Raw genomic sequence first — 139,740 nt, 5'->3', positions numbered from 1 at the left:
TTTTTTTAAACATTGGACATTCTTTCCTGCTTTGTCAGATACTAGTTGACCATAGAGTTGAGGGTCCATTTCTGGGCTCTCTATTCTGTTCCATTGATCTATGTGTCTGTTTTTGTGCCAATACCATGCTGTCTTGAGGATTATAGCTTTGTAATAGAGCTTGAAGTCGGAATTATGCTGTCAGGTTCAGTTTTCTTTTTCAACATTCCTCTGGCAATTGGGGGTCTTTTCTGGTTCCATATAAATTTTAGGGTTATTGGTTCCATTTCTTTGAAAACAGTTAATGGTATTTTGATAGGGATTGCTTGAGATGTGTAGATTGCTTTAGGTAACATAGATATTTTCACAATATTTGTTCTTCCAATCCATGAGCATGGAACGTTTTCCCATTTCTTTGGGTCCTCCTCAATTTCTTTCATGAGTACTTTATAGTTTTCTGAGTACAGATTCTTGGCCTCTTTGTTTAGGTTTATTCCTAGGTATCTTATGGTTCTGGGTGCAATTGCAAATGGGATTGCCTCCTTAATTTCTCTTTCTTCTGTCTTGTTGTCGGTGTATAGAAATGCAACTGATTTCTGTGCATTGATTTTCCATCCTGACACTTTACTAAATTCCTGTATGGGTTGTAGCAGTTTTGGAGTGGAGTCTTTTGGGTTTTCCACATAAAGTATCATATCATCTGCAAAGAGTGAGAGTTTGACTACTTCTTTGCTGATTTGTATGCCTTTTATTTCTTTCTGTTGTCTGATTGCTGAGGCTAGGACTTCTAGTACTATGTTGAATAGCAGTGGTGATAGTGGACATACCTGTCATGTTCCTGACCTTAGGGGAGAGGATCTTGGTTTTTCTCCATTGAGAATGATATTCACCATGGGTTTTTCATAGATGGCTTTGATGATATTGAGGTATGTACTTTCTATCCCTACATTTTGAAGAGCTTTGATGAAGAAAGGATGATGTACTTTGTCAGATGCTTTTTCAGCATCTATTGAGAGTATCATATGGTTCTTGTCCTTTCCTTTATTAATGTGTTGTATCACATTGATTGATTTGTGGATGTTGAAGCAACCTTGGAGCCCAGAAATAAATCCCACTTAGTCGTGGTGAATAATCCCTTTAATGTACTGTTGGATCCTATTGGCTAGTATTTTGGTGAGAATTTTTGCATCTGTGTTCATTAGGGATATTGGTCTCTAATTTTCCTTTCTGATGGGGTCTTTGTCTGATTTGGGGATCAAGGTAATGCTGGCCTCATCAAATGAGTTTGGAAATTTTCCTTCCATTTCCATTTTTTGGAACAGTTTCAGGAGAATAGTTGTTAATTCTTCTTTAAATGTTTGGTAGAATTCCCCTGGGAAGCCATCTGACCCTGGGCTCTTATTTGTTGGGAAATTTTTGATGACTGCTTCAATCTCCTTACTGGTTATGGGTCTGTTCAGGTTTTCTATTTCTTCCTGGTTCAGTGTGGTAGTTTATATGTCTCTAGGAATGCATCCATTTCTTCCAGATTGTCAAATTTGCTGGCGTATAGTTGCTCATAATATGTTCTTATAATTGTTTGTATTTCTTTGGTGTTGGTTATGCTCTCTCCTCTTTCATTCATGATTTTATTTATTTGGGTCCTTTCTCTTTTCATTTTGATAAGTCTGGCCAGGGGTTTATCAGTCTTATTAGTTCTTTCAAAGAACCAACTCCTAATTTCATTGATCTGTTCCACTGTTCTTTTGGTTTCTAGTTCATTGATTTCTGATCTGATCTTTATTATTTATCTTCTCCTCCTGGGTTTGCACTTTCTTTGCAGTTCTTTCTCCAGCTCCCTTAGGTGTAGGGTTGTGTATTTGAGATCTTTCTTGTTTCTTCAGAAAGTCTTGTATTACTATATACTCTCCTCTCAGGACCACTGTTGCTGTATCCCAAAGATTTTTAACAGTTGTGTTTTCATTATCATTTGTTTCCATGAAATTTTTAAATTCTTTAATTTCCTGGTTGACCTGGTTGACCCATTCATCCTTTATTAGCCTCCATGTATTTGAGTTCTTTCCAACTTTCTTCTTATGGTTGAGCTCTAGTTTCAAACCATTGTGATCTGAAAATATGCAGGGAATGATCCCAATCTTTTGGTACCAGATGAGACCTGATTTGTGATCCAGGATGTAATCTATTCTGGAGAATGTTCCATGTGCACTGGAGAAGAATATGTATTCTGTTGCTTTCAGATGGAATGTTCTGAATATATCTGTGATGTCCATCTGGTCCAGTAGGTCATTTAAGGCCTTTATTTCCTTGTTCATCTTTTGCTTAGATGATCTGCCCATTCCAGTGAGGGGGTGTTAATATCCCCTACTATTATTGTATTATTGTCAATGTGTTTCTTTGATTTTGTTATTAATTGATTTATATAACTGGCTGCTTCCATGTTAGGGGCATAGATATTTAAAATTGTTAGATCCTCTCATTGGACAAAGTTTTAATTATGGTAGAGTGTCCTTCCTCATCTCTTATTATAGTCTTTGGCTTAAAATCTAATTGATCTGATGTAAGGATTGCCACCCCAGCTTTCTTTTGATGTCCATTAGCATGGTAAATTGTTCTCTACCTCCTCACTTTAAATCTGGAGGTGTCTTTGGGTCTAAAATGAGTTTCTTGTAGACAGTGTATCAATGGTTCTTGTTTTTTTTATCCATTCTGATACCCTGTGTCTTTTGATTGGGGCCATTACATTAGCCCCATTACATTCAGGATACCTATTGAAAGATATGAATTTAGTGCCATTGTATTGCCTGTCAGGCGACTGTTACTGTATGTTGTCTCTCTTCCTTTCTGGTTTATTATTTTTAGGCTTTCTCTTTGCTTAGGGGACCCCTTTCAATATTTTCTGTAGGGTTTGTTTGGGGTTTGCAGATTCTTTCAGTTTTTGTTTGTCCTGGAAGCTTTTTATCTCTCTTTATATTTTCACTGACAGCCTAGCTGGATATAGTATTCCTGGCTGCATATTTTTCTTTTTAGTGCTCTGACTATATCACGGCAGTCCCTTCTGGCCTGCCAGGTCTCTGTGGCTAGGTCTGCTGCCAATCTAATATTTCTACCATTGTATGTTACAAACCTCTGGTCCCAAGCTGCTTTCAGGGTTTTCTCTTTGTCACTGAGACTTGTAAATTTTACTATTAGATGATGGAGTGTTGACTTAGTTTTATTGATTTTGAGGGGGGTTATCTGCGTCTCCAGAATTTTGATGCTTGTTCTCTTCCCCAAATTAGGGAAGTTCTCTGCTATAATTCGTTCCAATATACCTTCTGGCCTCTCCCCCTTTCTTCTTCTTCTGGGATACCAATTATTCTAATGTTGTTTTGTCTTATGGTATCATTTATCTCTCGAATTCTCCCCTCTTTGCCCAGTAGTTGTTTGTCTCTCTTTTGCTCAGCTTCTTTATTCTCCACGTTTGGTCTTCTAGATCACCAATTCTCTCTTCTGCCTCATTTTCCTAGCAGTAAAACCTTCTATTTTTTATTACACCTCATTAATAGCTTTTTTTAATTTCAACTTGGTTAGATTTTAGTCCTTTTATTTCTCCAAAAAGGGATTTTATTTCTCCAGAAAGGGATTCTCTAGTATCCTCTATGCTTTTTAGAAGCCCCCTAACATCTTGATAATCGTCATTCTGAAGTTTGGTTCTGACATCTTATTAATGTCCATATTGATTAGTTCCCTAGCTGTTGGTACTGGCTTTTTTTTTTTTTTTTTTGAGGTGGGTTTTTCCACCTTGTCATTTTATCCAGATAAGAATAGATGGATGAGAGAACAAAATACTAATGGATAGCAATGACCCCAGAAAAATATACACTAACCAAATCAGAAGAGACCTGAAAGTGGGGGGAGAAGAGAAGAGAAAACCCAAACAAAGCATATATATATATATATATATATCTCTCCACACACATACATACACACACACACGATTAGTTGGTGAACAGAACAGAGAACAGAGTGACACACTTGATTTCCATTGAATTGTGGTCTGTTAGAAGAACCTGCCTCCCAAAATTTTAAAGAAAGAAAAATATTATGTAAAAATAAGAGTAAACATGATAAAGGGATCGAATTTGACTGTAAAGATGAAAATTTAAAAACATTCTAAAAAAAGGAATTGATAAGATAAGAAGTTGTTTTAAAGAAGGAAAAAAAAAAAAGGAGAGAATGTGATCAGGCTGGAAACTAGAACAAAGCCATACACTAGATTTAAGGTATATTTTGATCCATTAGAAGGAACTGTGTCTCAAAATTTTAAAGAAAAAAAAATTATATGTATTCAAAAAGTAAGGTTAAATACAACAAGGAGTTAGAATATGACTATAACAATGAAAATTTAAAAAGACTTTTTAAAAGGTGTTGATAAGATAAAATAAAAGGTTAAAATAGGAAAGAGGAAAAATTTTTAAAAATAGTATAAGAAAAAAATAAAATTAAAAAAATTTACCTTTGAAAGACTAAAGAATCATGGGGGGGAAAAGCCATGAATTCTGTGTGTTGCTTTCCCCTAGCTCTGCAGTTCCACTGTTCTCATTGATCAGCAAACTTGGTCTTGTCTGGATGTTCTTGCTGATCTTCTGGTGGGGAGGGCCTGTTGCAGTGATTCTCAAATTTCTTTGCCGGTGGCAGAATTGTGCTGCCTTGCCAGGGGCCGGACTAAGCGATCTGCGATCTGCTTGGGTTGCTCTTGGGAGCTTTTGTTCCCTGAATGCTTTCTGTTCTGCTTTGGAGGACGGGAATGAAGATGGCGGCCTCTCGATCTCCAGCTTGGAGGAGCCAAGAGCTTGGGGACCCCTCCTCAGTACGCCCTCAGAGAGAAGCAGTCAGTCCCTCCCGTCTCCCTGGTCTCTGGCTATGCTCCGAATTCACCCGGCCTGTGACCAAGCATGTCAATCTCTGGCACGCGTCCCTGTTTGGAGTCTCCAAACCCAGCACATTCCTGCCATAGGCTCCCGCGTCACTCCTCCCGGAGGAGGAAGACGAATCTCCACAGATCTGCCACTTGTGGGGTCCATGCTCGAAGGGCAGTGGCCCGACTGTGCCTCAGATCATGGTTTAATGTGACTCCGATCTGAGAACCAACTCCTTGGCTCCGTCTCTGCCCCTGGCTTCTCTGCTGCGATTCCTGCAAGCCTTGCCACACTCAGGCAACCCCGATCCTTCCATGACCCTGCGGGACCTGAGACCACGCTGTCCCCGCGATGGCTCCACCCCCACTGAGTCTCTGGAGCGATGTCCCTCCATGGAGCCGACTTCTAGAAGTTTGGATTTTGTGCTCCGCTGCTCCGCCGCTTGCTGGGAGCCACCCCTCCCTCCATGGTCTATCTTCCCGTCAACTCGGAGTCACTTCTCCGCACGTCCTACCTTCCAGAAAGTGGTTGATTTTCTGATCCTAGAATCGCTGCTCTTCTCCTCTTCTCTCCTGTTGGGTGTGTCGGTGTTCAGAATGGTCTGACGACTGTCTGGCTGGTCGCCTGCGAGCTGATGCCATCGCGGTCTGCTACCCCTCCGCCATCTTGCTCCTCCCTTAGAATTTTTTTTTTAATTGGAGAGGTGAATAATTAAAATAGCCAGAGAAGAAGGCTCATGTTAGTAGAGTTATGTTGTCATATGAATGACAAATCAGTGAATCAAAGAAAGCTCTGATATATAGTAACTATCCAGGCATAACTATGATATGTTAGTATATAGTATAAATATGATAACTATGACTTTTCAAATCATGAGGTAAAGGGTGAGTACACAAGGGTCTCATGATAACTAAACAGCTGTTAGAAAGCTTAGGTTCACCCTACTTGTCAACTCACAGTGCGATAAACTCTAGATAGATCAAAATTTAATTGGAGAGAATAAAAGCATGAAGTTAGTAAATGATATATGAATAATTAAAAAACCAAGAGAAGTTCTTTCTAAATATGAGACAAAACTCCAAAAGATAAAAGATTAATTAATTTCTTTACATAAATGTAGAATATATCTTCAATCTAAAAAAACAGCATAAATGCAATCCAATGACAAAATATCAGTCTGGGTGTTTGTAACCTCTAATTGCATACAAGGGTTGGGTACCAGCAAATCAACCCAGAAGACCACAGAGCCTATAGGAAACTGAGCAATAAGCTGAATAGACGTTTCACAGCGAAAGAAATAGACACATGGACCTAAAGTTGGGAACGCGCTCATGACAGCAGGAAATGCAAGCTGATGAGGACGGCAGTGGGGTCTGAGACTTGTGTAGAACCACCCTCCCTCCTCTGTGAGCCCAGATTCAGAGGCATCTGTGGGTCCCTTTGAGGTGGGCGGTGGCCCCATGGAGTGCAGGAGACATGTGCTGTTTCTAAGATCAGGTCTTCAGACCACTGTGGTTCCTCCTCTGCCCTTTTCTGGGGTAGGGCCAGGGCTGTGACCACACAGACAGGCAGGCTCAGAGGACGCAGGTGCCGGAGTGACCACATGGAGCAGAGCTGCTAACCAGTGTGAACACAAGCCCTGCTTGAAAGAGAAAGAAATAAGGTGCACGAGATGGTGTTTGCAGGAGGAGAAAACACCCAGCCCCTCGACACATCTTGATACATTCCTACAATGGAAAACGATGCAGACACTTCTTTTGGGGGGGGCAGGTAGCTGTATATTTGGTGACTCAGAGAGATGAAAGCACATGCCATAGCAAGAAAGCGGCGTAGGGGTCACCGAGCGGCACACTCTTTACGGATGGAAAGGGCACTGATCCATGTCTCCACTCACACGTGCACAGACTGCTCCGTCGGTCCTGGAAGGTGCTCTCCAGCTGGGGCACAGGGTGAGCAAAGGGTCTGCTTGTCATCACTGTCGAACTTTGTACCAGGCACACGAGGGACCTCTATGGAAAAAGCAAAGCAAGTAATTCTTACAAACAAAAAACAACATCCTCTCTGTCTTTACTTTTCCTGAGACCCTCCTACAATGCTGCGGGGGAACTAGATGTGTGTCAAATGAGGGCCACGAGTGGTCGGGAGACTGTGGCACTTGCTTGAAGCCGGAGGCCCGTGGGGGCAGGGCACAGGGGGAGGAGGGAGTCAGGGAGTGTGCACACTCCCAGGGCACGTCGGGCCTCCAAGGGAAGACCCTGAAGAAAGAGAGATTGTTCAGGAACACAAGAAAGCATGAAAACAAAACAAAACAGAAACCCTCCAAACCTCCCATCAGTATCTTCGAGACTAGGATGAGCTTGTAGAACAGAAAAGACCTTTCTGAAAGTCAGGTTAAAAAGTTCAACCGAGGCTGGGACATAAAACTGAAGAAATTGCAAACTAAAAAGAATGAAAGATTTAAAAAAAAAAGAATGAAAGATAAAAATTCTGAGATAAAAGAAGACAGAGAAGATCGGGCAAAGCGTTCCAACTCTCCACGAATAGGCCTTGAGGGAAAAGAATCAGAAAAAATCACACAAAGGAAGTTAACAATACAAGAAACAATACAAGAACATTTCCCCGACTGAGGGCGACGCTCTTGAATAAAAGAGCTGGCCACGGGGTAAGTGCCCGTCCTTGTGCAGGGGCTCCTCCAGCGGGAGGGCGGCCGGCGGCCCCTGGAAGACAAAGGTGATGCCGGCCGCAGCCCCAGCAGGAAGCAGAGGGAGGCCCAATCCGACTCTGGAAGGGAGCCCTGGTGCTAACCTAGGGTCTAGGTCAAGTGCACAGATAAAGAATAATAAAGTCAAGATCTCGTGAGAGCTGCAGACTCAGCAAGTTTAGAGAAAGGCAGTTAAATTCTCACTGGTTATGGTGGGAGATCTAGGCTGGACTCTCCTCCCACGATCGAAGACTGAGTGGTGTGGACAGTGGGCATGAGGCTAGTGCTGGGTCGTGGGAAAGCCTGGCCAGCTGGCAAGGTTGAGCGTGCCCTGCACCGGGACGGGGGGGGCGGCATGGGGAAGGGGCGGCAGGCACCGTGGATTCCTGTGAGAGGTCCTTGGCACTGCCTGATTTTCTTTCAATAAGTGCATATATTTCGACACATAGAACAAGCTTCCAAACCCTTACCCAGGCACATCCCAAGATACTCCGTTTGTTTCCGGAAGGTGTCAGACCTCCTCTGAGTAAGGAAGTGCTCTCACTGGCTTGGCGCTTTCGTCGCAGAGCTGCTCAGAGCACTGCCCAGGCCCTGCTGGTTCCGCTCACACACAGTCCCGAGGCCAAAGGGCCCTGCCCATGCTCCCTTGAACTGTCCTATCTCCACCGACAGAGGACTGGGTGGGCCCCGGGGGTCCTGATTTTAAACCAAACAATGACAACTTACTCAGCCAAATGAGGTTGGTTCTTCCAAGTAGTGTAGTGGAAAGACCTTGTGCTGTGCGACCTGGGACCTACTCTGGAACTTTGTGCCTAAGTAGAGGGCCCCTGTGCTGGGGGACAGAGCATGGGCGTGGGCCTAGGGAAAGATGCCAACCACGGTTCCGCCACGTGCTGGCTACAGAGCTGTGGTCGAGGGGCAGCAGTACCGTCTCTCTCGTGGTAGGGAGAACTGATGGTCTCACCCGCGGAGAGCTGCATGGTGCCTGCGGGACCTGCTCATGGAGAGCCAAGTGGTCTCGCCCCGCGGAGACCCGCACGGAGCCCGCACGCACGGTTGGCGCAGGCTCTTCTCCGTGCGGCTGCGACACGACCCCTGAGCCTGGGCGCTGAGGTGGGGACACCTGATTCTGCTGCTCTTGAGAACAGTGGCGCGTTCTTGGGAAAGTCCTTAAATACAGCAAGTCTTTGTCGTTAAGGTAAATTTGCATTTTATTTTTCAACACAACCGAAGTAATTTGGATTCTTTTAGACGAAGCAACGATGAGCACAGGGCGATGGTTGCACTCGCCAGACCCGCCGCGCCGACTCAGCGGTGGGAGCCCCAGGGCCGGGGCCGTTGTGTCTCAGAGGTCGCAGTGCCGGGGCTGAAGCCTCAGCCTCGGTGCTCACTTACAAGAGCATCTGTAAAATGGGCCAAAGGTCGTTGGAGTCCCGCGAAGGGACCGGAGGGCTGCCAGCTGTCTCAGTCTGCCCAGGCCCGCGGGGTGTCCTCTGTGGGGGGCGCGGTAGCCCCCGGCCTCCCGCCGGCTGGACTCCGGCCACCTGCAGGCGGGGAAGGCCCGCGTGGCCTTGGGGAGGGCTCCGCCAGCCCTCCTTACCGCTCACAAGCTATTTCTTGATTTTTATTTGTTTATGAAGAACAACTGATTCTGGGTGCCTCGCGAAGGCAAGAGAGCACCGGCCCGAAGCAGGGAGCGCGTGGATCCTGGCGGGGCTCCGGGGGAGAAGGGAACTAAGGGCGGAGCTGCAGCAGGCCTGGGGCCCAGCGGGCTGCCTGGGGTTCGCAGCTGCTCTAAGGCCTTCAGGCTGGGCTGCAGATCGAGCCCCGGATTCCCTTCCTGCAGCGGCTTCTTCGAGAACAGACTCCACCTCCCTGCCCCGCCCCGGCTCAGAAGCACCCGGTCCCCCCCCCCCCAGGCGGCCTCCGCGGTGGGGCCCCCGGCGCCCGCTTCGCCATGTCAGGGCTCTGCCGCCACGGCCTGAGAAAGGACAGACGATGGCCCCACTCATCGTTCTAAACCAGGGCCTGTGGAGGGCCCGCCCAGGGCTGGACTGACTCTCCTGTCTCCAGGACACGGGAGCTCAGCGGGAGAGAGCGGAACGTCTCACAAGTTGCTTTTGAAGACAATTCAAAGAAGTTTGGGTTGGGAGAAAGAGATTGTGATGGACGACACAGCCCACCCTGCCATCTTCCTGGGGCACTTACATCTCGAAGGAGGACGTCTGCGATGACGGTGAGCGTCAGAAGCTTCAGCCCCTCACAGGGTGCACTGCAGGTGGGTGTCCCAAAACACGGCCCCGGGGGAGCACTTTGTCCTGCTTTGCCCCTGGAATGCTCCAGTTTTAAAACCGGAGCCCCACATCCTGAGAGTCCCCCTTAGTCCCTGGCAGACTGGGACTGGTGGTCACCCACTCCTGAAATGCGACAGGAGTCCAGACTCCGGGCCTCCGTACACCTGTGGGCTCAGACCCTCAGGGCTGGGCCCCGCTGGTGGCTTTGATCTGGTCCTTCAGGATGTGGCAGTACGGTGGCGGAGAGAAGATGCTCCGGGAGGCTCCGGGGTCCAGGCTCGTCTGGGGAGGGGCCGCCTCTGTCACCCAGCTGCTGGAGAAGATGTGGAACGCTGCCCTCAGCAGCTGGTCCGCCCTCTGCCCCGTCCCTCGACCCCAGGCCGAAGGGAGTGGTCCGTGCTCGAGCTCGGCTGGGACCTGCCGGTTTTGCCTGAGCCGCTCTGGGGCCACCCACCTTCACAGCTTCTCTGCTCGCTCGGGGACGTTGTCGTTGTCCCCAGCAGGTGGCACAGGCTCATGGGCCTTCCCCAGTGGCCCGGCTCCCACGTGTAACACAGTGGTCAGATTCGGCCAGCGGCAGTGGTGGAGACAAGCCTGTAGTGGGCATCACCCGAGTGCAGGGCTGCGTCATTAAAAATACTCCCTGGCTCCAGTCGCTGGACACTGGTAACCACAGACTTTTTTTTTTTTTGAGGAAAAAAAAATGTAGGAGGATGTTCTGCACCTGTTTGCTCAATCACATTTTCAGATTTACTTGTGGGTGACAGGTGGGTGCTGCCCAGTTGGTAACAATTCTCTGAAATGCCGTGACTGGGACAGAGAAGAAAATAAGGTGCTTTGGGGATGTGTATGTGACCAAAAATGCGATCTCTCTCTTCTTCTCAGCTGAGGTACAGTTGCCGTACAATGTTACATTAACTTTGCAGTTGCCGTACAATGTTACATTAACTTTGCAGTTGCCGTACAATGTTACATTTACTTCAGAGTCCAACATATCGCGGCAACAGTTGTACATTACCCGATACCGCGGCAGGTCACGCAAGGTCGTGGCGACATTACCGGCGGCATTCCCTTTGCTGTCACGTCCGTCTCCCCGACTTACTTGTACCTGGAAGTTTGGGCCCCTTAATGCCCTTCCGCTGTTTCGCCCATCCCCCACCTCTCCCCGCCGCGCCGGCCACTGCAGGCTCGTTCTCTGTGTTTATGAGTCTGTTTCTGTTCTGCGGGTTTCTCAGACCCCACATATAGGGAGGTCATAGGCTCTCGGTCTCCATCGGACTGATTTCCCTTTGGCAACACTTGCTATTTCGTGTCTTTTTGACATTAGCCATCGAACAGGTGCGATGTGACGTATCATTGTGGTTTTGGTTTGTACCTCCCTTATGATGTTTTTTTTTCTTTTTTAAACGTTTTTATTTATTTGAGAGAGAGCGCGAGTCCACAGCTGGGGAGAGGGAGAAGCAGGTCCCCTGCAGAGCAAGGAGCCTGATGTGGGACTCGATCCCAGGACCCTGAGATCGTGCCCTGAGCCAAAGTCAGATGCTTAACTGACTAAGCCACTCATGCTCTGATGCTTTTATTTCTTAAGGAGAAAACTTGAAACAAAGTAAAGACTCTGGCCCTATAAATTTTGTTATATCCCCATTAGTTCGCAGGTGTTTTGACATAAAATGCACATAGTATAGGTTATTTCCTGTTACCTGAGAAATTGCCCCATGTGATATTGACCTTCTATGACCTCCATGTGTGATTATAGTTTTGGGTCTCAGTACCTTTTGTGAAGGGGTAGAGGACTGCGGTGGCCAGGCCTCGGGCGCGAACCCAGCTGTGGGCAGCAGAGCAGCAGAAGAAGACTCGGTCCGTCACGGCAGCCTGCAGCAGCCACCATGGAACCGCGAGTCCTACCTCAGGACGAATGTGGCTAAGACACACAGCTGAGTGGGTGCACTCAGTGTCAGGAATAAAATACAGTGGGTTGAAAGGACGAGAATGAAGCGGGCAGGGAGGCAGTTGTGTGATGTGAAGTAGAGAAACATCTCAGGGATCATTTGAGCAAAATCTCAGAGGGAGAAGAGAGAGCGGCATGTGTCAATGGAGCAACACTCCAGCAGAGAGAACAGCAAGTGCAAAGGCACTGAGGCTGGCAAGTGCTTGGGGGAAAGCACCGAGGCCATGGAACTGGAGCCCTGAGAAATAGCAAATGGCGTGCCAGGAGGTGAGGCCAGGGGATGGCAGAACAGGGGCATACAGGCCTTGTTTGTATGTAGGGATTGAGATTTTGGACAGGGGGCCAGGCCAGGCTGTGGGCAGAGGAGCGACAGAGCGAGAGCTGTGTTTCCAGAGGACGGCTCACACTGTGAAGTGGAAAATAGATGTTTGCTCCATGCTCCAATTCATCCCAGATTTCTTGCCTGGTGAACAGAAAAGGGGTTTTAAACGGGGGACCCCGGTGAGTGCCAGACCTCCCTATGATGCTTCGTCTTCGCTGCAAGGGTAACTCTAGAAGGCAGCAGGGTCAGGGAGCAGCCAGCGTTAGTGAATTCATCACCGTGCAGGTCCGCTCTGCATCCCTTCCAGGCAGGTCTGGAGTTCAGCTGGGCTTGTGGAAGATGCCCCGCTGGGATCTTAGGCCTCCCGCCACCTGACATGGCCTTCCTGCCCGGAGGCTGGTCTGTCCTGTGGGGCCTGGCAGCTCCCTTCCTCCTTGTGGCCCAGGGTTCGAGAGGCTGCTGGTTCTCGCAGTCCACGGGGGCTGGAGAGGCAGAACAGTGAAGGCAGGCAAGGGGCTTGGAGCCGGTGGTCTCCCTTGAGCACAGAACTTTGCCCCCCAGAGGCCTTGCGAATCGTGTCTGTTCTCATTTAAATGTGCGACATGCAGGCAGGGAATGGTGCCAGGCGAGGTGGGGGTGGGAAGGCGCCCTCAGCAACCTCGCCCCTTCACGTGCGCACAGGAGAGGAGCAGAGCCTCAGTGCCTGCCCGGTTAGGAGACACTGGGGATTCTTAGTAGCTTCCACGTGGGTGGCAAAGTGTTCTCGCCGCTCTTGGTTCTGACTGGGTGGGAACACTTGCTCGGGGATGCGAGTGGAGGAACGTGAAGACGACTTTTGTGAAAGAGGAGTGGGACTGGGATCACCTCCTTTTATATCTCCCTTAGTGATAAAAACCAGCGATGGGTGAACAACACTGGACTAACGCAACGAAGCCTGTTTTGTAAGGTCGGGACCGATTGCGTCCAGCGTCTCGTGTGTGCATTTCCCATCAGATTTTCTCTTTCTTTGGGGCAGCCTTGGAGGAAAGGTTGTAAGAGCTCTATGTTCCCCACCTCCTAATAACATGTCTGGGTAAGTTTGTGAGTGCAAATGAAGAAGCCCGCCGAGAAGTCCCCACCAGCAGGCCAGGCTGGAAGCAAACAGCCCCGCACCTCCCCAGAGCTGGGTGCTGGGTCTCCATGACTGCGCCCGGGCATCAGCTGCCTGGCCGAGAACAGCAGCGTCCGGCTGACTGCGGGTCCTGGGACCCACTCCCCGCCCACACGTCTCCATCTCAGAAAGGATGATGAGGCTGGACGGGAGAGGGCTCCGCTTCCAGCCCCCGAGTCTTGCCGTCTGACCGCATGCGGACAGCCCTGACCTGCGCTGTGGGGTGAGAGGCAGGACTTCTGGGAGGCAGCACAGGACCGAGAATGGGGAGAGAGGGCACACGCCCACTTGGACCCCCGCTGGCCCGGGTCCTGGGCTCTCCAACGACCCCCTCTCCTGTCTTCACAATCAAGCACCACGAAGGTGGGATGGGACAGGGGAAGGGACTGTGTAGTGGAGGGCCTCTCAGACGGAGTCTCCCAGCTGGCCCCTGCTGAGAAGTGCCAGAGAGCGGACGGAAACGGAGGGCGGTGGTGTGCAGAGCTCGTCAGTTTCCACGGTGTGAACTCTGCAAGGCGGGAAGAGAAGCAAGTGACCGTCTCACGCAGCGTTTCCACCACACAATGAGCGTCACGAGCATGGGCGCACGTGGTTTTGTAAGCTTCGTAAGCCTGTATAATTCAGTTTTTAATAATGGTTTTGGGGGCACCTGGGTGACTCAGTGGGTTAAAGCCTCTGCCTTCGGCTCAGGTCATGATCCCAGGGTCCTGGGATCGAGCCCCACATCGGGCTCTCTCCTCCGCGGGGAACCTGCTTCCTCCTCTCTCTCTGCCTGCCTCTGCCTAGTTGTGATTTCTCTCTGTCAAATAAAAAAAAAAATAATAAAATAAAATAAAATAAAAAAATTTAAAAAAAAATTAAAAAAAAAATAATGGTTTTGTTGAATAATCAGCTGGCAAAGCTCCTGAAAATGTACTGGTTGGATCCTGTGAGCTGTTCCCCTCCCGCACTCCAGCGGCTCTCTACCTGGTTGAGGATCCCGAAATCAATTCCAAATCAAACAAACAAGGGGAGTTTAAGCGAAGCTAGAGTAGAATATAAAATTTTAGGGCACGTTGTATCTGGTCAGGATAGGTATTATCTCATAAAATTTGGGAGAGTCCATCAGGGCATGACCTGAAATGTATTTACGTCTGTGGGTCTTTACTAAGAAGTCTGAGCAGTTCCCGGAATCAGGACCACCGGCTGCGTTTCTGTGCGCTGTGGGTTTCAGAGTGACTGGAGCGCCGCGCCCATCGGTCAGGCTGTAATCTCACTTAGGAGAGTGGCGCTCTGGGGCAGGGAGCTTGGGGATGTCCACCTGCCCTCCAGGGGAGGCTCTGCGTGGGGGGAAAAGGGAGGGACCCTTCCCTAGTGCGCTGGGTCGGCTGCGGTCAACCCCCCTGGCAGTGTTTGCGAGCGAGGACGCGGAGGGCAGAGGGCACCGTTTCCTCAGGTGCGGCTGATAAACAAGAGGTCACGCCCTTCCTGTGCGGAGCCAGAAACCCGCCCCCCCCCCCCCCAGAGGATGTCGGCCGAGTGGGGCTGCTGCAGGAGAGACAGTCACTGAGTTGGTATCTCCTGCCGTGTTGTCCTTCCTTCAGGCCTTTCTTCTTTCGCGAGGACTGCGGGTTCACACGCACTATGAGCAGTAACACGAAGATCCCTGGCGCTGGTCACGTTCCCTCCTCTGGCCGCATCCTGTGGGACTGTGCTGCCCGTATCCACGATCCCAGCCAAGACAGCCTCCAGCCGACCCCACCGGCGCAGACGGCGTGTTCGGCGTGCACGCGTGTGTGTGCTCAGATCCGTGCAAGTCTGTCACGCCTGCATTCCCGGGGCCACCAGCGCTGCCGAGACACAGACCATTTCCACCACAGGGTCCCTCTGCCCCCTTCCCTGGCCCCTGACAGCCCCTGTCCGCTCTCCCCTCCACAGAGTGTCATTCCACAATGCTGTATAAAAGGAGTCGTGGGGCCCGTGTGACAGGCCGTCCTCATTCACGTGAGCAGATTTTTCCTCGTGGTTGTTGAGTGGAGTTTGGAGCCCCGGCTGCGGAAGGACAGGTTGGAGGCTGTTTCTGGTTTGTGCAGATCTCTTGCAGGCTCGGGGAGCACTGGTGGCTTTGTCTCTGCAGAGGAACGTGGGCCCACGGTCACCTTGGGGCACCAGAGGCCACACTCAGCACTGGCTCCAAGCGCAGCTGGGAGGACAGAGGGGTGGGGGCCTGTGGCAAGCCCGGGGCTGAGGGAGACGGGGAGCTCGCATCCCCTGGGGCTCGGCGCCTTCGCAGCACCCTCCAGCTGGGGAGGAAGGAGCCCCACCCTTACGGGGGGCGGAGGGGGGAGATGAAAAAGCCACCAGGAACCCGGGTCGGGGGAGGGCAGCTGGCGGAGTCTGGTCTGATCACCCCGTCCCAGGCGCCGCCTGTCCCCACTGTACAAAGACACTTAGAAATAACCTGGGGCAACCGTTATGTTCACATCAGAGTGTTCCGAAGAGTTGAAAGGGAGTGCAACGTCACAGCCCACGCGGGGGTCCCTCGCTTTCCATGCCGAAGCTACATGAGCTTACCAACACCCACGCGTCCTGTGTCTGCCCCCGAGCCCCCGGCTTTGTCTTTCTTCCTCTCTGTGGTCGCGGAACGCGCGCTCTGGAGATTTCCTTCTCAGCGGCCGCCTGGTCCTCTCCCACTGGTGTCCCCACACCCTGAGGCCGTGGGGAGTGCGGGCGACATCCTGGGAGGCCTTTCCGGGCTCCCCGCTGAGGACAGGCGCTGCTCCCTGGGCCTTCTCTTCTGTTTCTCTGGTTTGCGGGTCCACACGGAGCCGAGCGCAGGCACGGAAACTGTGCGAGTGACTCAAGGCCCTGGGGTGAGGGGTGTGCCGAGTTTCTCCATATTCCCACCGCGCCCAGCAGCTTCCAGAGCCCCGCTGGTGCTCACTAAAGTCTGAAGAAATGAATTGCTGAACAGAGTTACGCATCCAGGTTCTAGGGCCACTGTGTAGGATTGTATGTAAATACTAATAAAACCTTGATGGGAGCAGAGCAATAAAAGCGCTTGTGTTATAATGATGGGCACACATGTATATTTTTGCCCTTTTATTTTTTAAAGATTTAATGAATGAATGAATGAATCAACTTATTTATTTACTTTAGAGAGACTCTGAAGCAGACTCCTCACCGAGCACCAAGCCCAGTGCAGGGCTTGTCCTCACCACCGCATGATCACAACCCAGGCTGAAGCCCGGAGTTGGATGCCCAACTGACGGAGCCACCCAGGTGCCCCCATTTTGGCCCCTTTAAAGTCTTTCCTCTTACGCTGGGTGTCTGCATCTAATGTCTTACAAAAGGACCAGCTCTTCCCCGGCACTGACACCATCAGTTTGCCTGACGGGACCATGTGGGCAAAAGGGTGAGACTTGTTGCTGCCCTTGCTCTGGGTCTCCAGTGCGGGTTCCCTGGAGGACATGTCTGTGGGTCAGACGAATTTTCCAGAGCCCTGGGATTTTTCTCCTTGGAGTTTGTGCCATGAGTCTCCTGAGTATTGAGAGTCAGAACACTCTTGACAGCAAATCCCCATCCCAAATGGTATAAATCAGGAACCCTTTTCCTTTGAGCTTTTTCTGGGACAGGGTTGGGTTAGGGTTGGGGTTTGGGACTGATGGAGGTTTTTTCTTTCTTACAGAGAGAGAGAGGGAGAGAGAAAATCTTGAGCAGGTTCTACACCCAGTGCAGAGCCCAGGTCAGGGTTTGGTCTCACAACCCTGAGATCATGACCTGAGTTGAGATCAAGAGTTGGGCACTGCACCAACTAAGCCACCCAGGTGCCCCTTGACGGAGATTTTAAAAGGAAAAAATACATCTATTCCTACCAAAGCTAAGAAGACAAAATTTGGAGTCTAATTAATTGCTAACTTCAGGGCTTTCTTCAAAAAGTACCCTGATATTTGGCTAATTCTGGTCAAAAATAGTAAGTTAGATCTTATTACATTAAAAACAGTTATTTTGAGCAAATATTCTTCATAATAAGCAATCAAGACATTACACAAATCTCTTCAGAGAGTAAATCTGCTAGACATCTGTGGTTATATTTTACTATTACTCAAATTGACAGATGATTGATGTTAACGATGATTAATATTGCATTGACATGAGTCAAATAGCATCCCACGTAAAGTTTATTTTTTAAGGTTTATTTGAATTCCACTTAATGAGCATACAGTGTTACAAGGCAGTGATGGGACGCTTCCATGGGTCCCCCGGGGCTCATCTTGGCTGGTGTTCTCCTTCATCCCGCCCCATCTCCCCCACGCCTCACCACCGACCCTCTGGTGATCATCAGTGTGTTCTCTGTAGTTAAGAGTCTCTTTCTTGGTTTGTCTCTCTCTCTTTTTTCCCCTTTTCTCATTTGTTTTGTGTCTTATATTCCACACATGAGTGAAAGTATATGGTGTGTATGTTTCTCTGGTTGACTTATTTTGCTAACCATGTTACACTCTACCTTCATCCACGTTGTTGCAAATGGCATGATTTCATTATTTTTTATAGGTAAATAATATTCCATTATATATATGTACACCACATCTTCTTTATCCATTCATTTATCAATGGACACTTGGGCTATTTCTATACCTTGGCTAAGGTAAATAATGTTGCTATGGTGCTTCTGGGTGGCTCAGTCGTTAAGTGCCTGCCTTTGGCTCAGGTCATGATCCCAGGGTCCTGGGATCAAGCCCCGCATTGGGCTCCCTGCTTGGTGGGGAACTTGCTTCTCCCTCTACTGCTCCTGCTGCTTGTGCTCTCTCTCTCACTGTGTCTCTCTGTCAAATAAATGAATAAAATCTTTTAAAAAATTGCTTTAAAATAATGCTGCTATAAACATCGGGGTACATAAGTCCCCTCGAAGTAGAATGAGTATTCTTTGTAGTGCAATTGCTGGACCCTAGGGCAGCTCTAACTGCACCTTTTTGAGGACTCTCCGAACTGTTTTCCACCGTGGCTGCACCCGAGTGACTCCTGTTCTCGTTCTCCACACCCTTGACAACTCGGGCTGTTTCTTGTGTTGTCGATTTTTCCACATACACTTCTCTGAGGATTTTATTGGTCAGGACACGGGCCTGGGCTGTGTGGATTCCTTAGTCGGTTTGGCTTTACCCAAGAAGAAGTGGGAAGTTCATTTCTCGCTTTCGTGTCTTTCACTTTCACGGCCCTCCAGCAGTGACTCAGGGATCCCACCCGCTTCCCTCTTATCTCTGGGTTTCCTCAGCTCGCTGTGATGAGGGCAGGTGGGGTGGCCTTCATGCTCCCCAAGGGCTGGTGGTGTGCACAGCCTGGCCTACCGGTGCCTCCTCGGGGCGGACAGGCCGAGTGTCCACACTTGGCCCACTTGCTCTCAGAGCACTAGGCCTGCTTTCTCCCACCACACGCCGTGTGGGCTCTAAGCATAGAAGGAACCTTAGTGTAGATGTGTCCACTGTCCGGCTTCTGTCCTCTGTGTGGCCCAAGCAACTAATATTGAGAAATGCTCTTCAAAGGTGTGTCAGGGCTCGTCCGTCTAGACTCTCGGGAAGCCTTCTCTCCTGGACGCTCAGGCCATGAGAGCTGCACTCCGTGACTCCCGAGAGCCTGAGCAGACCTTACCCGAGAGTCTTAACAGTATGTCCCTGAGTTCGCCATGAGGCAGCGGGAGAAGCCGGTACATCTAGTCCCCAAGTGTTGGCGGAGCTTCCGCCGTCCGCCCGCCGCTGCCGTGAGCATGTCCACGAAGGTCAGTCCCTGAGACTGGAAACCTCCTTCTCTGACGTGCTGAATATCCCTAGGAAAAAAAAATTCCATATTGCTTAGTTGGCTACGTTTTTCCCAAAAAACGAATATACTTCCATTTATAAGATAATATAACCGATATGAAATACCGTATTTCCATATTTTCTTTTTCACCTTGACTACCAGGACACTCGGAGCGGAGCTTTACACTTGTGGCTGTGGCCGTTTCCAGTGTCGACATTTTACACAACGGCTTCTTCAACGCTTTCTTGGCCCCTTTGAAAATCATTCTGTTATATACTGGTCATTTATGTTATGCCACTTCAAATCCTTTGAAAATATTTTGGTCAAATATGAATAATAGATGATGTAATTATGATGTCTCAGCAATTCATAAATATCTACTTGTTGACAGATTGATACGTTTCAAGAAATATTTCTGGGGGAGTGCCGAAGAGGATTCTGTCAAAGAGAGAAAGCATAACTGTGAGTTATAAACAAAGGAGATTATAGATACTTTCAACAAAGCCCTCATCTTTTCCTTTAATCCCCCAATGTTTTCCTGTTTCTTTCTTTTTTTTAAGTAGGCTCCACCCCCAAGATGGGGCCCAAACTCACAACCCCAAGATCAAGTCTCACACGCCACCGACTAAGCCAGCCGGGTGCCCCCGTCTTCCTGCTCCTTTCCGTCACAACCCTAAAAGCACAGATACTAATTTAGAAAAATAATGATCCCGTCCTTTGTGCAGAGCATTTTTGAGAAGACACGGTGTTGCACATTTCTTCGGAGGGTGAGTTTTGTTGAAGGAGGAATTCTAGAAGTATGCTGTGTGGATCCCTGTGTTGAGAGGGAAAGAAAAGTACGTACTCAGGGACATGACGCCTCACTGATGTGCGGAACCCCTGAATCTCCACAAAGTCAGTTCACACCCTCTGAGCACGTGTGTCTTAGAGTGCATCTGTCTCACCAAAGCCTCCAATGAACTGCCGGCTTCTTGCTCATCTGGTGAGACTAAAATGATGTCATCAACATAGTGAACCAAACCAACATTCTTTTTTTTTTAAAAAAAGGCTTTATTTATTTGACAGAGAGAGAGAGACAGCGAGAGAGGAAACACAAGCAGGGGGAGTGGGAGAGGGAGAAACAGGCTCTCCACAGAGCAGGGAGCCTGATGCGGGGCTCGATCCCAGGACCCTGGGATCATGACCTGAGCCAAAGGCAGACACTTGACTGAGCCACCCAGGCGCCCCCACTTTTAAAAAAAATATTTTATTTATTTACTTATTTGACAGAGAGAGAGCGAGAGAACAAGCAGGCAGAGAGGAAGGCAGAGTCAGAAGGAGAAGCAGACTCCCCGTGGAGCAGAGAGCCCGACGTGGAGCTCCATTCCAGGACTCTGAGATCATGACCAGAGCTGAAGGCAGACGGTTAATCGACTGAGCCCCCCAGGTGCCCCCCAAGTTAACATTCTGAAGCCTGTTCAGATGGTCCAGGTCTCCTTGGACTATACTGTAACAGAGGGCAGGAAAGCCTCCCAGTGGGGCAGGTTCTCTGTTAGTCTACACCATGTGATGTAAATTGCGTCGGATTCTCCTTCTTGCGGGTGGTGAAGTGTGGACATCTCGGCCCCACGGCCACACACCCTGGCACAGCAGTACGGCTGGAGCTGCCGTGGGGTCGAGCTGGTCCACAGTCACCACAACACGTCTGCTGTCAGAGGGGACTGGTCCGTTAAATAACCCGTGAGGTCTTTAAGGGCAGTCTTGGTCTGTTTCCCCAGGGTGTGTCATTGTTTTTATTTTCCGTCCTGGCACCCCACTTGGCCTTCCCTCCTGGGAAGACTCTTCACCTCCACACCACGAACCAGTGTGTGCTTTCTGACAGCTGTCACATGGGTCTGTGTCAATTTTACCTGCAGTGCCAGAGGCAATCAGTGGTAACTGGGGGCGGGGGTTCCCTGTGAGTCCTGCTGGGGCCGGGGCTCCACTCGTTCCCTGGACCTGACACACCTTTCTCTACACATTGGGTCCCTGCATCTCATGACTTGAAGCCCAGCAGTGTTTGAAATGTCTGGGGAAATGGCCACAGGTGCCATGTTGCAGGGGGAGGTGTCCCGGGGGACCCTTACCATGCATACGTGTTGCGAGCTCCTCTCCCCCACTCGGTGGGCTCTGGGGATGAGAACAGGCTCACATCTGAAAACTGCGCAAGGGATTGTGATGTTTTATTGGGCACGTTTCTTCAGCTCCTGATGCCTGTCGTTGAACGCTTTTGGCTGTATGGATGGAACCACCCTCTTACCAGCTGGCAACTGCCTTGCCCCGACAGCTCGTTCGGCTGACCATCTCGGCAGTCCTGCGCCGGGCTGCCACGGCGGTCCTCCTGCTCAGTGTGACAGCACCGGGCTCGCTTCCGGTGAAACATCACCGCTTGGCCTCTGGCACGTCACTGTCTGACCATCGGCACGGCTACGAGCGAGCCCGGTGCTGTCTATACCAGCCTCTGTACCTCAGGTCGGTCCTACGACGGCCACCTCCTGCGGAGACTCTCACCTGTACAGTCCTCACCGCTTTGGTCATGAAGTGTCCTCCAGGCTTTCCAGGAAACCTAGTTCGCAACTAGCCTTCCCAGTCCCAGGGATGCTCACTCCCTGTGCCGCTTCTCTGAGCCTTGTGGGGCTTTTCCGTCTGCCAGGACCATGGCATTCGCACTAGTGTCACGTGCTCCGAGCCTCCAAGGCCATGCCAGAGGCCAGGGGTGCTTGCCAGAGTGCAATCCTCTCCCGCAGGTGCGCGAGGCCGCAGCAGCAGGCGCTGACGAGCTACCTTCTTGCCGCGTTCTCTGCATCTGGATTTGGGTTCGTTTCCTCCGCCCTCCGCGCACACCGTCCGGCTGTGGGGCTCCTTTGCAGTCGGACCCTCTTCCTTTGTCTGACCCGGCGGCCGGCCTGCACAGGTCGCTGCGGTCGCCGCGAACACCGGGAGAGGCGGGGGCCTCTGGGGCCGGAAGATCCGGGACGCGCGGGATCGCGGCTCCCAGGGGTCAGGCTAGACGACGCCCTTCCAAGCCTCAGGGCCTCCCTCCTTCCCCGCGCCGTCCCTCTGCAGCCCGCGGCCGCTGCCCCCGGCCCGCCCCTCGGCGTCCTTCTACCCTGGGCCCTCGCCCACGGGGCCCCCATCCTCGCTCCCTCCGGTTCCGCGGCCGCCTCCAGCTCCCCGCCGCCCCCCGCCGTCCCCGCCGCCCCCCGCCGTCCCCGCCGCTCCCCGCCGTCCCCGCACCGGGTCCCCGCACCCACCGGGTCCCCGCACCCCCCTCCTGGCTCCCGTCCCCGACCCCCACCCCCAGCCGGGTCCCCACCCTCCCCTCTCCCGGCTCCCCCCTCCCGTCTCCTCGGGCCTGCCCCGCGCCCGGGTCTCCATCCCTTCTCCCGCCTCCCGGCGCCGTTCTTCCCCGTCCCGCGTCCCCCCACCGCCGGGTCCCTTCCGAGCCCTCCCGAACCGACTCCGCCCCTCCCCGAGCCTCGGCCAATGGGCAGCTGGCGCTGTTCCGCGGGCGGGGCCGTCTCGCTCCCGCCTACTAGGCCTCAGCCAATGGGCAGCGGGGGCCGCGCTGCGGGCGGAACCGTCGCGCCCCGCCTCCCTGGAGCCGCGGCCAATGGGGAGCCGGGGCCGGCCGGGGGGCGGGGCGGGGCCGGCCGGGGGGCGGGGCGGGGCCGGCCGGGGGGCGGGGCGGGGCCGGCCGGGGGCGGGGCGGGGCCGGCGCGCGCGGGGTCGGGCGCAGAGCGCTGGGACTGCGCGGCGGCTCGGGCTGCGGCTGCTCCGCGGGGCTCGGCGCGCGGATCCGGGCGAGGCCCGCGGGCTCCCGGGCGGGCGACGCAGCATGGCGGTGGAGGAGGAGGGGCTGCGGGTCTTCCAGAGCGTGAAGATCAAGATCGGTGAGCGCCGCGCGCCCCCTCCCCGACGGCGGTGCGGGCGGTGCGGGCGGTGCGGGCGGGAGCTGCGGGCGTGCGTGTCCGACCGCGGGGTCCGCGTCTCCGCTCGGCGGCTGCCCCCGGGCCCTTCGGTCCACGCGTGCCCCGGGGGCGCGGGCCCGGCTGCGGCTGCGGGCGGTGCGGGGCGCGCGGCGGGGGCGGCTGTGCGTGTTCGCGGCTGTGCGTGCGCGGCGCGCCCGGCCCCAGCTCCTGGCGCGGGGAGGCGGGGAGCGCCCCCGGCCCCGTCCGCAGCGCACCGGCCGGAGGGGCTCAGGGCCACCGGCGCCCGCTGTGCAGGCCGCGTCGCCGTCCGGGCCTGGGGAGGGACTGGAATGCGGGTGCGGGGCGGGCTGGAGGCTCGTGCGCGCTCGCTGGGGCCGCCGGAGAGGCCCGCGTCTGCCCGCGGCTGTTGGTCTCCGGAGGGCGGCGGCAAGGGCTTTGCCTCCTAAAAACAAGATCCTCGTCCCGGGGACTGTCGCGCAGCGATGCGTAAGTGTCCCGGGAGGGAGCGCAGCCTTCGGCGGACCCGCCGTGTCGCCCGTCCGCGGGGTCCCCTCGCGTCCGCGGTCCCTGCGCTCCCCACGTGGAAAGGGGCCGCGGGCGCAGAGCCAGCACGCAGGGACTGTCCGTTGTGGATGACATTTGACGCCGCCGGAGGAATTCCAGCCGCCCCGACCCGCGCGTCGTTTCCTGCCCGCTTTATTTTGGTTTATGGATCATCGCTGAGACACTGTGGACACTTGGCGGAGAAGCACCGGGGACTGGATGTAGCAGATCTTCGGCGCGAGTCCCCCTGCAGCCGCAGCCGATTTCTCTTGTTTACTTGGCTGAGATCTGCTGTCACTTTCGTGCTGAGAGTCCCCGGTGCCAGCCGCTGAAGCGGGGGCAGGGACACTGCCTCTGCCCCGGTCCTCCGGCCCAGAGCCCTCACGCAGCCACCGGGAGTGTGAGGGACATCACCCCAGAGGGTTCCAGATGCCTCCTGGATCAAGGGAGCAGGAGGGAGACCTTGGGGTGGGGGTCTGGTTGTGGAGGCGTGTGCCAGGCTTTCTGCACACAGCCGGCAGGAGCAGGTCTGAGGACCTTGTGGTTCAGGCCAGGCACTGCCCTTCTGACACTCCAGTCCAGGAGAGTTCTGGAACAGTGGTGTTGATTTCTTCCCAGAATGGCACAGTACACGAAGCAGGGCACTGAGGAGACCCCCGGAGATGCAGGAGAGCAGCCCCACGGGCCTTGTCTGTGGGTGGGTTCTGGATCCAAAAGAGAGGGGCCTGGTGTGGAAGGAAGAGGGTTTGGAGACGCCGCTTGGTTAGGCTTTCTGTGTTTTGTGTTCCATATTCAATGGGGGAGAGAACCACCCAGCTCAGCTTTGGAGTAGTGCAGTGATGGAAACATCTGCCATCTCTAACCCTGAGGGGAAAAGGTGCTGTTGGGAGCTTTGGAGCCCCTTCCCCAGGTCTGAGGGCTGTAGCAGTGAGGACAGCACCAGCGTCCAACTCCCTGGGTGTTGTTCCATCTCCAGGAAGCTCTTGTCTCTCTTTCCTCTGAGGGTCCTCATCACAGCGCACAATGCTAGGCTGTAAGAGGGAGATACAGTGTCTTCCCTTTTTATCGGGGGGCGGTCAGAGAGCAAGGAGCTACACACAGCATGGCAGGGCATCCTTCTGTGTTTGGGTGGTCTCGGCTGGGCTTCTGAGTTTGAGGCTGGGCTGCAGCCCCAAGGGTGAACTGGGTGCACTGGGTTGGGGCTTAGTCTTATCTGACTGGAGGGAGAGACTGTGAGCAGAATGGGATCAGGATGGTTCTGGGCATGGAAGGTGGTGTGCTGAGCTCTTGATTTCTCTCCTTGGTTGTCTGTTGTGGGCAGTGTTGCCTCTGACTTGCCTGAACGCCCTGGTCTTAAAGGCACAAGATGACGAGAAACGCCAGAGTTGATCTGGGAGAGGAGCAGACATGCATGAGTCATACACACGCACGGTCACATGCACACTGGCCTCTCCTCGTTCGGGGACACACTGGCCAGGCCGTCCATTCATCTCTGAACCTTGTCTCCGGGCTAGCTGGCCGCACGCCCGTGTGCTCTTGGCTGGCTGGCTGACCCAGAGCAAGTGGCCTCCCTGTCCATAGCCTCATTTTTCCATTTGCAAAATGCAGGCAGTAATTGTCTGCTGCATCCGGTGGGGGCGTACCAGACGGGATTGTTCTGGCTTGCGTTAATACGCGCCCCTCGCTGTCAGAAAACAGAGAAAGAAAAATTCTCCCCGAAGTTAGACCAGTAAGCAATGTCACTGCTCCTGTTGCTAAGAAAAAAGGCAGAACATTTTTGGGGGGATGAAGCGTGTTTTAGGTGTCAGGGCCTTGGCCTTTAATTCTTAAATAGTTTTGGATTGTGTGGTAGTCCTTGTCTCATTGACAGGCAAAGGCTGGGGACAGTGGGAAGAATCTGTTCTTGTTCTCCTCTCCCCTTCTCCTGCCCTCCCATCTTTTGCAAAAGCCAAATCAGACTGAGGCATTTTTATTGTACTGTTTTGAGTCCTTGTCTTGAAGAACCTGTTGCTTTTTCCACTGAAATCTTGCAGGTGTTTTGGGTAGTTCTTCCGCACACTTAGAAATCTGAAACACTGTCTACCTTTGGGAACAGTTGTTACTGTTTTTGTACTAGTATCTCTTGTGGGCTAAGGCCAAATGCACTTCCTCTGAGGTGGTAACTTTGAGGAAGTTGCTTCTCTGACTTTCCATGAGTCAGGGCCTTGGTGCGGGAGGGGAAGCAGCTTGACGACTGTGGGTAGGGAGTGTGCCGGGGACCATAGCCAGAGCTCTTCTGTGTTATTTTGGACACGACGCCCCTGTAAGCATTGTGGTATAGCCTTGCTTCCCTGGGGTGTGTTCTCTTCCCATAATACTTACCTCTGGTTTTTAAAGCATCATCTTATCCTTATAAAGTGTTCAGTTAAGAGCAATATACAAAGGTTTTTCTCTCGAGCTAAAAAAAAAAAATAATAATAATCCTATCCTTGAACTCAAGAGTGAGAAAAGCCCTCTTGCTCTGTTAATGGTTTTCATCATCAGGCTTGAGGGCCCAGTTTGGATCTGCTTGGTGTGTTGGCGTGTATGTGCCGTACGAGGCCACTCTGCCTGATTCCTTGCCACGGGATTCCCTCTCTTCCCTGTTTCTCCCTCCCATCTTCATGGAGCCTCTCAGGCTCCGCTGGCTCAGAGCATGCTCTCAGCGTCTCTGCTCTGTAAGATTACAACTTGTCCGGCCGAGAAGATCGATGGCACATCAGAACCGACAGCTCCTCCCATTCAGGAAAACGTGGCTCTGCAGGGTGTTGGTGTTGTGGGCCCAGGCGAGCCTGCCCCTGCCTGTGCCCTCCCTCCAGCCAGGCACAAACATGATCCCACCAGAACAGGAGGTCCCTCGGCAGGGAGCTGAGGGAGGCGTGAGCAGGAAATGGTGGCTGAGGGTCTCTGGCCGGCACCTCCCTTGGCCAGATGGCTGCTTTGGAGGGTGGAGATGGCCCAGACCACAGGGGCTCTGTTAAAAGTGGGATCTTTAACCAGATTTCCTGCATGGGAAGCAGTACTGTGCTCCTCACAGGGTCCTGTCAGGGCCAGAGGCAGTGGCAGCCTGCTTGCTGAGTTGGAATTGTTGGTAGCAGGGTCTTCACGGGGCTAAGAAGATGTGGTTTTCCCAATTAGAGAGAACGTTTTGTGAACACAAGGCAGTGACATCAGCGACGGCTTTTTCATTGTGTCTGACTGTGGGGAAGGGGCAGGCCACCCGGCTCTTGGCGTCAGGGATTCTGTACTCTCTTGAGCACTCTGATGCTAAAATTAACCTGGATAGTCTATTAACCGGGCTCAGCTAGCTGCCTGTGCTATTTTTAACCCCCAAGGACTAGTGTGCAGATCTGGGGTATGTCTGGGGAGCAGCGGGGCTCAGGGGCCAAGCGTGATTTTAGTTCGCGTCTCCGGGTTTTACGTGGGAAGGGCTGGGCTTGCTGTGCCCGTGTGTGGTGTGGGCCGAGTTGCAGACTCTCGGCATCTGGTTTGCAGGTGTTGTGTCATTTTAGTGCGTGTTCTCACAAGTCTGTGACGTTGAAGTTGAGGAAGGGAGACCCACATGACTTCGTCTCCTTCTGCCCAGAGTCTCCGAGCTATACGAGTGGAGCTGGGGTTTACGCTGATGCCGAGGGTCATGCTCTCGCCACTTATCCCGTCTGGCTTTCTGTGTGACCCTGGATTCGAATGCTGGGGTACAGTGAAGGGCTGGGAAAGACAGAAGTGGTGATTTCTGGGGCCAGGAGGTAACGGGACCACTGTCTCTTGGGCACGGAGGCCCAGGGCACTGCCCTTGCTGTCCTGAGCCTTGTAGTCACTGCCCGGGGCTTCCGGGGCAGAGGTTGGAGAGGCGAGGAATTGTGGAGATGGGGTCTTGAACAGAAATCCAGGGAGCAAAGTCTTTCTCAATAATTCTACAACTTGAGGCAAATCTTCTAAACCCTGTCTGCCTCGGTTTCTTTGTCCAAGTGGACAGTAAGGCCTTTTTTGTGGCATTAGTAAGCCCGTGTGAGCAAGGGCACTTGCCCGCTCCATTTCTCTAGGCAGGAAGGGGTGACTTCCAGGCCAGTCTGTGGCTGTCCTGTTAGTCGTGGGACAAAGTGGCGTTCCCACTGTAGCTGGGCGCATCAGTTAAGAGAAAGCTGGACTTCAGGTGTGTGTTTGCACTGGGTGAGGTCAGGAAAGGCGTTGGGAGAAAGTGGCTGTGAGCCGGCCTTGAGCTTTTGAGAAGGGGGGAGCCAGCGTGTGGTGCAGATCTGCACCGATGCCATGGGGGGGAGGGGGGACAGTGTGGTGGCCGGCGTGGCTGGCATGGCCGGTGCCGTGTGTGGCTGGTCCTCCGGTCTCAGGGTGAGCCTTGTGGGGACTTGATGTCCTGTCTCGCAGGGGCGGCTGCTCCTGCAAGGTCTGAGGCTCGAGAACAGAGGGGGACCACCATGCTCGAGCAGGGGTCTTCACTGATGGTCTGGTCTTCTGCACCCTGATGGTGGAGAGGGGGTCTGCGTCTGCGGGGGCGGAGCGGCGTACACCATGACGGACTGATGTGCGCTAACCCGCGGGTAGTCGTGTGTAGGCACGGTCTGGCACACGAGATGATCTGCTAGCAAATGGACACCGGTGGAGAGTGGATGGAGTAAATGCCGACTGAAAGAGTGATCGTACCGTGGGGCTTCCCGAGTGTGGGAGCCCGTGCAGCTTCCAGAGGGAAGAGTTAGAGCCAGGCCGGGTGGGCGACACGCAGGAAGCTCCAAGGGGTCGGCCTCGAAAGAAAAACAAAACGCAGAAAAAGCTACCTAAGGTCACCCCTTAAAGAAGAGCGAACAGAGACACACTTGTGCGGCTGCGGACGTAGAGGCGCACACGGCTCGCTGTGCGGGGCGCGGGGAAGAGGCGGCCGGCGCCCCCGAGGAGAGCGGCTGCCGAAGCTCGAGGGCACCCTGCGAGTAGACGGGCATGTGAAGGGTTTAAAAATCACAGCTTTAAAAATGGAAAGAATAACCTTTTGGAGAGGAAAGGCCCAGAAAGGTAAACTCATTGGCGTCGACTGCTGACAGGTGTGGGAGCTGGGAGTGGGGTCCGGAAGCCGCGAACCAGGCGCTGGAGCGAAGGGCACGCTGTGGGGGCGCAGAGCGGGGCCGCCCGTGAGCGTCGTCCGGTCGGCTCCGACGTGTGCGGAGACGGGCGCAGGTGGCAGGGAGTTTGAAGTGACTGCCCCACGACAGGTGGCCCAGCCTCTTCTCTAAGCGCGAGGCGGCGTTCGGAACGAACGGTGAGCACATTCGGACTCCTGCATAGTCCGGGGCCCGTCATCACCCTGAGAAATCAGGAGAGGAGTGTCCCCGATTCCCGGCTGCCCGGCCACCCTGCAGCCTCACGCAGGGTTCGTCAGGTCAACCCTAGGGCCCACCTGGGCCTCAGCGTCTGGAAAGCTTTTGGTTAGTGTGTGTTTTGTCTTTGCTCGAAGTGGTGGTCCTCAAGCTGACTGTGGGATCAAAGATAATGATTCCTTGTTTGACGAGGTGTGTTTCTGCTCAGGGCTGGGCTCCCCGGGGCTGTAGGTCTGTCCGTTCTGAAACTGAGCATTGCTGGCTTCAGTTTTCTTTTTTTTTAGAAAGAGAAAGAGCACATGAGTGTGCACACCAGCACTTGTGGGCAGGGAGGGGCAGAGCGAGAGAGGGGGGAAGCAGGCTCCGTGACCAGTGAGGAGCCTGACCCAGGATTCGATCTCACGACCCTGAGATCATGACTGGAGCCGAAATCAAGAGTCAGATGCTTAACTGACTGAGACACCAAAGTGCCCCTGGTTTCAGTTTTCCAGTACGCTTAAGCCCTCTCTGGGGACTGCTGCGTCCCAATACAGCGGGTCAATTATTCTGCATGTCACACCTGAGCCACCCGTGGTACATCCCACACAAGCCACACGTGGTGCATCTCTCATCTGAACCACGTGGTGAGGGGCAGCACAGTCCTCTGAAGGAGGCTGGAGGCTGTGCTCAAGTTACGCAGTAAAACAGAACTTTTTCTAGAAACAGAACAATACCCTTCGCTCCTTAGTCTGTCAAGGATGACTCTCGTGGCTGTTTTTTCCTCTTCACATTGTTTCTGTTCCTGTTATTCAAATGTGAAGCATTAGTCTTTGTTGGCCCCCACTTGCCAGTGGGATAAAACCCAAAGGCAAGCGAAGTGGCCAGGTCTTTCTTAGACTCGGGGTACCTCGGCCTGGAGGCCTGGAGGCCGTGGCTGTGCTGCTCTCCCCTCAGGCCGGCCGGCCCCCGTGCCCTCTGCAGCCGAGGTTGCTTCCGGGGCTCCCTTAGCACCAGGAGCAGGACCCAGTCACCAGGCTCTTCTTGAGAGCCATCTTCCCCCTTTCTCAGTCTCTAGGGTGGGCAGCCTCCTGGGATGGAGGTCTGGCTTCTGGAGTCTCCGGGACATTTAACAGAGTTGAGAGTGCTCATCATCTGTGTATTTCTTTCTGGAGCTTTGTTTTTGGGACTCCACGATTTTCTGAGTTACAGTGTGGGCCGGTTGTCTCGTGCGCTGGCTGGGTCAGGGCTGATTCCTCCTTTCTCGTCCTGTCCATCCTAATAAAAGTGCACCCTGTGGGTGAGGACTGTGACGTGTGCCTTGAGATCTCTGTGGCTTTGTTGTATGTTTCCTTTCGTCTGAGGGAAAAGATTCGTTTTCCTTTTTTAGCTCTTGTGGTTTCTGTTTTCAGTCCTGAATCCACTTCTGGGAGGTACAAGAGCAGAAGGTCTGTTTGATTTTGTCCGTTTTCACTCCACCAGATTGGTCACTGGTTAGGGAGCTGCAAACACACTGTCCGATCTTCTAACGACAGATACTCTCACCGGCTCCCACCTCTGAGGCTCGGCGAAGCTGGTGACTTTTCCAAAAGCACACTAGCGAGAGAGCCTGCGGCCGCCCAGTTGGCTCATGACGGGCTTGCCACGTCCGAGACCCCGTACTTTTGTGGCTGGGGTGGAACTGCCTTCTTGGGTGTGTTACCAAATGACTTCCTCACACAGGAGATAGCTGCCTTCCCACCCATGCCCTCCTCCTTAGTGAACCCTGAAATGAGCACCGAGGGAACTTACTCAGCAGAGCGAGCCCGTCGCGTGAGCGTGTGGCTAACCAGGGGCTCAGAGCCTGCTGAGTCGGGTCTTGAGCTGCCTGGAGCACCCGAGACCTGCTTCAGAAGAAGGTGCCCCTGTGGGCAGCCCTGCTTCTCCCTGACTCCCGCCCTCAGGCTTCCGTCTGATCATCCCTTCCTCCTGGTCGGGTGCTCCCACTCTCCCCTGCCAGGTGCCGACTTACCTAGTGCAGGGAAGGCTCTCTGGGCGAGGCAGGCAGAGAAGGCGTGGCTTCGCAGCGGGTGGAAGGTGGGGCCCGTGGGGCCAGAGGGTAGGTCAGCCCCAGGCCCCTAAGCCTCGGGGCACCTGCTTATTTTGGCCCAGCTCAACTGGGACTTTCCAAGTCTGGGGACAGACAGAGATCCAGGAATATGAGTAGGTTCTGGAAAACCCATCAGTGTGAAGACCCTAGGGGACCTGGCCAAGCCTTCTACGTGTTTTGAGGTCTGGGGTGCGTGCTGTGACCCGTCTGGTTTTCCCATGGTCTTTGGGGTGAGGGTCCCGCTGGGGAATTCCGACCACGTGGGGCCGAGTCTGGCAAGCCCTGCTTACTTGTGAGGCCCTGCTGGTCTGTCCTGGGGCTGACTGCCAGGCATAGTTTTTTGGTTTTTTTTTTAAGATTTTTCTGTTTCTGATTTATTTGACAGAGAGAGAGAGAGAGAAAAAGCATGAGCAAGGGGAGCGGCAGGCAGAGGGAGAGGGAGAAGCAGGCTCCCCACTGAATAGGGAGCCCGATGTGGGGCTCAATCCCAGGACCTTGGGCTCAGGACCTGAGCCGAAGGCTGATGCTTAATGACTGAGTCACCCATGTGTCCCCCCATGAGTACTTTTTAACTTAGGAACAATAATTGGCTGTTTTATCACTTTACAGGGGTGAGTTTCAAGGGCAGTTAACTCTGCCTGTATGATGTTTACATGGGAGACCCTTACCACCAATGTGCAGTATGTCCAGGAGTTGGTCAGACTTACACAGGTGTTCTGGAACTTTCCTCACGGCTACGTCCATGGAGAGGAGGGTTTAAGTGAGGGAGGCAGTCATCCATCTGCACTTTCCTATGAGGCCGCCTCTTGTTGGAACATGGTTTTGTGTGTGCACACACACGCACGCACAGAACACACACGCACAGAACACACACGCGTATGCACACACACACGCGCACACAGGCACACCACAGACGCACACGTGCATAGAACACACCTGCACACACACTGCAGACGCACACGTGCACAGAACACACGCAGGTAACGCGTGTACACGGGGGCACGCACAGAACACAGGTGCACACGGTGTGCATGGACACGCTCTATACACACACACACAGAACACGCTCACAGGTGCACACACATGGCACCCCCCCACACACACACACGGGCACACGTGGGCACATACCACTCACACACACACGGGGCCCTGTGGCCTGTCTCGGGGTAGAGGTGCCTGACGCCATGTGCCCGGTGTGGAGGGAGGCTGGGGAACAAGGGAGGCTCACAGCCCTCGTGACCGCTGTGTCCCCTGCCGAGATCTGCGGCACCCGGCCGGCCGCCCGGGGCGTGCTGAGCCGTGTGGCGTTTACGAGGAGCCGCTGTCTCTCAAGCAGCCCCGTCTCTTTCTTCTGTTTGACATGGTAGAAGCCACAGATGCCCTGCGGCGCGTCCCGTGGCCCTGCGAGCTGCTGCCTGGGGGCTGTGGGTGAGTTCAGGGGCACCCGGGGTCTCTGTGCTTGGACCTTTCCACTTTCTATGACGTGAGAGTTTTTCTGCAGTTGCTTCTGCGTCTGTAATTTTTTGTATTTGAATCAAAAGGCTTTCGCTTCTCGGGCCCACAAGCTGGGCCTGTTTATCCGCTGGCTGCCCTCGGGCCTCCCCGTCTGACGGGCTCCGGGGACTCTGGCTGGGCACAGCGGAATGAGCAGGACGGATGTCACTTTGGGAGACAGGAGAAGGGGCCGCGGCTGGTGTTGGTGATGGGGCCGCAGACGGCGAGCTGCGCCCCGCGGGGCGTCTGGTGGCGCCGAGGAGACGGCGATCCTCCGGCGGCTCTGTAGGTTTGGATGAGAAGTTCCTTCTGCGTGTTCACCTGGGGCCGGTGCACGCACGGGCTCTTGGGCCCCCCCGGGTTCACGGGGGCAATCCTGGAGCCAGGCTGCCGGGGGAGCCTCCTCTCGCCCCTCCCGCGTGGCGGCCAGTGCACACACGTCTGGAAGAGGCGAAGCCTTGCCAGGGTGAGGATTTCGTGTTTCCCCCCGAGCTGGGTCTCCTGCAGACGGCGACTGCTTGGGCAGTCCTGGCGGGGGAGGGTCCGGAGACCTTGCTTGGCTTCCCGAGCCCCCAGCCGGCTCCGCCCGTCCGGGACCCGCGGCAAGTGTTTGGAGAAAGAGCTTCTCAGCATTTGGACCCAAGAGGGTGTTTATGCGCGTCCTGACTGGAAATAAAGGGTCACATGGAAAGAAAAAACCCACTTGTCGTTATGTTTTTGCTCGAGTATCTTGATTTCCTATTTGTTATTGTTTCATAAAGTGTTTTCCAGTGATCCCTTCAGGGAACCCCTTTCCTGTCCTCCCGGACCGGCGGAGCCTTGAGTCTCAGGAGCAGAGGGGCTGGTCAGGAGGAAGCCGGAGGGGCAGGCACAGTGGCCCCAGGAGCTGGACGCTTCCTGCCCGCTCACCCGGCCGTCGTCCCCTCCGATTAGGGACACTTAAATTCGGCATCTCTCCTTTTGGGACATGCCGCTGCCGAGCTCGTTCCCCAGCCTGCGTTGGCCTCCCCGACGACCGCGGGGGCCGAGAACCGAGGGCCGCCGGCATAAGCACGAGGTGCCTGGTGGCCTTCGGCCGCGGGGTTTCCGCAGCTCGGCCTCGCTCTGGGAGCGGGCGCAGAATTCCCTCTTGCTGTGGCCTCAAAGCGGTGATGGCATCTTCGGATAAAGCCGTTCAGGAGTCCTTGGGACACAGCAGTGTGGGCGCTGCTGCGGGGCGTGGCAGGGCACGGGGAGTCTCCGCGTCGGCTCGGGGCAGGCTGCGAGGGGTGGCGTCCACATGTGGGCGTCAGACCGAGGCTTTTCGGGTCACCACAGCGATGGAGGGTCTTTGACTTGATGTGTTAATCACAAATGCTCGCTGGGAAAAAGTTCGTTTTCAGAAGATTTTCTCCTGCTGTGCAGCGCTTGCAGGTGGCTTGGGTGGCGACTCTGAGTCACACGGTGAGCTGCCGAGCGAAGTCAGTGCACGGGGTCTGCTGTCTCTGATGGCTTCTCGCCCACGGACACAACCATCAGATGCTTCGTGCGGGGCCGGGGGCGGGTAGACAGGGTCTGTCTCGGCACATGGAGGAAACATGGGCCTCGCTTTCTGGGTTTGTATGGCCTGAAGGGTAAGACCTAGTGTTGTAGTTCTGGGGATGGTGATAATGGGACCATTCCGGTTTGGGGGAGGCGAGATTTCCTTTATGCTGAGGAGACCAGGATGGGTCTGAGCGGCTCCTCCTGCCCTCCGGGGAGTGGACGTCCTCATGGGATGCCCAAACCAGCGGAGGTCAGTTTTAACTATGCACAGTGGTCCCCGTGTAGGAGAAGAGCACTTACTTTCATCTTTAAAAAAAATTAAAAATCAACTCCATGTTTTACCTATTCTGAGATCTTATCTGTTCGAAAGTGCAGTTTCCCCCACGGTTGCCAGCTCTGAAGATTTGCTTCCCCTTCCTTGGCAGCAGGAGACAGCGGTGTGTCCTACATCAGCAGCTTCTCAGGCTCCTTGAGACGGCGAGGGTCTCTCTGGGACACTGGGAGCAGGGAGGGTGAGGGACCGTATCTAGAGATTGACTGGGAGGCCGGACCGGACGCTGTTTTGTACATTCATGTTTACATATGTGCGTTTCGGACTTGCAGACCATCTTTGGCTACAGTAGGGCCTGCAGGATGGGGGAGGGTGGCATGGCACAGCTGAGACCCACGGGCAGCAGGCGGTGCCCAGGCACGGATTTCGGTCCTCTGTGCCTTTTTCCTCTCCCGAGTCGTCTGTGGTTTGCAGGCCCTTGGAGGGTGTGGGAGGGCGAGGGAGGGTGAGTGAGAACACAGACATTCCAGGTGCTTCAGAAACAAGGCTCCCAGCTGGGGAAGTGGGGAGCAGCGAGGCTCACCCCCTTCTGGAGGTCCTCCTGGTCCTGGGGTTTCCCAAGAATCTTGGCCCCTTGGCCGTGAGTGACAGCGTAGTGGGGAGGCCTAGCGCTGTCTCCCTGGCACCCCAGCCCCCTAGCTTCCTGGGTTTTTGCTCAGCACTACTCAAGTCCTTGATCCTGTGAAGGGGGTGGAAAACCGGAGGAGAGAGGGGCCCTGTGAATTTTCCTTACACTGTTCTTGGGTGACTCATGATCCTTGCTCCTTCCGTGAGAGAGCAGGACCGGCCCCGTGGACAGGCACGCCACGGTCTTCACATCTGACTCTGTGAGACCCCTCCCAGGCTGGTCCCCGCCTGTGCTGGTCGCCTGGGAGTGAGTGTGTCCAGATACGCAGCGTTTCTCTAACACCGTGGTTTTCTTCAGGGGACGCTTGGCCATGTTTGGAGATGTTTTGTTTGTCACAGTTGGGGCGGGAAGGGTGGCCCCTAGCTCAGCACCTGACAGCCCAGGGAACCCACTTTGAGAATGTCCACACTGGGTGGGAGAGCTTAGGGCACCTTGAAGACCCAGGAGGGTGTGTCTGACGAGCTTTCTATGCTTCTCTGCGCAATACGGCCTTGCAGGACTGTGAGTCACGTTTGAGGGCAGGGAGTAGACGTCTCAGGCTCACCTCATGGAAAGACCCCCCGCCCCCGCAGTGTGGACCAAACTAATACAGCCCAAGGGTCTAGACTGTGGGCAACAAGGGCCGTACGCTGGGGCTGAGCTGGTGACGTCCCTGGCTCTGCGCCTTCCCTGCTGTGTAACTTCGGCCACGTCACTTAACCTCTCTGTGTCTGTAAAATGAACTAACAGTGGGCTTCATAGGGTTCTGCAGCGGGTTGCGCGGCACGGCGGTGTGGCCTGCTGCGCCTCGCCTGCGCAGGCCTGTCCCTGTGTCGTCCAGCTCTTCCTCACCGTGGGGGGGGCCCGAGGTCTCACGGGGCTGGGATGGGCAACCAGCGGCGTTTTCGTGAGCTGCTGAAAGCAGGGCTGCTGTCTGGATTCCTTGAGGGGACATGGCCGTGTGCAAGAGCCGGGCTGGGACGGCAGCGTTTAGTGGCGGGCACCTGGGGTCCGGCCCCCATGCTCCTGGTGGGGTGGGCTCACCTGCATTGGCCTGTGTCCCAGGCCTTGGCCCCACGCCCAGGGACGCCTCCAGCCCCGTGGCAGGCTGCTTCTGAGCTTGTCTGTCCCCTTCACAGCGCGTGTCTGTGTTTCCTCCTTAAGCACGCTGCCTAGGACTCAAAAGTAAAACATTAACCAAGAAGCACAGTCTCACACATAAATGTCGTTTGCAGGACAGCTGTCCCTGGAGCATTGGAGTTGGAGGCTGTGTGTTCCCTTGGGATGCGGTACAAGTAGGACGCAGGAGGTGTTTCTGATTCTTGGCTAGTTATAAAGGGTTTGGTGCAGTTAAAAAAATTCCTCCAAGGCTGTGTGTGTCAGGGAAGAAGCTGTGGAAACAGCAGGCCACGCTGGCGCACCAGATGCCCTGGTGGCTTTCGAGGTTTCGGCACGTTGTTTCGAATGCTGTGGCTTCTTTCTGCAGCATTTCACGGTTTTATCTGTGTGGCGCAGGCCCGATGGTGGGAAGTATATTAATGAATCAGTTGACTTTTTTGGAAACGACAGCAAGTTATCATGCGATGAGCCTGCACTTACCACCCCCCCCCCCCACTTCCCTGCCCCAGAAAAACAAGCATTTTTGTGTGCCGAGCAGCCTCCCGGGATCCTGGTGGGGCCTGGTGGCGCCTGCCGTCATTCTCCTGACATGGGTGCTTGTCACTGAAGCCTCACATTCACGTGCTGACCTCACGCCCAGACGCCCAGGACAACCATGACTTCTCTTGCGGTCGACGAGGTACAAAGGCTGGGTCATGGGACGGAGGGGCAGGTGACCCCCCGGCAGGGGAGGCCCTCGTGGGCTGGAGGTGTTCTCAGGTGGGGAGGCACGGACTCGGTGCGGGACTGGGTGGCCGAGCGGGAGGAGCCCACCCGCCGACACGACTTCTCCCCGCCCCGGGACTCACTGAACTTCTGGATAACTTCACTGGCGATTTAGAGAGTCTGCTTCTCCCTGTATATGGACATGGGGCTGCTGGGGGTCAACAGCAAACAAGTTTTGGAGGGAGTGTTTACATACTCTTAGGTTTATACTAAAAACCTGCCCACATTTGATTAATGGAGAAGAGTAAACAAAGCTCAGTGAAGAATGAAGAAAAACAATTTGCTTTTATAAGTAAAATTAAATGCATGACAATGTTCTGGCTTGTGCAGTTGAGAGACCAGCCAAAATAAGGTGTCATTTTGTCAAACGTGGAATGAGGGTCCTGGCCCATCGCACCACATAGCCCCCGGGGCCCTGTGTGATGAGCCCCCTGCGCGATAGTCTGCCCCCCACCCCTGCTCACCCCAACATGGGCAAGGCCCAGATGACCCGGTGTCCTTCACTGGCTGGTTTGGACTTGATTCTAAGAAAGGAAACCCCCGGAAATGCAGAATAGGGACCTCGCATGGTGATGGGAGGAAATCCATTTTCAGCCGCACAGACGAGCTTGCCATGTGGCCTTCTGTTGGTGCCCAGTGGGCTCCCGCACACACCTGCTCTGCACACGCCTGGTAACAGTTTGTGGAGTACATTGTGCAGATCTCTAATAGAAACTTCTACAGTCTTGAAATGCAGGTGACAAATCCCTAGTCCGGTTTCCTCATTAGTGTTTGTCTTCTTCACGATCTCTCTAAGGCAGCTTGGCTCCCCGGGTGGGCTTAGCCCGGACCCCTTTGTGTTTAGGCGTCACCATTCTACAGCCACGGGCCATGTGCTGAGTGACCTCGTGACCTGCGCGGAGAGTGTGGGGGGGCATGGGGAGGTCTGGGCCACACCTGTTGGTTTAGGATGTCTGGTGTGCTGGGGTGGGCCCCTGCCAAGGGGGACCTCTGTGCCCCAAGTGCTGCCCGTGAGCCCCTCCTTGAGCACGCTCTGCCCAGGACAGCAGAGCAGGAAAAGCAGACGTCTTCGGGGTTAGCATTGCTCACCTGCTCATCAGGGATGTCCCAGGACCCTCCCCTGAGTCCCTAGTCCCCCTCCCTCAACCTGGCCCCGGAGATCCTGGCTCTCTCCATCTTGTTGTCTTCATGGGCCCTCCCAGCCCCCAGGCCTCCCTGCCAAGCCCTCCACCCCTTGTCCTCCCTGCCCCCGTCCTCCCAGCCCCCTGCCTTCCCCCTCCCCTGTCCTCCCAGCCCCCCTGCCCCCCTGCCCTGGCCCTTTGCATGTCCCATCACCCCGCCCCCCCCCCCCCCCCCCCCCCAGATACCGCCTCGTTCCCACTGAGGTTTCTTTTTGAAATACTTCACATTGATCGTGGAGTCTGTGGCTGAGCTGGTTCGGCCCCGCTGCCTTGCAGGAAGAGGAGGCTGCTGGCCCCCCGGAGGCGGGAGAAGAGGGGCCACGCCGCTCCCAGCTTTTCGCCAGGCGCTCCCAGTGGGTCCTCATGCCAGCAGCACACCTGGGGACTGGTTTGCTGTGTAGCTCTTTGGACCCCACCGTAGACCTACGAACTGGGGACTCTGAGCGGGGCCTGGAGACCTTGTTAGCAGGGGTTCCCGCACAGCCCGAGTTTCGGGGCCCCTGGTCCTTGCAGCTGAGCTGAAAACCTCCCGAATGGCCTCCCGAATGGCCTCCTGTAGAAGGTGCTCGGGCTCTGGGGGAGAGGCCCTGACTTTCCCTGGGGGAGGGCCTGCCAGGACCATGTCTGACGGCTCGGGGCCCTGGCAGCAGCTCGGGGAAGGAGCTTTGTGGGAGCCCGTCTGGGTGCTGAGCTATGCAAGCAGCCATTCACATAGACGGACTGTTTTGTTCGCCTGTTTGCGCTGGCCATTGCCAGATCGATGACGTGGTGTCCTGTCCGGTGCAGACCGCACAGTGTGCCCAGACTGGGGGCCTGTAGGGCACGTGCAGCCAGGGCTGAGGGAAGAGGTTAGGGCCGTGCTGTGCACCAGCCCCACGAAGGGGCTTATTTGGTGTTTGCTTCTGTTTCCTCCACTGACACCTGCATCCCATTCTCCAGAATTGCGGGGTCGGGGACGTGTGCGCCTCCCACCACAGCAGGAGCAGAAGGTCTCCGAAGTTGTCGTGCTCTGAATCCCGCCGTTCCTGCAGCCGTGGCCTGGGTCTGCTGCGCCCTGAGCGGGACTGGGCTTGCTCAGATGACAACCGGGGAGAGCCCGAGTTACTGGCGTGGAGAGGGTTACATCCTCTTGCTGTCATGTTCGAGGGTTTTGAACAACTTGTGTGGTTGGAGGCTATTCTGGAAAGGAAGGTTGTCAGGAAGTCATCGAACACACTGGGCCTCTCCGCGGGAGTTGCTGGGTGGAGGCCCTTTGTGTGGGGCTGGGACGCGATGCTTTCTCCCCTGAAGTCACAGCTCACTTGAGGCATCAACAATTTGCCGATCTGAACTACAGTTTGAATGTTTTCCTCAGGCCGCCCTGAGTCATGATGGGGCCGGGCCAGCTGCTTTGCTGGGGCCTCGCGGTGGGACCGTGTTGGTGCAGCCCGCGTCCAGGGTCAGGCCCACTGGCCAAGCGGTCTTTCGGGGTGATTCCCAGTCCCCACACCAGCCAGAGCCAGGGTCCAGCTTGTCAGCTCTCAGTGGGGCGTGTCCCTGTGCCAGAGGCTGCCTGCTGGGCGCTGTAGCCCAGGGACGTGTCACCCATGGACGTGCCGCCAGGCTTCTGTGTCACCCTCCTTCCTGCTGTGGGAACCTTGCCAGGGGCCGTGCAGGGCGCGCCGTGGTACCCCGACACCAGAGGACGGTGCCCACCTTTCCGCTCTGCTCCCAGGGTCTCTGGCCTCCCAGGGTTTCCAGCAGCTGCTCACTCTGCGTCTTCCAGATGTCTTGTTTGTGTTTACAGAAGTGAACATTTTCACTGGAGATTTGGGGGATATAGAAAAGCAAAGTTAGAATATGAAAAGTTGTGACGCTCCATCAGGAGCCTTTTGTGGGAAACCCCAGATGCTTCCGTTCTGGGGCGAGACTGCCCGGCACTATCGTGTGTGAGTGGCTAGGACACGGGTGTATTTGTGGGGCACCTGTTGCTGGGTGGTCCCGGGGCCGACAGCCCATGTGGCCTAAAGCAGGTGTGTGGGGCCACCCCAGTCTCCGCTGGAGAAGCTGGAAAGGGCTGTCCGCGGAGTTCAGGTTGGAGGGCCCGGCTTTACTTGTACAGGTGGTTGTACAAGTCAGTGCAGCGTTGCGAGGACAATTTAAAAATCCCGTGGCCGGAGGAGGTTGACGGAAACGTCAGTTGGGTTTATCATCGTCTTCCGGGGCTGTCGTGGGTTCGGGGTTATGTGAACCTGCGTGGGGTGTAGCCCACACCAGAGGCGAGAGGAGGCTGTGAGCGGGGCTCCCGGTGCTGGAGTCCGCGTCTGCTGTCGTGGGGGATGGCGCGAGCGGAGCTGGACGGAGCCGGGGCCGTGAAGTGCAGGGAGAAGGCGCTCGGGGCGCACAGCTGCTTTCTGCAGATGGACCGCGCGGCCGGAGGTCCTGCTTGACGGGGTTCGCCAGCGTCCCGCGGCGGAGACGAAGCTGCGGGAACCCGCCTGTCCGCCCGGCTCTAGGTCGCCTCTTGTCTGACTGGACAAATCGGTGGTTTCTCAGACGTTTCCCTCGGGAAACTTGGATTTTGATCTCCTTGAAAGTTGTCAGCACCTTGAGCTGGCCGTGCCCCGTGTGCACGCCGTCGCGCGTCGTCTGCAGCCCTGTGGCCTCCTGTCCTCGCTGCTGCTGGAATCAGGGTGTCTCGTGCCTGTCACCCCGCAGTGCGTCCCTTTGATAAACCGTGCAGACACCGCAGTGATTGGGGGAACCAGGTTCTCCAGGGAAGGTCATGGTTTACTGTGGGGACCCGGGGGGTGGGTAATAAACCTGAAGGCAGGGAGTGTCGTTGTTGGGGGAACTGAAGGCCCTCTGTGGAGTGCAGCCCTCGAGTGCGACTGCGTCCGGACAGACCCGTGTCCCTGCGTGCACCTTCTGGGTGCACATGAGAAATTGATTGTTGGTATTTTAAAATATTAAACAAAAATCCTTCCTCGGTTTCTCCTGACTTGTTCTATCAGCTGCTGAGAGGGTATTAAAATCTCGACTGCAATTATGGATTTGTCTGTATCTCCCAGTGCACCCAGAAGGCCCTGCCGTGGGGACGGTGACCGGCCCCTGGTCAGATGTGAACTGCTAAAACGCTCGTGTTGGGGTGGCGGGATGAAAAGCTTCAGACGGTCAGCACGGGTCCCTGCTCTGTGGGGAGGCCAGGAACCACCCACACAGGCTCAGACACTGTTACCCCGTCGTTGATGGGGACACTGAGGGCTCGCCACAGGCTCCTGTCCAGTCTGAGGTGACAGCGGGGAGGAGGGCAGTTTGGCCAGGCCGCAGGGCCATCCCTCTAAGTCTCTGTTTCCGGGTTTGCGCTCGGCCTGGCTCTGGGAAGAGTGAGCCCTTCTGGAGGTGTTGAGGTTCATGTGCCCTCCGGGGCCCCCTCTCCTCTCATCCTGGGGGCTTGGAGCTTCTCAGGTGGGTTGGCCTGTGGGTGTGGGGGGGGGCAGGATGTCCTCTAATGGGAGTGGAGTCCGCGAGGGGCAGCTGCTGCCACAGGAACCTCCTGGACAGCCACTGGAGGCGTCCAGGTCGGGGGTGGCCCAGCCCCTGGGGACACGCGCTCACTCTGCCAGGATGTGATGCGGACATTCCTAGAGCAGCTGACGAGGTGGAAAGCGAACCCTGTGGAATTACAGCACGAAAAGGCACAAGATGTCACGTGTACGACTGCCAGTGTGAGAAGACTCGAGACACGCGGGCCCGAGGGGCTGTGTGGCCTCCTTCCCCTGTGACTCTGGGGTCCTGGGCCGTTTTCTGTGGGAGCACATGGCTCGTGGCCTCCTGTATTCCCGACTCAGGCTGCCCTCTGCCTTTCTGCCTCCTCCTGCCCTGACTGGGCTCTCTGCCTTCTGACCTCATGGCCTTTGTCCTGTTCCCCCTCCAGGCCTGACCTTGGCCTCTTCTCTCTTCCCTGCCCCCAGGCCCCCGACCCTGGCCTCCCGGGGCCTGCCTCCTTCCTCAGTGTTCTGCCGGGGTCAGGCCCACAGAAGGGCTTGGTGGCTCAAAGTACTTTTCTTTTCTTAGACACAATGGGAGATATTAAGATTGGGGGGTTTTGTAGGAATTCAACTTATTTTGATTCATGGAAAATTGTGAATTGGCCCTTCGTTGAATAATACACAGGCTGCCTAGGCTGGCCAAAGCCGCAGATTCTAGGAGCTAAAAATAGAGTGGTGGGTGAAGGGCAGGCTGGCAGAGGGTAGAGACGCGGAATGGGAGGGCCGAGCCCAGGCTCCAGGCAGCTGGCGGAGGATGTGGGCCGGGCCCAGGTTTGGCCAGAGAGCTTTCTCTGCAGTCAGGAGTTTGAATCAAGTAACCATGTGTGTTAAGAGGGGATAGTTGAAGTTTAAGTTACAGTAGATTAAGGAATAAATGTGAGCATTTCACTGCTGGTTTATTACTAGTGAAGCCGAACTTCAGACCAGAAAAATCGTTCAAGTCAGAGGGCCAGATGCTTTGTAGTCAGTCAGCGTGTGGAAGCATGATTACAGCTCGGAGACCTGGGGCACCCGGGGGGCTCACCGGGGGTTAAGCATCTCCCAGTTGTGGCTCAGTTCATGATCTCGGGGTGGTGAGATCGAGCCCTGTAGTGGGCTCCTGCTCAGTGGGGAGAGTGCTTGAAACTCTCCCTCGCCCTCTGCCCCGGCTAAGAAATCTCTCTCTCACACAGACACACACTCTCTCTCTGTCTTTAAAGAAACAACTGGGGGGCGCCTGGGTGGCTCAGTGGGTTGGGCCTCTGCCTTCGGCTCGGGTCATGATCTCGGGCTTCTGGGGTCGAGCCCCGCATGGGGCTTTCTGCTCGGCGGGGAGCCTGCTTCCTCCTGTCTCTCTGCCTACTTGTGACCTGTCTATCAGGTAAATGGATGGAATCTTAAAAAAAAAAAAGAAACAACTGGGAGGGGCGCCTGGGTGGCTCAGTGGATTAAGCCTCTGCCTTCGGCTCAGGTCATGATCTCAGGGTCCTGGGATCGAGTCCCGCATCGGGCTATCTGCTCCGCAGGCAGCCTGCTTCTCCTCTCTCTCTGCCTGCCTCTCTGCCTACTTGCGATCTCTCTCTGTCAAATAAATAAAAGAAAAGAAAAGAAAAGAAAAAAAGAAACAACTGGGAGACGGACAAAAGTGCTGGGATTTCCAGCCGCCGTGTTTGCGGCGAGTGTCGTCTTTGATTTCTAGCAGACTTTTAAAAGATTCACTTATGTATTTATTTATTCATTTGACAGAGAGGCGGAGAGAGATCACAAGCAGGCAGAGCAGCCGGCAGAGGGAGGGGGAAGCAGGCTCCTCGCCGAGCAGAAAGCCCGACGTGGGGCTCGGCTCGGTCCCAGGACCCCGGGATCCTGACTCAAGCTGAAGGCAGATGCTCAATGATGGAGCCACCCAAGCGCCCCGAAACTATTCTTTTTCTATCTTTAGACATTTCTGATTACAAAGGAAATATCCATTGTAACCATGAGACAAAAGCACACGGAGAAACCATACGTCGTCTTTCCTTCCCTTCACGTGCTGAGCTGACCGTTTGGTTCAACGGCTTCCGGAGTGTTCTCTGCGATCTCACATTCGTGCGAGGGGCGTGTGCTCGGGAGGGCTGGTTCTGAGCTGGTGGCGGAAGCACCGAGCTCATCCTCTTCGCCCCCTGACAAACCTGGCACCACCCGCGGGCTTGTCTCCGTCCTTCTGGGGAATGACACCGTGTCCACAGGCAGCACCGAGAGGACGGGTGCGCCCACCTGCTGTCAGGAGACGGCCGGGGTCAGCCGGGTGGCCGGGGCCCACAGCGCACCAGGCTCTGGCTTCCGCCTCTCGGGCGGGAGGAGAGCAGGGCCGCCCCCAGAGGTGAGGGCCCGTGCCGCGCGGCCGACGCCCGACATGCGCTTGCACACGGGGTCCTGGGGCAGGTCCTGGACGTGGGGCCGCGCTCCCGCCTCACGGCCCCTGTGCATCTGGCGGCTGGTTTGTCCCAGGGGAGCGCACCGGCCAGGCCACCCGCGGGTGGGTCGCGAGCAGGAGCCCAGACGCTTCCTTCCAGCTGTTTGTTACTTGGTGTCTCCGGCCACACTCAGACTTTGCCTCTTACATCTTCACACCTGTCACCCTTTCCTCTCCAGCCTTCTGATTGCTGGTCCCTCGGGAAGCTCTCCCACACCCCCGCGGCTGTGCACGGCTGTCTCCGAGATGTCCCTGTTTTCACATGTTGTCACCATCAATCCATTCAGAATTTATTTCGTATGGTGGGAGTTAGGATGTCATTTTTTTCACGACAGCCAATTACGCCAACTCCACTTACTAAATACACCACCTTTTCCTCCATGAACTAAAACGCCATGTTTATCGTCAATTAAGCTCACACGCACGTTCCGATCTCCTTCTGGGTTCTCTGTGATACCTTTTGTCTATTAGAAACCTGAGAATATCCTGCCTATCATTTTAAAAAGTCAGCTATAGGGACGCCTGGGTGGCTCAGTGGTTAAGCATCTGCCTTTGGCTCAAGATCATGATCCCGGGGTCCTGGGATCGAGGCTGACATCAGGCTCTCTGCTCAGCGGGGAGCCTGCTTCTCCCTCTCCCACTCCCCCTGCTTGTGTTCCTTCTCTTGCTTGCTCTCTCTGTCAGATAAATAATAAAATCTCCAAAAAAAAAAAAGAAGAAAAAGAATAGTTTGCTTTTAAAACGCTTAATTTTAAACATAGAACTTTCTGAGAGGAACTAAGCTTATTATTCAGTTACCACAAATTATGTGTCTACTGTATATCCAGAAATGGGGTCGATGATTTTGTAGCATGTGTTACAACTTGAACCCAGCTGGTTCAGGAGTTAAACATAAAATAAGTAATAAAATAATTAAACTGATTGGTTGAGCAGATTGATAACGGCAAATCTGCTCGTTCCAGACCCTTGCTGTAGGAAGCACCCAGTCTAAATGGGGTTTGTGAATGAGTTTCTAACTTAAGGTAAATAAAGTGGGCATTTAATCACAAAGCTCTGAATTATTTTACATGTAAACTCTAATAGAAATTGCCTTTATTATTACACATAATAAGTTGATGTGGTCAGTGTTTAATATAAAGTGAAGGAATTATTGGCTATTAAATTTACAAGCATTTCTATTTAATTATAAACATGCTTTATAGAGATTTTGAAAAACCTAGTTCTAAATTTTCAAGAATAAGAAAAAAGTGACTCATTCCCCCAGCAAGAGGCTTGGTCCAGTCGGCATCTGGGTAACATTCTGGTTCTTCTGTTCAGCTATTTCTTCTCTATGTTTATTTTTCATACGGAGATGTCTCGTGTGTGTGTACTTATTAGATGTTAAATACACATGTGTCCATGTATATATTTCATATATCCTTAAAAAATTTCACTCCGAACATTTCCATGTATTTCTGGAAGTTCTTTGTGAAATCGCTTTGATTGCCTTGTGGCCTTCTGCTCAGCCCTATCCACTCCTTGCCCCGGCTCCGTGCTGCTCAGGACCATGTGCCTTCCCGCCAGCCTCCCCCGTGGACAGGCAGCTCTGGGCGCAGTGGTCTGACCCGCCCCCCACAGCCTTGTGTCCGGGCCCAGTGAGGTCGAAGGCACTTTATCTGTGGACTCTCCAGTTTTTGAATGTTTAAGCATTTCCTTGTTTTCTTGCCAACATAAATATTGTTATAATAAACATTGACCATTTAAAATCTTTGTTTTATGGATGACAGTTGACCCTTAAACAACATAGGTTTGAACTGCATGGGTCCACTTACGTGTCAATTTTTTTCAATAAATACAGCGCAATAGTGTACATGTATTTTCTCTCCCTTACGGTTCTTCTTTTTCCTCTTCCCTTCTGATTCTCTTAATAACATTTTCTTTTCTCCAGCTTTCTTTATTATAGGAACACAGTTTATGATAAAATGATACAAAGTTTGTATTAGTCAACTATCTCCATTATTGGTAAGGCTCCTGGTCAACAGTAGACTATTGATTGTTTTCTTTTTTTAAGTCAAAGTATAATTAACATACAATCCTGTGTTTGTCGCAGGCGCACCGCACAGTGGGTCGGTAGTTCTCCGCATTGCTCAGTGCTCAGCTGCGAAGTGCAGTCGCCGTCTGTCACCGTGCAAGGTCATGACAATCTTACCAACGGCGTTCCCTGTGCTGCCATTTCCATCTCCCCGACTTGCTTGTTTGATATGTGGAATTTTGTAGCCCTTAATGCCCTTCACCTGTTTCACTGTCCCCCACCCCTCTCCCCTCCGGCAGCCACCAGTCTGTTCTCTGTATTTATGAGTGTGTTTTGTGCTTGTTTGCTTTGATTTTCGGACTCCACATATAAGTGAAATTGTATGCTATTTATCTTTCTCTGACATATCTCACTTAGCATCGTGCCCTCTAGGCCCATCCACGTTGTCACAAACGGCAAGATCTCTTTCTGTCTTCACGGCTGAGTAGTATATATGATGATAAAATAAGTAATGTAATATAATTATACAATAATATAAACATTATAACATGTAATTATAAAATGATAAAAGTAATACAATATCATAATAAACATAGGGGTGCATATATCTTTTCAAATTAGTGTTTTTATTTTCTCTGGATAGATACCCAGTAGCGGTATTAGTGGACCCTATGGTAATTCTATATTTAACTTCTCGAGGACCCTCCAGGCGCTTTTCCACAGTGGCCGCAACAGCTTGCATCCCACCAGCCATGCACGAGGCTCCCCTTTCTCCACACCCTCACCAACACCTGTCGTCCCTTGTATTTTTTATTCTAGCCACGCAGGCAGGTGTGAGGTGGGATCTCATTGTGGTTTAGATTTGTATTTCCCTGATGTGGGGAATGTTGAGCCTCTTTTCCTGTGTCTGTTGGCTGCCTGGATGTCTTCTTCAGAGAAATGTCTGTTCATGTCCTCTGCCCATTATTTAATTGGGTTATTTGTTTCTTTGGTGTTCAGTTTTACAAGTTTTTATATACTTTGGATATTAATCCTTCTTCGGTTCCTTTACAAGTATCTGCTCCCATTCAGTACTTGCCTTTTGGTTCTATCGGAGGTGTCCTTTGCCGTGCAGAAGCTGTGTGTTTTGGTGTCGCACCAATAGTTTAATTTTGTTTTTGTCTCCCTTGCCCGAGGAGGCATAAATATGTTGCTAAAGCCAATGTCCATGAGATTACTGCCCATGTTTTCTTTTAAGAATTGTATGGTTTCAGGTCTCACATTTAGGTCTTTAATCCATTTTGAGTTTATGTTTGTGTGCGATATAAGAAAATGGTTCTGTTTCATTCCTCTGCGTGGTGCTGTCCAGTTGTCCCAACGCCATTAGTGGAGGTGACTGTCTTCGTGTGTTACAGACTCGTTGAAAATCTAAGTGTGGGTTTACTACTCCGCCCTGCTCTGTTGGTCTGCGCGTCCGTTTCTGTGCTGGTCCCGTACTGTTTTATCCCACGTTGTAGTGTGTCGTGAAATCGGAGGCTCTGGTGCCTCTAGCTTTGCTCTTCGCTCTCAAGATTGCGTTGGCTGTTTGGGGTCTTTTGTGGATACAGATTTTATGTGTTCCAGTTCTTGAAAATGCTGTTGGCGGTTTGATAATGGTTGCATTAAAGCTGTAGATTGCTTTTGGTAGAATGGACATTTTGAACAATATTCATTCTTCTAATCCGTGAGCATGAAATGTCTTTCCGTTTCTTCATGTCATCTGCAATTTCTTTCATGAATATTTCATAGTTTTCGAAGTACCGGTCATTCACCTCCTTAAATAAGCTTATTTATAGGTATTTTATTATTTTTGGTGCAGTTGGAAATGGGATTGTTGTCTTCATTTCTCTCTTTGCCACTCCGTTATTACTATAAAGGAATGAAGCAGATTTCTGTATATTAATTTTGTATCTTGCAACTTTACTGAATTAGTTTTTTTATTATGTTCATTATCATTTATTAGTTCTAATAGATTTTTGGTGGAGTCTTTCAATCTGCAGATATTGAAAGTTTTACTTTTTCCATTCATTTCTTTTTCTTGTCTGATTGCTGTGTCTGGGACTTCTAGTCCTATGTTGGATAAAAGTGTTGAGAGTGGCCATACCTGTCTTGTTCCTGACCTTAGGAGAAAAGCTCTGTTTTTACCCATGGAGGATGGTGTTAGCTCTGGGTTTTTCATGTATGGCCTTTATTATGCTGAGGTGTATTCCTTCTAGACCTGTTTGTTGAGGTTGTTTTTGTTGTTGTTTTTTGTTTTTTAATCATGAATGAATGTTGTATTTTGTCAAATGCTTTTTCTGCATCTATTGAGGTGATCAGATGGTTTTTATCCTTTTTTTTTTTAAAAAAAAGACTATTTATTAGAGAGATAGACAAAGATAGCAAGAGAGGGCACAAGCAGGGAGGAGAGGGAGAAGCAGGCGCCCCACTGAGCAGGGAGCCTAATGTGGGGCTCAATCCCAGGACCCTGGGATCATGATCTGAACTCAAGGCAGGTGCTTCACTGACTGAGCCCCCAGGGTGCCCCATCTTTTCTCTTACTGATGGGATGTATCAGTTGATTGATTTGCCAATGTGGAATTCCCGGACTAGATCCCACTTGGTCATGGTGAACGGTTCTTTTAATGCTGGATTTGGTCTGCTGGTACTTTGTAGAGGATTTCACATCCATGTTCATGAGGGAGATTGGCCTGTAGTTTTCTTTTTTGTGGAGTTTTTATCTGGTTTTGGCATCAGAGTCATGCTGGCTTCATAGAATGAGACTGAAAGTTTTCCTTGTTTTCTGTTTTTTGAGGTAGTTTGAGAAGAGTCGTTAAGTTTGGGGCATCAAAACTAGCGCGTGGATGTTGTGCGGGTGTTGTGGCTGCGGCTGTTGCTCAGGTTCAGCTGCGTTTCCAGGGAGACGTCGGTACTGGTTTATTTACGGGTTTGCACCTTTTTTTTTTTTTTTTAAGAAAGTGCGTGCATGTGAGGGGGAGGGGGAGAGGGAGACAGAGGGAGAGGGAGAACCTCAAGCTGACTCTACACATAGTGCAGAGCCCAGCATGGGGCTCGATCTCACGCCCCAAGTCAGACGCTTACCCGACTGAGCCACCAGGCGCCACTCAGCGGCTGTTGGAAATAAACCTGTCTCCCGCTCGCTCCGCACAGCCTCAGCTGCCCGGGGTGTCGGGAGTCAGGTGGGAGGCCCAGGTGTGTCAGATGGTTGGTGGCCCGCTGGGGACAGGGCCAGGAACACCTGGGGGAGGGGCTGTTCCTGTACCCCCTCCCCCAGGAGGGGCTGGTTGTCTTTCCCTTCAGGGAATTAGGGCCTCTTGTTCATCTGTGGGCCGGGAAGGCTTGCAGGGGGCCGCCTGCCTTGGGCGGGTGGAAAGCTCTCTGCGCCGCGCCCTTGGGATTGGGCTGCAGGGAAGGGCCAGAGCTCGCCGGTGCAGTGGCTCGGAGCGTGAGATGGTGCCACGACCGGGATGTGTTTCTGTGTGAGCTACTGGTGGGCCGGCGTTTTGTGGTGTGAGGCCTGAAGAAGACGGTACGTCCCTCTGTCCCAGGCGGTCTCTCACAGTGACAAATAAGGAAGTTTTATGCTTTCAGTTTCTTCCTGTTCTAAAATTGCCGTTAAGACTCAAAGCCAGCTCCCAGCACTCACGTTTGGTTTGTGGGTCTCCACAGGGACAGTGGAGTCTTGTCGCTGGTGACTGGCGCAGGCAGACACTCGCCCTCTTGGCGCTGGATGCAGGGCCATCGGCTGGGACCCCGGGGACCGTGGGCCCTTCGTAAGGGTTGGCTGTGTCCGGCGGTCGGCCAGGTCGTGGCCCCACCTCTCGGCCGGAGCTCTCTCCGGGGCTCGGGTCCCTGCGGCCCCTGTTGGCGGACGGCTGTCTCTGGAGTGTACGTAACGTGCTTCTGGGGTTCCCAGTGCATATGGTGGTGCCTTCGGGCCTTTTAGATCCCTGTGCTTTGGTCAGACAGGAACCACCACAAAAGAGGATGCTGGGTTCTCCCAGGACACCCCTGGACCGACCAAAGCTGCTCTGGAGCACTCACTTAGACCCCGAGTCCAGTAGTCACCAGGCCATCAGGCACCTGTCCCGCGAGGAAGCCCAGGGGACCCTAGGTCCTGAGCTGGTGGGTCGCCTCTTATCTTGCCAGGTACGCCTGTGACGTCAGCAGCAGGCAGAACCATTGGGCGCTCCCTGTGCCGGGTGCGCTCGCCACGGGGGACACGGCCTCGCCCTTGCTGTGGCGAGTGAGGGTGCTCAGGACCTGGGGGCCGCAGTCTGGGCTCTGACTCTGGCCGCCTGCTCGGGGCTGGACTGGAGATTTCGTGAGGACCCAGAGCAACACACCCTTTCCACTGGTCCTCAGACGTGGCCTTTGCTGTTTGTTTCTTGCACACCTACTAGACCCTGGATGGGGAGAGGGTCCGAGTGTCAAGCCCCGAAAGGAAGAAGTCAGTGCTCTGCTCGGTACTCCAAGGACAGCAAGTTTGAGGGCCACCGACCTGCCGGCTTGCCCCCCATGACTCTGGGCCCCTGTTCCACTCGGAGACGGTGTTGTGCACCGAACGTGGTGCGCCGGGCTGCTCAGGTCTGTGGGGGCCTTGTGACCCGTGCGATCCACCCTTCACTCCCGATTTTGGGGATGGGGCGGGGGGCTGTTCAGAAGTCCCACACCAGGGAGGGGCTGGGGTGATCTGAATGGGAGGTGAAGTCGGAGTCGGGTCTCTCTCCTGAGAGTTCTTTTATTCACTATTTCAACGAAGTTCAGAACGCATCCTGTGTGTCAGTCTGGTCTGGCTCCTCGCGGGGCTCCCAGGGCAGCCGGCTTGCAAGCTGGCCAGTTTGCTGCCTGCTTAGACCAAGAGCAGTGTTAGAGATAACTCGGGTCTTGAGCTTGGCAGAGATCGCTGGGTGGTCTTGGGTGCGCTGGGCCTGAAGCAGCCTTGCTCTGGCCTCAGGGCGGGCGAGCCCCACGGCCTGGGATGTGTCTGGGCAGAGGCTTCGGCGGGGACAGCAGTCCACAAAAGCTGGGTGCATTTGGGACCCCACAGCCGTTCGTTTTCTCGCAGCTGGAGGCCTGGTGGAGCTCTGCCCTCTCCTGTGCCCGAACCAGTGAACACAACAGCCTGTGGCCTTTAGAAATAATTTATTCCATCTTTCTTTAAATCCCTGCATAAATCCCGCCTCCCCATCCCGTGCACCTTCCAGCCGCCTCTGTCCGTATAGGCTTGTCATGAAGAAGTCTGTCTTCCAGAACATTCCACAGTGACACGTCTGAGGTCGTCTTGGCAGGCCCAGGACTTTTGCCCTCGGGGTGGTTCCCACTTAGGGGCAAGGGTGTTCTTTTGTCCGGCATGGGAATGGCTTTGTGGAGGACAGGTCCCCGACGTGTGGCCGTTTTTAGTGTACGCCCGTGGCACTTACAGCAGTTACCACCACCTCTGGTTTCACCGTCTGTGACTGCCTGGAGGGACCCCGGGATCTTCAGGCAACCCCCCAGGGCAGCAGGGACACCCCGTCCTCCTGCCCCCTGCCCGCACGTAGGTGTGTGACCATTTTGTCTCCACTGGCCGGCTGCTGTGGACGTTCACGAGCCCGTTCCTGCGTTGGGTTCTGGGGAGCGTGTGGCCCGTGGAGGGGCTGCAGGCACACGTCCCAGGTTTCCCACACGGCTGCTCCGCTGCACGCTGCCCCAGCCGCGTAGGAGCACCCCACTTTCTCCACACCCTTACCAACACGTGTCACTTTACTTTGGCAGAAATTCTGGCCATCTCATGGCAGCAGTATCTCGCCGTGGGTTTGACTTGCGTTTCCGTAATGAAATGTGCTGCCCAGCATCTTCTCGTGTCCATGTGGACAGTTTGGACCTTTGAAAAAATGTCTTCCAGGTTCTTTGCCTATTTTTAAGTGGGTCTTTTGTCTTTAGTTTTTGGGTTGCAGAAGCTTTTTATGTATTTTGGATCTCAGAATACTCATCGGATATGTGGCTTGCTGGAATCTTCTCCCGCTTTGTTGGTAACTGTCTCCCAGTCTGCATTGCCACCAATCTTGGTTCTCAAGGCCTTGAGATGCGTCACCTGGTTTCCCTTTACGTCACAGCTGAGGAAAGGGGTCAGTCAGCGTGGTGGCCGTGGCACCTTGCTCAGGGGTTCTTCCAACCCAGGGTGCCCCTACCTCACCCCTGATGGGGTGTTGGCTCTCCTGGTGACGGTTCCTCTTACCATCAGCTGCCTTCTGTTGCCGCCATCTGTCTTCTCTGTGCCCTCACTTCTGGCTCCTGAGCAAGGAAAAGAAGGGATTTTATGGGTTTGTTGGGGGGACCAGCCCCTATGCCCTGTGCACATGGAGGTTAGCCCTGCTGGGGTGTCAGTAATGCTGCTCTCCTTACCGAGGTGCAGAAACGGGGGTTTCCCACACATGCATCTCACAGGCGCGACACAGCACTGTTGCCGTCACACGCACTAACATGGATGTTACCCGTGTGTGCGTCAGGTCGTGCTGAACTGCTGTAGTTGCCTTCACTCTTGGGGAGACTGTCAGCATCAAAGACCACCCTGACCACAAAATGCAGACTGCTTGAGAAACAGCCTGGGGTGTACTTAGCCGACCGAAGAGGCCAAGCTTTCGGGTCAGAATACCCCAGAATAACATACAATGTCTCACTTTCGCCATGGACCCGGAATTTCCACTGTGTGTCTGGCCAGACCCAGGCCATTTCCCTTCAGCCAAATGTGAGTGAACAAAGGAACACCTTCATTTAAAAGTCTTTTCCAGAATGGCCCCCGGGGGGCTCAGTCGTTGAGCATCGGCCTTTAGCTCAGCTCAGGATCCGAGGGTCCTGGGATCAAGTCCTGCATTAGGCTTCCCGCTCTGCAGGACGCCTGCTTCTCCCTTTCCCTCTGCTGCTCCCCCTGCTTGTGCTCTCACTCTCTCTGTCAAATAAACAAAGTCTTAAAAACAACAACAACAAAAAACCTCTTTCCAGAACTTTGTGTTTTGCACTGGAGGTATGAACGGGAGGGTCTGATTTTATAAGGAAGAAAATGGTTTTTCTAATCTTTTGTTAATATCTAAGACATTTTCTTTCTCAAGCTTAAGCCAGGACTGTTTCAGAGAGTGGTGTGGGGAAAGAAGGAAAGGCAGAGAGTACCACAGTGTTCAGGGCCGAAAACAGCAGCCGAAATCCTATGTTGGTCGCTTCCGAAAAATAACCCTAGATGTTGCAGAAGACTGTCTTTCCAGGGTGGGCTGAGAGGGGCCTCTTGGGCCAAGTCGGGGTCTTATTTTAACCCTGTGGAAGAGGTTGCCGGGTGGAATGGACATTTGGGCCATTTGATTTGGAAACGGAGCAGTGCCTTAAACAGGGCAAGCTGACCTGAGCGCCGAATTTGTATTTTGTCCCATGACGGGGACCCTTGCACAGGCAGATGTCCTCCCTGAAGCCCGGAGCAGAGCCTCGAGGAGGTACCCGGGCCAGGGGAAGGGGTCCGGGGAAGGGCAGCTTGGAGGGCGCCGCAGCGTCGGTCACAGCACAGCTGCGTGACCAGGGAAACGACGTCCCGCAGGGTCGGCGCGTCTGGAACCAACTCGAACAGCGGCTTAGACGCTGCGGGGGAACGGGGACACGGGGACGTCGCCAAGTGACCGCACGGAGCGCGTCCTTCGTGCGGGAGCCCGCGGCTGCCTGGAGCCTGACCCGAGAAGCGCCGGTGCTGCGCTTCCACCCGCGTGTTTGCTCCCGAGCAGGAATCGCGCGCTTCTGGGGCGTTTCTGGCGGGGCCTGGCGCAGTGGGGGACCGTCGTGCGCAGCCTCGGGTCCCCGCGGCCGGGCAACGCAGCAAACGGCGCATGCGCCAACAAGCCCGGTCCTGGAGAAAGACTCATTGGGCCGGCGGGGCGCGGCGGTGAGCAGGGCCGGCCGCGGGGCTCCGTCCCCGGACCCGAGACCTGACCCGAGCCCCCCACGCGCCGCGTCTAACGGTGATCACCGCGCGGCTCCGCGCTCCGCCCCGCGCCAGGCCGTGAGCGCCGAGCCTGGAGCCTCCGGAGCCTGACGCCGGCCGGGAGGACGCGGGGTCGTCCGGGGCGCGGTGCCGCGTGGCCCCGGCGGCCCTCGGCGAGCGGCCCGGCCCCTGCGCGGAAACGAAGGGGCGCACCGGGGGAAGGGCCGACCTGCGCCGCCTCCCTCGCTGGCCGCGACCTGCTGCCGCCCTGACCCCGCCCCGCCGCGCGGTCGCAAAGCAAAAATCGGGGAGACGGGCGCTTCTCGGATTCCGACGATTAGTGGAGAGGACGGCGGCCGCGTGTCCGTGGGCGTCACGGGGCGTGGGCGGGGCCGCGGGCGTGGGCGGGGCGTGGGCGGGGCCGCGGGCGCCCGGGAGCGGGTTGGCGCCGCCTCCTGCGGTTCAGGCCGAGTCGCCCCACGCTCCGCTGCAGGCCCACGTCCGCGCGTGCGCACAGACCAGTGCAGGAGGCCGCGGCCGGAGAAGCAGGCGCGAGCCTCCGGTCGGCGAGGACTGAGGGTCCTGAGAGGGAACGAGCCGCGGGGCGGCCGCACCCTGGGCGTCAGCTGCACGAGAGAAGCCGCACGAGAGACGCAGCGACCCCGCGCGGCACGATTCTGTGTCCGTGTCCCGACGAGCGTGAGGCGGGAAGCGGGTTGGCGGTTGCCAGGGCCTGGGGGAGGCGACGCGTCGCGACGGTTGATGGGTCCGCGGTGACCTCAGGTTACCTCAGGGCGGGGAGGACGCTCCAGCACAGAGCGTGGGGACCGTGGCACAACCTGGTGACTGCCCTGAAAACACGGGACTGGACGCTTTAAACGAGAATTTTACGGTGTGCCGAGCGCGTCGCCATAAAGCAGAGATCACCGCGCGCTCCCGCACGCGCACGTTCACGCGCACGTTCACGCGCACGTTCACGCGCACCCGCCGCGGAGTGTGCAGACCCTCGCCGCGGTCGGCGCAGGTGTGCGGCGTCGCCCTGTGGCCCCGGAGTCCAGTGCCGGGCGTTCGCCAGACGTTCACCCGGTGCGCTCCCGCGCGCCCCCTCGGGCCGACTCCCGCGTGACCTTCCTGGGGTTCACCGGTGTTTTGCCTCTTCTGTTCCGTACTCGGGTCACTGGTGTAACTTCTGGCGGTGGCAGGGCCGGGTGACACCGTTCCCCGGCGACGTTTCCTGTGGCGTCTCTCTGGTGCGGCCGCTACCGGCCGTTGGACCGTTTACTGGGCGCACGCGCAGGGATAATGTTCTCGGAGGCCCAGGCCCAGCATGGGGACGGCTGGGATCCTTGTCTTCGCCCATGCCCCGGGGCCCTCGTTCTTCCAGAAGTTTCCATGGCTCCTCACTTCAGTTTCCCGCCGTAAAAACAGTCTCCGCGCCGTCTGCCATCTGCGCTCTGTTCCGTTCTTCACCCTCCTCGCCCTCGTCCCCCCTCTGGAACCTGTCCCAGTGCAGCGAGCGGGACCAGACCTGGAGGACAAAAGACGTCGGCGAGTGGAGCCGTGCGGGAAGGTGCCAGGAAGCTCAGACCCGACCGTTTCATGATGTACCTGCCGCGGGCGGTTCCTGCCGGAAATTCCCATTACTCAAGGGACCCCGGTGCTGCTCGTGCTGTGGGAGTGCTGGAGAGCGCCAGGGCAGGAGCCCCTTGGTGACAGACTGGTGTCCTTAAGAGTGGGGCCCCGCTGGACTGCATGAGGGGTCCGGAAGGGCAGACCCACGCCTGGGGCCGAGGGTCCCAAATGCACAAGGCCGGGCAGGTGCCCCCTGAGCGGGGCTGCCCACCCCCCCCCCCCCCACCCCAGACCCACACCCTCTCAACGAGGGGAAGGAGCCGGCATGGCTGCATCTCAGAGTTCTCAAAAGGCTTTGGAAGAAACGTGAAAGCAGTTTATTTTTACATGGCATCCACTAACTCAAAACTTAGAACTGTATGGGGGGGAAGTCCGTGTCTCGGTGCCCCCTGCGACCGAGGGCCCGGGCTGAGACAGGAGGGTAGCGCCCCATAGAGGACGTTCTCCCGGCCTCAGCGGGGCCACAGCCTGAGGTCCCAGTACCTGAGGCGCTGTAGACTGTGTATTTTTTTTAAGATTTTGTTTATTTGAGAGAGAGAATGAGGGAGAGCAAGCATGAGAGGGTAAGGTCAGAGGGAGAAGCAGACCCCCCACAGCAGGGAGCCTGATGACGGACTTGATCCCGGGACTCTGGGTTCATGATCCGGCTGAAGGCAGTTGCTCGAGCAACTGAGCCACCCAGGCGCCCAGATCTGTGTGGTTTTATGACAGTGTCGGCTGATGATGGGAAAGTGTCTTCCCCTCCCAGGCTCGGGGTCTTACGGCTTCCTGACACAACAGACGTAAAGGTCGGGGCAGGGGCGCCTTTCTCTAGTGGTAAATGCAGGGTAACTGCAGGATCAGCAAGGGTGCCCCTGCCCGGGATCGGGGTGCAGACCGGGTGAGAGGACAGTCCTTCTCTGATGTGGCCCCGGCAGCAACCCAGGGAGCCCTGAACGCTCACTCGGGGGCGTTAAGTGTCTTTGTTCGAGTCTGCTGGTCTGGTCAGGAAGGTTCAAAATAACGGTGCACCCGGACGTCGAACCAGCCGGCACAGTGCGTCCCGGTGGACCCTCTCTGCTCTCCTTTCCCGCTGCACTGACCGCTCGGGAAGGGATTGGTCACAGCCTGGTAGCTCAGGCGGGCGCACCTGCACGGGTCCCTGCAGACCCCGCTGTCCCTTCATCTGGCCTGCCCTGCGAGCTTGTCTAAGCCATTTATCCACTCCTCTCTGGTCTGGGATACATGCCTGTCGAATCCGAATCGGAACGTACCTGGTGGGTACAGCCGAGTAGCTCCGGTAGCTGTCCTGTGGTGCGCACGGCACACGGCCCCCTAGGCCCGCAGGCCTGTGACAGAGTTGGTCGTGTGATGGCCGCACGGTGTCAGACGCGCTGTCACCGGACTAATCCCACGATTCAGATTATCACCAGTGCACCTGGACGGAAGGAAGAAGACGCTTTACCCACTGATGTATGAGCTCCCGAACCTGAGGACACATGTATGTCCTGGTATAGTTTTCCTCACCATGAAGGCTTGGAAACAACCTGTGTCTCACAGCTTTGGGGCCGGGCATTTGGGGCCTGCAGGATGGGCTGGATCTGGCTGCGTGAATCTTCTGTACACCGAGGCCTGGATGAGGCTGTCACGGTCTGCTGGCTTATGGGCTGGGCTGCAGGTCCCCAATATGTGCCTCATAGGTTACAGGTCCACAAAGGTTCTGGGAGGTCATTTGTGCTCCAACAGCCCCTGCCCCGCCATGCACCTTCGTGCTGTCCCTCCAGCAGTGGCCTCAGGGCTCTGACTTCTTGGCTCAGGGCAAGTTCTTATTCCAGGGACCAAGTGGACTCCACGAGGCTCTGTCCTTGCCCAGTCACTACTGGAGAGCCCAGACCCTGGGGGTGGGGGGAGCTCCCCGGGCTCACATCTCAGGGGCAGGAGGGTGGAGTCTGTCTTTGGGTTTAGGCGGGTCTTTGAAAGCTGAAATGCATGATCAGTACTCCGAAAGCCCTGCCCAGCTGGTCATTTGGTTGTGGTATGTCCTGGTCTGTTAAGTTGCGTGAACATTTATTGGGTGCTCCCTACTTGCCAGACTAGTGTGCTGTTTCAGATGCTGGAGGCAAAGAACGAAAGGAGACCCAGTCACATCATGGGTTGCATGGGGAGGAGGGAGGAGGCAAGTGAGCAGGCCGTGTGGCTGGAGGCTGTGGGTCTGAGGGCGGAGGCCTGGCTGCGGATCTCAGCAGTGTCCCGGTCCCAGGACTGGGGCTGGCTCTGCTCTCATCCTTGGGGTCTTGCCAGGCTTCTTCCATGGACGTGGGCCATCCGTTGTCTCCGGGAGCCATGAGAGGGGGTTAGGGGCTTCGATGCTGGTCCGAGTCCACAGTAGGCGGGGCTCTAGCCTGGAACGGGGTGGGGGGGGACACAGAAGGTGGAGCCCCCCGTGCTGAGACTCTTCCCAGGGTCCGCAATTTGTGCCCTGCTGTTCGTGGTCACTGCACGGGGCGTTGCCCCCTCTTACAGAGGGAACACAGACATGGGCCCAGCCCCTCTTTTCCTGTCTCCTGTGTGAGGTGAGCAGAGGGCTGCTCCAGAACAGTGTCCCCCCTCCCCGCCCGGGACTGGCAAGCTCCCTTTCCAAGTAAATTCTGAGAAGCGCGCCCACTGCCGTATTTCCATTCCTGCCTTAGCTCCCGGGGAACTCCGAGCTCAACGGATCACGGAGTCGCACGTGTTGGGGCTGGATAGATATAATTTTCTTTCTTTTCATTATATTTTGAACTTCTAATTTCCATGTGAACAGCCTTATCTTTCTTAAGATTTTATTATTTGGGGGGTTGGTGCATGCAAGAAGCAACGGAGAGAGAGAATCCTCCATCAAGCTCCCTGCTGAGCACGGAGCTGGACCCGGGGCTCAATCCCATGACCCCGAGTTCATGACCTAAACCGAAACCAAGAGAGTCAGGTGCTTAACCAACTGAGCCGCGCAGGTGCCTTGAGAACAGCCTTATTCTACGCTTGACCTGCCGGGACGACCTCTGGGCAGAAATCGACCTGTGTACGGAGCAGCCCTTCCCAGGTCGTGATCGCCCGGAGGCAGAGGGAGCAGAGTGCAGTGCTGGGGCGACGGGGCAGCTCAGGGTGGTGTTCTCCGGTGGAATCAGTGTGCAGTAGGCGCGGCTGCTCGTAACTCCGTTTAGAAACCCAGTTTCTTCTGTTTCTGTGGAGTTTTATTCTCTTTGCTGTGAAGTGATAAAATAGCAAGGTATTAACAAATGCACTCAAAAGCGTACATTCAGGGAGATAGAATATTTAGTCATGGAGTCGATCTTTTGGGGACATAGACTCTTCTGTGGTTACAATAAGCCGCCCGGCCACCAGAACCTGTGGGCCCGCTGAGGTATTCTGAGCCAGAGTGACCGAAGGCTGCCTGCATTCTCCCGCAGTGCTCCCCTTCAGAGGGGAGGCCGCCGGACTGGGGAGGGCCTGCCGGCGCCGCGTGGGTGTGGTGGGTCTGAGCACGTGGAGGGGAGCCCCGAGGCTCACGGCCGGAAGGTAGGGGCTGTCGGGAGAGCCGGCAGTCTGCACGCTTCCCTCCTTCCTCGTCCTGCTCTTCCTGAGGATGCGGAAAGAGTCATGGAAAGTGACCCTGGTTGGGTTCTTAGAATGAAACCAAGGGTTACTTTTCTTTGACGTGGTGGTTGCTTATTCATCCATTCATGCAGCAGATAAATCCGCACCTGCTGTATACCGGCACGGCTTTGCTTTCCGCCGAGAACGCCTCCACGTGCTGGGAGGAGGGACGAGTTTCTTGTCAGGGACAGGAAGGCACCGTTACATACAGCCAGGCAGGGAGAAGGCCTCTCGCCTTTGGGCTAAGCAGTCAGCGTGGAAGGAGTGGTCACCTGTTCTGAAGGTGGTCGGGGTGGGACACAGGCAAGCTGAGGCACCCACCCCTGTTCTGCGGCGGGGCTCCAAGCAGACTCGGGGAAACGCCTCCTTCTCAGCCTGGTTGACCCAGAGATGTCCCCAACAGTAAGGACCTGGGGCAGGACGTGGCTGAGGTGCTGCCCGCTCTCCCAGCCCTCGTGGTCCGAGTGGCTCGTCAGCGTCGGTTGGGTCGGCCCTCTGTGGCACTGTCCTCACGGCCCCCCGCCTGGGGCCCTGAGACGGCGGAATGTGGCTCCGTCTGTGCTCATACTGGCATTTCCGCGGTGTCAGGTGTCTCTCTCTCTTTTTTTTTAAGATTTTATTTATTTTTTAGACAGAAATCACAAGTAGACAGAGAGAGAAGAGGAAGCAGGCTTTGTGCTGAGCAGAGAGCCCGATGTGGGGCTCGATCCCAGGACCCAGAGATTGTGACCTGAGCCCAAGGCAGCCGGTTAACCCACTGAGCCACCCAGGCGCCCTGGGTGTCTCTGGTTCAGGCACATCTTTCCCTTCTCTTTTCACGGGACCCACCTGGTGGAATGTCAGCGACTGTTGCTTGGTTCTGAGGTTCTTTGGAGAATAAACAGGAACAAAAAACCAGTTCTGTATTTTCCACCAGCGATCATCTCCCATGAGACTTTCGAATAAGTTTCTTTCTCCTTTTAAGAAATACAGGAACTTGCAGCGAAATATCTCATTTGCTGTAAAACAAAACAACAAGAACAAAACCAAAACAAACTCCAAGGGGAAGCATGGTGAGTCCGGATTCTCACCATCGAGATGTCAGCCGCAAAGTCCTCAGCGTCGGGCTGGTTTGAAGTTTCAGGGTTTATGAACGCTGCACAAGTGATCTCCCAAGCCAGAACCGGAAGACAGAACGCATCTGCTTGGGGCCTGGCGTGTGTGAGGGGACCGCCCGGGGCTGCTGCCCTTGCCCCTCGCTCTGGAGAGGCCCGCGGGCCGCGTACTCTTTGGCCCGTGTAATGTGGCCGCACCCCTGCGTGCGTGTGCACAAGACCTTTCCCACATGCCGGGCTTGGCTCAGATTCACATGCCTCTCACCAGCTTGGCCGTGTCTCCGTGGACCTGGCTCGCGCGCATGGCGTGTTCTGGAGCGTGGTGACTCAGCGGCGCTACCGGAGAACATTCGTTGTTCTTCTTTTTCTTCACCCACCAGGAGCCGCTGGTGATTCCCAGAAGGAAAGTCTCTGGAATCTTTCGAAGCTTCTTGGAGCTGGAGGAGCCTTGGAGAGCTCGCATGCTTGCGTGCTCCTCCCGCACGGGAAACGGAGGCCTGGTGAATAAGGTCTCCTGTCCCGCTGCGTGCAGGGAAGGACCATGTGCGCCGGCTCCACGCTGCTCTTGGAGCCCTGGAGGAACAGGCTCGTCAGGGACAAGGCGCTGGCCCGGAAACCCCACCCTGCCGTGTGGGCGTCTGTAGTGACATTAACTGGAAAGTCGGGAAGTTTCCGACAAGCTGGGCTCGTCTCAGCCCTCCTGGAGGCTCGGGCGGGCCCGTTTGCAAACCGGCATCTTTTAAACACGCTGGATCCCCCCAGGAGTCAGAATTGCTGTTCCGCTGGGAGTCGTGCGGGCGAGCGTGCGCCGGGCACTTTGGTGCCGAGTTCCGAGGAGCAGGTGCTGTGCGGGTCGGCGTCTGTCGCTTTCTTCAGTTTCCGAGAGAGTGCGGCAGCTCGGCCCTGTGTGCAGCCGCCGGTGTTGGGCTGTGCCCGGGCGCTGAGAGCTGCCCTGCCGGCCGAGGCAGGGTCGGGGGCCTGCGGGTGCCGCCACGCAGCGGAGGCCTCTGAGAGGCAAGGGGTGGCCCGAGGCTTTTCCTCCGTAGAGGAGACACCTCGCCGCCTGGGTGTCCACGTCACAGGCTGCCCGTGGACAGGGCTCTCGACCTTTCGCACTTGTGAGTCTCCAGGAGAGGACGCAGACTGTGGTGCTGTCGGCGATCGTGGGCAGACCCCGGGGCCCACCAGGAGCCGGGATCCGCGGTGTTTTCTGCAGGGCCCGCTGGGCGGGCTGCTGCCTGAGGCTCTCTGCTTCCGGGTGCAGCAGGGGCCGTGGGAGGGGGACACTGGACCAACAGCAGGTCTCCCTGCGGGACTTATCTCTAATTGGCGAGTCACTCTGTGTTTTAAACAGCTGGAGGGGTGCCGGGTGGCGCCATTGGTGAAGCGTCTGCCTTCTGCTCGGGTCATGATCTCAGGGTCACAGCAAAGGACTGCTGGGCGGGGAGCCTGCTTCTCCCCTCCCCCCGCCCACCCCTGCTTGTGTGCTCACTCACTCTCTCTGTCTCAAATAAAGAAATAAAATCTTTTAAAAAATAAACAGCTGGAGTCCATGTTTTTTTTTTCTTTAAAAAGAGCCCTTCTCCTTAATTATTGCCCCAACTTTGACCTAGTACTGACAAATCAAATTCAGAATAACCAAGGGAGCCGGGAGGTGAATGGATATGCAAAATGTGGTCCTTCCGTACAATGAAGTATTTAGCCTGGATGGGAAGGAAGTCCTGACACTTGCCTGACAACGCCTGAGCCCTGAGGGCGTCTTGCCGGGTGAAAGAAGGCAGTCACAGAAGGACAAATACTGATCACTTCTGCGAGTTGCCTGGAGTCACCGGCTTCAGACACAAAGTGGCAGGGCAGGTGCTGGAGGAGGGGACGGGGTTGTGTCCCGCGGGTGCAGTTTCAGTTCTGCAAGATGAAAAGTTAGAGACTGGATGCCCAATAGTGTAAATATACTTTACCGAGCTCTACGCTCAAAGTGGTTAAGATGATACATTTTAAGTTATATGTATCTTACCATAATTTACACATTAAAAAAAATTGAGGGGGCTAGTATGATTCGTAGGCTAATGGATTCCCACTTTGATCAGTTTGCTTCGGAGGCTATGTGGATGTTACCTCGCATCCTAACGCCGCACGTAGTATGCTCTCTGATACTTTGACTGTGGCAGCAAGAAAGACATATAAAGAGCTAATGAGTGTACAAAAGGGACAGCCCGTGCGTTGCTGTGAAATGAGTGCGTGACTTGGAAAAGCGCCTGTGATTGGCAAGGGAACACGGTAACTGTACGCTAAGTCGATGGTATATTTACATTTGCTTTTTAGGTGAAGCCAAAAATCTTCCCACTTACCCGGGGCCGAACAAGATGCGGGATTGCTACTGCACGGTGAACCTGGACCGGGAGGAGGTTTTCCGGACCAAGATTGTGGAGAAGTCGCTCTGGTAACGTCTGCTATTTGCTTTCCTCCGTCCGCTTCCTCTGTGTGGCAGGTGCCCGGAAGGAACGCAGGTGCCATTGGCCGCCGTCCACGCTGCTCGGCGTGTGTGAGGCACTGGAATGTTCTGTGAGCTCCTGTCTGCCGGGGCCGTTGGGCTGCCGTCTTGGTGGCGGTCCCCAAATGCTCATGCTGGCCCAGGCTGAGCAGCCTGCAGGCGCGGGGGGGGCAGTCACCCACCGCAGGGGCGTGTGTGGGCACCTTCCGGTCAGAGATGAGCTGAAGGTCAGGGTGTGCGCCGGACATAGCAGCGGTCAGGCATTTTGACAGGTGAACATTTTGGAAGCTTATTTTCTTTTTTGCCACCTTCCTTTAAACTTTCCCAGAGAGACAGATCTGAGATGGGCGTGGAAGTGATGCTCACGGAGGAAAGGGGGCCAGGACCGCACTCCCTGAGAGCGCTAGAGGAGGTTGGTCAGAAGGAGCAGTGCCTAATAAGTCCTCAGGTCCTTGGGGAGTTTGCCATGCAATGAACACATCAGCACCTCAGAGGGTCAGCTGTTAAGGGCCACTCACCACTGGAGGGCTTGTCGAGACAGACATCTGCCCACACATTTCTGACAGTCTGCCCGTGATGCTGCCCCTGGACCACACCCTGGGGACAGGAGGGTCCCTTAAAGTCGCAGCAGTTTCCCTGGAGGGTGGGGAGAGAGAACCCAGAAACACCAGTGTTAGCAGGGGCAGGCCTCGTGGTTTGCAGCCGGGCGAAGCCAACACAGCTAGCGGGGGTCCTGAGCAAGTCATTTATTACCAAGTGGCTGGTGGAGTGGAGCAGGGTCCCCCAGGAAGCCCGTGTTTACAAGTGTGGGTGGTGTGGACCCACGCACACAGCTGTTTTCGGTTTGAGAGCAGTTTTCGCAGAACAAGTGTATCCTTCATACTGTTCTCTCTGAGAGGGAACAGGCCGCACGTTCTGACCGTGCTTAGTTTTTACAGACCTGTTAGGGATTTCCTGCTCCTTCCATTCTCCATGTGCACAGGGCCCCCACACTGGGAAATGCCCCTGATGCCAAGTGGCCACAGTGTGTGGGCTGGGCACGCTCCAGAGTCTCTGGAATCATTTGTTGTAGGAAGACAGAACTCCTGAGTCGTCTGTCGAGTCGCGCCTGGCTTTGGGGCTGGTGATGGAGGTGAGGCCAGGGCTCATGATGTCACTGTAACCTTCTGGGTTATTTCCACGGTCCTGATGCCGGGTGAACCCTTTCTGTGTTTGCACAGTTGGCATTGATGCCCAGAGGTCCTATATCTGGAAAGTCACTGTGGTCTCGGGGAAGCTGGGCCCTCCCCAGACCTGCTGATCCCAGACCTCTAGGAAGAGAGTCTGCTTGGATCAAAAGCTTTTGCACAGCAAAGGAAACAGTCAACAAAACCAAAAGACAACTGACAGAATGGGAGAAGATATTTGCAAACGACATATCAGATAAAGGGCTAGTATCCAAAATCTATAAGCAACTTAACAAACTGAACACCCAAAGAACAAACAATCCAATCAAGAAATGGGCAGAGGACATGAACAGACATTTCTGCAAAGAAGACATCCAGATGGCCAACAGACACATGAAAAAGTGCTCCACATCACTCGGCATCAGGGAAATACAAATCAAAACCACCATGAGATATCACCTCACACCAGTCAGAATGGCTAAAATTAACAAGTCAGGAAATGACAGATGCTGGCGAGGATGCGGAGAAAGGGGAACCCTCCTCCACTGTTGGTGGGAATGCAAGCTGGTGCAACCACTCTGGAAAACAGCATGGAGGTTCCTGAAAATGTTGAAAATAGAGCTATTGTATGACCCAGCAATTGCACTACTGGGTATTTACCCTAAAGATACAAACATAGTGATCCGAAGGGGCACGTGTACCCGAATGTTCATAGCAGCAAAGTCCACAATAGCCAAACTATGGAAAGAACCTAGATGTCCATCAACAGATGAATGGATAAAGAAGATGTGGTATATATACACAATGGAATACTATGTAGCCATCAAAAGAAATGAAATCCTGCCATTTGCGACGACGTGGATGGAACTACAGGGTATCATGCTTAGTGAAATAAGTCAATCGGAGAAAGACAACTATCATATGATCTCCCTGATATGAGGAAGTGGAGATGCAACGTGGGGAGTTTAGGGCGTAGGAAAAGAATAAATGAAACAAGGTGGGATCGGGAGGGAGACAAACCATAAGAGACTCTTAATCTCACAAAACAAACTGGGGGTTGCTGGGGGGAGGGGGGTTGGGAGAGGGTGGTGGGGTTATGGACACTGGGGAGGGTATGTGCTATGGTGAGTGCTATGAAGTGTGTAAGCCTGGTGATTCACAGACCTGTACCCCTGGGGATAAAAATACATTATGTGTTTATAAAAAAATTAAAAAATTTAATAAAAAACAATATAAAATCACAAAAAATAAAATAAAAAAAAAGAGAGAGTCTGCTTGGGAACCTCTGTTTTAGGCAAGGCTGAGAGTGGGGATCATGATCTTCAAAACATTTTAGACAAGTTTAGAAATGGAAATTGTGGTTCCTGGATTTGGTGATACTAGAAAATGTGCTTCTGGAGCAGGAAAGGGAAGCTCCGAGCTAAATAAGGGTCATGACGTAGTCATACTGTCCTTTCAGGAAATCAGCCATCTGAGAATCAGGCAGAATCAGGTGGGAGCCCCCAAATGCTGTCACAAGGAGCCAGTTACCTGCAGTCAGTCCCCTGAGGTAATGGTCTGATTTGGAAAATTCATGCTCTCCTTATGGACAGTTTTAATGAGCTTGGCTATTTTTGTTTATTTATTTATTAGCTCAATGAGTGTTTATTTATTTATGTATTAAAGATTTATTTATTCGTCTGAGAGAGAGCGAGCAGGCATACATGTGCGTGAGGGAGGGAGGGGCAGAGGGAGAGAATCTGGAGCAGGTTCCCTGCTGAGCGTGGAGCCCGATGTGATTCCGGGACCCCAAGATCATGACCTCAGCTGAAACCAAGAGTCGGGTGCTAACTGACTGAGCCGCCACATGCCCCTCAGTGAAAATTTATTGAGTGCTTCTCTAATACACTGACAAGGAGAGGGTGCTCTAAACAGAAAGTTAAAAGTGACAGCAAAGAAAGACGCTAACAGAAAATAATTCCAGGAACTGAAAAAATATGGGTGCATTTCACCATGTAGTATTGAGGCAAAAACCGTATTCACGCCGGTGGACCTTGTGGGCAGGCAGCCCCAGAGCTCTGCTCCATAGTGTCAGGGCAAAAAGGCAAATAAACTCGCCCGATAAGAAAAGTTAGCAAGGTAAAGTGCTGCCTCCCCTTGGTGCCAAATATTTGAGACCAAAAATTAGCTGTCTCGTGAGTTTGCACGCCCGAATCCAAGACCTCAGTCCATGCACGGGCATTGCCATAGTCCTGGATGGCTGTGACGTCCTCAGAGGTGACGGAATGCCAGTCAAAGCAAATCCAGGCGTACGCTTCAGTCCAGGCCTCGAAGAGTCTTCCTCTGTGATCTCTGAGGAGAAAATACGGAAGAACCAAGGAGGTCCAGTGTCATTTGCCAAGAAAAACAGCAGAGTCAGACCTGAAGGGTTTGCAGAAAGTCCACCGACAAAGTTTAATGACTTCGAAGTAATGAGAGACAAGGTTGAAAACACGAATGGGATGAGGAATGATAAAGAATGATGAACCCAGTTTCCAAAAGAACCAAATAGAATTCCTGGAAATGAAGGACACGAGAACTTGAGTGAAAACGTCACTGGGTGAGTAAGTGGCTGGACGGGGTTCGCTGAAGGGAGAAGCGGTGAATGGGAAGGCAAGCTCCAAGCACACCTGGACACACGCAGAAATGGGAAGGATGAGGGGCATAGGGACAGAGCAGAAGAATGTCCAAACGTGTCTCACGAGGACTCGGAGTGAGAGGGAAGAAGCCCCGGCACGAGGATAGCGGGAGGGAGGCGACACGACGATTCTGGCTCGAGCAGCCTTGGCTGGAGGCCGGAAGCAGAAGCCCCACCGCAGGCTCTGCCGGCTTTGAGGCAGGGGAGGAAGGCGGAGGCCCTGATGGCAGCTGCCGGCAAGAAGGAGGTGGGCACACCGGGAGCCAGGCCGGCCGTGCCAACAGCCCCCGGTGCGGGCAGCACTGGGCCGTCACCTCCGAGGAGTGCCCTGCCCGCCCGTGTCATCTCCAGCACGGTCTGCAGGCCTCAGCGTTTCCTCAGAGTGGCGGCTCCATTTGGCGAGTCGTGTGGGAAATAAGAGCCTCCGCCTGGTCTTTGAACTCAAAGGAGCCAGAGGGCTTGGTGGCCTGTCCAGGCCTCGGGGGCAGGGTCAGTCCTGAACTCAGCTGCTGCCCAGTACCGTCTTCGGACTCAGACAGACGCACAGACGGGATGTGTCAGAGAGACAGGGCCGCGCGTCTCCCTCCCTTCTCAGCGGAAGGCCATCCCGTGGCCCTTGGGGTGGGACCATGCTGCTCAGGTGTCCCCAGCACTCGCACGAGGCTGCCCCTCACCGGTAACTCCTCTGCAGGTAACTTAGGGCAAGGCCCAGGTTTGTTCTTTGCTTTCCTTTGGCTGTGGGAGAGGGCGCCGGGGGAGGCTCGGCTGTAGACCTTCTTGGAAGGGCTCGTGGGCTCTGGCACAGGGGAGCACCAGTCCTTTCCTCCCGGCCTTGTCCATTCTCCAGAAAAGTGATTTGGGGCAAAGTTTCTGTCTTACTAGGTAAATGCTTTCCTGACGTTGAGCGTGAACTTTGTTCACACGTAACTTCTACGGCTATAATCGTGTTATCACTTAAACGGCAGCTCATTGCCTGTTGGCTTAAACTTAGGCTCCGGGACGCTGGGCTGTCCCATCGCGGCTCACAGGCAGCTGCCGTCCCAGACAGCACAGCACACATGCGGAGAGCACCTGAGAGCCCGCCTCCTGCTTCCCAGACAGGGCTGGGGAAGGTCACATCGTGGAGGAAATCACCACTTTCTCCAGTAAAAGAAGCATATTCTTGTTCCGTGAGCAAAAGAAGTTAAAAACAAGACCTCTCCAATGCTGGGCCGCTCATTTACAAGAATATTCCCCAAAGTACTATGTATTCATTTCCTCTGTCAACATGTGTGATTATTTCAAGGATGACATTGCCTCCCTTTTCCCACAAATGCCTGCAGAGTGTGGGAACAGTCCTGGCGGAAGAGGAGTCCCCCACACTTCCTGACCGGACCTGCAGCTTCCCCAGCGGCCACTGTGATGGGGCTGCGGTGCTGAGCCTCTCCCCAGGGCCACTCCGAGACCCCCGCCCACGGGCAGTCTCCGTCTGTCTCCTCTCACCTGGCTTCTGTTGTGCGGAAGGGGCCACCCCCCGCGCTGGCCTGTCTTCCCACAGAGGCTTCTCACCTTCCAGTGGGAACGGTGCTCTCTGGGCCCAGAGTGTGCTGTGTCTGATTCAGACTGCTAACGGAGGGTCACAAAGTTGTGTTCGCAGTAAGATTCCCTCTTGTTCTGAAAACTGGGATGGTTCCAGAATGGTCTGGAACATGTGGACATAAATGTCAATGTGGTTATTTTCGGGGCAGTAGTGGGATTACGGGGGATGTCTCTGTTTTTGCTTTTTTACATGAGATCAGAAGTTAGACAGTAAAATAACCGCTTTCTAGAGCAAAGTGAGGAGGAGCTCGCCCATCACCGTGTTTGTCTACACGGCATAATTACAGCCCCTCACATCCTGTCGTTCCTGCTGAGACGTTCCCAAAGGAGAGGTCGTTCCCAGGCAGGACGGGTGCGCGCTTCCACACCGGAATTAAAGAGCGTGTGGGTCGTGACGAGTCAGCCCCCTTCTGCTCCTGAAAAACGCCCGTCACTCAGAACCCGGCGCTGCTGTGTGCCAGACCCGACTCCTGCCGGAGGACCCCACAGCTCCAGTCCTGGGGGGACACGCTGTTTGGGTTAGATCTGAAAGGGACGGCGAGGAGTCTGTGGTTTGGGAGGACAGACTCCATCTTCTTGGAGGTTTTCAGTAAAACCTGAGTCGTGGATGAGCAAATGCTGATTTTTGGTTTATGAGGCTGTATGCCTAACAGTTTCTCCTAATACTTAATTTATCTCTAATTTCTCCAGTTTAAAAAAAGTTTTTGGGACATAAATTCAAGCTTTTGGCTCAGATAGTCCTTGTCAACTGGAGTCGGTAAATTCGTGCCCCCACTGTTCTGGGGTGCTCCAGGAGGAATCCCCAGTTTGGGTCCTGGTGCTTGGGGAAGAGCTGAGCCCCTCTAAGAACATTTCCTGCCTGGGGGCGCCTGGAGGGCTCAGTGGGTTAAGCCTCTGCCTTTGGCTCAGGTCATGATCGCAGGGTCCTGGGATCAAGCCCCGCATTGGGCTCTCTGCTCAGCGGGGAGTCGGCTTCCCCGGCCTCTGCTGCCTCTCTGCCTGCTTGTGATCTCTGTCAGATAAAGAAATAAAATCTTTAAAAAAAAAAAAAAAGAACATTTCCTGCTTGGTCCAGTGCCTGCCTGATGCTAACCGGGGCCTCTGGCCCTGCCTGCCAGGCTACCACCCTCGAATGCCCTCCACCGCTCTGTGAGTGGCAGCGGCCACCACTGACCCTTGGTGGTTTATCTCTTTCCGGAGCCCCATGAGTGCAGGCCGCGACTGGCCCGGTGACTCTTCTGCCCAGCACTGGGACAGACACTGGGATCTGACCTCAGACTCTCTCCTTCCTGGCGGAGGCTTAGCTGCATCCCCCCTGCCCCGGCTACAAATGTGCGGAGTGCCACATGACATGACGCGACACGTGTGTTTTGTGGGATCAGAGCGGCTTTCTGTCCAGGAGCTGCCCGTCCCCGGGGTGACGTGAGTCGGGGTTGGGGCTCCCACAGAGGCTGAGCATCCTTCCTCCCAAGGAGACGCAGCATCTCATCAGAAGGGAGAGCTCTGTGGGGAAGCTCGCGGGTGCCAGGGAGCCAGGCCACGCGGGGATTTAAGGAGGTCTGCAGGAAGTGAGAAGAAACCCAGAGGTCTCCCGCTGCCTGAGGGCCAGTGGGGCTGACTGGCCGGGAAGCTTGTGCCTCTGAGGCTCCTTTCTGGCTCTGCGTACCCCAGGCCTCCCTGCTGCCCATGCCTGCTGCAGAGGGAGACGTGGACACTTCCGGCTCAGCGGCCCTATGGGCCCTGCCAGCCTCGATTTCTTGACATTTGTCATTCTGCTGCGGACAGTTGGACAGTATTTGGTTTAGTGAAAGCTTCATCCAGCTTCTGGCTCACAGCGTACAAGGCACATCTCCTTAGCTGAGCTCTGAGCTGCTTGGAGACGGGCCATTGCCCTTTCTGGAAGACCCGCCCTGCAGGCCAGGCTTCCAGGCCCCGCCGGGCTGTGGGCTGGGCCCTGAGCTCCCTCTGGGAGCCTGGACGCTCGGCCCCCAGGGTGGCCTCCTCTGTGGCATCGGCCTTTGTCAGAACGGCCCTCTCACAGGGCGACTCAGAGTGGGGTTCCTTATTCTTGGGTTTCCTTTCCGTCTGCCCCGAGTCGGGAGCCGCCCAGGCAGCTCCGCCCCTCCGCTCCCTGCCCAGATGTTGGGAAATGGACTCCGGCGTTTGCGACAGAGCCTGAACCCAGAGACGACCAGGCGTGCAGCTGTTTTCTCCTGAGCAGGCAGTGTGGCCGCAGGGCCGGCCGCCCCGCTGGGGGTGGGGCGCTGCCCGCCTCAGCAGATGCTGGGAAATGACTCATGGAGCCTCGGCGGTTTCTGCGCGGGTCCCAGAGGAGGCCCTGTCTGAGCCCCGGGCGGCACATCTGGGCTCCGGGAGCAGTGGGAGGAAGGCAGGAGGTTGGCCTGTCGAGCTTATAGAAAGATCAGCTCCGTTTTCGGCAGGAGGGCGTTTTCTTCTCTCTGCCAGAGTTCATTCGAGCTCCTCCCGGCCATTACCGAGGGAAAGAGCCTGTCGCTCTGGCCGCGCCCCGCCGGCCTCCAGGATGCCACCGCAGCATTGATCTGCTGTCGCACAGCAGTGCTTACGGCGAGCCAAGTCCTGTGGGCTGCTTTTTCTTTATTGGGAAGGAGGGTTCTGGAGCCCTAAGGCTGCGAGTGGGGCATGAGTCATGCCTCTGACTGCGGCTGACCTCGGCTGGGGACAAACGGGGCCTGTGTGGAGAGAGACCCCAGGTTATGGCGCTAACGGGAAGGAAGGGGAGGCAGGGGCTGGGCCCCCCTCTGAGCTCCCCAGAAAGGAGACATTGTCTGGCCCGGCACATGGCAGGGGCGGGGATGGGAGACTGCCTTGGTTCCCCTCCTCTCTGGGAACATGCTTCCGACTCCACAGCCGCGAAGAGACAGGCACGGACTTCCCTGTTGACCCGGGACGGGGGTGGGGCTGTCCGGAGGACCGGGTCGGTGTGCCCTGGGGTGGGGGCCCTCATCGGAGGGCCTGTCCCAGACAGATGTCACCGCCTCCCTGGGCAGCCTCAGCTCCCAAGTGCAGGGACATGGCTGCTCTGTGCTGGGACACATTTTGGAGAAGGCAGGACCGCACGCCAGTCCTCGCCCATTGATGACAGACGGCACGAGCAGCTTCGTGGTGTTTCCAGTTGAAAAGGTGTCTCTTACCTGCTCTATCAGTTACCCACCATCCAGTCTGTAACACCAAGTGGGGAGTTCTCAGAGGGTTGCCACGCTGACACAGGAGGGGCCTTGCCTAGACCCGGGCCGGAGCGCTGCGGCAAAAGCGCACACCCGTGCCTGACCCTGAGCCGCGCCGACGACGTTGCCAGTGAAGCAGGAGGTTGTTTTGCCGTCACGTGAGCCAAGTTTGTAGATGCTGGTGAGACTGTGTGTTGGTGGGCGTGTGGGCCGAATCGGTCCTCACGTTCCGGATGGTCGCACCATGTCCCGCACCGGAGCCTTCCGGCGGCGAGCAGCCTTGAGCCAAGCACGCGCCTGTGGGCGCTGCTCTGGGACAGGTGGGCGGCCGTGCACTGGCCACTCTGCTCCAGGCACCGTCAGGGTTGGGACAGGAGAGTCCCGCAGACGTGCCGGCTCAGACCTCAGGCCTGTTGGCAACTGACGTTTTACGTACGTATATGGAAAGTGGTCCGTGACGTGATATTAAAGGAAAAAGTGAACGGTATATGGGGATATGTAACGGAATCCTACTTTTTTTTTTTTTAAAGATTTTATTTATTTATTTGACAGAGATCACAAGCAGGCAGAGAGAGGGGGAAGCAGGCTCCCTGCTGAGCAGAGAGCCCGATGCGGGACTCGATCCCAGGACCCTGAGTTCATGACCTGAGCAGGAGGCAGAGGCTTTAACCCACTGAGCCACCCAGGCGCCCCGGGATCCTACTTTTATTGTAAAAATATGTGTTTCCATCTGTATCTACTTGTGTTCTATATTCATAGATCTTCAGAGAAAAAAATCTGGCATATACCCTGTATTGTTAATTCTGGTTTTCACTTTCTGACATCCTTATGTATTTTTAAAACTTGGTTTTAAAAAAATAGCTTTATTGAGATCTGATTCACATGCCCTGTGAGTAACTACGGCAGACGTGTAATTCTGTGGCTTTCAGTGCATTTGGAGCCGTAGCCGTCAATTGTGGAGTATCTTCGTGACCCTTCACTACCCGTGTCCTGCGGCTCCGGCCACTTTCTCTCTACGCACTTGCCTTTTCGGGGGAACGTGGAGTCGCACTGTGCATGGCCTTTTGTGGCCTGTCTCACTGAGCACCGTGGTTTCAGTGTTCGTCCGTGACAGCAGGCGTCTGAGCTCCACGCTGTCCGGGTCGACGGACCCCACTTTGTTCATCCGCGCGGCTCTGCCGACGGACACGGGGGTTCTGCTGCTTCTCGGCTGCCGTGAGCACGGCCTCCAGCTCGCGGGCCGCAGCGTCTGTGCGGACGTGCGTCCCCCCCGCTCCGGCCATTTCAGGGAAGCGCTGCTGTTGCGAGTGGCCGCGCCGATGTGCGTCCTGCAGGCTCCAACTTCGCCACATCTCACACTTGTCACCCTCATTTCTAGTTACACGTTACACGAAACATTCTTATTCGTGCGCATTCCTTTTTTCAAGCACACAGTTGAGATCGTGAAGGCGTAAGGCAGTACAGGGAGGTTCTAGGAACATGCCTGCGAGTGTGATGATGAGTCAGGGCACCCAGGGAAGCAGCGTCTTCCTGGGCCACCTTGCTGAGGGGGACAGGGACGAAGTGTGCTCCGTGGGGAGCGGATGCAGTCTGCGAGGTCAGGCCCCTGCTGTGTCTGGGACTCCGTCAGCCCCTCAGGGCACGTGCTTGCCACCAAGGCTGGGCGTCCTGCTGCCACGACTCACATGGCACATGACTCCCTGTGGTCTGGCTCTCTCCTCTGGGCTCAGGTGCCACCTTTGTGTCCTGTGGCCTCTGGGGGCAGCCTTGCCCTGAGTGGCATGTCTGAGGGTGTGCGTTGGGGTTCTGTGTCTCTGACGGTAATCCGTGTGCGGCCCGTGTGTGACACTGCGATGACCCGGCAGCTCGTGTGGGCCGTGTGGCTGCGGAATTAAAGGAATTAAACCCCGGAGAGAGTTGTCTGGGGAGGGGCCCAGGGACCGTGTTTTCTAAAACCTGTCCCAGCGGTTCTTCGCAGCCCGAGCGGATTTGGTTGGCTCCGCGTGGAGAGGAGACGAGCAGAGCCTCACGCACCCCGACGGGGTCCCGAAGGTGAGAGGAGAGAGCTCAGACAGAGTCACACGTGGCTTTCCCTAAGGACGCCTCTGCCCGGACAGACAGACACGTGCGGGGGTGTGAGGCCTGCGAGGGCAGTGGTGACGTCTGCGTGATGACGGCCTGGTGGCGTGGACGCTCTGCACCCTCAGACCCTCAGGACAGCAGGGTCCCCCCCTCCCCGCCCCCGGCTCTAGTCTTGCTCAGTGAGTGAGCAGGACGCACGCAGCCGTCCTGTGTTTCCAGACGCAGTCCCGGGTCCAACACGCCCTGCTTTGCCGCACGGCAACTCCGTCGTGGCTCAAGTGCCTTCCCCTTTGCGGCTGCTTTCTTGGCTATTGTCAGACTCACTGTGGCCTGGTCCTTCAGGACCCCGGGCCCCTGCCTGCCTCATGTGCTTCTGGGTTATTCCCTCTGGCGCCCCAACAGCCCCGGGCCCTCAGGGGCCACCGTCGACTCTTCTCCCACCCGGCAGGTCCGCTCTGCACATGGCAGGTGCCGGGAGCTGTCTGGACAGGTGGGCTCAGGCGGTCTCCTCAGTGACGGTCGCACCCTCTGTCCCCACCCCCCAGGCTGGCCCTCGGCTACTGGCTGGAGGAGACAGGGTGACCCCGGCACCTCTGCGCCCCCGTCTGTCCGCGGGTCAGCCTGCACGGCCACGGACGGTGGACGCATGGCCTCTTGACGGGGAGCCAACTGCTCTGCCTTTTCCGTACTCCGGGGCCCGTCACCCTCCTCAGCCACGGCCTGGTGTGGGCTGCACCCAGCCCCCCGCTCGGCTCCCTCGCCCTGCCTGGCCGCGCGAGCCCGGGCTGGGACTCCGGCAGCCCGTCCGGGCCATGGACGGTGGGTAGAGGCCTGCCGGCGTCCTGCGTCTGTTTTCCTCATGGGTGGTGCCTCCCTCGGGCCCGGGAGGGGTCCACGTGCTCTGTCGGTTCTGGGCTCACCGGGCCTTGGTGAGCTGATCCCAAGGCACAGAGTCGAGACGCCTGTGCGGCACCAGCGGGTGAGTTTGACCGATCACATGCCTGTGTCTGAAGAGAGCGGACTGTTTGCTGCTGGGGCAGGTGGGGGGGCAGACACGTGGGTGGCCCCGTGTCATGGCCCCGAGAACACTGTCCTGTGGGGCCGTGGCACTGGTCAGATGCAGAGGCCCCGTGGTCTTGGGGCCCCCGAGAGAGAACAGTGCTTTCTGACGCCGACCGTGGTGTGCCCTCTCATCTCAGCGGTGCTCAGGTGTGGTGGGGAGAGTCGTCTCAGGACTGACCAGACACGGGCTGGAGCGCCTTGCCATCCATGTCCCTTGCGGGGGCTTCCATGGCCGGGCACCACACTGTCCCCTTCTCCACTGTTACCCCAGCCTGGCCAGGACTGTGCGTTCTTCCTCCCCTGACCAGCACAGCGTACCCTGTTAGCTTTCCTGACTTCGGACCTTGGCCGTGGCGTGGGGGGGAATGGGTAGGGCCAGTGGGTGCCGCAGGGAGTAGCGGCCATCCTGTACCCAGCTGCAGCCGGTCGGGGGCCCTTTCCAGCAGGTCTGCTCTCGGCACACCTAGCTGCGGACTCAGCCTGGCCCAGCCCAGCAGCTGGGGGCCTGTTTATTGACCTTGACTGGGGTTTGTGGTTCACGTTGGGTCTCCGTGCATGGGACGCTGGTGCGGGGTCTGTGTGGAGGGTCAGCCCGCGGCCAGGGGTCCTCTCTCCAGTAACAGGTGCAGATTTCAGCCCCACTTCCAGGGAAGGGGAGCAGCAGGGCCTGCCCCTGGCAAGCCGAGTTTGACGGACGTGCGTGAAGTGAGGCCCGCCCGCATGTCCCACGTGTCCTCGTGGTCCTGGAGTGTTGGGTCCAGCCTGGACACACACAGCGGACTCATGCTCCCTGCGTGAAGCTCTCTGCCCGCAGCTGATCACTCCGGGTGACGGGCCTTGGGGCCAACAGCGGGGACCATATTTGCACCACAGCAAGCAAACCACGGTTCCACATCACACACGTGAGACACGGCGTGACATGTTGCTGACACACACGAGAGCATGATTCTGCGTGCAGCTGCGTGTGGCTCTGCACCCGAGGCTGGTGCTCAGCGGGCGGCCCCACGCTGGCCAGCTCATCTAACGGAGTCCCTTCTGCTTGCTTCTCAGCCCCTTCTATGGAGAAGACTTCTACTGCGAGATCCCTCGGAGCTTTCGGCACCTGTCCTTCTACGTCTTCGACAGAGATGTTTTCCGCAGGGACTCCATCATAGGTGGGTACCGAGATGGGTCGTGTCTTCGTTCTCTCTGCCTCTTTTGGGCGGGGCCTCGTCCTGTCCGGCGTGTGGCGTCTCCTCCCAGCTCTCTGCCCTGAGCCCAAAAGCATTCTCAGCCCGGCTTTTTTGGCTGCGCTGAGCAGCTCTGGGAGGCGGCAGTGGGTACCTGGCTGGCCTGGCATTGGTGCCCCCCACGCCCTGAATGGGCCTCCCGAAAGACCCGTGCCCTGGACGGGGCTCCTGAGTGCCCACAGCGGAAATGAGCTGCCTGAGTGCCCCTCAGTCCGGTCAACGTGTAGAGAACGTCACACCACGAGCGCACGTGGAAGAAAGGCTTCAGAGGTCTCCTTCAAAGGGAGGTTACAGTGACCACCAGACCTGTTCCCGGGTGACTTCTCTGAGGGCACATATGCAGAGGATACCCCCTTCGAAATCCTTGGGGCCACCCGAGCGCCCTGTTGAGCTGGCTGTGACATTGGAGGGTTCCACGGGACCCACTTTGTCAACCACGGCCCTTCCCGCAGTTTGTGTCCTGGAAGCCTAGCGGTCTTTCCTTGGCCTGTCTCGTCTCTGAAAATTTTTGTTGTTCCAGGTTAAGATGCTACAGAAGTGCAAGTTCTGACTCACTGCGAGTTCCCCGGCCCCGGGTACATTTGAGACGTGTTAATACACTTCCCTTGTTCTCGTCAGTCTTCTGTTGCAGAGTCTGAGAGAACCTAGAAGGTGGGAGGGAAAAGGTTTCCCCTCTGCTGCTGTGCGTGTTGACTTCTGTTTAAGACCAACAAGCCTTCCCCCGAGTGACGCGCCATCCTGAGCTTCCCCGGCCGCGTGAGAGTCCCGGGAGCCACACCGCGCTCCGATCGTCAGTTTTTGTTTTTATCCATTTGGCTGTCTTGATGTGTGTAGTATCTCATTGTGGGTTACTGCATTTCCTTTTTTCCTTTTTCTTTTACTCGAGAGAGAGAGAGAGAGAGAGGGAGAGCACAAGCAGGGGGAACAGTGCGGGCAGAGGGAGAAGCAGGTCCCGCTGAGCAGGGAGCCTGACACTGGGCCTGATCCCAGGACCCGGAGATCACGACCTGAGCCAAAAGCAGACACTTCACTGACTGAGCCACCCAGGTTCCCCGAGTCTCTACCCTTTGTTTTCGATTCCTATGCACATTCATGATGAAAAACCAGTTAATATTCTACGACCATGTTTCATCCAAGAGGGAACCCCCTCTGGTTGGAACACCAGTTCTGTTGTTGAGCTTTCCCAAGCCACAGCCCAGGACGCCCCCCTTAAGAATTGCTGGGTGTGTCACGACACACTGCAGCCAAATACAAAATGCTCCCTCTTCACTCCTCTCCGCGCAGGAACGTCGCCCGGCAGACTAAGATCACGCGCGATGCCTCTGACCCAACACTGTTGCTCCCCACCCCAGAAGTACCCGTTTGCTTTAACATCGTCTCCCTGTTTTGATGTTCTTCATGCCCGTAATTTCATTTCTTGTGTAAGATATGCCCACCTGGGACCTGGTGTGGTCCCTACGGATGTTAGTCTCGCCTTTCGCTACAGTCCGTCAGGCTGCAGCTGCGTCTCGTGCGCCTGCCCTAATGCTCCCGCCCTCTGCCAGGTCACCCCGGAGCAGAAGACGAACCATGGAACTTACTGTCAATGCTTGGGTTCACAAATCTCCAGGGGAATGATTCATAAAAAGCTCTGTCACTGGAATTCTTGGAAGAGCTTCTGCCCTAATCAAACCAGGGCTAGGTTCCAGCCTTACTATGACCTCGATAAACCTCACATTGCAGGACCCCTATCTTCCTTCCGTGCCAGTTCTTCTTCCCAGTCATCAGTAGCACCGCTCTGGACGAGTAAGCAGGAGCTGGTCAGGCTTGCTGTGCTCCCATGGCCGCCGCCTTAATTATCTTCCCATATTGGCAAACCCCTATGGAAAACTAACTAGCCAGACCTTACCCTTCAAATGCATTAACAATGCCTGGGTCACTCGACAGTGCGTGCTAGGATGCGTAAAAACCCACCTATCTCTCTTATTGCCCACACACCCCACAGTGCCTCATAGAACCAAAAGGGCTTTAGGTATGATAACTGCTAGAATTGGCCATAGGCATGTTGGCCCTCTGGGATGAATTTGCTTATCATGAAACTACCCTGTGTAATCTAACAAACATCCTAGAAGAATTATCCCACTATACTGCTTCAGCCCTACAAAACTCAACAATCACTCCTGCGTTCCCTCGCTTCCGTAGTCCTAGACCATCAAACAGCACAGCCAGTCGGCAGAACAGGGGCGTCTGCTGCTGCTGATAGCTCTCGTCGTACCTCGAAAAATACTTCCTCCCAAGTTGAACTACGTAATTTTTTTTATACAAGCCTCCCAGCTTCACAGTATCAGCAACCGCACCTCCAGTGAAATTTGAAATCACAGTAAAAGTTATCTATCTTGTCCAATCTATTTAGTTGGTTGTTTGGCAAAATAGGAAACATCCTTCAGTTTGGACTACAGGGGTGACTGGCTGGCTCAGGCAAGCATGATCTCTGGGTCCTAGGTTTGAGCCCCAAGTTGGGTGTAGAGATTACTTAAAAATAAAATCTTAAGGGGTGCCTAAAGCTTAGTTAAATGTCTGACTCTTGATTTCAGTTCCGGTTGTGACCTCAGGATCCTGGGATCAAGCCCCACTTCAGGCTCTCTGCTCAGTGGGGAGCCTGCTTTCCCCTCTCTCCCTGCCTGCCTCTGTGCCTACTTGTGATCTCTCTCTCTGTGAAATAAATAAATAAAATCTTTAAAAAAAAGATTTGATTTTTTAAAAATTTATTTATTTCAGATGGGGTGGGGAGGGGCAGAGGGAGAGGGCAAGAGAGAATCTTGCTCCCCACTGAGCAGAGAGCCTGATGTGGGGCTTGATCCCAGGACTCTGAGATCATGACCTGAGCTGAAGGCAGAGGCTTAACCCACCGAGCCACCCAGGTGCCCCAAAAAATCAAGTCTAAAGAAAATCTGGAGTACAGTTCTGTATGGTACTGATAATTTTGGTATTAAGCTTCTGATGCTGTATAAAATACTCTTTCTAGGGGTGCCTCGGTGGCTTAGTTGGTCAAGCATCAGATTCTTGATCTCAGCTCAGGTCTTGATCCCAGGGTCATGAGTTCAAGCCCTGCATTCGGCTCCGTGCTGTGTATGGAGCCTAAATACTCAGCTTGGTTCCAGAAGTTGCTGCTTTTTCTCTTCTTCCACTTGCGAGCTAATTATAGTGACCCAGGCTTCTGTATGTACTGGGTTGGAGTACTGTGATCCTTTTTTTAAAATTAACATATAATGTATTATTAGCCCCAGGGTACAGGTCTGTGAACCATCAGGCTTACACACTTCACAGCACTAACCGTAGCACACGTCCTCCCCAGTGTCCCCAGTGTCCATCACCCACCACCCTCTCCCCACCCCCACCCACAGGCAACCCTCCATTTGTTTTGTGAAATTAAGAGTCTCTTATGGTTTGTCTCCCTCCCAACCCCAGAAGCATCAGAAGCTTAATACCAAAATTATCAGTACCATACAGAACTGTACTCCAGATTTTCTTTAGACTTGATTTTTTGGGGCACCTGGGTGGCTCGGTGGGTTAAGCCTCTGCCTTCAGCTCAGGTCATGATCTCAGAGTCCTGGGATCAAGCCCCACATCATCTTGTTTCATTTTTTCCTTCCCTACCACCCAAACTCCAAACATTGACTCTCAACTTCCTCATATCAGGGAGATCATATGATAATTGTCTTTCTCTGATTGACTTATTTCGCTCAGCATAATACTCTCTAGTTCCATCCACATTGTCGCAAATGGCAAGATTTCATTTCTTTTGATGGCTGCATAGTATTCCATTGTGTTTATATACCACATCTTCTTTATCCATTCATCTGTTGATGGACATCTAGGTTCTTTCCATAGTTTGGCTATTGTGGACATTGCTGCTATGAACATTTGGGTGCATGTGCCCCTTTGGATCACTACGTTTGTATCTTTGGGGTAAATACCCAGTAGTGTGATTGCATGTTGTAGGGTAGCTCTATTTTCAACTTTTTGAGGAACCTCTATGCTGTTTTCCAGAGTGGTTGCAACAGCTTGCATTCCCACCAACAGTGTAGGAGGATTCCCCTTTCTCCGCATCCTCGCCAGCATCTGTCGTTTCCTGACTTGTTAATTTTGGCCATTCTGACTGGTGTGTGGTGGGATCTTACTGTGGTTTAGATTTGTATTTCCCTGATGCCGAGTGACGTGGAGCATTTTTTCATGTGTCTGTTGACCATCTGGATGTCTTCTTTTTTTTTTTTTTTTTTTTGTTTATTTGGCAGAGAGAGAGATCACAAGTAGACAGAGAGACAGGCAGAGAGAGAGAGAGGGAAGCAGGCTCGCCGCCGAGCAGACAGCCCGATGCGGGGCTCAATCCCAGGACCCTGAGATCATGACCTGAGCCGAAGGCAGCGGCTTAACCCACTGAGCCACCCAGGTGCCCCCCATCTGGATGTCTTCTTTGCAGAAATGTCTGTTCATGTCCTCTGCCCACTTCTTGATTGGATTATTTGTTTTTTCGGTGTTGAGTTTGATAACTATTTTGGATACTAGCCCTTTATCTGATGTGTTATTTGTGAATATCTTCTCCCATTCTGTCAGTTGTCTTTTGGTTTTGTTAACTATTTCCTTTGCTGTGCAGAAGCTTTTGATCTTGATGAAGTCCCAATAGTTCATTTTTGCCCTTGCTTTCCTTGCCTTTGGCGATGTTTCTAGGAAGATGTTGCTGCGGCTGAGGTTGAAGAAGTTGCTGACTGGTTTCTCCTCAAGCATTTGGATGGATTCCTGTCTCAGGTTGATGTCCTTCATCCATTTTGAGTCTATTTTTGTGTGTGGTGTAAGGAAATGGTCCAGTTTCATTCTTCTGCACGTGGCTGTCCAATTTTCCCAACACCATTTATTGAAGAGACTGTCTTTTTTCCACTGGACATTCTTTCCTGCTTTGTTGAAGATTAGTTGACCATAGAGTTGAGGGTCCATTTCTGGGCTCTCTGTTCTGTTCCATTGATCTGTGTGTCTGTTTTTGTGCCAGTACCATGCTGTCTTTATGATGACAGCTTTGTAATAGAGCTTGAAGTCTGGAATTGTGATGCCACCAACTTTGGCTTTCTTTTTCAACATTCCTCTGGCTATTCGAGATCTTTTTTGGTTCCATATAAATTTTAGGATTATTTATTCCATTTCTTTGAAAAAAATGGATGGGATTTTGGTTAGGATTGTTTGAAGTGTATAGATTGCTTTAGGTTGCATAGACAGACATAGACATAGAACAATATTAGACATAGAACAGACATAGAACAATATTTGTTCTTCCAATTCATGAGCATGGAACGTTTTTCCATTTCTTTGTGTCTTCCCCTATTTCTTTCATGAGTACGTCGTAGTTTTCTGAGTACAGATTCTTTGCCTTTTTGGTTAGGTTTATTCCTAGGTATCTTATGGTATCCTTAGTTTCCCTTTCTTCTGTCTTGTTGTTGGTGTATAGAAATACAACTGATTTCTGTGCATGGGTTTTATATCCTGACACTTTACTGGATTCCTGTACAAGTTCTAGCAGATTTGGAGTGGAGTCTTTTGGGTTTTCCATATAAAGTATCATATCATCTGCAAAGAGGGAGAGTTTGACTACTTCTTTGCTGATTTGGATGCCTTTTATTTCTTTCTGTTGTCTGATTGCTGATTCTAGGACTTCTAGTACTATGTTGAATAGCAGTGGTGATAATGGACATCCCTGCCATGTTCCTGACGTTAGTAGAAAAGCTCTCGGTTTTTCCCCATTGAGAATGATATTCACTGTGGGTTTTTCATAGATGGTTTTGATGATATTGAGGTATGTGTCTTCTATCCCTACACTTTGAAGAGTTTTGATCAGGAAAGAATGCTGTACTTTGTGTAATGCTTTTTCAGCATCTATTGAGTGTCATGTGGTTCTTGTTCTTTCTTTTATTAATGTATTGTATCACAGTGATTGATTTGTGGTTATTGAACCAACCTTGAAGCCCTGAAATAAATCCCACTTCGTCGTGGTGAATAATCCTTTTAATGTACTGTTGCGTCCTATTGGCTAGTATTTTGGTGAGAATTTTTGCATCTGTGTTCATCAGGGATATTGGTCTGTAATTCTCCTTTTTGATGGGGTCTTTGTCTGATTTTGGGATCAAGGTAATGCTGGCCTCATCAAATGAGTTTGGAAGTTTTCCTTCCATTTCCATTTTTTGGAACAGTTTCAGGAGAATAGTTGTTAATTCTTCTTTAAATGTTTGGTAGAATTCCTCTGGGAAGCCATCTGACCCTGGGCTCTATTCTGTTAGGAGGTTTTTGATGACTGCTTCAATCTCCTTACTGGTTATGGGTCTGTTCAGATTTTCTCTTTCTTCCTGGTACAGTTTTGGTAGTTTATACATCTCTAGGTGTGCATATTGACCAGATTGTCAAATTTGCTGGTGTATAGTTTAAAATATGTTCTTATAATTATTTTTATTTCTTTGGTGTTGGTTGTGATCTCTCCTCTTTCATTCATGATTTTATTTATTTGGGTCCTTTCTCCTTTCATTTTGATAAGTCTGGCCAGGGATTTATCAATATTATTAATTCTTTCAAAGAACCAGCTCCTTGTTTCATTGATTTGTTCTACTGTTTTGTTTTGTTTGGTTTGGTTTCTATTTCATTGATTTCTGCTCTGATCTTTATTATTTCTCTTCTCTTGCTGGGTTTAGGCTTTCTTGCTGTTCTTTCTCCAGCTCCTTTAGGTGTAGGGTTAGGTTGTGTACTTGAGACCTTTATTGTTTGTTGAAAAAGGCTTGTATCGCTATATACTTTCCTCTCAGGACTGCCTTTGCTGTGTCCCACAGATTTGGACAGTTGTGCTTTCATTATCATTTGTTTCCATGAATTTTTAAAATAATTCTTTAATTTCCTTGTTGACCCATTCATTCTTTAGTAGGATGCTGTTTAGTCTCCATGTAGTTGGGTTCTTTCCAACTTTCCTCTAAAGTTCCTTTCCTTTAAAATTTCCTCTAAAGAAAGAAATTGAGTTCTAGCTTCAGAGCATTGTGGTCTGAAAATATGCAGGGAATGATCCCAATCTTTTGGTACTGGTTGAGATCTGATTTGTGACCTAGGATATGATCTATTCTGGAGAATGTTCCATGTACACTAGAGAAGAATGTGTATTCTGTTGCTTTGGGATGGAATGTTCTGAATATATCTGTGATGTCCATCTGGTCCAGTGTGTCATTTAAGGCCTTTATTTCCCTGTTGATCTTTTGCTTGAATGATCTGTCCATTTCAGTGAGGGTGGTGTTAAAGTCCCCTACTATTACTGTATTACTGTTGATGTATTTCTTTGATTTTGTTATTAATTGGTTTATATAATTGGCTGTTCCCATGTAAGGGGCATAGATATTTAAAATTGTTAGATCTTCTTGTTGGACAGATCCTTTAAGTATGATACAGTGTCCTTCCTCATCTCTTATTCTAGTCTTTTGCTTAAAATCTAATTTATCTGATATAAGGATTGCCACCCTAACTTTCTTTTCATGTCCGTTAACATGGTAAATTGTTTTCCACCCCCTCACTTTAAATCTGGAGGTGTCTTTGGGTCTAAAATGAGTTTCTTGCAGACAGCATATTGATGGGTTTGGGTTTGTTTTTTATCCATTCTGATACACTGTGTCTTTTGATTGAGACATTTAACCCATTTACATTCAGGGTAACTGTTGAGAGATATGAATTTAGGGCCATTGTGTTGCCTTTAAGGTGACTGTTACTGTATATTGTCTCTATTCCTTTCTCATCTACTAGTTTTAGGCTCTCTCTTTGCTTAGAAGACCCTTTCAGTATTTCCTGTAGGGCTGGTTTGGTGTTTACAAATTCTTTTAGTTTTTGTTTGTCCTGGAAGCTTTTTATCTCTCCTTCTATTTTCAACAATAGCCTAGCTGGATATAGTATTCTTGGCTGCATGTTTTTCTTGTTTAATGCTCTGAATATATCTTGCCAGTTCTTTCTGGCCTCCCAGGTCCCTGTGGATAAGTCTGCTACCAATCTAATATTTCTACCATTATATGTTACAGACTTCTTGTTCTGACCTACTTTCAGGATTTTCTCTTTGTCACTAAGACTTGTAAGTTTTACTATTAGATGACAAGATGTGGACCTATGTTTATTGATTTTGAGGGGGGTTGTCTGTGCCTCCTGGATTTTGATGCTTGTTCCCTTTGCCATATTAGGGAAATTCTGTACTGTAATTCACACCAGTCTTGCCCCCGTCTCTCTTACTTCTTCTTCTGGAATCCCAATTATTCTAATGTTGTTTCATCTTATGCTATCACTTATCTCTTGAATTCTCCCCTTGTGGTACACTAGTTGTTTGTCTGTCTTTTGCTCAGTTTCTTTATTCTCTGTCATTTGGTCTTCTGTATCACCCATTCTCTCTTCTGCCTCATTCATCCTAGCAGTAGGAGCCTCCATTCTTGATTACATCTCATTAATAGCTTTTTTGTTTTCAGCTTCTTTAGATTTTGGTTCTTTTATTTCTCCAGAAAGGGCTTTTATTTCTCCAGACAGAGTTTCTCTAATATCTTCCATGCCTTTTTTGTGCCCAGCTAGCATCTTGAGAATTGTCATTCTGAACTCTAGGCCTGAGATATCACTAATGTCCATATTGATTAGGTGCCTAGCCATCTTGTTCTTTTTTTTTTTTTTTGGTGGTGAGTTTGTCTGCCTTGTCATTTTATCCAGATAAGAATATATGAACGAGAGAATAAAATACTTAAAGGGTGGCAAAGATCCCAGAAAAATGTACACTAACCAAATCAGAGGAGACAGCAAATCAGGGGGAGAAGAAAGGGAGAAAAAAGGAAATAAAAATTAAAAAATTAAAAATTAAGAAATATATATATATATATATATCAGACTGGTGAATAGAACAGAGCCACCCACTTGATTTTGGGTATATTTTGGTCTCTTAGAAGAAACTACCTCCCAAAAGGTTAAAGAAAGAAAAAAAAAAATATATATATATATATATGGGTAAACACGAAGGGATAGAATATGACTATAAAGGTGAAAATTTTTTAAAAATTCTAAAAAAGGAATTGATAAGATAAGTTGGTTGGAAAAAGAAAGAAAAAGAAAGTGGAGAGAATTTGCTCAGGCTGGAGACCAGAACAAAAGCCGTGTACTAGATTAGGGTATATTTTGATCTATTAGAAGATGTTGTATCCCAAAATTTCTTAGAAGAAAAAACCCTATATGTATACAAAAAATAAAGCTAGTTAAAATGAAGGATAAAATATGACCACAAGGGGCGCCTGGGTGGCTCAGTGGGTTAAAGCCTCTGCCTTCGGCTCAGGTCATGATCTCAGGGTCCTGGGATCGAGCCACATCGGGATCCCTGCTTGGCAGGGAGCCTGCTCCTCCTCTCTCTCTCTGCCTGCCTCTCTCCCTACTTGTGATCTCTGTCTGTCAAATAAATAAAATCTTTAAAAAAAAAATATGACCACAATAATGAAGGTTTAAAAAAAAATTTTTAGAAAGGTATTGTTAAGATAAACTAGTTAAAAAAACGTTAAAACAGGAAAGAGGAAAAGTTAAAAAAATTAAATAAGAAAAAATAAAATGAAAAAAATTTAATTCTCTTTGCAATACTAAGGAATCCTGGGGAGAAATCCATGAATTCTATGTGTTGCTTTCCCCTCCTCTGGAATTCCGCTGTTCTTGATGGGGAGCTTGGTCTTGGCTGGGAGCGGCCTGTTGCTGTGATTCTCAAGTGTCTTTGCCCGAGGCGGAACAGCACTGCCCTTGCCAGGGGCCGGGCTAAGTCATCTGCTTGGGTTCACTCTCGGAGCTTTTGCTCCCTGAATGCTTTCCCTTCCACTTTGGAGGACGGGAATGAAGATGGTGGCCTCCCACTCTCTGGCAAGAGGAGCCAAGAGCTCGGGCCCCCTTCCCTCAGTGCACCCTCAGAGAGAAGCAGTCAGTCCCTCCCATCTCCCTGGTCTCTGGCTGTGCTCGGAGCTCATCCAGCCTGTGACCAAGCGTCTCTGTCTCTGGCACTCAGCCCGGTTGGAGTCTCCAAGCCCAGCAGATCCCTGCGCTCTTCCAAGGGCGTCTCCCCAGATCTGCCACTTATGGGGTCCCTGCTCAAAAAGCAGTGACCTGACTGTGCCACGGATCACAGTTTAAGGTGACCCCGAGCTGAGAGCTCACTCCTTGGCTCCGTCTCTGCAGCTCGGTTCCCTGCTCTGACACCTGCAAGGTCTGCCAAACTCAGCCACCCCGGGTATTTGTGTGACCCTGCGGGACCTGAGACCACACTGTCCCCGCGACGGCTCCACCCCCAACGTTGCCTCTGGAGCAACGTCCCTCCGTGGAGCCGACTTCTGAAAGTTTGGATTTTGTGCTCCGCCGCTTGCCAGGAGCTGCCCCTCCCACGGTCTATCTTCCCATCACTTTGGAGTCACTTCGCATGTCCTACCTTCCAGGAAGGTAGGGTCAATTTTCTGACCCTAGAATCGCTGCTCTTCTCCTCTTCGATCTCCTGTTGGGTGTGTCGGTGTTTGGAATGGTCTGACGACTGTCTGGCTGGTCGCCTGCGAGCTGATGCCATCGCGGTCTCCTACCCCTCCGCCATCTTGCCTCTTTTATTGCATTTTCTGGTGAGGCATGAGGTTGGGCATGTTTTCATCTGTTAATTGTCTGTACCTGTTCTTTGCTTAATTGTCCAAATCTTTTGCCCTTTTAATTGTTTTATTATGGAGTTTTAAAAGTTTTTTGTGTTTTCTGGATACAAGTGCTCCATGAGATGCTTGTTTTACAAATATGTTCTTCCGCTTTGTTATTTTCATTTTCTTACCCGTGTTTCTCAGATCCCGGAAGTCTTCAATTTTGATGATATAAGCTTGTCCGAATTCTTTTCTAGCTTGTATTTTTGGTGGCATAGCTAAGAAATCTTGGCCTGCTCCAGCGTTATGGAGTTTTCTTCTATCTTCTTCTGTCTCTCTCTTTTTTTAGGAAAGCTTATGGTTTTGTCTCCTACATTTAGATCTCTGTCAGGTGAATTGTACATCTGACACAGAGTTCATTTTTCTCCTTAAAAATGCTAGTTGTATCAGCGTTGTTTATGCAAAATTATCCTTTCTCCATTGAATCTCCTTGGTGCCTTCTTGAAAATCACCCACCTTTCTGCGTCTGGGCCCTCTCTGGCTTCCCTAGCCTGTCGCACCCGCCTGTACCCCTTTCCTTGCTCGGATACCCATGGCCTCAGCCCTGTGGCCTTTGCCAGGCTCAAGTCAGTGGTGTGAGCCAACTCTGTTCTTTTTCAAGCTTGTTTTGCTATTCTAGGTCCTTTCAGTTTTTATTTATATTTTTAAATCAATTTCTCAATTTCCAAAACCACTGAGATTACACAGATTAATTCGGGGGAGAAATAACATCTTAACAAAATGGAGTCTTCAGACCCTCCGATGGGGCACGTGATTGGTCTTCCTAAATCTCTCTCGTCAGTGTTTGTGATGTTTCCAGCACACGCATCTGGCATATGTAATTTACATTTCCTACGTATGTTATGTTTTCAATGGGGCGGATGAAGGGTTCTTAAGTTAGCACACCAGAGGCACAAGCCATCAAAGCATCCTTTTGTGGAGCTTCTGTTGTTGTTTTTAAATTTCAGTCCTTATTCTCATTGCTTATATGCACAAATAATGACTGATTTTATGTATGGGCTTTGTACTTTGTAGTCCTGCTGAACACACCTGTTCTAGCTTTTCTTGTAGATTTTCCTGTGGATTCTGTGAGCGCGACTTTATCTCTTCCTTTCCAGGGTGTGTGCTCTTCTTTTCCTTGTGGCCAGGCCCTCGCTAGGACACCAGCTGGAACTGGAGCCCGTTCTGCAGGCATCTCCACCCTGCTTGTCTCGGGACATTCTGTCTGTCTCTCCCTGAGCCTGACCTTAGCCAGCCTTCCTGCCGCTTTTACCCCAGTCCCCTGGGGCTGGTCCCCCCGTCACCTGCCTCTGGTGTGCTCCTTGGCACACTCTGTCTTCTGAGCTGACCTTGAAGGCATGGGGTTTTCCTGTGTGAAGGCAGACGGCACCACCTCTGTGCACGTGAGACAGTGAGGCCCAGAGTGGTTTGGTGACCTTTGGGTGTCACTTAGATAGACTGGGACACGTTTCAGTAGATATTAGAGTTCATAGGTCAGCTGTTCTCTCCGAACAACATTTAGAAACACTAACTTATGTGTTTAAAAAGTACACTTGTGTATACCAAGTAGTGATGCATAAGTTGTGGGATTCTTATCAACGTGAAACATGCAGTTCCTCCCTGTTTCAGCTGAAGCTCATAAAACAGTTCAGTGACTTAACGTTTCTAATCTCAAATGTAATCCTCTTATCCAGCCGAACGAATCACAGTCTGAAGATTTCTGTATCTTTTTCAGTGAAATATGTTGCCCAATTCAATTCCAAGAATTTTCTTCATGTGGCTTTATTCCCTTGAGACTTAAAAACCACATTCCCACTGGGGGCAAAGGATGGAGGTCACAGGAGCTGCCAAGAGAGGAAGGACCATCCTCCCTCTGCTGGGGGTGTGCGGGGGATGGTGAGAAGCGGTGGGAGGCCAGGGCTGGGGGCGGGGAGGACTGAGGCCCGGCAGAGCAGGGGTCCTGTGGGAGCCATCGGCCCTGGGACGTGGCTCTGCCGGAGGAAATCCACTTGGCCCGTAGGCTGGGCTTCTCCGTGCATGTCTGTGGCGTGTCCCCCGCGGACCCTGCCTGCCACGTTGGCTGTAGCTGCCTCACTTGCTCTGCCTCCCCTTCACGCCCACCTGCCCGCCACAACAGTGGCTTTAACGTGTCTTGCAGTCTGTGGCGTCAGAGGCTCTGGTTCCAGGTGGCTCCCGGAGGTGCGAGCCGAAGGCAGGCCCAGGTGGGCGGCGGTACGGAGCTGGGGCTGCTGATGTATCCACCCCAGGGGGACACAAGTACTCACCTGCCGACGAGCCCTGGTGGGGTGATCCCAGGGTCCTTCCCAAGGCTGTCTGGTGGCTGGGAAGTGTGAGGTTTCTTCCATTGGAGAAGACGAGGGGTGGAAATGGTTCCACCAGCAGGGAGATGAGGGCGGATGGCAGTGGCGGTGGGAGTCAGTCCGTCGGCCCGACTGCCCAGGCCCAGCCCTCTGCCCATGGAATGGCCCTTCTGTGCGCGTGTTGCCATCCGAAGCCCATCTGTGCCTCATGGGTAGGTCTCCCGGGGTCTGGAGGGCGGAGGTCATCCGGCTGAGTTCTCGGAACAAGGTGGAAACCCATCAGGGAGGTAACCTTGCTCTCTACCCACCGAGGTTCTCCGGCAGGGCCTGTAACATCGGGGGGACAGTTTCTTCACGCCCGCAGGTCACGGCAGGCGGGAGACATCTCCCTGACCGGGACCTCAAAGAGCTGGACTTGGGCAGAGGGGCAGTGCACACCCAGAGAGGCAACCCGACGGGAGAGGTTTTAGGCTTCCCAGGGCAGCAGGCTGTGGGGAGCGAGCACGGGGAGAGAGTGTGGTCGGGTTCGTCTGTGCAGGACCGTCTTGGCAGCTGACTTCTTCACGAAACAGCCCCCGGGAGAGGGTCCACGGGATCCTCACCAGTTCTGTGTGGGGGCAGCGCTGGGAGGGCCTCTTTCGCACCTGCTGGTTCTCATTTGCCTCCAGCTCAAAGTGGCCTAGTTTGGGGTGTCCCATGCTGAGCTCCCAAGGACCCAACAGAACGGCAGCCTTTTCTCCTAAAACCTCGTGCGGAGCAGAATGGGCTGCGGCCCCAGCCAGGTCCCGCGAGAGGCCTTCCGGGTGAAACGTTGCCGCTGGCGGTCTTCCTGGAAGGAAGACAGTGGTGTTAGCCGCTTGCCCACTTACCGGTTCCAGATTCTACCGTTGGAAACAACGGGCACTGGTCGCGGAGAGAGTCCAGCGTGTTCTGGGGGATCTCTTCCGCCTTGTGACCGCTGGTCTTCTGCGTCCTTGCAGGGAAGGTGGCCATCCAGAAGGAAGACTTGCCGAAGTACCATAACAGGGACACTTGGTTCCAGCTGCAGCACGTGGACGCCGACTCGGAAGTGCAGGTGAGCCCTGCGGGGCCCGGTGGGGTGGAGGGACTTCGGTCCTCACGGGACGGCACTTGGCAAGTCCTTGACACCGACACAGGCCTGTGTGTTCTCTTGGTTATTGTCACACTTTGTCACGCGAGATGGAAACAGCTTTTAAAGTACACAACAAGGACCATAATTGCCCATAATTGAAGTGGCTTGGGCCGGGAGCGATGCGGGAGCCAGAGAGGCCTGCCCGCACATCCAACCCCTACACGCAGCGGATGAGCATTTGCAGTGAGGAGAAGGGACCAGTCCCTAGCTTCCCATCGTCTGAAGCGTCCCCGGGACTCGCCTGCGCCGTGTGTCACCTGGGACTGACCCCCCGTCCAGCGGAGCGGGCCTCCCCCGGCAGAGGAGACTGTGGGACCCCAGTTCCCACCTTCCCTTCCCCGTGTTGGGGGCACTGCCCCTGCCCAGCATCTGGGACAACACCTCTTGGGAGGGCGAGCCTGGTCGTGCGGCTCCAGCCGAGCTCCTCAGCCCCTGCTGGTGTCTGGAGCCCATGACGGGGAGCCTGACCCACAGCACCGTGCCCGACGTCACACGAGCGTGTTCATCTGTGGTCCTGTGAGTTGCCAGGGCGTGGGCAGGGTGTGAGACGTCTGCAGGAGGAGGGCGCTGGGGGTCGTGAGCGCCGTGACAGGAGGCATTCCTACCTTTTGTTCTGGTGCCATTCCCGTCCCTTCGGTTCTGCAGGGGGACAGCCCTGCGCTGTGATGAGTGCATGGGTGTGCCCTCCGGCAGCCCCAATGTTCTTACCACGCTCGCCACACTGTCCCCTCTGATCAAAGTCGGACGTCACATCGCGTGGGACTTGTCCTGCTCGCCTTGTTCGTAGAGGTAACTTGGAATTTTGAAATGGCTTCAGTTTCATGGCATTGTAGCAACACACAGTGCACGGGGAGAGCGATGAGCAAACTGTGTGCTCTCCTGCTCGTACCTCAAGAGAGCGCAGTGAGGAAAGGCCGTGTTCCTCCCCTGTTCTCCCCGTGGCGGCATCCGGCTCGCGCCACGGCCGGGGCACGGACATTCCTGTGATCCACGGACCTCATGAAGGTCTCCAGTTTTACATGTTTGCATGTGCCAGTGTGCGAGCGAGCACAGCTGTGCCCCGGTGCACGTGTGTTCCACGCACCATGTGCGCTCCTGTGTACCACACGTGCATCATGCGCCTGGGCAGGCCTGTCACGTGTGCACGTGTTCCCGCGTGTGTACCGTGTGTGTGCACGTGTGCCGTACACACGTGTCCTTGCGTTGTCACGTGTGTAGGTCTGTGCAGCCGCCGCAGTCAAGACGCAGAACCACTCTGTCACCACAAAACTTACGAACAGGGTATGTGTGGGTCGTCCACTGTGATATTTGGGCTGTGTCCACCGACGTGTTTCTTATGCCTGTGGACAAGGTCCTTGTCCTTCTGGGCCTGATTCCTACCATCTCTGAGATGGGCTGCTGTTTCCAGCCGGGTCGGTTTCCTAGGAATGTGAATCCTGAGTCGTGAACAGAGAGTGGGTGCTGCCAGGACTCTGAAGACAGGAGGAGGGACAGTGTGGCCTCGGGTGGCCTGCCAAGTTCTGGGCCCCGTGCGGGTGGCTCCTTCTCAGAGTGCCGGCTGAGGAAGTGGCCGTCCTGCAGAGGGAGCAGAACTGCCCTGGGTTCAGACTGCCTTGAACAGTGCATTACAGTCTCTCCGTACAGCGGTCTTTTCATCCTGAAATGTCACACTTAGGTTTCAGAAGGGCAGAGGATGGCCTGTGGTTTCGGGAATCCGTCTGTTCTGTCGTTGACGGTGAAGGCATATGTCAGAAAGAAACTGTCACAAAGCTGGGGCCAGTGAGAGACGGAGTCACTGCAGTGGGAAAACGTGATTGAAAGAATTTCTTCTTCTTGCTGTAATCGATATTTTTAAAGGTCTCTGGAAAATCACTTTATTAAAAAGAATTGCTTGCTGTGTTCTATCCCTGGCCCTGAGTGGGCAGTAAGAGAACGAGGAGGTTGACAGGTTCTCCTTGGTATCGAAATGGCGAGGTGACGGGTCCCCCACCCGTATGCAGCAGGCCTGGGGGTCCTTCCCCAGCTCCTCCGAGGATGCCCGGCTGAGCTCTCCCGTGAGCTCTTCTGTGGTAGTAGACCCGCTGGGAAGGGCCGTGAGCTCTGAGAGCAAATCTTCGGTAGCGGGACAGGGATCAGGGAGCCGCGTCTGTCCTGCGTGTCTGACGGTCCTCCTGTCTTTCCCCACAGGCTACGTCTGTAGTTGCCGCATATACAAGGACCCAGCTCTGAGTCTTTCTGCGGGTTTAGGGGATCGAGGGAGGCAAGGGCCGGCTGGACCTCTGTCCTCCTCCACGCGTCATTTCTGACCTGTTCTCCTGTCTTCGGTGTTCACGGTCATCTTGCTGCTCTTGGCGCCAGGGTCCAAGTGCTCAGCAGTCTGGGTCCCTGTGCCCTGAGGCCCACGCAGACCAGGGCTTGACGGGCCCGGGAGGGTGGGCCGTGCCGCGACCACAGACCCTCTCTGAGGCCGGGATCTGAGGCTTCCTTCGAAGATGGATGCAAGCCGACTGTGCTTTTTTCTTTTTAAGTTACTAAACCTATTTTTCAAGCAATTTTGTGTTTGCAGAAAACTGAGTAGAAAATGGAAGGAACGCCCGTGTCCTTGCCCCACCCCCCCACGCCCCCCACCTCACCCCACCCCCCCACCCCCGCCCTGTGGCCGACACCCCGTGTGCATTTGCTACAGCTGCTGAGCGGACGCGGGTCGGAGGCTATGCGCCCCCTGGGTCGGGCGGAGGGTGGGGTCCCGCCTGCAGAGTCCTGCGGGGTGGCCCCGTGGGTTACCAGAGATGGCCCCTCTCTCGTTCTGTTACTTGTTTCCTAGTTAGCTTGTCTAGAAGGTTAATCGATTGTAGGATTCTGTTATGTCTTTTTTCTGCTCACTTTGGATTTAATTTGGTCTCCTTCTAGACTCCTTACATTATTTTCTTTAGAGAATTTATGTATTTATTTGGTAGAGTGAGAGAGAATGCTCCCACCGAGCAGGGAGCCCCACACGGGACTCCTTCCCAGGACCCCGGGATCATGACCCGAGCTGAAGGCAGACGCTTCCCCAACAGAGCCCCCCGGCGCCCTGAGATCCTTGACATTAGTGAGGTTAGGTCTGTCCACGGACCTGCGCGGCCGACGTGCGTGATGAGTTTTATTTTCATTTTCACTTATGAAAAGGAATGAGCTAAAAATATCTCTGTTTCTCTTGAGACGTTTTTGGGTTTGGTCGTTTTGGGAGTTGCTGGTTCACCTTCAGACACTGGGGTGACGAAGCTGACTTTCTGCCCGGACTTCCAGCTTCGTTCCGTTCTCCCGAGAGCGGACGTGGTGTGATGCGCCTCCCGGTGCGGGCCGCTGTCCGTGCCGCAGGACAGGGAGCCCCAGGTGGCCGCTGGGGCGGGGGGGTGGGGGCCGGGGCTCACCTCCCAGTTGCTTGTCATTCACCTTAAGTAGAAAGGGGAGAAGCTACCAAATCCCTTTTTCAATGCACCAGCCTGAGACTGTTTTCTCCGCGAGAAGCTGAGTGTTGGCACCGTGCCTGGGCTCTGGGTGCCGCCCCCCCCAGCTTAGCACGTGGGGGCTGGGATGCAGGGCTAGAGCCCTCGAGGGCAGAATGCAGTTCAGTGGGTCTCCAAAGCTGTGCAGAGGCCGAGCTGGAAAACCCGCATTTCCTGCCACGCTGCGGCGAGGGTGTGGCCCCGGCCCCACCCCGGCCCCCACCCCCGGGCGCTGGCGTTTGTGGCTGGCTTGTTTGTGAGGAAGCTGGCGTGTCACCCACAGGGTACCGGGCACGCCCAGACCCTCCGTCCGCTGCGCAGCGACTCGTGGGAACTTCTGAGCCGCAGCCATATTGGGGTTCCTGTGGGGGCGGGCGTCCTCTCCGTGCCGGGTGGCGTCTGGGTGGTTAGGGTCATTGCCCACCGTCCTCTCCCAAACCTGCAGAAAGTAGTGGCCCCGGGCCTGAGTGCACAGTGTCCGCCGGGAAGGGCTCGCCCCCGAGAGGAAGCCGGGCCATGGAGTCTGCCACTGCGGGCGCCTTCTCCCGGTGGGGGACAGGAAACGCGCCGCGGGTCGCCCACGGTGGGGGTCCGTCTGGCCCAGACACGCTCTCTCGCTTCTTGGAGCCCGTGGAAAAGAGACAGGGCCCTGTCCCTGCAATGGCCGTGGCCAGCCTGAAAATGAAGGCGAAGAGAGCCAGGCCCAGCGCGCGGGAGGTCACCACTGGAGGACACAGGCTTTCCAGGAGCCCGTGTGGACAGGCCCTTGCTCTGCTCCTTGATCAGCAGCCTTCACTGGCACTGGCTTGTAGAGGGCAGGCCGTCTGCCTCCCAGCTGCTGCGTCCTGCCCCATGCGGTGCTTCGGGAAGCCCAGAGCCTGGCCCGGCCGTGTGAGGGGGTGCTGCGGGCCGTGGGGCTGTGTGTGCTCCTGCGGCAGGGCTGGTGGACGCTGAGGCCCCTCACATGGGCTGGGTGGGCCCGGGGGCCGTGCTGCATCGGAGCCTGCTGTGGGCACCCCCGTTCCGTGAGGGGCCTTCCGGGGCCAACACTCCCTGGGCTGTGTGCGACGGGCCCCTGCTTTCCCGGGGCTGCTGGTTCCCTGGGGTCCCCGGTTGCTCCTGGCCAGTGCATCCCTCTGAAGGCAGCCCTGCCGCGTGGGATGGGAACCCCCCAGAGCCCTTGGTGGATCCTCAGTCTGGACACGGGGTGTTGCCCAGGGTCACACAGGTGTGTGTGTCCTACCATCCAGGAGATGTCGCCGCACCCTCCGTGGCCACTGGTCCTGCTGTGGAAGGAAGGGCCGGAAAGGGCCGCACCCAGCCTTGCCCGCAGCAGGGGAGGGGGGCTCCCCGGGGCCTCAGTGCTTGGCTCGCCCACATGCGTCAGGTCTCCCGTTTCGTCCCGGGCGAGCCAGAGGTCCAGGGGTCCCGAAGCTGCAGGAGGAGCAGTGCCGTGGCGCCACCTTCAGAGGAGCAAAGTCAGGAGGCCAGGGGGCCCCGCCGAGGGGTCCTGCCCGCACTCCTCCGGCCCAGCTGCCTGGCCCACCATCTTGGGCCTGCATTCTTCTAGGACAAGCAGTTTTCCTCCCCCAGCTGCAGAGTCAGGAAGTTTTAGTCGGAAAGGACCTTGGAGGTGCTCCCATTCAGCCTTCTTGTCCAGTAAAAAAGACAGTTAGTGTTGGGCTCCGACGCAGCTCAGTCAGTTGAGCATCTGACCTGATTGCAGCTCAGGTCTTGATCTCGGGGCTGTGAGTTCTAGCCCCACACTGGGCTCCACGCTGGTCTGAGCCGACTTAAGAGCGCTCATTTTCACGTTGCAGTGCGCTCTCCTGTAAACCGTCCGTGTGCCACACCTGCTGCTCTTGGATGTTTCTGAGGGAGCAGGTTCCTCTTCACTGAAGCCCCTTCCCCCTCCCCCCGACCCCTGACCCCTGATGGTGACCTGACTGGGTCCTGCAGCTGATCTGCCCTTTGCACAGATGCAGACACAGGCAGAAACACAGCACTGGTCTTGTTCTCGAAGTTCCAGCCCCCTCTGCTCCCATCTCCTTAGAAGCATCCACAAGCATTAACTTCCTGTCTGGGGCACAGGACTGAGACCCCCTGGCTAGGGTCCGGACCTCACTCACAGACAGAAGGATGAGATGGTCCAGAGCTGTGTCTACCTGCACGCGGGCTCGGCGTCCGAGGAAGGGACAAAACGTAAAGCAAGCGAATGTGTTCGGGAGGCGACGTCCTGCAGGACCCTTCCTCGCACTGTCTGGCCTCTGGCTTCGGAAGCAGCGTTCTGAGGGAGCCGTGCCCTCGGCCGGCCCTGGGATCTGAGTGGGGGTGGGGCGGTGCTGGGGGTGCCACGTGGGGTCAGGCAGCTTCACGTTTGTGAGCGGAGACGCCCCCTGCGCGTGGCCGTCCCCTCAGGACCCTCTGTTCTTGTGTCTTCCAGGGCAAGGTCCACCTGGAGCTGAGGCTGAGCGAGGTCATCACCGACACGGGTGCCGTCTGCCACAAGCTGGCCACGCGGTAAGATACGGACGCGGTCTTCTCGGGACCAGTGCCTCAGCCCAGGCGGTAGGCGGGCTGTCGTTCTTCAGACACACGACTCGGAGTTCTGGAGTCACTGATCCCCCATGAGGAGGGGGGTGGGCGCGTCTCCTTCACACCCTCCTTCAAGCAGACGTGCGTCCTGGAGCTGACGCGGTCGGGGAGACATTTAGACACAGGTGCTGTGTGCACCTGGGCGATCCCGATGAGGGGACTGTCGGGTGCTGTGTACGAGGCCGGTCGGCAGCCCTGCGGCCTGAACTCAGGAGCCCCCTCCCAGAATCCAGAGCTCCTCCCCCGGTCACGCTTGCTGAGTGTGAGCGGCTGTGCCCGTGTCTACGCGTGGTCTCCGAACCGTGTGGCCGTGCCCGTGTCTACGCGTGGTCTCCGAACCGTGTGGCCGTGCCCGTGTCTACGCGTGGTCTCCGAACCGTGTGGCCGTGCCCGTGTCTACGCGTGGTCTCCGAACCGTGTGGCCGTGCCCGTGTCTACGCGTGGTCTCCGAACCGTGTGGCCGTGCCCGTGTCTACGCGTGGTCTCCGAACCCTGTGGCCGTGCCCGTGTCTACGCGTGGTCTCCGAACCGTGTGGCCGTGCCCGTGTCTACGCGTGGTCTCCGAACCGTGTGGCCGTGCCCGTGTCTACGCGTGGTCTCCGAACCGTGTGGCCGTGCCCGTGTCTACGCGTGGTCTCCGAACCCTGTGGCCGTGCCCGTGTCTACGCGTGGTCTCCGAACCCTGTGGCCGTGCCCGTGTCTACGTGTGGTCTCTGAACCTTGTGGTGAGCTCTTGACATTTCGGTCCACAATCCTGTAGCTCGTCTGGGGGAGGCTGAGGACTCTTGGGTGGTGCACACGTGCTCGAGCTCACACACGTGTGCAGGGTCCTTGCCCTCTGAGCCCAGCGAGTCCTCGGAGGGCGCACACCCCGCCGGGCTCCCGCTCCCATGCAGCCTGCCCCGCGGGCCCCACGTGTGCCTCTGCCAGCAGTACCTGCGGCCGCTGGGGATCCCGCGGGCGGCTGCCAGGGTGTCGGAAGTCTAGGGCAGTTAGGAGGGACTCCCAAGAAGAGGACGCGAAGGCGCAGGAACCAGTCCTCTGGTGTTAAGGACCCATGACACACCAGACGCTCCAGCTTTCTTCGTCTTTGGACAGACGCTCTCCCGAATTGCCATCTTCACCGTGTCTGGCAAGCAAAGGCTTCAGTGAGATCGGGTGATGTCCTTTTCTTGGGCTCAGAGTGCAGGCTCTGCCTTAGCATTGTGCTCCCTCCGTCCCGTCACAGAGGGTGGGGGGTGCGAGGAGTTCCCGCTGTCGTCTGCCGCCCCCGGAGCCCTGCCCCGCCGCCCACCGCGCTGTTCGGATTCACCACCTGTTGGCTGAGGGTGGCCTCTGGTCTGTTGACGCTACGGGGCTGTCACCATGGGACACGCAGGAGGACATACGTAGGAACGTGTATGGGACGCCGTGCAGCATGGGGTGCCGTGCGGGACACAGCTTTGGCCTTCACCCTTCGGTCCTCCCACTCTTAGCGTAGTTGTGCTCGGACCCTGTAGCAGTGAGCAGAGAGCTGTCGGATTCTTGTTTTCTTACTGGTCTGTCCCGTCTTCCAAAACAAGGGTTTTTAAAAGCAGCCTTACAAGGAATGAGGAATGTGCTTTAGTGGCGCGGGGACAGAATGGACCGGGCTGGGCAGAGAGCTGAGGCGGATGAATACGGGAGAGGGGGGCCAGGATCCCTGTCCCGAGGGCCGCCGCATCCAGCCACACATCTGCCTGATGGAGGGCGGGTGTGAACCAGTTGGCCAGGAGTGGCGGTGGTCCTGATCAGAGAACCACGGGTGTGGCACCCAGAGCACGAGACTAAGTCATACATCACGGTTACACACCCTGCCATCCCCGCCTGTCCCCAGCCACCACCCACGCTGTCCACGCTGTCCCCTCCTACCCCCAGAGCCCCCTGCCCACGCTGTCCCCACCTGTCCCCGCCCACCCCCAGAGCTCCCCGCCCACGCTGTCCCCGCCAACCACGGAAGCACCTCAGACACTTCCCTGTGGAGTCGTCTTAGTTAAAGCACCAGGGGTTTGCTTGGTTCCTGCATCTCTGCGGCGCAGTCCCTCTTGCTTCTTCCTAGTGCACATGCTAGGACGCCCGCTAGGACGTAGCACACACGCTTGCACACACGCTTGCACACACGCTTGCACACACACGAACACTAACAAACTAGCACCCACGTTATCACACACGCCAGCACACGCCAGGGGGCACACACGGGCACATGCTGTACACACATCAGTGTGCATGTGAGCACACACCTAGTACACACGCTACTACTCATGCTAGTAGACACGCGAACACACCAGAGCACATGAACACGCCAGCACACGCATTCGTACACGTGCTGGCGTGCGTGTGAGCACACACTCGGTGTAGGCTTGTGCACGCACACTTGCACGCACTCGTACACATGCCAACACACGCCAGCACACACGTTAGTACGTGCCGCACACAGGACCGCACGCTGATGGGCGTGCCAGTGTGTCCTGGTGCGGAGCACGGACACCAGCACCCCTGGCACACCAGCGCACGAACTGCCGGTGCACGTGGACACACACCAGTGCACACGCTGGTGCACGTGACACGTCCGTTTGGTGCACACTGTCACACACACGAGCACACTTTGTTCAGGACCCCAGGGCAGAGGGGACCCCACAGGGGTGCAGTGAGGAGGAAAGGGGCCGCAGTCACAGAGCAGCTCAGGTCCTCCAGTCAGGGAGTCCGCAGTGACTGCGAGACGACCGGCTTCTCTTCTTTCATCCGCTCCGTCCGTCGGTTCTTCTTTCTCTAAAAACTACCCTTCATGTACCCTAAAGTTCAGCGTCTTAAAGGGCACACTTTGAGTACATTCACAAGGTTGTGCAATGGTTACCCCTAAGCACCGTCCAGTTCCAGAACATTTCATCATCCTGAAAATGAAATCCCATCCCCCGTCGCACCCTGCCCCCCCAGCCCCCGACAACCACTGGGCTGCTTCCACGGATTTGCGTAAATGGAATCACACGCTCTGAGGGTCTCAGCGACTGGCTCCCCTCAGCGGGCGGGAGGTCTTCAGTCATCCCACTGTTGCAGGTGTCACTGCTATTAAAGGCTAAACACTGTCCACCGTGCGGTTCACCCCATTTTCTGGTCCGTCACCCACGGATCCCCGTTTGGGTGGGTTCCACCTTCTGGCTGTCGTGAATACCGCGACTGGACATTCTTGTGTGAGCAGGAGACTCGTTTTCATTTCACTTGGGTACATAATGTAGGGGTAGAATCGGTGTGTTGTATCTTTACTGTGTTTAAGTTTCCGAGAAAACGCCGGGCTGCTTCTCACAGAGGCGGCCCCATTCACAGGGCCCACAGCGTGCGAGGGCTCCAGCTTCTCTGCTCTCCAGCTGCCCAGCCTCTCCAGAGGCTCTCCACCTCGCTCAGCCCAGACCCTCTCGTGAGCCGCCCTGCTCGCGTCCTCGCAGTGGTGTGAAGCCACGTTGACTCATGTTTCCCTGAGCGAGGTTGACCGTCCTTTCCTGTCCTTGTTGGCCGGCTCTGGATCTTTTCTGAAGAAATGTCTGTTCAAGTCCTTTACGATTTTTTAATTGGGTTATTAGTATTTTATTATTAAGTTGTAAGAATTTTCCATATGTTCTAGGTACTAGACTGTTGTCAAATATATAACTTGAAGACGTTTTCTGTCATTCTGTTGTCCATCTTCACTTTCTTAATAAGGTCCTTTGTGATACAAGAATCTTAAATCTTCATCGGCCGCATCTGTTGTTTCCTGTATTTAGGTAGATTTCTAAGAGATCTTTCCCCAATCCGAGATCGTGAAGATTGACGGCTGCGTTTTCCTTCCAACATTTCTAGGGTTTCATTCTCCCCTTTTGGTCCTCAGTACATGTGGAGTTAATGTCTTACGTGCGGTGTCCAGTTGGGGTCAGCGTTGGTTCCTTTTCTTTCGAAGATGCAGTTGTCTCAGCACCACTCGTGGAAAGGGCGGTTCTGTCCCAGCCAGCTGCCACTGGGTCATAGCCAATGGTTGACTTACTCGTGGACCCTGTTCTCCTCCACTGACCTGTGTGCCTGTCCTGTCCCCGTGCTGTAGCACGCAGCAGGTTCGGAGGTCAGGGAGTGTGAGTCTTCTATCTTGGTCCCTTTCTCGTGACGCCCTGGGCCTCCTGAGCTCATTCATTTCTGTATGAGTTTCAGGGTCAACGTGTGGATTTCTGCAAGAGCAGCAGCTGGCATTCTTGTAGCACATGGACTGAATCTGTCGATCCGTTGGGGGATTAGCAGTTCGAGCCCTGCCGGCCCCTGAAACAGTCTGCCCTGGTGGTCAGCTCTTCTGCAATCTTCTTAAAGAGTCGCTTTGTTTCTGTAAGACCTTAGAAATGTCCCTCTTTCGTTGCTGATTTTAATGATTTGAGTCTTTTTTGTCAGTCTCACTACAGGTGTGTCGAGTCTGTGGCTCTTTTCAAAGGTCCCACTTTTTCCTCTCTCGTTTGTTCTCTCCTTTGTTACCTGTGTGATTTCCCTCTTTCCGCCTGTGTGGGCTTTTTGCTTTTCTTTTTCTGGTTTCTTAAGGTGTAAGTATAGGTTATTAATTTGTGATCTTCATTCCTTTTTAACTGGCATTTAGAGCTACAAGTTTTCCTCTAAATGTTGCAGTCGCGTTTGTATTTTACGACTTTCTTCCTCAGCGCCAAGTCAGTTGTGTGCGTCGGGGACTTTCGGGACAGAGCAGGAGACAGTGGCCGCTCCACCTGTGGTACGAAAGGCTCTGGACCTGAAATCCCGGCATCAGAGCTGGCAGGCTTCTCCCAGACCCGCGGCAGGCCGCAAACCCTGATTGCTCCGCGTGTCGCCTCCTTGTACCAGCCTGCGGGCTCGGGATCTGTCCGGCGCTTGTGCAGAGTCACACGTGGTCACCCTCTCCGGCCCTTGTGCAGAGTCACACGTGGTCACCTGCCGGTGTCTTTGCCTCGCAGAGGTTACACGGGCTTGCGCCAGCCTCGTGGTGTGCCATGGGCTCAGCAGAAGTTAGGCCTGGGTGAGACCGTTGAGAAGTCAGTTGCGCATAAGCAGACGCGTCCCAGTAGGGTTCCCTGCTTGCCCGAGAATCGCCTCGGCCCTCCCTCCTGCCCAGCGGCGCCATGACGTACTCCCACGCCCCTCGCTGTAAGCACTGGGGCCGGGCTCGGCCTGCACCTGTTGCCGGGACCTGCTCTCAGCACCCCCGACACACGTCCTTCCCTCACTAGGGGCGTGACTTTCCGAGGGCTGCTCCAGCCAGACACCACAGGCCCACATGCCTTAAAACAACAGAACTGATTCTGTCTGAGTTCTGAAGGCTGGATGGGAAACCTGGCCACGCCACACTCTGTCTGGAGACTTCAGGGGATGGTCTCCTCCTACCCGTCAGGCAGTCCCTCTTCACAATACCCCCACCCCACCCGGCGTCGGAGCAATCTACCTCCTGTAAGGACACGAGTCACTGGGTTTAGGGCCATCCTGAATCTAGAATAAGCTCATCATCTCGAGAGCCTGAGCTTGATTACATCTTAAGAAACCTGTTTCCAAACCAGGTCACATCTCCTTGGGGACCCACCACTCAGCCCTTCACAGCAGGTGACTCCTCCCCCCAGAGGCTACAGGACCTGCACTCTCAGATGCTTCTGGGCTCTCTTCGCCTCTCACCTGGCCTGGTGGTCTTTTATGGGGTGGCTGGGGTGTTCTGGCCAGGCTGAGCTCTCTCTCCCAGCCTCCCCTCTCCCCACTTCCAGCTTATTGCTCTCTGCTGCCGGGTGCGCCCGTCCCCACCGTCCGAAGAGCAAGGCGAGGCCTTGTCCACCTTCCCCAAATGGGAGATTGCCCTCTGTGAAGTTGTGGTTCTTTCCTGGGGCGTCCATTCCCTGCAAATTCCCTCATTGCCCTTATGCACCAGGGAGCGCTTCCTGTGGGCTTTCCCAACTGCGAGGCGGGCAGGACAGCATCTCTCCCTTCCTGGCCTGGATGGTGAAAGCTGGGGAAGACGGTGCCGTCGGCCGAGCGCTCCGGGTGTGCGGGCAGAGGGTCTGCACGATGGGCTCACAGAAACCTCCCTGATCCTTCCACAGGTGGCCTTTCCAACTGTAAGCCTACCTTTCCGTCTGTTCACTCGTATGTCCCCGTCTGCCGCGGGGACACCTGCGTGAGCCTCAGGTGGTTCGGGGACCCACCATCCTGCTGTTCTGTCAGTGTGCAGGGGGTCTACCAGTCCCCTCCTCCAACAGGTGCCTTCTCCCGTGGCAGCGGCTCGTCTTTCCAGCCAGACCTCAGGCTGGACTGTCTCATGCTTTTCTTCCACCCCCAACAAGGGTGAATAAACCTTTGAATCGTTCATGCAGGTCTGTCCTGAGCTCCTGCTCCATGCCAAGGACTGCGCGGCCTCCTGTGGCCTCCACCTCTGCGGGGAGACATGTTTGCCTGTGAGGTCTCCAGATTTCATTCGCTCGAGCCGAGTGTTGGAAGAGCCTGACGGCGGAGAGCAGCCGCCCAGCACAGGCCGGCACGGCGCTGGGCTCTGCTGGGCTCGCCGTCTTTCCTGGCGCCGCGGGCATTCTCTTTCACGGGTCCTGTGGCCACCTGCTGCGTCCGAAAGTTAGGGGTCCTGCACTTTGCCACCTCTAGGCTCCGCCGTCTCCCCATCACACAAGAGCCCTGTTGAGGGTCCCACAGGCATCCGCTGGGGAGCCTCCCTGACCGTGACGGGGGCCAGGCTGCTGGGGACCGGGGTTGTGGTGCCGGGGTCCTGCCGGCGCCTGCTGGGGCGTCCCCTGGACCCAGACCCAGGCTGCAGGGCAGTCGGCCAGGGAAGCAGGCAGTGGCCACCTGTACCTTGAGGTGCATCCAGGTGAGGGGTTGTCTGTTTCCAGACTCCATCAGCATCTCACATCCAGTACCGATCTTGTTTTCTGTTATTGGGGAATTACAACAGGCAACCAACCCTGGCTCTGTCTGAGGTTGGACCAAGCACGAGCAGAGGCCGAGCAGCTGGCCGGCCGGTGGCTGGTGGCCGCAGTGAGCTTTGCCACCGCACGGCCGGGTCGTCTGCTGCCAGTGGTCCCGCAGGCACGCTGTGTCCTGCTCGTGGGGACGGGAAGCGGAAGCACCAGCCTGTGGCCACACTGGGGACTCAGGGGGAGGGGATGGAACCAGGCTCCGGAGCTGCAGACCGTTACTCCAGCTGGGAGGCGTAACCACGTTTTACGGGCCAATTCGAATACGACGTCCTGTAGATGTTAGAATGTGTACGAGACCTTGTGCTCGTGGTGCCTTGGGTTCCAGATTAGTTGCTGGGTCACTCTGTATGTCTCAGTGTCCTTTCCTGGAGGTAGAGATGCCCAGCAGAGTAAATACTTCACTTCTCTCTGCTGTTTATCTAGAACATTCCGAAGACAGTGAGCCTGGAGAGACGCGTTGTGTGTGAAGTACAGCGGGGCTTGGCTTTGTGTGCCCCGGGCAGCCCCGGAGAGCGCCCACCGGCTGTGCGCTGGGCCGTGGCCCGCCCGGAGCTGCCCAGGGCCGGAGCGGGAGGAGTCCGGCGCATGTACTCCGGTTTGCGTGTTGGGCCTGCCAGGCGGGAGGTCGGTTTTCCTCCCAGATGTCTTCGTGCAGGTGTAGTCAGTGCCCAGGCTTTGCTCTGAGTCCGAGAATCGAGTGTTTCTCATGTCGGTCTTCAGAGGAAGGAGAGACGGACATCCGGGCGCTGGAGGCAGCTGCTTCTCTAGGGCATCAGATGTGGGGAAACTCGCTTTCCGTTTGGTGCTTAGCAATGCCATCGAGTTTCTGGCCGTGGAAACCCATGATCTCTGAGGATCTGACATGTGGGCGCACTTACCGTCCGAACCTTCCTGACGAACAAGTGAGTGTAGATGAGGCGTGTTTGCGTTCAGCTGGGGGTCAGCGCGGGAGCCTCCCTGCACGTCCCTTGAGCAGTTTGCCACCTTCCCACAGCCGCTGTCCTGCCGGGCCCTCTTCTCCCCCGCTCCGGGCTTGCCCTTCAGTCTGCAGCCACAGCCGAGTGCGCGCGAGCTGCCCCACGGCACCCTTCCTGGAAACGTGCTTGCCATGGATAAGATCGCAGCAAATAATCCCTTCCCGGTGATTTAATGCATGAAGAAATATTTCGTTGATGATGAGTCAATGAAGGGCAGAGGCAACCGAAGACCACGTCAGTGATCTCGGCACGAAACCCGGAAATACTTCGTAGAGTAGGAGTGAGGAGTTGGAAAATGAGGCTCACATCCTGGGACCGGCGTGGGCGCAGCTGGAAGGGCTGTAAACACCATGGAGGAGGAATGAAGAAAACAAAACCCTGCAACCAGAAAGAAATATTCTGGTAAAATGCTAGAAACGAACTCCTTCCCACGAGGGACACAGGTTCACTTGGCTTATGAGCGAGTGCAAGAACCCGGTTGTTTCCTGACTTCCCGACGCTGAGGAGAAGGTGGAGCGCTCAGCTCTTCGAGGGAAAGTGACTGTACGTCCGTGAAGCCAAACGGACGTTCCTCTTTGGGAGGACAACTGTCCTGCCACGATGCAGTCCTGGGACCCGAACCCCCTCTCCCACCGCAGACAGCTAAGGAGCTGGATGCTGGACGAGTGGAACAGTTTGGATGTTGGGCAGTTGGCATTTTCGCTCTGTGACCCCAAGTAAGGGAAGCGGACGCAGGAGCCTCAGTGGTCCTGATTTTGTCCTGCAGGTGTGTGGTTGCGAGGGGCAGGAGGGCTCCCAGGTGGGGCCTGGAGGCGGGAGGGGAGACAGAGATTGCTGCTGGGAGTCTGAGGCTGCTGCTGGTGGGTTCCGGAGAGGAAGGGATTGCCAGCACTCCCGCAAGCCGTGGATAGAGAGGGGTAACACCCTGGGTTCAGGCGGAGCGGAAGGGGCTTGTGTGGGGCTGGGAGGCATTTGAATCCTGGCCAACCCGGTGGAGATCCTTGTTCCCACTGGGGGCTCTGTGCGGACTCGGAGGGCCACACCTATGCGGTGGGACAAACAGTCCCTGGACAGAGGCGGCCGGCGCCTCCCCTGACAGAGCTTCAAACAGGAATTGCCGTGACCAGTCTGCGCCCAGAGACCCTCAGCCTCCGTCAGCTCTGTTCTTTGGAAAGCAACGGCGTCTGGACACCAGCAGCCTGAAATTCCTCACGTCCAGCCGGTGTTCCCGGTCGGCGTGCCAGGAACAGGACGATGGGACCCACGGCCTGGAGAAGGGACAGTCGGGAGAAGCACAGCCGGGATGAGGGGTGATGGGGTGAGGGGAAATGGTGGTCCTGGAGCTTGTGTGACCAGCTGCACTCCAGAAGCCGAAGCGAGCCGGGGAGCAGGGCCGTCGTGCCGGGACCTGTGGGAGGGATCGGTTGGCTTCTGCTGTGAGTGGCGTGCGTGGCACGGAGTCCACGGCGTCTGCTGAGTGGCGTGCGTGGCACAGAGCCCACATGGCACGGAGTCCACGCACGGGCTGGGTCTGCAGGCCCCTCCGTCGTTGGGGCCCCCGTCTTCCCACCTGTAACACGGCCTCGCCACAGCGCCTGGTCCGTCAGCTCACAGGGGCGCTGAACTCTCAGGATGTGAAGGCAGCAACCAAGCCCCCGGGAGGCCCCAGCCGCCTGTGCCCTCAGACAAGGCAGCCGTGTCCCGAGCAGCGCTCATGCTCTCCTGCCCCCAAGTGTCTTCCGGTTGCAAATGGTGCACCCGTCGGTGTTGATTAGGAGCGTCTGGGCCACGGGTGACCGAAGCCACTCTGGGCTCATGGCCGTTGGCCCTGGCTGCTGGACAGCCACCTGCCCTGGCCTCGGAGCCTCCTGGGGAGGCCGCCTGCGGCCCCTCCCACCCCACTCCTGACCCCCCGTCTCTCTCCTCAGCATCCTCGAGTGCCAAGGCCTCCCCATCGTGAACGGGCAGTGCGACCCTTACGCGACTGTGACACTGGCCGGACCCTGCAGGCAAGTACTCTGCGTGCGCCTGCGCGGGGCGGGGGCTGAGACGCCCGCTGTGACGATGCACAGGAGAGGCTGTGCGCTGGGACGTGGCGTTCCGACTCACTCCGGTTTGCTCTGTGGCCCCGAGATTGCTTTCTGGAGACAGCCCCTCTCTCCTCCACGCTGGGTGCCTTTGGCTCAGGAGAGCTTCCTGATTTGCATACTGTGTGGGTTGGAGGCAAACAGAAATATTTGTAAGTAGCAGGAGGAGTTTACTGGTGCATTGATCACTCAGTCTGAAGGTGCAAAGACTCGGTGTCAACAGCGTTGGCTTTAACCTTAACCCTTCCTCCTTGGTTACAGATCAGAAGCAAAGAAGACAAAAGTGAAGAAGAAGACCAACAACCCCCAGTTTGATGAGGTGTTTTATTTTGAGGTTGGTATTGGAGCCCCGTGAATGTCACATTGAGACCCTTGGGGAAGGCGAGTCTCCGGCCCTGGGCTCCGGCTTCCTCCTGCAAGTTCTGGAATGACCTCGGCACGACGCCGCCCTCCCAGCCTGCGGCGCCAGCCAGCCTCCCAGGAACTCCCCCCGGCCCCTGGGGAGAAAGGCCACTTGTTGCTTCCTTGGTGTTGAGTTGGATCCTGACGGGTGGTGCTCCCCAAGTTGTCACGATCAGCGAGTTTCTCACCGTTTGGTTGTTCGGGGTTTTGGTTTTTGCTTGCTTCACCCGGTCTGGCCTGAGCAATGGAGGGAGGCTTGTCTCCCCAGAAGTAGTGAGGGGTTTTGAAGCAGAAGAACAAATGCGTTTGAACACAGAGATCCCCTGGCGGCCTCTCAGGACTGGGGACCGCTGACGTCAGTGAGATGGGAGGCCTGCGGCCCAAGGCCGTCGACGGGACAGCAGCAGACAGGCTGCTCTAGCGTGACCCTGGCCCAGAGGCAGTGTATTCGGGGCGATGTTGTTTCCACCCGCGAGGGTTTCTCGAGGGTCTCCTGTGGCCCGGGTCCTGGGGGCTGAGGGTGAATGAGCCTCTACCCCTGTCTTCCCGAGTTTGCCCCAAGCCGGGAAGCGTTCACAGGGCGGGTTGTGCACGTGGTGAAGTGACTGTTCAGTCAGTGGCCCTGGGGAGCCGCAAGCCAACGGCCCCTAGTCCTGCCGGGAACGAGTCTTCCCAGAATGGCGACCCTTGGGTGCAGTCTGGGAGGGGCACCGTGAGGCCACAAGGAGGTGCGTCTCTAAATGTTGGGTGAGGTTGGGGTAAGAAGGGGGAGTTTTGGAAGTTGGGGAGTTGGCTTAGAACCAAGGAGTTCACGTGCAGAGAACCTGGACATGTTCTGATGGATCCCGGAGACCCCGAGTTTCTAAAACGCCGGAGGCTGCGGTCAGGCTTCTTGGGCTGCGGGGAGGGGGGCGGGCCGCGGTGAGGGGGCATGGAGTTGGAGTGCCAAGGGCACAGCACCGTTCTCTGTCCCAGAAGGACATGCTTATTCCACCGCCCGGTGCAGAAAGTGGTTAAGAGACTCACGGTCAGGCAGGAAGCTGATGCGGTCAGCCTTATCTCCAGGGTGGTGGCGGCGGGGCTCCAGTGGCAGGGAGGGGTTCTGGGACAGAGCGTAAGGACAGCTGTTGGTCCGAATTCTGTACTAGAGCCGCACCGGCCTGCCTCATCCCCGCAGCCTGGAACGGCCGAGGTCAGCTCCTCCCAAGCTTGCGTTGCGCACAGTAAGGCCCAGGCTTTTCGCGGCCGCATGGGCCTCCTGGACAGCGACACCCACTTTCTGTGTCATATTCTTGTATTTCACTCTGCAAAAGCGTGGGTCTCCATTTGCTAGATGAATCTCGCCAGGACCATATGCTGCTGAGTGCAGACCTGCATCCTGTAGGGTCCCAGGGACGGTCCAGACCTGGGCCCTCGGTGCTGTGGCTAGAGCCTACCTGACACCGGCCTCTCTCACAGCCTCAGACCACAGGACTCTGGAATGTGCTTCTCTCTGGAGTTTATGGTCTGAGACTGAAAGGTCTGAGCCCTGCTTAACACCTAAATCCCCCTTTGGATTCTCTGCGCCCGCCTTCTTCGTCTCTTGCCAACAACCCCACAGACAGCCTCCTATAGCGGTTTCGGAAGGAAGTAGTGTCCAAACCATTTTCCTCCAGGGTAATGCCTAGGCTTCCTTAAAAACTCTTCAGTAACTGAACGAGGTTATTTGAGGTTCTACGGAAGCCTTCTTCGTTCCCTCGCTAGATGCGTTGGGTACCCACGCAGAAGCCCTGTGACTGCCACACTAGAAGCCAGACCGTGAGCTGTGTCAGGCGGTGGGGGCTCTGGGGGGCTTCCCGGAGGAGGGCATTTCAGAGTCACCTTCAGGCTTCCCAGCACCCGTCGGAGCGCTGCAGAAGCCGGTGGTGACCTGGGCGGGGGTGCAGGCTAGGGGAAGACTGCCGGGTGCCGGGTGAGGGGAACTAGTGAGGCTCCTCAGCGGGCCACGGACGAGGCCCGAGCTGGTTGGCGGCTGGACGGGTCCCCTGCTTGCGAGGCGTCAGCACCAGCGGCCACTGAGCCGTCAGGGTGGGGAGGCGGCACCTGGATCTGGGGTCAGAGGAGGGAGGGGCCGGCCATGCCTGCAGGGGGGAGGCAGTGGTGGTGGGAGGGTGAGGATGCAGGGCCCCGCCCGTGCCCCCAGCCCCCGGAGAAGAGGCTCCAGCCAGGCCTGCGGGCTGAGACCCCACCTCTGATTGGGGTGGGGGACCCACAGCCTTTCCCCCGGTGGGGGCGGCCAGGGCAGGGGTGCTCTGCGGGCACGGCTGTGGCATACGCGCTTCCTTCCGTCCCCCTCCAGGTGACCAGACCCTGCAGCTACAGCCGCAAGTCCCACTTCGACTTCGAGGAGGAGGACGTGGACAAGCTTGAGATCCGGTGAGCGAGGAGCAGGGTTTCTGGGCTCTGGCTTGGCGGCTGCCGTCTGGGCTCACCTCGTCTCTTTCCTGTGTTTCTAAAAATACGGGAATGCAAAGAAGGGAATTTTCAGTTTTCTGGTAATTTCAATACTAGGACATGGGGAGTTGGTTTGAGGGAAGAGCCAGGAACTTGCCAGGGGTTCGTGGGGTGGCTGAGAGGACACCAATTCAGGCAAGGGACGGTTTAGTGCCGTCCCCTTCTGAGAGCGGAGGCCGACGGCCTCACGCCGCCCCCCACACCTGGCCCTGCTGCCCTGGGGTCCTTGCGCTCCAGGCCTGAGTGTGTGTGGTCTGCAGCAGAGCCCACCGCAGGTCCAGCCACATCGGTCCTGGGAGCCTCGGGGTCGCACCTCACGCCCAGCACCCGTTGCCCTCAGAGACCCTGGCCGGGCATCTTTTCCCGTCGCTCTGGGCCGGGGCCGACTCTGAGGGACCCTGCAGATCTGAGCTGGCTTACGGTCTGGCTTCCTGTGGGCTCCAGGCTTCCCGAGGCCTGTGAGGCTCCCAGGCTTCCCACTGGGAAGATGGGGCTCAGGCGGGAGGGGGTGTAGTCGGAGGCCCTTCCCCCAACCCCGTGTGGGACCCTCGGCTCGCTCTTCGTTCCTCCTGTGGCTTCGAGCGCTGAGCTCGGTCTCCACACGCAGGTCAGAGGTGTTTCTGCTTTAAGTCTTCCATCACAGAGAACCCGCGGCGGGGCCCCGGCTCTGTGTCTGAAAGTGCCGGTGGCGGTCAGAGGCCGTGCGCCCGCCACCCTCGGACACACACGTCTCTCTCGTTCAGAAACAGACGTGTTCAGACAAGATTGGGCTTTGAATTTGAGAGTGGAGTCCCAGCTGTTGCATTTTAAGCAGCTGAACAAAGTGTTCTTAAATACTGCCCTTGCGGGAAAGAAGACGGGACAGCCTGGCGGCCCTGCTACAGGGTTGCTTGGCGAGTTAAATGTTCCACTTTCCTTCTCCTGAAAGTGCCACGGGGCCACCGTTCCTCCCTGCGTCCCTGACACATATGTGTTCCTCTAGTAAACCCTGTACTTCCAGACACCTGCGGCTCCCGCCTGGACCTAAGGGGCCGCAGAGGGCTGACGCGGCCTTCTGGAACTTTCCCCGTGACTGCTGAGGGTGGTGAGAGAGGACTGGTTCTGGACTGTCCGCTCCTGGAGTAATCTGGTGCGGGTGTTTACGTGGGGAGCACGGATGCTTGCTGCCTCGCCCCGGGGACGCCGGTCCTCCCTCCGTGCTCCCATCTTCACACACACACAGTGGCCGTGGCCCCACAGCAGAGGGGACACCGAGAGTGCCGCCCCGGGGCACCGTCTTCCCTTGCTGTTGAGAAGACAGAAGGCCCATCACCCCGACACCAGGCCCGCAGCTCCTCTCCCTGCCCCGAAGGCCCGGGGACACCCCCGTCTCCGTGCCAGGCACATCCTGTGCTGACCTCACGGGTCAGACGTCCCCAGTCGGCGTCACTCCTCACGGAGACGGGGCTGTGGGACCAGGGGCTGTGATCTGCCCCAGACGCCCCTGGGATGCTGAGGAGTGCTGCTGTCCCCTGCCCTCCTGAGGTCACCCCATACGGAGATCTGGGTACCGTTGCTGTTTTTCAGAGTGGACCTCTGGAATGCCAGCAACTTGAAGTTTGGCGATGAGTTTCTGGGAGAGCTGAGGGTCCCACTAAACGTGCTCCGCCAGTCTGGCTGCTACGAGGCCTGGTAAGGCATCTGTGTGTGGCCCACGCCGTCCTGGTGGGTGGATAGACAGAGTTGCCGCGAGCAGCCAGAGTGCGGTGGCGCAGGTCGGCTCCCACCGGCCAGACGCTGTGGCTTTGCACGTGGTCCCTGTTGGCTCTGGTGAGGTGACAGGGTTGCCGGTGAGAAACAGGCGGGGGCAGAGGGAGCATCCCGAGCACCGTGACTGAGGCCTGAACAGACACAGAGGCCATGAGAGCCTCGCAGCTTTGGGGGCAGGCCCGGCAGGGAGGGCAGGCCTCCGGTGCTCCTGGGGGCCGCCGCACCAGGCCTTCCCCGTGGCCCGTCCTCCCAGGAGTCACCTGCTGAGGAACCAGGCAAAGGCTTTGTTCCAGGCAAACCTCCCCGGCTCCGCCTCCGAGTTCACCCAGCGCCTTTGTTTTATTTCCCGATGGTTTTGTAAATCAGCCGCCACTGTGATCACCGCCAGCGCAGGCGATGGGGACATGGTGTGGTCACGGGCCGAATGCCGCAGGCCAGACCCATCACGTGGGCTTCTGTGTGTTGTTCCTCATGGCAGTTTACAGTCACGGGACATGGGAATTTGTCTTCAGTTCCGTGGGGACAGCGGGTTCTGTTCCTGCTGGGAGCCCTCCTAGTCACATGACAGTCACACTGCAGCCCAGTGGGTGTCCACCCAGGACCTCAGGTGGCCAGGTGACCCTGCCCGATGCAGGGTGCCCACATCCCGGAGCAGGCCGCGTGGCCCGTCAGCTCAGAGCAGACAGGGTTCCCGCACGGCCTCATGGGGTGGGACCGAAGACAGGAGTGTCCAGTGAGAAGACCCGAGGACGGGACCCCATGCTCCGGCGGCCAGCCCACTTCCCAGCGCCGCCAGCATCCCCTCTGCGGCCGAGAGCTCCGGCGCACGTTTGCCAGAGTAACGTCAGCTCTGCTCTCGCTGCCCGCCCTTGTCTGGGGCCCATCTGCACCAACATAGTTCCCATAACCCCTTCCTCATCTCCCTCTTCTAGAGCGCCTACTCCTTCCTTCCTTCCTGTATCGTCCGCCCCCGGAGGGAAGATATGGTGGGGGCGTCCCACAACACGGACCCGCAGGGGTCTCTCGCCGGGAAGGGCTCTGGCGCCTGTACCCTGGTGTCGTGCGGGTGCCGTGGGGAATGACTGTGCGTGCCCCACACTCGGACCCTGCGGGGGCTCCCACAAGAAACACCCTGCCGGGGGGTCAGCAGGAGAGTGGCCCCAGCGCAGGGGGCAGAGCGGCGTCCAGCAGAGCTTCCCTGGAGCCCCTCCTGCCTCAGACCCCGACAGCCCACGACGGGCGACCAGAGCATCCTGGAGGGAACCGGCCCTTGCGTGGTGCTGCCGTCTCACGCCGCCTCCCCTGTGTCCCATGTCCAGGTACTTCCTTCAGCCCCGGGACAACGGCAGCAAGAGCCTGAAGCCGGGGGACCTGGGGTCCCTGCGGCTGAATGTGGTGTACACCGAGGACCACGTCTTCTCGTCCGACTACTACCGCCCGCTGCGGGACCTGCTGCTGAGGTCCGCGGACGTGGAGGTACGGGAGCGCGTGGGCTCCTGCGGCGTCCTGGGCCGCCCGCACCCCCGCCCACCTCCACCCCTACAAGGCACGGAGCCCACCTCTGGCCCTGCGTCTGGGCAGCCGCCTCTTGGGGGGTGACTTTTCCCTGCTTACTGCCCCCCAAGTCTGCTCGTGTCCAGAAATAGCTGCATCTCCCTTTGCCGGAGGGACGGAGGCTCCCGCCCCTCACCCCACCTGCCGTTAGAGCCCTGCGGGGACCCAGCCAGGCTCCTGGTTTTGGATTTGTATGAGGCCCTGAGGTCACCGGCCGTAGCTCTAGAGGTGGAATCGGGTGGAGGGACCCCCAAGAACGGGCCCAGAGCACAGGTACAAATGGGAGGGTTTACGTGGGCTTTAGAAAAGACGTGGTTCTTTGCTTAGCTTAGTGGGAGACACACCACGGGACAGGGTTGGGGGCCGGGCCCAGTGGGGATCGGGGGTCTGCAGCCAGCCCCCAGGGCCGGGGGCTCGCGCTGGGGTGCCATGGTATCTCCCGTCCCGCAGCCAGTGTCCGCGTCTGCCGCGCACGTCCTGGGCGAGGTCTGCAGGGAGAAGCAGGAGGCGGCCGTCCCCCTCGTAAGGTTCTTCCTGCACTACGGCCGAGTGGTGCCCTTCATCAGCGCCATCGCCAGCGCCGAGGTCCAGAGGACCCAGTGAGTGAGCCTCGGGCTCTGCCTGTGACCTCACCTCCCTGAGGGCTGCGGCCTGAGTCGGTGACCACCCCGTGGTGAGGGGCCGGCCTAGGGCAGTACCCTCACCGCTCAAGAGAGTGCAGAGCTGGGACAGCAGAAGGGACCCATACCGGCTTGGGTTTTCTGTGCGAGACACGCTGTTTCTTAAAAATGCACCTTTTCTCGGAAATCCCAAGGTGTGAGGGCAGGAAGGAGGTGAACAGGGGCACGGATTCTTGGGGTGATCAGAGGGTGGCAGCTTCGGTACGAGGCCCACGGCAGAGGACTGGGTCGCGGCTGCCCCAGGACCTGTGCCCACTCTGCGGAGACGGGTCTGCTCAGAAGAGTCTGTCCCTGGAGCTCTGGGTTCAGAAAGATCCCGACTGCACCTGAGTTGGGAGAAGGCGTGAAGCACGTCCTGTTACGTTTGCTCCTGCTGGACTTCCCGGGCTGACCTGGGGTCTGGTCCTTAGAGGCAATAACTTGGTGCGAAACGGGCCTCACGAAGGGGCGAGGCAGTGGGAGCGGGGAGGTTGTACTGAACGGTCGGACGCAGTGTAGTAAGTGTGTCACACGCCCGCCTGGGGCTCAGGATGCCCCCATGCGAAACATCGGGCTGGGTCTCGTTTTCCTCCCGGAACATCCGGAAGCAGACTGAGCAGGGTGACCTGGGTGTGTCGCTGCATCCGTTGGGCGTGTGCCCAAGGACACGCTCGGTGTCCATCAACCCCTTGCTCTCCGAGACAGACTTGCCTCCAACGCTGTTTTACAGGGACCCCAACACCATTTTCCGAGGAAACTCGTTGACCTCCAAGTGCATTGACGAGACAATGAAGCTGGCCGGGATGCACTACCTGCACGTGACCCTGAAGCCCACCATAGAGGAGGTGAGTGGGGGGTCCCACCCTGCGGCCCCCAAGGACTGGGCACGTCAGGGTCTCCGGCAGGCCCAGTGCTGCTGGGTAGGGGCGTGAGGGACCCCTGCCCCCACGACACTGCACGCGGACGCAGGCGGCCGTGCGGAACGGTGGCACACAGGAGCCCGACTGGGGGAATCATACCACCTCCTTCCCAGCCTCACCGCAGGGACCTGCCCTGTGTGCTCCAGGATCTTTCTCACTGTCTCAAATTTAGAAAATGTTTACTTCAGAAAGTCCTTCATTCTACTCAAGACAGAAAGACATGCAGAGAAACGCTGGTTTTTCGGAGAACACCCCTTTCTTTCAGTTGGGGGTCTGCTGAACCCACGTGCAGCATTCTCTCTAAGGTCCCCTCGGCTGTGCGTGGCCTTCTGGTACCGCTCACGCGGGGGCAGGCGCAGCCGAGGACCCCCCTGCTTCCTCCCCCCCGTGGCCCTGAGCACCTTGCCTGACCTCTGTGGGATCCCTGAGCGGGTAGCATTTCCCCCAGAACAGCTTCGTCCAGTGCAGGAACGTGAGGAAGTTTAGACTCGCGTTCTGGTTTGATCCGTGAGCGCAGACCTGCCGAAACTTGGAGTTTTTAACCCCGATGAAGCCTGGTCACGTGTACTGATGGGGAACGGTCTTCAAGAAGGTCCGGAAGTTCCTCGCAGGCCATGGCGGCGCCCCTGGCCACACTGAAGGCCTCTTCCCGTGCCACGGAGGGCCTGGCTGTGGCTCCTGAGGTCGCTCCCGAGCCCCCTGACCTGCACCCACCTGCGACCCTGGGACGGTGGTCCCTCACTCCTTGTGAATGCACTTTCCAGATATGCCAGGGCCACAAACCCTGTGAGATCGACCCTGTGAAGCTGAAGGACGGGGAGAACCTGGAGAGCAACATGGTGAGACGTTCTCGTCTGCTCAGCCCAGCCACAGGTGCTGGGCACGTGGCCACCTTGGGGGCTCTGCGTTTCTCTAGGATTTGGGGAGGGGACCCTACTCGGGCGCTCTCTCGGCATATCATCCAGGGCCTGCAGCAGGGAGACCGGCCCTTTGGCTGCTGACTCCCATGCCGTCCCTTCTCCTGGGGTGACCGGAGCCTCCCCACCGGGCTGGCCCGTGGCCCGGCTTCTTCCCAGCCTGTTCCGTCCTCCTGCGGCAGCAGACGTGGGTCCCAAGCCCTGGCCGTGTCCCCCGTGTTCTCCTGAAGAGGGTCTGTCTTTAGAACAGCCAGACTCTCTGTGGGGCACGGAGCTGTCATCTTCTGTAGGGTTTCCTCAGGGTAAGTCTTTTTCGTGCCTGTAAGGAAAAGAGACAGGGCTCTCTGTCGGGAAGGTGCATTCAGGGATTTCGTCCCTGTCCCAGTTAGTGAGATCAGTGTGGGGGAGGGAGCCACGAGGCCCGGCCCCCCCACAGAGCTGCAGGGGCTTGCCCGGTGCTCGCCTCACTGACCGCTGACCGCTATGGCCCCGTGCGCCTGCTGAGGGGACGTGCGTCTGTGGCTGCCACGGCTGCTCCCTCCCTGGTGTGCTCGACTGCCGTGGGGGCCGGCAGGGCGGCCTGGGCCACAGGGGCCCTCGGGGTGACTGGGCCGCATCCCATTGCAGGAGAACCTGCGGCAGTACGTGGACCGCATCTTCAGCGTCATCACCAAGTCGGGGGTGAGCTGCCCCACCGTCATGTGTGACATTTTCTTCTCTCTTCGAGAGGCGGCTGCCAAACGCTTCCAGGGTGAGTCTTTGCTGTGGAAAACGTCCACGGCTCCTTATGGGGTGGTCCCTTTCCCCGCCGCCAGGCTCCTCGAAGACAAGAGGAGATGTTGCGGAGTCCATGTAGACGTGGTTCCAGCTGTGGCCGCGGGGTCGGCGCCCGCACACACAGCCTCCCTCTCCTGCCCGGCCGGGCTCCAGGTCCTGCCTGCTGCGGCCCCTGGGGGAACCTGGCCCAGACCCCAAGAGAGACAGGATGACTCCTTCGTGGACGTGGGACAGGAGGGGTCCCGGGGATGAATTGCCTTTTCAGTTGTGCCCGTTGGTTGGGGATTCATCTTGGGCAGACATGCCCACGGGTGCAACAAAGGTGGCCTGCTTGGGTGGCAAGTGTCAGGTTGACTGAGGCCTGGGGTCCAGGCCGAGGAGGGGGCAGTGCGGCGTCTGGGTCCCCGTGCCATGCAGCAGGCCCCGACCATGGCCCTGCTGCACCCTTTCCTGAGGAGCCCGTGGGTCAGCCCAGATGCATCCTTCTCCAGGAGCTGAGGGCCCCCTGAGCCATCCCTAGACCCCACCCCGCCGGTGGGGACAGCTTGTCTCACCATGGAGGCTGGGCCTCACATGCAGCTCTGTGGACAGGCCCTGCTGCCTTCAAGCTCAGGGGCTTCAAGCTCGGGACGCCCCGGCCCTCAGACACTCAGGGTCACTCAGGGTCGGCGAGCCAGGGCCTGCCTGTCACAGCCCTGTGCCCCAGAGGCACTGAGCTGTTAGTGGTGCCGAAGGGGAGAAGGAGCCGGCAGGTGCGCTGGCTCTGGCCAGGCCCGGGACTCCGTGCCCTCACCGGATGCCTGTCCTGGCCGCAGACGACCTGGACGTGCGGTACACGGCCGTGAGCAGCTTCATCTTCCTGAGGTTCTTCGCTCCTGCCATCCTGTCGCCCAACCTCTTCCAGCTCACACCTCACCACACGGTAAGTGCACGTCCGCCGCCGACTGGCCGGCCCGCCCTCCCGGTGGCACCCTCGCTGGGGGGCGGGGGGGCCGCAAACTCCTCTGTCCACGAGAAGGGGGTGCCTTGGCCAAGCTGCCGTGACCAGGACCCCTCACTCCCACCTTAGGGACAGCGAGCGCTGACGGGCTGCCGTGCGTTCACTCTCACGCGCGGTTGGCACGTGCGGCCCAAGCCCCTCGGGTCAGGCTCCGAGCGACGCACCAGCGGAGTGCGCCCGGCAGTGACCGACCTCGGCAGGAAGCCCAGGGCCAGGGGACTCGAGGGGCCCATTCCCGGCTTTGTTTCAGATGAACCCCCCAGGCCACGGGACAGGCCAGCGAGCCCCGCCGTGGGCGCCCCGGGCAGGGTGGGGAGGCTGCTCCTTTAAAGGTGCCCTTGTGCCTGCCGTCGGCTGCTGCTCTCCTCACCCTGCCCTGCGCACCGGCCAGCACCCTGGGGAAGTGCTGGGGTCCAGCCTGCGGGGCTGAGAGCACCACGGAGGAGCCTGGAGGGACGTCCTGGTCCCGCGCTCGCCGGCCTCCCGTTGCTTGCGGGCAGCAAGTGGGGGCTAGGGGCCTCTACGTGCTGTCACCGTTCTGTCGGCCGTGCGATTCTGGGTTCAATCACAACGTTTCTGTGGAACCGAAACGAGACTTGCCTTTCTCCTTCCCCTTCGACAGGACCCACAGACGTCGAGGACGCTGACACTCATCTCCAAGACTATTCAGACTCTTGGCAGCTTGTCCAAGTCGAAATCCGTAAGTCGCTTTCTGTAATTGTGTCTGCTTACCCCAGAAGAGAGAGTGTGGGCTCAACACGGGGATAGGGTAAGAAGCAATAAAACCCACACGGCCCCCCACCCACCGTCTGAGCAAGGAGAACGTTCCAGCAGCTTGCAGGCTCCTCTCCGCCTTCCTGAGCTGTGAAATGTTGTGTTTCGAGACTGTTTTGTTTGGGGGTAAATTACCCTTAGAGACGGGGCTTGCTGTTGGAGCCTGCCCTCCGCTCAGGCCCGCCGTGGGGACGACCGCGTGCGACTAATCTTCACGAGCCAGCGCCGTGCGGGATGATGTCTCTCAAGCAGTAGAGACACAACATCCCGCTGTGCTGCAGCAAGGCGGGGCAGAGTTCAGATCCTGAGTCTTCTCTGGAGAGAAGGGTTGGGGATGACATCGGCCCCGCCCAAAGTCAAAGTCCCTGTTGGTAGGGAACGCCAAGGTCTTGCTGGGCAAGAGCGTGACCCGGCATACCGCGGAGTCGCCCCTCGCAGGGCCCAGCGGTGCCCTGGCCAGACCAGAGCTCCTGTGTTTGGGCCAACGCTCCCAGCAGGGCAGGGCCCTCGGCCACAGGGCTCCTCAGCGGCATGGGGTGGGCCGTGCTCCCCTCACCGCTCCGCTTCAGTTTTCTCACGAACAAGTGGGTTTGAAACCCCGTCAGACCGACCTATGGCAGAGGGAGTCCCAGGAGCACGTGGTGTGTTACCGGCTCCCAAGTGGGGGTTCAGGGGCTGTGGGGACCTCAGCTGCGAGCCTCTGAGGTTGTCTGTGCTCGAAGCAGATTTGCTGCCCGGGGCTGGCCAGGGGCTCCTCCGGAGGCCGCCTGCCGCACGCCATGTCCTGCCTGGGTCCCGGGGGTCGGCCCCGGGCCTCACAACCCCCAGAACGCAGGTCGTGACACGCAGGTTTGAGGACGTTGGGGACTGTGTGTAGCGACGTCAGCATGCGGACAGCTGGGCACGTGCCCTGGGGACGGAAGTCCAGCTGCACAGGGATGGGGCCAGTCAGGCGGAGTGAGGTGCCCCACCGTGCCTGGACCTGCAAGAGCCCCCAGCCCAGCCCGGCCCTCCCCTTCTGTTGTCTGCGGGGTCCCATCGCTGCCGACAAGCAGCCCGCGTGTGGGAGAAGCTGGGCTGCGTGTAGATTGCAGCGGAGCCGAGCGTGCATGGCAGCAAGAGCCGCTCCTCGGTCCGCCGGCCAGAGCCTGGACGAACGGGTCTGGGCTGGCAGTGGGTTCTGTGCGGACCCAACTCTGTGCGTCCGGAAACTGTAGAGCAACCTCCCGCGCTACGGTGCTCACTGCAGGCAGGGCATCGGGAGGGCTGCCCTCCGTGTGTCCCTGAGGGGCACTCTGACGTCCACCCGTCAGGGCCCTCGCCAGCCCCCCGGTCCCAGGAGAGGCTCCCGTGCAGCAGCGTCGTCGTGACCCGTGTCAGCAGCAGAGACCTGGAACCCACATGTCAGCCTCCACGCTCGCCTGTTGTCAGGGTTCAGACCCCGGCTTCCGGGGTTTCGTCTGCGTGGCTGTGCCTGCTTTCGTGGCTTCCGTGGGCAGTGCCCGGGCTGACCCTGGGGCCACAGTTACACTGGCATCTCCGCTTGCTGAGTGACCGTCGCCGGAGCCGGTCGTGACACATGCCTCCAGATTGTTCCCCTTGGAGCCATGTGCCCTGAGACCTGGAGGCCTTTGTTCAGTGATCCGTCTCATTTTAGGCGAGTTTCAAGGAATCCTACATGGCTGCATTTTATGAATTCTTCAACGAGCAAAAATATGCTGACGCAGTAAAAAATGTGAGTACGGATATCAGTTAACATGGATGGACTGCCCCGTCCTGACACGCTACTGTAGTTCCAGAAAATGGAGTTAAAGTTTGCAGAATGTAGAACTGGCCATTACCCACCGTCCAGAGTTCAGAGCATCATTCCCTTCGTAGTCCGTGACAGCCCCCACCATCCCCAAACTCTGCACCCCAAACCCCTCACGATCCCAGGACTCTCTGCACCCAGACCCTGTGAACCCCTTCACTCCCTCCTGTTCCAACCACCCCCTACCGTCCCCAGACTCCCTACACCCTGGGGACTGCGGACCCCTTCCAGACTCTCCTTTTTGGAACCATCACGACGAGTTCTCCCTCAGTGGTGGGCGCTGTACGTCTCTAAAAGACCGCCCGGTGTTTTTGCAAATCCCTTTCCTCTCCCTTCTGGCCGTCTACTCCTGGGGCCCCCACAGATGCCTGAGTCGTGGAGCCAGGGGACCCGAAATCAGGGACATGGCTCACGGAGAGAATCTTTTCCTGGATCCTAAAGCTTTACTTCTTCTGTTGCGTTTGGAAGCAGTCACACATACTTACCTCTCAGAAATCGTAAAAACCAGGATCCAGATGGGGAGGAAGGGAGAGGCGCTGGGGCGCATGGCGGTTGGGGGCAGGAATCCAGACGGGTCGTGGGAGGGAATTAGGAGGAGGGTGTCCCGGGAGGGAGCCCCTGCTGCTTCCCCTTCCTGTAGAGGTGCTTGCTTGGGTCGCCTGTTGACGTGCAGCTGGGCCTCCCAACGTCACCAGAAGCCGGCAGCCAGGTGGGGTGGTGGCCGGGGTGCAGGGGACCCCCTGGGTGGGGTCTCCTAGGCCGGGCTAAGGGTTGGGCGCTTCCCTCCTGGCCGCAGTAGGGACACACTTCGGACCCCTGACTCTGGCAGAAGGACCCAGATTCCTCTCTCTCCCGGCACCAGAATGAGACGTTCTGCTGTTTGTGTGTGAGAAGGAGCGTAGCCAAGCGTGCCATGTCCCCCTAATTGTCTGCTGTCTTTCCCACCTTAGTTTTTAGACCTGATCTCATCTTCTGGGAGAAGAGACCCCAAGAGCGTAGAGCAGCCCATCCTGCTTAAAGAAGGGTAAGGCCCGCGTCTGCAAGATACGGGGGCGGTGCTCCTGGCCGTCCCTGCCGTGAACTGGGGCGTCTCTGCCCACGTGGCTGGTGACCTCCCAGCTCACAGGCAGCCAGACCCTTCAGGGGCTGTCCTGAGCTGGGACATCATGGCCTTTGTCCACATCTCCGGTCCAGTGAGACTGCTCACAGGGCGAGTCTGAGACGCGGTGTTGGCTCGCCTTCTCTGTGCCGCTGCCCCGCGGGTTGTGAGTGGAGAAAGACCTGTCCGTGGGAGAGAGGGCAATGGGAGGCTGGCCCAGCCTTGCGTGTGGGCTGGCTCACACCTGAGTTCAAGACCCTGTTCCCCTCCACCAGACCCCGCCCCCCGCCAAAACATCTCCAGCTCCCATTACTCTGTTTCCTGGAGCACCTCTGCCCCACGTCCGCAGGCCTGCCCACCTTTGCACAGGCGTCCCTTGTTGGTACTCCCAGTGTGGGAGATGGGGACGGGGTGGCTGCTTTGTTGGAGGTCTGATGAACCTGCTGTCCTTGCCGACTTGGGACTTAAACTTTTCTGGGGCGCCTGGTGGCTCAATGGGTTAAAGCCTCTGCCTTCGGCTCAGGTCATGGTCCCGGGGTCCTGGGATTGAGCCCCGCATCGGGCTCTCTACTCAGCGGGGAGCCTGCTCCCCCCACCCCACCTGCCTCTCTGCCCACTTGTGATCTCTGTCTGTCGGATAAATAAAATCTTTTTTTAAAAACAGTTAAACTTTGCAGAAGTAGAGACCTTTGCGTTTTGGTATTTGGCCCCATCACCCGAAAGACCAGTGAGATGTGGGGAAGAGGCTGACTGTGCCCCGAGCCCCAACACTCACCCACAGACGTGCCCTGTTCACAGGTTCATGATCAAGAGGGCACAGGGGCGAAAACGCTTTGGGATGAAGAATTTTAAGAAAAGATGGTTCCGCCTGACCAACCATGAGTTTACCTACCAGAGAAGCAAAGGTAACCGAGAAACTGGCTTTTTACTGGATTCCCACAGTTTATTCTGAGGGGCCAGAGCCTGGACTCGGGCCCTGATGGGGTTCCTGCCTGCTTTCCTGGATGAAACGAAGCGCGTAGAGTGTCCCGGGGTGTGCGCAGTTTCTGGTCACAGGAGCGCGTGGGAGGCGTCCGCCTGCCAGGCGGCCTGTGGGGGGGGCGGAGCTGGTGTGCCTGTGCCCCTGGGTTCCCGGCGTGGGAGTCGGGGTCCTGCGTGGGCCACGTCCTTTGGGTCTGAGGGGGCGCAGGTCTCGGCGACACGGCACTGGGAAGCAAAATGTGGGGGCAGGGCTCCTCGAGAAGGCACGCGGCCGGACGGTCAGGGTCCCCGGGAGGCAGCGCTGGGTCCTGCTGCATGAGGCCCGCTCTTATGCGGTGCCCCCTGCGACCCCTTACGGCAGGGAGCCTCTCGCCCGCCCTGTCCTGAACCCCTTTCTGTGGCAGGAGACCAGCCGCTGTGCAGCATTCCCATCGAGAACATTCTGGCCGTGGAGAGACTGGAGGAGGAGTCCTTCAAGATGAAGAACGTGAGTGCGGCACCGCCACGGGCTCTCGGGGTCTGTCCCTCCTCCGCGCTCGTTGCCCCCCAGCACCCACTGCCGCTGCCCTCCTCCGGCAGCCCCGTCGCTGGGTGCTTGCGAGCTGGCCGGAGGCAAAGAACCTGGTGGAAAGTGCTTTCCTGGCAGCTCCAGAGGCCAGAGGGCCAGCTCCGGGACCGTTGGGTTTCTTTGAGACAAATTCTGACCTGGTTTTGAACTTGCAGGGAAGTGGCGAGAATACAGCAGGACCCCCGTGTCCCTAACCCAGAACCGCATGTGGTTTGCCTTTGTCTGTTTGCTGAGCATTACGTCCTGCCTCCTCGTCCCTCTCTGTACACACATTTCTCTGAGCCACGTAGACACTCAGGTGTGTTCCCTGCAAACAAGGACGTTCTGGTGTGGAGGCAGACCCCCAGGTCCTCTGACCGCCGCCCGTGGTGGGGCTCTGCCGGCTGAGCTCCTGGCCCTCTTTGTGGCTGCTGTGTGTCCCCAGCCACACGCCACATGGTGTACTCTCCACCCTTTTCTGGACCTGGAACATTCCTCAGCCTTTCTCGGTGTTTTTGAGGCACAGAGGCCAGGTGTTGTGAGTGTCCCTCAGCTTGGGTGGCAGGTTCAGGTGCCCTCTCCCGCCTGGAATCCCGTGGAGATGACCGCGTCCCCTGGGTGTGTCTTGTCAGGACGGCTCACGGTACGCTGAGCTGTGTCCACCTCTGGCTCCTGGCCTCCCTCGTCCGTTCAGTACTTCTTGGCTTTCTGCCGTGGAGAGCTCCGTCCCACGGACGTTCTTCCCTTGTCTGTCAGGGCTGCGTTGTCTTCAGGGCTGGCGTCCCTCGCTGCCCAGTGGGTGGGAAGTGACAGCGTTCCTGCCTGCATCGTCAAAACGCCCGTCACCAGCAGGCCCGTCACCGAGCACAGGCGGGGTTTCCGAGGGAGCTGCCAGTGACATCACAGGGTCTGGTTTGGGGCAAGGCTCGGATGGGGAGACTTCCTGTGTGTCCCCACGGAGGGTCCTGCGGGGGAGCCCGCACATCAGGTCTGCTTACTGTCTGATGCTGTTCACAAGGCACAGAGCTCCGGAGACCATCTGTGCAGCTCGGGCAGAGGCACGTCCAGGTCTCCTTGTCACTGCACACCTTGGAGCTTGGTGGGGGAGGAAGTGCCCCTGCCCACTGCTGTGGCCGCCGTGGCTGCCGTGGCCTGGGAGGGGTTACAACTCTGGCCCCGTCTCCGGAGGCACAAATGGGCTCACGGAGGTGTTAGGAGCTCGCGCGTCTCTTGGGGGGCAGAAGCTCAGACCCGCCCTTGCGTCCGAAGGCCTGTGCGCTGGTCCGTCTGCTGTGGCCCCGGGCACAGCCCTCCTTCCCCGTGTCGCTGGTCATTGGCTTCACTGGTGTGTCTTCCCGAGTGTTGCCAACCGCCCCCAACACCACGGGCTCAGGGAGCTCAGATGCTGGAGCAGCCCTGCGTTCCCTAAGAACCTTCTTCAGACGCCGGGAACCACCCACAGTAACCACCGCTCTAGGGGACGGTCCTTGCACAGCGTCTCACCCTGCGGGCTCTCCTGCAGACGCTGGGTGCAGGGTTCAGAGGAAGGTCCCTGAGTTGGGTCTGCCTCCCAGGAGCTGACAAGGCTCTGTCCTCCACCTCCCTGTCAGTCTGGCTCGGCACAGCTCGGTCGTCTCGTACCCAGGAGGTGCCTGCGCCCCGCTGTGTGGTGGGGGGACGCAGTGGGTCTGCTTCAGCTGTGACGGGGCAGCTTCTGGCCCAGGGTCGCTGAGGAGGAAGACCGATGAGCTCACGTCTCTGTCTGGGTCAAAGATGGACACCGTGGCCCGTGTGGGTGGCCCTGGCTGGGTAGATGGGGAAGGCTGCCCCTGGTTGGACGGCCCGGCTCACACACAGCCGTTCCCACTCAGCCTGCACTGTCCCTTCACCTGGACTACTGGAGGGGGTTTCTGGGGCAGGCAGATGGCCCCACGGCAGACGGTGTTTTCCCCGGACCCGAGGGATGTTTGCATGTTGTGCCTGCCCCAGGAGGAATGCCGTCTCCTGTGTGGAGGCATGCCGTAGTGTGGGGTGTCTATTCCCAGGCCTGGGATTCAGCCCTCTCTAGGATGGGGGCCTGGGGCACCCAGCCCTCCCTGGGCTCAGGGCCTTTGCACCTGCTATGCCCGTCCCGGGACCTCCACACCTCTCGTCCCCGCTGCCCCAGGACCTCTGTCCTATTGGTGCTTCTGGCTGGGACTCTCCATCTTCTGCTTTTCCCACTCAGCTTACTGATGTTTGAGTCATCTTTCTGACTTAGCTGGGTCATTGATTTAAAAGGTTCTTGCCTGACTCTTCCTCCAACGTACACAGGCCTTACACTTTGTGTTTGTCCTTATCCTTCTTGCTGGCTGGAAGTTCATGGTGAGAGAAACTCTGTTTGGGCCACACTCTGTCCCCAGAACCTAGGGCAGTGCCTGGTGTTCAGGAGTGGCAGTTGAATGAACAAGAGAGAGACGGTGGAGGCTCTGAGAAGCCTCAGAGCAAGTCACACTAACCTGGAAGGAGGAGGAAGAGCCTCCTGGTCAGGTGGGGTGGGTGGGGTTTTTCTGGTGGAAACAACAGCACATACAAAGGTCCTGAGGTCAGTGTGGGGTGAGGACAGGAACATGGGCATGAAAAGCTCTGATAACCTTGCACAGAAGACTGCCCCAGCTTAAAAAAACCAGGAGACTCAAAGAAGCATTTATGTCCTGACCACAGTGACCATAGGAGGGGGATGAACAGTGCTACTCCTTGGCTTTTTGAATGGCACTCCCTGAGACCCCAGGAAACCGAGTGCCTTGGCCAGGGACCGGGGTGAGCCAGCTGAGTCGTGTTAGTCCCAAGTCCCCTAGGGGGAAGCCTATGGCTCTCTCAGTTTCAGGAACAGCAGAAAGCCCTTTGTGTGCTCCACAGCCCCCCGGCCCTGTCCGGTCCCTCCCTCCGTGGCCCCCGGCCCTGTCCGGTCCCTCCCGGGCCTGTCCACATCCACACTGAGGACCCTCGTGGCCCAGGCAGGACACCTTGCCCGGCGGCCTTTCTGACCCCAACCGCGGTCTCCCCAGATGTTCCAGGTGATCCAGCCCGAGCGAGCGCTGTATATCCAGGCCAACAACTGTGTGGAGGCCAAGGCCTGGATCGACATCCTCACCAAAGTCAGCCAGAGCAACCAGAAGCGCCTCGCTGTCTACCACCCGTCCGCCTACCTCAACGGCCACTGGCTGTGCTGTAGGGCCTCCTCGGACACGGCCCCGGGCTGCTCCCCCTGCACCGGGTAGGTCTGTGCCTCCCCTCCCCCGAGGCCCTCCCAGCCAGTGCGGGCAGAGAGGCGGTCCCACGGGGCCAGCCAAGGGGATGGAAATCAGCCCTGAGCTAATGGGAAGGGACAGCAGAGTGTGTCGAATATAGACGGTGGGGAGGGGGGGAGACGGGGACAGAGCATCCAAGAAATACAGAAAACAGCGGGAGTCTCCTCTTCGCTTGGGGTCTGGGTTTTTCATGGGGATTGTGGTCTGGGGCACGTGTCCCCTTAGGCATCCAGGAACTGGTCAGCACAAAGACAGGGTCCAGATGTCCTTTGTAAGTTACTCATTCCCTCAAACCAGGGGTCTTGGCCTCAAGGTGTTTGGAGTGAGGGGTCGTAGCGTTTCTGACAACCCTGCCTGCTCACTCCTCTTTTCTGTTGTGCTGGAAGACTCCAAAGGTACCCTCACCCGTTTGTCCGTTACAAGGAGGACGCAGGCGACGTGCATTACAAGCATGTGTGGGGTGGGGCGTGGGTGCAAGCCTAGCAAGAACAGAAGCTGGAAAAGAAGGAAAGAAAAAATTTTAAAAAACATTTTTTGTTCTTTTTTTTTCATGGGGTCCCTTCAGTCCTTGTCTCACATCCACCCCGTGTGGCCAAGCACAGTTGTCCGGCTTGTGCACTGTACAGAGAAGTTTGGCCAAGGGGCTGCACTGGGGCTTGGCGAGCTGCACACGCACAGCTGCATCTCCTAGGCTGTGCTCGCAATTCTTGAGGTGCCTCCGTGCCAGAAAGCCCAGGCGCACCCTCGCGAAGGCCCTGTAGACAGCAGGGGCCGTGAGCCGTCATGGGTGCTCTGTCTCCCAGGGGCCCTAGTGGTCCTCTGGGGTGGACGGCAGTGGGGAGGTTGCTCCATGCTGAGGGAGGCCTCCCAGGGGTAGGGTCTGTCACATTTCTTCCAGAAGAGCTGGGAGGCCCCCACTGTCCTGCCCACGCCCCTTCAGTGTCCGCAGCTGTCATCTGACACCCTCTCCCCGCCCTTCCTGCCCCACCGTGAGCTGGGCCTCCTGGGGGTCATGAGAGGCTCACTCGGCCGCTTCCGGAAGCAGGCCTGGATGCGTCCAGGGTGCCCCTGTGACCTGTGAGGACGGTGACGAATGCCGTCTGGTGCGGGGGTGAGAGACACCCCAGAGCTCACGAGGTGGGAGCGGAGGGTCCGGCTTCGCAGCCGAAAAGGCCGGGACTCGGGCATATCCCCGCCGGGTCCCACCCAGGAGAGGCTGAATACTGTGTGCAGGGCTGGTACCCTGCCACAGCCTCGGGCTAGAGCCGGAGCCCCCGCAGGCTGTGGGAAGAGCCGGCACCTGGCCATCCTCACCTGGACGGCAGGCCAACCCCGCAGGGCCCACGGCCCACGTGCACTGGGAGCGGCTCTTTCTGCTCCTTGTCACAGCAGAACGAGCCTGGCCTGCCGGCTGCCATCTCAGCAGGTCTGGAGGCCTCCGGTCCTCCGAGCCCATGGACGGGCCCCCCTCAGTGCTCGCGAGCTGGGCCACGGCCCCGTGGGAGATGAGTTCACTGCGTAAGGTCACTCCGTGATCCAGTGAGCTTCTGAAAGGGAATGACTGACGTCATCGTTCTTTCTGTTGTGGCGTCGCGGTGCCCGGGCAGTGGCCTCCCAGCAAACATCCAGCTGGATATCGACGGGGACCGCGAGACCGAGCGCATCTACTCCCTCTTCCACTCCTACATGAGCAAACTGGAGAAGATGCAAGGTAGGCCCGGCAGCCGGCACGGCAGGTGGCGGGTGGCAGGTAGCCGCGGAGACGCCTGCCGGGGTCCCAGGAGCCCCCCTGGTCTGCACGCATTCCCACGCGTGGGCTGAAGGGGGAGGGCTTCCCGCAGGCCAGCAGATGTGGGGCGTCGACCGTAGGGACAGATTCTCTGCATAATCTTACGGGGGATTTAGCCACGACCTCCAAGCCACCAAGTTCTTGAGAAGGTCTTGTGTTTAACGGCCTCCCACAGCCCAGACCGCAGATGCGTTCTTCCGTGCTTTCCAGAGGAACACCTGCCAGGGGGCGGGGGGGCACGTGGGTGTGTGGACACGTGTGTATGCACGTGGGACTGTGTTCCCGCCCAGAAGCGGCAGACGTAACATGGCACAAATCAATTATCCTGTCCTTCGTGTTCTGCGGACGGTAGGTGACGTGGGAGTGATTGGGTTGAGAGTCAGGAGAGGCTATCGGGACGCGGACGAGGGCCCGGAAGCCCCCTCTGAGTGTGGAAGGACGCTGAGGGGGCCTGGAAGTGCACCTTCCTGTTCTTTCTCCTGATCTAACGCAGCAGGCTCAGGGCTGGGCCTCAGCCGGGCGGACTCCAGTCCCCTGCGAACATCCTGCCGTGAGCCGTCTGTCGGGAGCTCAGCTGCACCTGCCCTTGGGTCCCTTGCTGCAGCCTTGGGGGCCCCTCTAGGTGCACGCCACGCTCCAGGCCCTGGCCCTGTGCCACATGGGCGCACGTGCGTGAGCACTGGTCCTGTGCAGACCCGCACGCGACCGTGCACAAGCGCTCACCCATCCCCATCCCGTGGGTGCTCCTCCAGCGAGCGTGCACACCCAGCGCTTGGCCCTCAGGTTTCCTCCGAGGCCGCAGGAGTGGTCCTGGGGCTACGGCTGGCCTCAAGTGGCAGCCCCTCCCCAGCGCACAGAGAGGGGTGACCAGAACAGAGGATGGTCGGGAGACTTAGGGTGAAGCCACCCTGTGAGGTCCAGATTCATGAAGGAGGCTGGCTGAGCCCTACGTGGTCAGCCACTTTCCAGCGGCCTCTCTCTACGCACGGTCTCCCTCTTGCTTCCAGCCTGGGGCCACCCCACCACCACAGGCCCCCCTGCATCTGTCCCTGATGCCACTCTCTGCCCCCTTCGTCTGGCTGATATCTGTTTGTCTTGTGAGTGTCTTTCTCTGGGGAGCTTTTTCGAACCCTGTGTGTATCTCTGTCATTGCCGTGACGATCATCTCTGATCTGTTCACATTCGGTGGACTTGACCCTTTGAGAGCAGAAGCGGGTCTAGTTTGCCCTAGTGCCTGACATGGAGGAGGAACGAATACCTGTTTTCTGGATGACGGGTGGACGGGCAGTGGACGGCAGAGGGGCAGATGATGGGTGATGGACGGGTGATGGGTCGAGAGATGGTGGATGGTGGGTGGTGATGGGTGAAGGGTGGGTGGTGGATGATGGGTGGACAGACAGACGGAGGGTGCGTGGATGAGCCTCCCTCCCAGGGTAGGAGTCGTCCGGGCTGCTGTCCAAACATCGGCAGGACTGGAGATCGTACAGTGCCCTCGCCTGGCCACCGCAGGGCTCACTGTCTTCAGGCCTCTGCCTGGAGTCTCGGTGCTTCTCTGAGGTCGAGGGCTTGTCCTCGGGGCGATCTGGTGGTCCTGAGACACCCCCTTTATATTCCCGCGGCTGTTCTCTTGAGCACTGGGACCACGGAGCTTGTTTCCCCCGGACGCGGTCGGTCCTTTCCTTTTGGCGCCCAGAGGCGGCTATGCTCGGGCTGCGCGTCCGAAAGGAGAGACTCCGTCCCCTCCACCTCCCGCGTGGGGCGTGGACTCGCCGGCCGCTCTCCCGTGGGCCCACCCGGCTCTCCCCGCCCCCTGAAGTCTGCTGACAGTGGAACCGGGACTTGAGGCAGGGAAGGGTCAGCCCAGGGCTTGGCGGGGATGGGGGCCACGGAGCTGAGAGCAGTGCAGGGCACCTTCCCAGGGGACAGCAGGGTCCCCACTCTGTGATGAGCCCTGGGACCACAACTTCCTCTCCCCCCTGCAGAAGAGGCACGGGTGCCCACTTCTCGGGGCACTGGGAAGGTTGGAGAGAGGACTTACACGGAGCACCGAGCCGTGTCTCCCGCAGAACTATGGACGCACGGTCTGGCCTCGGGCCTCTTCCCCGGCCTGCGCCTCTTGGGTCCCTCCCAGCTCTCACCCGCTCTGGCCGCGCTGCTCAGTGCCCCACGTGGGATGAGACCGCGAGTCCCAGGCCTCAGTCCAGAGACCGCTTTGGCGTCTGCCGTGAGACTGTCGGGTAGCCCCTCCCGTCCTCTTCCGTGACATGGGCTAATGGCCTGGGTTGGCCCAGGATCCAGCCACACGGTCCCCGTAAGGCAGGCCGCCCGGCTGCGTATCCGAGCCACCTCTCCGCACCTCCCCTCCCCTGCTCGGGGTGCGCAGGCCTCCGCATCTGTCTCTTCTCCGCCAGCACCGTGAGTCGGCGTGTCTGGTCCCTGTTAGCGAGGGTCGCAGACATGTGCTTGTTCTGGGGTCATGCCTCTTGACCTGTCCACACTGGCTGGGACAGCACAGTTCACAGGTCCTGCCAGGCTCCTGGGCAGGAGTCTCTCAGGGAGACCGGTGCCCCTGCTTCCCAGAAGGGTTTGTCGAGGACGTAAGTAACCTGCTCCAGGCCCAGTAGTTCCCCTAAGTGGGGACTTTGAGGAGGGGGTCCGGGCAGTCCGGCTCCCGAGACCCTGGCCCTGCGTGTGACGTGGAGAGAGGAAGGCTGAACTCAGATCAGCTGTGCACGGGCTCCTCCCCCTTTTCCTCCTCTGTCCATCTGTCCCTCACGTTTACGCTGCTTGTCTTTCTCACGTCAGATTCTTTTTTTTTGAATCTTTGATTAAATCTTCCTAGTCTTGGGTTGGAGATCAAGACAGTGGGATGGACACGAGAACTTCTGCGATCATGAAGCAGCGGTGCAGGTGGGGCGAGGAGCTCCCTAATTTGGGCTCGCCTCAGCCCAGTGCTGTCCAAATGGCAGGTCTTCCCACCCAGACCCTCCGCAGCCCTGGAGCGGAGGGTCCAGCTCAGGCACTTGAGGACAGGTCAGGGGAGGGCTAGCTCAGGTGTTTGGGGACTAGTGGGTAGACCTGGTCCCAGCCTAGGTGTTTGGGGAACAGGTTGGGAGACGCAGGCCCCACTGCGGGGTTTGGGTGCTTCTCGTGGGTGTCTGGAGGCCACAGCGTGGTCTCCCGCAGGAGTGAGTGGGCCAATGAGAAAATCACGTGTCCAGCAGGTGGCGGTGGCGGAGGTCCTAGGAAGGTGCTCGTGCAGCCCAGCCAAGAGGTGACACCCTTGAGGACCGTGTTCTGCACCTGCTGCCCCTGTGTCCCTGCCACAGGGTGTGCACATAAATGCCCGGTTAGGGACGCCCTGGCCCCTTTTTCTAAGATGGGGCTTTCCTCGAGGTCATCTCCCCAGACTGACCCTGGGTGACCCCGCAGGCCCTTGAGCCCCCGGTCCTATGTCTAGGAAGCGACATCTGCCAGCTCTGGCCTGGTGACCAGTGGGGTGTGGACAGACGCGGGTGCGCAGGAGACAAGCTGGGCAGACGGGGCGTCAGACCCTGGCTTCTCCGGGGCTCGGCTTTGGCCCGGCTCTTGGGAATGGCTTCTGCTTCTCTGTGCATTTGCATGGGAGAGGTCAGCCCTTCCCTGAGGAGGCTGGCGGTGGACGCCGCCCTGACCTCCGGCCCCTCCCAACGCCGCAGAGGCCTGCGGCAGCAGATCTGTGTACGACGGGCCCGAGCAGGAGGAGTACTCGACGTTCGTCATCGACGACCCCCAGGAGACCTACAAGACACTGAAGCAGGTCCTCGCGGGGGTTATGGCCCTGGAGCAGGAGCACGCCCAGTACAAGAGGGACAAGTTCAAGAAGACCAAGTATGGGAGCCAGTGAGTACGGCGTCTGGATTGCAGGGGAGCCCTTGGCAAAGGTAACGGGGAAGGGACTGCAAGGAGCTTCCTGGGGCGGAGCCCTCCCCTAAAGCCACCTGCACGCACCCGCGAGGCTTGGGCAGCCGCCCATCTCCTCAGAGCAGCCTTCCTGTACTCTCCAGCTGTCGGGCAGTGCCCCATGGACAGCACCTCCTTAACTTCCCGCCTCCCAGTCCCTCCCTCCTCTAGAACCTTCCGTCTCCTGATCCCTCCCTCCTCCAGAACCTCCTGCCTCCAGACCCTCCCACCTCCCTGGTCCCTTCCACCTCCCGGTCCATCTTTCCTCCAGAACCTTCCACCTCCTGACCCATTGCTTCCAAAATTAGGCTTCAATGGGCCAGAAGTTCCACACCCTTGGCCTCTCTCTAGGCCACAAGTACGCTTCTATAGGCGACTTCTGCCTAACTCTTTTTTTCCTTTGTTTGTATTTTTCACATTTATTCCGATGAACACGTATCACGTTTAAAGACGGAAAAGAGAGATGAAAACGTGCAGATGGCACGGGCGATCGGGGGCTCGGCCTTACTTCTCTGCTCTCCCGTTTCCCCTTTGCAGGGAGCACCCCATCGGAGACAAGAGCTTCCAGAGCTATATCAGGCAGCAGTCAGAGACCTCCACTCATTCCATTTGAAGCAGAATGTCCCGTCCCAGGACGGTGTCCTGGGCTGCGTCAGGAAAACCACAGTCTTCAGGCTTGAGGGAACAGAGAAAGGACAATAGGGCACGGGGCCTTCATTTTGCAGATCACCTGTGGCCAGCGCCGGGCTCCCTGGGCAGCAGAGACCCTCCCGGAGCTCATCTGTGGTTGCCGGGGCCCTGTCGTCACATTGGTGGCAGGTGACCTGGGCTGGCCCTTCTGGAAGGAGGGGCCAGGGCCACCGTGCCCGCTGCAGAACTCGTGCTTCCTGTCCTGGACCCTTGGGCCTCTGCTGGGCTCTGAGCGGCCTGTGCCGTGGAACCCCCACACGCCCTGCTTCAGCGGGACCAGCTCGCTGGGCGCCGTGTCCCCCGCTTCCGGCGCTGCCGTTGTTCCTGCCGAAGGTCAGTTTCGCTTCCTCGTGCGTCATCACACGAAGGCCCCTGTGTGCGGATGCCTTGACGACTCGGAGGTACAGGGCCCTTCTGCCGAGAGTGCCGGGGCTTCCCGCCGCTGCCGACGCTGCCGGAGTCGGTGACGCGCCGTGCGGTGTCCGGCCCGCCCCCCTCCAAGCAGAATTGTCGTTTGCTGCCGGCAGGACTGAGATCAGGGTCTACCTTAGCTGCCCCTTCTGGGAGTCTGGGGAAGGTTTTTAAAATAGAAAAGTGCATTATTTTCGAGCTGTTTTTCTTAATGTTTTTAGAGGACCGTTTCTAACGAGCTGTTTGATGAAGTACCTCAGAGCATCTAGGCCTGTCCCAAAGGGCAGAGTGCACGGCAGGCACACGGGCACAAGCCGCTTCTCTGGGAAGCCGGCGGACGGCCCTCCAGAGCACCCCAGGGGACGCAACGTCCTGAGCTGCGCAGATCCCCAGCCCCCGGGAGCAGAGTTTTGCCGTGTCTCTGTGAGGCCCCTAGAAGCTGCCAGGCAGCGGGGGGTGCTTTTCTGTGGGGGTGGGGGGTCCCGACGTGGGGCCGCCGGCCTTCGAGCTTTGGAGAACACTGTTGAGATGCTCGGACCTTGTGCCTGCCTCTGCTTTTATTTGCAAATACCGTCCAGACTCTGAACCATGGCGGACAGGACTTGTCACAAAAATGGTGGAGGAAGACGGTGCAGAAAATACCCTTAGGGACGCACAGCTAGCAGGCCGCACCGGACGACAGTTTTTAACTCGGATTTGTAACTTGATGTCTCTGTTTATAAGATACTAACGATCTGCGCTGTATTTTACTGGCCAATTAAAACAGACGTTTTATTCTTTCTGAGGACGGTCTGATTGATGGCGCGTGTGGGAGGCTGGTGACGGGCCACCTGGCAGGGGAGGGTCCGCCGCGAGCCTTTGGACCAAGAGGAAACCACAGTGCTCTGTGGGATGGGAAGTGTGGGGTCGGGCCCTCTGAGCGCTTCTGAGCGTGTCTGCTGGAAGCTGGTGGGGGAGAGACGGGCGTCAGTCCAGGAGGGGCAGGACGGGCCCCCGCACGTGCTGCTGTCTCTGAGGGGCCGTGGGGAGGCTGGAGGGTCCCGCTGCAGCTGGACGGGAGGAGGGAGGGGCTGCATGCACCAGTGGGGCGGGGAGGTGCTGGAACAGACCTGACTCCGGAGAAGGGACGCCTTGTTCCCTCTTCCTTCCGTCCGTGTGGTTTTCACTCCGTTGCTCTTTTAATTCCAGCCCGAGTCAGCTGTTAGGGAAGAATCAGGTGAGCTGACTCGGACGTCAGGTTGACTTGGGGGTGGGGGAAGAGGAGGCCGTCAGCCCGTCTGGGGCACGGACTTGGGGAGGGAAGCGCCATCGCTGCTTTCCTCTGCCCCTCCCAGCAGCGCGATGGCCCCAGGGCCGGGTGGGGGGGCTGATGGGTACGGAGGGGGCACACCTGCCCGCGAGGCCTCCAGGTCAGAGGCCACCAGCTTCCGTCAGCCAGGACGGGAGCATCCACAGCAGGGCCCCAGGGCGCTGGCCAACTCAGACACGTGCTGGACGCAGGGAGGTTCTGCCCCCGTGGAAGGAGAAACACCCTCAGGGAATGTGGGACCCAGAAGCCCCTCTCCTGGGACTCCTGACAGGTCACAGTGGCTCTCGGGCCTCTGTGTGTCCCTCCAGACAGCCTAAGCATCCCCCCGCCCTGGCCGTAGCCCCTCGGCCTCTCCCCGACTGGCAGCTCGGCACGTGGGTACCTGCAGGTCAGCAGCCGTGCTAGCCCCGGCTGGGTGCGGAGCCCGTGGACGTGCTGGAGGTGCGTCACAGGGATGGACGGGCACGTGGAATCGGGTCCTTTTGTTCCGTTCTGAATCCGGATGATCGGCTGCTTGGGGAGGACCCTGAGTGTGATGTCTGGAGATTAAAGAAGACGTCAGACCATTTCTGTTGTGTTATGTGTCCCCCAAAACCTCATGGCAAAGTCCTGACCCCAGCACCTCAGACTGTGACAGTATTTGGAGAGAGGATCTTTAAAGAGGTAATTAAGGTCACCCGAAGTCATTAGGGCGCACCCTAACCCCGTATGACCGGAGTCCTCCTAAGATTAGGACGCGGCGGTAGGCAAAGGAGATGCTCAATGTCACTCACTGTCAGGGAAGGACGAGTCCAAACCACCGTGAGGTGTCACTTCACGCCTGCCAGGACGGCTAAACCAACAACACGGGAGCCACGGGTGTCGGCGAGGACGTGGACAAAGGGGAGCCCCGTGCGTCGGTGGGGACGGTGGGGAGGAGCATGGAGGCTCCCCACACAGTCAAACCAGAGCTTCCCTACGACCCAGCCACCGCACGACCGTACGAACTCAGAGGACACAAAAGCACGGGTGCAACGGGCCCCAGGCCCCGACGCGGCCAGCGGCCTTCTCACAGCAGCCACGATGCGGAAGCAGCCGAGTGTCCGGCGGGGATGGACGGAGAAAGAGGACGCGGGCTGTGGGGTGTGTTAGTGATCAAACGAACGTGATCAAAGGAACGAGACTGACACAAAGCGAAAATCAGGCAAAAAGAGACGGCCCCGACCGGTCGGTTTGATTTTCGATTTGCTTGGTTTTCCGCTTTGTGTCAGTCTCCTTCCTTTGATCACGGGCCCTAACGGTGCACGACTCAGAAGGACGAGGTCGTGCCACTTGTGACATGATGGGACCCAGAGGCCCTGCTGCCAAGTGAACGCAATCAGACGAGTGAAGACGAACGACCGCGCGAGTCCACGGAGAAGTAGGCACGAGACCACGACGACAAACCCAACGAGTAAACAAAAACCAGAAGCAGAGCCGCAGACACAGAGACCCGGCGGGGCGGGGCGGGGCCTCCGGGAGGGGCTCCCAGTCACAGGCGACCTGGGCGGAGCGGTCGGGGAGCGTGTGGCCTGAGGGCAGAGGGCGGCTCCGCGCTTGCCCGGGGCGAGGAGTGCGGACGCGGCGACGTCCTCCCGAAGCTACTGCAGTGTTGCGTGTCACGAGACTCGGAGGAAAGACAGAGCAGGTTAGGGCTGGGCCGTGCGGAGAGACGACGTGGGAGGACACGGGGTCAAGGCTCACGCTGGCTGCGCGGCTGCAGAGAGTTGCCCTGGCGGCACCCACACCTGGGCCCTTCCACCTGCCGACCGTGGGGGCCGCGTGGGAGCCGACCGTGGGGGCCGTGTCCTAGTCGCGCTGGCAAACCAGCGCCTGGTTCCATCCGTGAAGCTCCTGCCCACACGGCCACACCTGACGCCACCCGGAGCCTCCTCCCCTCGGGCCTCCTGGCCACGGATGAAGGCCTGGGGTGCCACCACAGCCGCGTCCGACCCTGGGTCCCTTTGCCTGACTTTGGTGCGTGGGGACGTTGTCCTCAGAGGCAGAGACGGAATCTCACCCTGAGGAGATCATCGCAGGCCTGAGGCAGACCACCCCCCCCCCCCAGCTGTGCGGCGCGTCCGCGCTGGAGAGGGCTGCTGCGGGCCTCGGAAGGAGGCACCCGCGGGCAGGGCTGCGCCGGCTGACTTCTGACCTCTGACAGTGCGGTGATGTCACAGGCGCCGCTTGGCAACGGGGGCCCCTGGCCACACTGGGCAGCGACTCAGACGAGGTCGGAAGCCATGCTCTTCATCTGACGATTGCTGGGGAGCCCGCGTCCCTCTTCTTTCCGAAAACCTCACGGGGGAGGAGGATGGAGAAGGACGCGGCCGCACACAGGAGGCACCGGCCAGGCCCCGGGGTCCCTGCTTCAGGGGTGGCCGCTGGACACCTTAAGGCAGCCTGCGAGATGGCTGAGCTCCAGAGGAGCAGGAGCATGGGCGGCCTGCACCAGAAGGGGGACCCTCCGAGCTGCGTCAAGAAGCTGTCCAAGGGACTGGGTAGGTCCCCAGCAGCGTCCCTCCCGCCCGCCGGCCCCATGGCCCCCGCCGAGAATCTGAAAGGCCTGGCAGAGCCAGACCCGAGTCTGCCAGTGGCCAAACTGGGGCCCCTCGGAGCGGGCCACGGGGAGCAGGGGCGCGGTCAGGAGTGGGGCGGGGCCAGCTGTGCCTCCCGAAGGCCGTGGCCGCGTAGAACGTCTCCAGGCAGTCCGCTCGGGAGACATGCAGGGAGGGCCACCTGTGAGTCCCTGGGGGGCGTGGACTTGGGGTACGGGCCGACGAACTTACACGTGGCTGGGCTGCCCCCCAGGCTCCCCAACAGCAGGCACCTCTGGGTCCTCTCCCCGGAGGGGCTGGACCCCGAGGTGGCTGAGGGTTGCTGGTGACTGGTTTGGTCGTTTGCCAGGCCCTCCGCGGTCCTGGTTCTCCCGGGAAGGTCACCCAGCAAGGGGCCCTTTACGAGGGTGTCGGGACGCGGTGGAAAGGAGACGCGGTCAGCGGGAAATACGGTTTGTTGTTCAGGCCCGCGGGACGAAGACTTGCTCTCTCAGGGTAAACATCTCTTGGAGGGGGGGAAGGGAGGTGCCGGCCGGCTGGGCGCAGGCCGCTGCGGGGAGCCACCTCCGTCCCATGAAGCCCGGAGCAGGGCACACGAAAGAGGAGCAACTTTTCCCGAAGAAGAACCCACCTAAGTCCACGAGGGCAATATTGCACAGAGAGGCGGGAGGGGGTCTGGTAACGCCGCCGCGAGGCCGGCCACGAGGGAGGACAGCGCCGTCCCGCTGCCGGGCACTCCCAGCAGCGCCGTGGAATCTCCCCACGCCAGGTGAGTGGCAGACACGTCCCCTGGCGCCCGCCCGCCACACTGGCCCTGGCAGCCCGCAGGGGACGCAGCGAAGTTGCTGCCTCCCCACAGCCCGCCGGCAGGGAGCAGCAGGCTCACTGTCCGCGTGGTAAAGTAGGTCCAGAAGAGGGGCCCCGCCGGTGCACCCCTGCTGGGAACGGGGCGTGAGGACACAGGAGCTGGGCGGGTGAACCCGATAGGCTGGACAAGGGGCGGCCAGAGCACATCGGCAGCTGGCAGTCCACGGGCACCTCAGGATGACCCCGAGGGAACAGCGGGAACCTGTGTTCTGGACGCTGGAGCTGTGGTGGCCTCGCACGGAGCCCAGCGCCCCACCCTGGCCTGCTCGGCCCCCCACGGGATCAGCCCAGGCTCACGCAGCTGCGTCCACAACCCCCCACCCCGGACCCCAGCGCACAGGCCTGCCGTGCCACCCGTCCACGCCAGGCCACCCTCGGGCGGCACCCAGCTCTCCGCCCCACGCTTGTGCACGCCGGGTGGGGGGCCAGAGAGGAGGAGGGGGCCTTCCTCCGCGGTGTGTGGGGACTGCCGAGGTCTTCAGCCGTGTTGCCCAGGGGCAAGGAGCATCCCCGTCACAGAATCAAGGCCAGTTATGAAGAAGGTCTTGATGACTCGCTGCGCACCCCCAGCCAGTCCGCCGTCGCCGTGATCCGTGATGCTGGACTGACTGACCAGAGGATGCGGCCACGGCCTGACCCCAGCCTCTGCCTGCAGACCCACTGCCACCCGCTGGGCCCGGGGCCGTCTCGCAGCCCAGAAGTAATCTGTGAGCAGTTTGGAGAGACCCACGTGTCGTCTGTGGAAGAGGAGGCGGCGGAGGGAGCCCTCCAGAGACCCCGCCACATCGCCCTCAGACCTCACGCAGCGCCCCCCCCCCCTCGCTGGCTGGCGGAGCCCTCGCTGCCCCCATGTGCTCGGGGTCCTGGTACACACAGACACTGCCTTGGAGAAAGGAAAGGGGCGAGACCTGCAGACACTTGGTATTACTGTCCTGCCTTTACGTCAGAGCGCACGGGGCATCTACTTCGGAGAAAAGAAACCATGTCTCTCTTTCCGGCGTCTTCCTTCTTGCCAGACACATACCACAGAAAGAAGCAGGTTTAGAGATCAGCCCGGGTCTTCGAAACACGCACATACACACACGCTCGCGCACACGCATGCCCACAGGTAGGGCCTGCTGAAGATTTCCCAGAAGAAATCAATGTTAAATTCCTGCCAGAAAACTGCTTCTGAATCACTCAGGTCCTGGTCTCTGCGCTGGAGACTGGGTGTTGCCATTTCTCCCTGGGATGTCTCCAGAGCCGCCGAGTTCCGGAAGGCCATCCGAAGGCCCGGGAGCCGCCCCCGCCCCTACCCTGCACCCTGCTCCCTCAGACCCCTGCCCATGGCCTTTAGAGCTTGGTCTCTGGGGTGGCCAGCATCTGCCTCGGCCCCCTGAGCCTGTGTGGGTGCGGCCGACAGGAGCAGGATGGAGGACCCCTTGTTCTCTCGCGCGGGGACTCAGATGAGTCAGAGAGAGGGTCCACACGGCACGGCCGAGGCCATGTGCACTGAGCACCCAGGAGGCCTGGCCGGGACGCATCCCCCACCAAGGCCGACGGCCTGACACGGGGCAGGGCCCCCGCGAGAGCAGGGCCAGGGCAGGGATGGCGTGGGAAGCTCAAGGGCCACCCAGGCTACTTGACTTGCGGAGAAGCAGGACCAGTGTGCAGGCCGGCCCCTGGAGCCCGGCTGCCCCCTCCCGGGCCTGCAGTGCCCCAGCCTGAGACATGCGAGTGCTGGTCTGTGAGGAGAGCCTTTCCCTAGAACTGGGGCGCTCAGGGACGCCTCCCCAGGCCTCCGGTCAGGGGCAGGATTGAAGGTTTTGTCACGTCTCACAGGCTGCACTGCGTTTGCGTCTTGGGCCCTAAGTGTGCGGGGTGGGGACAGGGACCAGCTGGCAGCAGGGAGGGGAGCCGCTGTGGCGAACCAGCCGCCTCTGCCATCCTGGGCCCAAATGTGGCCACACAGCAGTGGGACCTGGACCGTCCTCTCAGACTCGGCACCTGTGGGAGGGGCTGCCCGTCCTCGCAAGGCCAGGCCGCGGGCCCAGGGAGTGCGGACGACAAACGCTTCTCCTTCCTCCCCAGAGTCCGAGGACCAGGGAAAGGACCCACAAAGCGACACTGAAGAGGCCGGCTGGTAAGAGGTCTTTGTCCAGCAGAGGTGATTTTCAGAGACAGGAGGATGACACGGACACTGTGGGGTGGGGAGCAGCGCCAGCCCCGAGGTGGACACCCGGGATCCCGAAGGAGCCCTGGGAGGAAGGGGTGCCCTGAGACGACCCCGAGGGCTCAGATGGGAGGGTTTCTCGGGGAGGCGAGCCACCCCTGCCCTGCCCCCTGCTGCTGCTTCCCCGGGCGGTCCCTGGAGCCAGCCACAGCCCCGAGTCCTAGGGCGGCTCCTGGCGTGGTGAACGTTTACACTCGACTCTCCAGGCTGCGGGGCGTGCCGGAGGCCTTGTCCCTCGGGGAAGGTCTGGGCATGCAGCCCAGTTGGCCGACAGGCTCCCCGCGTCCCCGTCGCTGCCACGGAACCGTCCTCGAGGAGCGCTACCCGGTCCTTATGCCTGGGGCTGAGCACCCCGGCCTCGTCCTCCAGCCCCGCCCTCCTAGCGCTGGGCAGGAGGAAGGGCCTCTACACCCTGTCCCACCCGGCTCTGCTGGGGGCACAGCCCAGAACTTTGCCAACGCCCGCGGGGTGAGAGGGCCAGCCCGAAGCCGGTCCCCACAGCACCAGCCCCATCCGTCGCCCCTCCCCCCGCAGCCAGGCAGACCCAGAGGAGGACACGCAGGAAGAGCACCAGGATGCGCAGGGCAAGTTGGACCCAGACGGCGGAAGGACAGAGCCAGAGGCAAGGGGGAGCCTCCTGGAGGCGAGAGCCAAGGGCGGGAGGCCGGCCAGGCACACGTGGCCGCTCCCCTCCGGCCCTGCTGGTGCTCACCGGTCGCTGTCTTCCCCAGGAACGGGAACCGGAGTCCATCAAGGTGGATGACCCTCCCGGAAAAGAGGCAAGAGCCTTGACTTTTGGAATAGGGCAGCCAGCAGGTGCCGTCCTGCAGGACCACAAGCAGGCTGTGGACACACGGTCCCGGAGTCGTCCTGGCAGGGCCGTGCCGCAGGCTGGAGCCAGGGCCGCCTCGACCCAAGACCCTTCCGGGCGAGCCCCGGGCTCCCGGCT

The 139,740-nt window shown here is 56.7% G+C and overlaps 2 protein-coding genes across 2 annotated transcripts in view; both read left to right on the top strand.

Moving 5' to 3' along the window:
• Positions 1–22,829: 22,829 nt before the first annotated feature.
• On the top strand, positions 22,830–132,611 carry RASA3 (RAS p21 protein activator 3). The gene is made up of 24 exons (XM_046028302.1): positions 22,830–22,972; positions 62,578–62,695; positions 75,547–75,650; positions 89,721–89,815; positions 95,825–95,901; positions 105,865–105,945; positions 106,285–106,357; positions 108,764–108,840; positions 110,485–110,589; positions 111,987–112,143; positions 112,672–112,820; positions 113,611–113,725; positions 114,565–114,639; positions 115,345–115,468; positions 116,310–116,416; positions 117,117–117,194; positions 118,926–119,003; positions 120,029–120,102; positions 120,976–121,082; positions 121,563–121,645; positions 124,753–124,961; positions 126,603–126,706; positions 130,483–130,666; positions 131,264–132,611. The coding sequence occupies exons 1-24, from the start codon at positions 22,918–22,920 to the stop codon at positions 131,337–131,339; spliced, it is 2,505 nt and encodes an 834-aa protein (XP_045884258.1). The 5' UTR covers positions 22,830–22,917; the 3' UTR covers positions 131,340–132,611.
• Positions 132,612–135,468: 2,857 nt separating this feature from the next.
• The window catches only part of C14H13orf46 (chromosome 14 C13orf46 homolog), an 8,074-nt gene continuing 3,802 nt past the window's right edge, over positions 135,469–139,740 (top strand). Inside the window, exons 1-4 of the mRNA XM_046028342.1 lie at positions 135,469–135,655; positions 138,650–138,701; positions 138,998–139,259; positions 139,523–139,570. Of these exons, the coding sequence (XP_045884298.1) occupies positions 135,469–135,655; positions 138,650–138,701; positions 138,998–139,259; positions 139,523–139,570 (549 nt within the window). The remainder of the gene's footprint in view (positions 135,656–138,649; positions 138,702–138,997; positions 139,260–139,522; positions 139,571–139,740) is intronic.

This window comes from Meles meles, chromosome 14, assembly GCF_922984935.1.
Source record: "Meles meles chromosome 14, mMelMel3.1 paternal haplotype, whole genome shotgun sequence".
NCBI classification, from domain to species: domain Eukaryota; kingdom Metazoa; phylum Chordata; class Mammalia; order Carnivora; family Mustelidae; genus Meles; species Meles meles.
This window is presented reverse-complemented; position numbering and strand designations above follow the sequence as displayed.

Coding starts and splice junctions, on each gene's coding strand:
- RASA3 (XM_046028302.1), top strand. CDS start 22,918: ATGGCGGTGGAGGAGGAGGGGCTGCGGGTCTTCCAGAGCGTGAAGATC. Junction 105,946..106,284: donor ACACTGGCCGGACCCTGCAG/GCAAGTACTCTG, acceptor CCTTGGTTACAG/ATCAGAAGCAAAGAAGACAA. Junction 119,004..120,028: donor ATGCTGACGCAGTAAAAAAT/GTGAGTACGGAT, acceptor TTCCCACCTTAG/TTTTTAGACCTGATCTCATC.